At 41.7% G+C, this 102,985-nt stretch overlaps 2 protein-coding genes across 4 annotated transcripts; one reads left to right on the top strand and one right to left on the bottom strand.

Annotated features, from left to right (window-relative positions):
* The first annotated feature begins 8,696 nt into the window (after window positions 1-8,696).
* On the top strand, window positions 8,697-63,045 carry LOC125896833 (protein EFR3 homolog B). Of its 2 annotated transcripts, XM_049589713.1 has the most exons (24): window positions 8,697-8,886; window positions 9,360-9,498; window positions 22,718-22,794; window positions 26,248-26,375; window positions 28,032-28,182; window positions 34,888-35,009; window positions 35,358-35,507; window positions 41,805-41,939; window positions 45,319-45,397; window positions 47,727-47,862; window positions 49,073-49,234; window positions 49,699-49,810; window positions 51,762-51,813; window positions 54,031-54,203; window positions 54,326-54,401; window positions 55,776-55,937; window positions 56,384-56,515; window positions 56,615-56,682; window positions 56,804-56,931; window positions 57,661-57,752; window positions 57,873-57,921; window positions 59,108-59,214; window positions 59,302-59,351; window positions 59,486-63,045. In XM_049589713.1, the coding sequence occupies exons 2-24, from the start codon at window positions 9,492-9,494 to the stop codon at window positions 59,589-59,591; spliced, it is 2,454 nt and encodes an 817-aa protein (XP_049445670.1). In that variant the 5' UTR covers window positions 8,697-8,886; window positions 9,360-9,491; the 3' UTR covers window positions 59,592-63,045. The 2 variants fall into 2 exon arrangements, with proteins under 2 accessions (XP_049445670.1, XP_049445671.1); XM_049589714.1 differs by lacking the exons at window positions 8,697-8,886; window positions 9,360-9,498 and adding an exon at window positions 13,027-13,358.
* An 8,955-nt stretch (window positions 63,046-72,000) lies between these two features.
* On the bottom strand, window positions 72,001-101,480 carry LOC125896834 (pro-opiomelanocortin-like). 2 transcript variants are annotated; one of them, XM_049589717.1, is made up of 3 exons: window positions 101,347-101,480; window positions 76,787-76,913; window positions 72,001-72,797 (listed from the first exon to the last, which is right to left on the bottom strand). In XM_049589717.1, exons 2-3 carry the CDS (start codon window positions 76,904-76,906, stop codon window positions 72,246-72,248), a joined length of 672 nt encoding a protein of 223 aa, XP_049445674.1. In that variant the 5' UTR covers window positions 76,907-76,913; window positions 101,347-101,480; the 3' UTR covers window positions 72,001-72,245. The 2 variants fall into 2 exon arrangements, with proteins under 2 accessions (XP_049445674.1, XP_049445672.1); XM_049589715.1 differs by lacking the exon at window positions 101,347-101,480 and adding an exon at window positions 91,874-92,187.
* Window positions 101,481-102,985: the final 1,505 nt, after the last annotated feature.

Here is a 102,985-nt window from a genome sequence, read left to right as displayed (position 1 = left end):
CCTCTCCAGCCTTGACTGTGCCCTCAAAACCATATTTTTAGGCCCAAACGGGATCTTTTCTCCATCATAACCAAGTTGGTTTTGTGCCTAAACTTAACCACATTAACATCAGAATGGTTGAAATGTAAAGTTCAAATGTAAAGATTCCCATCTGCTTCATAACACCACACAAAAGTAACAAATCTGTGGTTTGCAGGAATGTACAATACCAACATTCTTTCTGGTGATTGTGTTGCTGTGCAAATGGAGCCATTAGAGTGAACAGTTAACAACATTACCTAAAAGCCTACAAAACCAGGCAGACTGCACAAGCAAGGACGCTGATTCATCTCCCACCTAGTAACAGCAGCAGCCTGAGGTGATTCAACAGCAAATGGAAGCTAATGAAAGTGCCTTTACTAGGCATTCAAATTTAAGTGTTTCTAAGAGGGCATAACAGGCTATTACACATCTGTCTGACCAATATTTTGTACCCATCCTGAAACATAAACGCAGTTTTATTGTGGATTATATAATTGTAAGTGACTGTGTGGCTTTGGGATGATATTAAAAGACACTAGTGGTATGTTAAGATGACTGAGGCAAAGCCAAAGCATAGGTTGACTGTTTTTTTTATCTAAACCTTATTAAAATGCTGTTTCCTATCAGTTATAATGTAGTGTAACATAAGTTTACACTCTATGGCTGCATCTCAGTGGTTTCAAAACAGTCAAATGGGGCAATCCTTTAGGTATTTAAAGGTATACTATACAGGAAACAATGCAGAGACTCACACAAAATTAATCCCTCTCAATTATCACTTATGACCCTGACTCTGTCCTCTGCCTGTACTTTCTTATTTTCCTTGCGTTATTTTGTTGTGCTCATGGCATTCCGGGTCACAGTGCAAAGGTGACTTCAGGACTTCGGAAGAAGGTGCCAGACCGTAAATAGCACGCATCCAACAGGAAGCTGACACAGCACCCAAAAAAAAAACAAAAACGCAAGTATAGCGAGGCGAAATGCCAAGTGGACAAAGCTTGTTCCAAAATGATAGTGAATCTGGCTTTTACTTTAATTTTCGCTGGCAGGACTGTCAACCAACAGTAGCCAACAAGTCCTGCATAGTAAACATTTAAATAAGTGGTACCTGCTTTTAGGAAACTATGTTCCAGCAATACAAAGTGGCTTTCTGTTGTGTTTCTCTCTAACACATACACAGTCCATCAATAAAATCAGTCATTAAAGTTGAACTTATCAAAATCTATTGTTTTGATCCTTGTCTTTGCCGTGAACAAAATGTGTTAAAGCTGGAAACTAGAGATGACTGAAATATTTTCACCATATGCTCTCAGTAAAGTTTTTAAAACTAGTTAGTCTGCAGCTCAGTGCATTTGGTTGTTCTTGCTTTATTAGGCTGGTTAATATTGATGCAAAGCACGGACTAGTCTGTAACCAATGCACTGATGTTTCCATAATTATGTAGCATTGTTGGAAGCCATTGTATTGTATTTTATTAGCAATATGCACCATACAATTATCTTTAAATTTTCTGTGTTGATCCAATTTGATTCACTGAGTTGTCTGTGCATCCTGATGTTATTTTCACAAGTTGTTCTTTTACAAATAAGATGGATGAAGCTATTCAGATTCACCTGCTACAGGTTATAATTTACCTGTCTCTGTTCACTGTTTTAAACATGACGTCATCACAGCATCGAGATAAGAAGAGACACTACAGGTGAAAACATAGCTTTTTCATGCACTTGCAAATTTTGAGATTTTGAGCAATTTGGCCTCCATCAGACTAGTGGCAAGAAAACACCCTAAAGAGACATTTAGGCGTTTATTTTATTCAGATTTCTGCTCTGGAAATTTATGCAAAAAGTGCATATGTAATATGATAATACATTATTTGCATATTTAAACATACACATTTCTGAAAACTTGTAATACACGAAAAGTCTTAACAATCATCTGGGGATGTTTCATGTGATATCTATTTTATTTTTTTTACTCTATTCACCTATGGTGTCAATTTCTTGTCTAAACTTTACAACACATATCTTAAAGGCTATTTCCTGATTTTCTTTTTTCTCATAGTCTGAACCAGAAATCTCCACCTCAGTAGCACTTACATACACCAAACTTTGCAGTTTATTCCTACCTAAATTCTGAAGGTTTTAACAAAGGGCTTTATTCATATATCATTTAAATCCCAATTTATAGAACATTTTATTCCTAAAAACATGGATGCAGCAGCTTTGCTCTCTTATTTATTTATTTATTTATTTATTTATTTATTACTGTTAAATTAAACATTCTCCTTTTATTACCCATAGTGTATTCTATGTGTCTCACTGTTGCTGGTTATTGTTTATTGTCTTTTGCTGTTTAGATCACAAAATTTCGTTGTACTGCCGTGCAGTGACAATTTTGGCATTGAATTGAATTGAACTGAAATGAGTTTTGATTTTGATATGGCTGTTGACAGTATTTTCTGATTTATGGAGAGCTATAAAGAAATATCCCAAATCTCCTGACTAAAAACACTTTGACTCTTATATGTCAAGGAAATGGAACAAGAATTCTGAACCTGGCTTCATCCAGTGTTCAGACTTCTGTTCTGTAAATATGCAGATTAGTACATATTTAAATAGATAATGTCTCCTTTCAATATTCCACCATAAAATTCCAGAAAACTTGTAATACAAAAAAATAATTGTCCTGATGTTAGTAATGAATTAGGGAAATTCGTGATAAAATCTTTTAGTTAGTAAGTTAGTTTCTCCCTATTCACCTGTGGTGTCTCCACATTAATTGCACTGTAAATCAGGGCGCAAGAGAGGGATTCACAGGGAAAATCAGACCAACAAAAGAAAATCTCAGGTGTGCTGGAACAGACACATGTACCTCAGTATTGATGATGAAGACCACTCACTGGGCTGATTACATCAGCAGGCATGGACCCTATGGTTGTAAGCGGTTTAAAGTTTTGAGCCTAGCTTTGCTAATTGTGTCCAGGCCCTTAAGACTGATCTAATGAGTTCCCATCTGTCCAACTGTGGCTGCGTGGTTCAGACCTTTCTTGCTGATTACTGTACATCGAAAATAGCTCCCAGGTCTAAGGCAATTAGCGCGACAGTGTTATAACTGCTGCCACATCAGCATAGCTCTCTCACACTTGGCAAGCAGGCAGTAAAGCACCTTTGAATATGTTTAATGAGATGTCACTGACACTAGAAACAACGAAAAAGGCAATAGCTGTAGATCATAATGACATAACACAGCCCTGGTGTTCATTATGAGCAACTGAAGTTAATGCCCCTGGATGTCTGTCTGCTGCTGCACAAATCTGTAATTTCATTTAGTGACTCTATTTGGAGTGCCTGTGAACTTGTGTCCACCTGAGGGAGGAGTTAAGATGAATTAGTCAGCCAAGGGCAAAACCCCCAGAAGCTAATTAGTATTAAGGCTAACTGCCTTGGCTGTCTACTAATCAGCTGATTCTCACATGCACTCAAGCCAGACCAGCAACAGAACTGACCCTTTGGCCTGTACGTGCTTGCCAAACATTTCGCTCATGCCTGAAACAGAGATCTATTTGCAGCTGTTGGTGTCGTTGTATCACAAACGTGCTGCGTAAGCATGGGTGTGTGTTGTAAGACTACAGTCGGATGGTGAATATATGCGGGCTTTTGTTGGCAGTTGCACAAAGCGCTTGAGAGTGGAGACGTGTCCAGGCAAGTCGGGGCCAAAGGGAAACAAATATGCTGACCAGAGGGAAGATTGTGCTCGAACAATTTATATTCCCACTACACAGAATCTTCACTGTGTTACATTGAAAGGATTTGCAAATCAACAAATGGACATGAATAGTCAAAGGACCCCTCTTACAATGCAGCCCCCGTCCCTAAACACAGAGGATACATATGGTAGGGTGAAAGTAAGCAGCAAAAGGTCCCTATTACCCTGCAGCAGTAAATGCTCCCTGTGAATGTGTAAAGGTTGCTTTAAAGGTCCAGTGCATATGATTTAAGAGGACAGATTGGCAGATATGGAACATATTATAATAAGTATGTTTTCTTAAGTGTTTAATCACCTGAAAATAAGAATTGTTGTGTTTACGTTACCTAAAAATGAGCTGTTTATATCTACATAAGGAGCAGGTCCTCGTCCACGGAGTCTGCCATGTTGAACTGTCATGTTTCTACAGTAGCCCAGAATGGACAAACCAAACACTAGCTCTAGACAGGAGCCCCTTTGACACCGCCAGATTTTCGGCGAATGTTGGGCCGTTTTGCAGGCAAGCTGCAAGCGTTTAGACACACAGAGCCAGATTGGCGAGTTGATCCCATAGACTGTATAAAAATAATGGACGTAGTGGTTGATCCGAGGTGCCCAATTTTCCGCCGCGTAGGAGTAAACATATTGGCGGAACCTTTGGGCTGTTGATGACTTGTGGGAGGAGCTGTTGATGACACCGCACGTGCAACCCACTGGCAGTGGACTTACAGGAAACAGCTGATAGCAGGAATTAGCAGCTAGTAGCAAGAGGGAAACGCAAACCTGACAGACACTGTAAAAATGAGCAACTGGGGAGACAAGGAATTGCGCGCCCGGCTTGCCCTCGCAAACGAAGAGGCCATTAACTGTCAGATGACGGGAACGGTGAAGGATGGGCCAACTTATGACGGACACACACTGAGCTACACGTTTTGTTACTTACTCACGCCTGCCATTGCCGCAAAAAAAGGTGCATTCTGTATAAACAAAAGTAGGCAGGCGGCATTTCGCTGCACTCCCTGATTTTGTTTTTATACTGCCAATGCTGAAAGAACACTGATTGGGCTTTCCTGCAAATCTGTACAATTTCTATTTAAAAAGGGCTAGGGTCATTCACGTTCTCCTGTTTTTGTGTTATTTTTTTGCGTCAGAAAAACACTGATTTTTTACTGGTTTAAATTACCTGGACCAGGGTGCCCACCAGCTCACCTGGTAGAGTGGGCACCCCCATGTACAAAGGTTATGTCGTTGCAACAGCGGATGCAGGTTTGACTCGAGCCAGAGGCCCTTTGCTGCATGTCATCCCCCCCTTTCTCCTCCATCACTTGAAAACAGTCCTGTCCAATAAAGGCAAAATGGCAAAAAACCAAAGAAAAATATAATAAATTAATCACCTAGTCTGTTTGTTTTGGAGAGGAAGAGACCTCTGCAGATATTCTACTTGCAGAAAACACCTCCTAATCATCTGAATCTTAAGTTATCAGAGGAAAAAGTGAGCACACATTAGCAAGTGCTGGGCTAGTGCCCCATCTGATTAGCTGACAGCTTAGCAGAAACACTTAATGTGAAACTGCTTTATTCAGTGTTTTTACCAGTTTTAATCACCTGGTCTGTTAGTTTTAGAGAGGAAAAGACCTCTACGGTTAATTTGACTCCAGGTAAAAATATCCTGAATAATGAAGACTGGGGGAATCCTGACGGCGAGTTCATGCTTGGCACATGGCAATCTGCAGTCCTCAGCACTAGATGCCACTAAATTCTACAAAATTCTCTTTTAATATGACATCTCCAAAGTGAGTGTAAAGGCTACTCCTTTGGTGTTTCAATAGGATGTTCATTGAGCCCTTAGCCTGTCCAAAAAGAAATGCTAATAATAATCATATCACTCATAGGGGGGCACCCAAACCCTTGGGCCTGTGGGTCTGTCCCTGTGGGCCAGTTTGGTAATTCAACCATGTAACCATCCTGACATGCTTGTCAGCTTTTACGAGGTTAACATTTTCAAAGCTCTGCAAATTACTTTTTCTCCTCTTGCAATAAAATACAATAACTACTAGCAATTACAAGCATATCTTTTCACGACAACCCCCACAAGTCTTTTTTTTTTTTTTTTAGCTTTAGCTTAGCCATAATTAGCTCAACATAAGTAAGATGGCATTATCCCTTTTAAAAAGGTTCACACACTAACAGCCATCTAATGGGGGCTGAGGAGATAAAGAGATGGCAGCAGCATAGGAGGACATAAATACTATTGAATAAAAGACTCAAGGATCTGATGGCTTAGTGGGCTTACAGTAAGAGACCATGGGAACTAAATGCCCTCGTGGTCAACCGAGAAGCTCTAAGATTAGACTTTGGAAGGGGTGGCGGAGGATGTGACATGTCATGTTGGGCCTTTATTGTTATTGTATTATATTGGTTTCAGACATACTTAGCTTAAGGCAATGTTGTGCAATGAAACTGTTGTTTGTAAATGATAGTAATCTCAGGAAATTGCAATGTTTTGGTCACAACAATCACTTATCAGATTCTTCTGACTCACTGCTGTCACCAACTGGTAGGAAAGAAACTTGTTTTAAAAGCAAGATGTCCCATCCACAGATTCAAGCTACAGAATACTACTTTTATACAGTACAGGCCAAAAGTTTGGACACACCTTCTCATTCAATGCGTTTTCTTTATTTTCATGACTATTTACATTGTAGATTCTCACTGAAGGCATCAAAACTATGAATGAACACATGTGGAGTTATGTACTTAACAAAAGAAGGTGAAATAACTGAAAACATGTTTTATATTCTAGTTTCTTCAAAATAGCCACCCTTTGCTCTGATTACTGCTTTGCACACTCTTGGCATTCTCTCCATGAGCTTCAAGAGGTAGTCACCTGAAATGGTTTTCCAACAGTCTTGAAGGAGTTCCCAGAGGTGTTTAGCACTTGTTGGCCCCTTTGCCTTCACTCTGCGGTCCAGCTCACCCCAAACCATCTCGATTGGGTTCAGGTCTGGTGACTGTGGAGGCCAGGTCATCTGCCGCAGCACTCCATCACTCTCCTTCTTGGTCAAATAGCCCTTACACAGCCTGGAGGTGTGTTTGGGGTCATTGTCCTGTTGAAAAATAAATGATCGTCCAACTAAACGCAAACCGGATGGGATGGCATGTCGCTGCAGGATGCTGTGGTAGCCATGCTGGTTCAGTGTGCCTTCAATTTTGAATAAATCCCCAACAGTGTCACCAGCAAAACACCCCCACACCATCACACCTCCTCCTCCATGCTTCACAGTGGGAACCAGGCATGTGGAATCCATCCGTTCACCTTTTCTGCGTCTCACAAAGACACGGCGGTTGGAAGCAAAGATCTCAAATTTGGACTCATCAGACCAAAGCGCAGATTTCCACTGGTCTAATGTCCATTCCTTGTGTTTCTTGGCCCAAACAAATCTCTTCTGCTTGTTGCCTCTCCTTAGCAGTGGTTTCCTAGCAGCTATTTGACCATGAAGGCCTGATTCGCGCAGTCTCCTCTTAACAGTTGTTCTAGAGATGGGTCTGCTGCTAGAACTCTGTGTGGCATTCATCTGGTCTCTGATCTGAGCTGCTGTTAACTTGCCATTTCTGAGGCTGGTGACTCGGATGAACTTATCCTCAGAAGCAGAGGTGACTCTTGGTCTTCCTTTCCTTGGTCGGTCCTCATGTGTGCCAGTTTGGTTGTAGCGCTTGATGGTTTTTGCGACTCCACTTGGGGACACATTTAAAGTTTTTGCAATTTTCCGGACTGACTGACCTTCATTTCTTAAAGTAATGATGGCCACTCGTTTTTCTTTAGTTAGCTGATTGGTTCTTGCCATAATATGAATTTTAACAGTTGTCCAATAGGGCTGTCGGCTGTGTATTAACCTGACTTCTGCACAACACAACTGATGGTCCCAACCCCATTGATAAAGCAAGAAATTCCACTAATTAACCCTGATAAGGCACACCTGTGAAGTGGAAACCATTTCAGGTGACTACCTCTTGAAGCTCATGGAGAGAATGCCAAGAGTGTGCAAAGCAGTAATCAGAGCAAAGGGTGGCTATTTTGAAGAAACTAGAATATAAAACATGTTTTCCGTTATTTCACCTTTTTTTGTTAAGTACATAACTCCACATGTGTTCATTCATAGTTTTGATGCCTTCAGTGAGAATCTACAATGTAAATAGTCATGAAAATAAAGAAAACGCATTGAATGAGAAGGTGTGTCCAAACTTTTGGCCTGTACTGTATGTCTTTAAAGATTTCTAATATAACCTGATTGTCAGACTGAATTCATTTTTGCTCCACTAATCATTTATTTTGATTCCTTCTTGCATTGCTGAACAATTTGGAGATGAAGGCAGCATATCATGGATCTGGATGGCTAACTCCTAACAGGCTTTTAAACCAGGCTTGTACATATGATCTGAAATAACATAAATGAAAAGGAAACTGCAGACTCTCAGTTAGAGTCAGCAGCACTCAATGATTCATGAGAAAGCATGCTGTCCTTGACCCAGACGGCGAGAGGAGCTGCAGGGTGAAAATATCCTTGCACAGAGACAGTGTCTGACCATGTGGTGATCTGATTCCTCTGAAAGCAATAAAACAGCATTGCTCTTGGCTCTATGTAAACTGAATATATATCCCATAAATGTACATATTGCTATCAATGTTTTGTTGCAACATCAACATTTATATTCACTGCAGTTCAGCTCAGCTATAAATAGGAGAGAAATAGCAACACTCCTCATATATTCTGCTTTTTAAATGATCTTAATTCACTCATGATGCTGTAATATTAAAGCATTTACTCTGTCAAACATCTGTATGTATTTGTATGATATGCTGGTTACAGTTTCCCAGTAAAATGCAGGGACATATCCGGTACTGCATGTCTAGACTGCATGTGTTTCAACATGACTAAAGCTCCTATCCAGTGGTGGGCTGTCACATTTACAGCCAGCCGGTAACAGCTGGTAGCTGAAGGAACTGTAACGCTGTGACTAACTGTATGGTGTCCTGTCATAGCTGAACTTGAGTCATGTTTTTCCGACTTTAACTGTCCGTATGCCACCCGTTTTAAGGATTTTAATTTCGTTCACTACATGGTAAGTCATGGGTGTTGACCACTTACTCATTCACACTGTTCGGATAAGCACAGGGGTTTTCTCGTTGAGCAAGTCAAGCAGTTAGCTAGCGTTAGCATTGCTTTGCTACTAGCATACACCGGTGCTAGCTCTGAGAAATATGAGTTAGCTTTGTTAGATTTGACAACCGCAAATGTATGTGTACATCTATTTGAAATAAAGGGAAAGTATTGAAACACTGAGGCTAACACGAGGGCAGAAAGTTAGATGACAGCATGTGACAGCTAGCATGCTAACATTAGCGTTGTGTTAATTTGGCAACTGTCATGATGTCGAAATTCTGTCTGGATGTTACATTACACTGTTTGGGTGTCACTGGTGTGTTAAACGTTAACACTTGGTATAACTGCCGTATTTTGACAGGTTTAAACATGTTTAAATATCAACAATATTTGTTAGCGCTTCGGCTAATGTGGGCATACTGACTTCCACAGGCCGAAGACAATCCAGCGGTTTTCCTGATTTTCGAAGCACCGGTGGAGACTCCGTTCGCGGCTGAAGTGCCTTTCATCCCTCGGCCTCTGTGAATCTGGAAGACCAACGCCGCCTTGTGACAAGCATCCAACATGACAGGTACCGACACCAAACTATTAGAACAATTTACACCTGCACTAAGCCTGTAGACATAATATTACAGCAGTCCAAAAGTTAAATATGGGACACTGCAGAGGAAGTGGACTAAAACTAGATACATGAGCAGCCTAAACCAAACAATAAATCACTGCTGATTGTGAAGTGATGTGAGGGAAGCTTTCCATCCCAGATGTGTGTGTATGATGTGTCTGTTTTGTAGTATAATGTGTGAATTTGCAAAGAAATCACTCACCAGTCATTTTGCCCATGTTGGCATCTGCTGATGGCCACATTCCTTGAACCTCAAACCCACTGACTGAATGGCTGTCCCACAGTGCCCCTCTCCGCCTGCCTCTCTCCCTGTCTCCCTGGCTCTCTCAGCCAGAGAGAGACTTCGGGTGGATAGTGAGGTCCATTGTGTCAGTGAGATGTTTATTAATGAGAGAGAGGCGCACAGAGAGCAGAGCTGCCATTGAAGGACTAATCGCTAATCTCTTCGTTAATACGGTCAATCTGCCTCTGTACTAACATAAATTACTGAGAAGCCTCAAGACAGGGACTGCAAATTGGTGTTCAGCAGGGACTCTAAGTGAATTTGGGAGTTTGTGTCCGTGTGAAACTCTGCACAGAAGTTGGAGTTGGCTTTTCTGCTCAGGCTTGACTGAGGGAAAGTGTGTGTTTGTGTATGCATGTGTCTAATCTTCATTGCAGCCAAACTTGGGAGTTGTGGATGCATGTGAGTGAGTACATTTGTTGCATTTAGCTCAACTATCAAGAGTTGTGCTTTTTCTGTCTTTTTTTTTTTTTTTTTTTTTTCAAGTATTGCTAGGCTTACTTTTCAGAAGCTTTAAAAAATTGTAACCACAGAATTAGGGATATTTAGTTCACTGCTTGCAGTGTTGCATGCATGTTTTGGCTTTGATTAGGAGGATTTCAGCGTCTATGAAAGGAGTAGTGTGTGTCTGAGTGTGTGTGTGTGTGTGGTTGCCTGTCATGCCCTTGCCTGCGCCTGATGTCCCGGCCTCTCAGAGGCTGGCACTGGACTGTCGTACCCTTCTGGACCATCGCGTTGGCAAGGGTAAGTGACAACACCACCTCCTCTGTTCTCACTCTGGCTCCTTCTCTGTCTCTGAGTCGCACGAACAGAGAATTATTTCACTGAAAAGTTTCCTCCGTATGGTTCAAAGGATATTAATGCTGGAGTTTCAATTGCTCTGAACCGCCTCCTGTCCCATAAAACTGATGCAGCTTATTTTATAGTTATAGAGGGTACTTGAGCACTTGACTATGCCAACATCAGTGGGAACACTTGCTGTGATCGGTACTTGGCACAGGTTGCTGTTAAACAGTGTTGACTGATTACAGGGGAGTTTGATTGATAAAATCTTAGCTAGTAAATGCTCTCGGTTGGATAAGAGGACTGTTTGTTCTTCCACCAGAAAGAGATGCTTAAAGCTCCACAGGGAGTATTCCTGATTAGCAACCAGCATTTCTGGCATGCGGCAGCGAGGAAAACAAAGCTTGATTGTAAATGATTATGATCATGGATGTATAGAGAGATCTGGGCAGTGTTGGAGGTGGGCCCCCGTTCATTCCTGTGAAAGTTGCTCAGTGGCGCATGAAGCCAAAGAAGTTAGACTTCTGCGGTATGCACTTATCTGGATCCTCTGCAATGTGGGGATCACAGAGCAAGCGTCTTTTGTAGGGTTGGGTACCGTTCATAATTGAACCGATATGGTACCGGTACCGGTATCTGGAATTCGGTACCGGTACCAAATGGTACCTTATTTCGGTCTAAACTTCTCAGTTTCAACATTTTATTGAGAACATTTAGGAACAGTGTTGCACGTTAACTATTGTCTGCACATTTTTTTTGTCGCCATTGTTGCTGAGTCTGAGGTACGAGTCATGCGCTCTCGCTCCGCCTTCACCTCAGGTACCGAAATTAGGCACCGATTCATTTTAAGTGAATCGGTACTCGGTAGTACCAACATGAATCGGTACCAAGTACAAAAAGTACCGAGTTTCGGTACCCAACCCTAGTCTTTTGAGACTTCTGACAGGCGAGCAGCTAGCTTCCGGTTTAGCGCTCCACTAACTTGAATAAAGACAGAGAAAAAATACATTGCTGTCCATTGATTTTGTAATGAGTGAAGCCTCTTGTCATTTATGTCTCGTAGCAAACCGATTGTGTTGTGCTCTGTCTCTATGGGAATAAAAGGATTTTATTTTGCAGCTCTTCTAGACTTTAGAAATGCTTTTGGACTGAATAGAGAAAATCTGTATTGTTCTATATTGTTCCTGGGGGCTTGATTATGATTCAAGCGGAGTATTATTGCACAAGACCCCTGACATTCACAGTGAGTGAAGAGATTAATTTCTCCTGGAGGAGTTAAATAAAGTATCATATATACACCTTCTCCAAGCTGCAGTGAAATGTAGTGGATGATAGTATCATACCGCATAAGGATGCAGCTTAAAGAGAAACAGCCATATTTGAATCTTTCGTGTTTGTTATTAGCTGCTCCTGAGAACAATTTTGCCACCATCCTTAATTCATCGAACCATTCCTGATGCAGCTCACTCTCTTCTAATTGTTCAATCAGTGACAGCTGAGCACCTTTGGTAATTGCACAACCACACTTTTTTAATGGATGTTAGTGTTCTTACACCATATAAGCTCTTCTCCAAAACCTCTTTTAAATGCTGATAGTCAGTCTTAGAAATTTCAAGCAATGCTATCTATGGACTGATGTTTGGAATAAAGGAAAATATGTGCACCAAAAAGGTTGAGTGGACATGCATTTTGTTCCAAGCGCTTGCTTATGCTTCTACAATGGCACTGCAGCGGCATCAGGTTTATGGTTTCACTGCAGTTTTGTGCATTAGAGCCAGTTATGTGTAAACATTATGTCTGCTCAATGCGTTCCACAGAAGCATCGATTTGGAAATTTTGCTTTTGCCTTGCATCCATTTGCAGGCTCTGTCTTGAGTGAGCCAGCTGTACGGCATATATGCACTATGCTTTGGAAAATAAAACCTGGAAAAGAGCCAGTAAATAGTGACATCCTGAAAAGGATAATATTTCACTGTTTTGCATAAAAAAAATGCAAATACTAGTAAACATGGTTATATAATCACACAGATGTTTTGGTGTTAAGCTAGAACATGGAAGGAAATGTGGTTAAAAAAAGTTGCATACGCATGGAAAACTGAAAGTAAAGCAGAGGCACGAGAAGATTAATGATGGAGAAGAGGGGACGAGTGTTGCTGGCAGGGGGTGGAGAGAAGGAGAGAAGGAGATTGCGTGGGTGGGAGGTCTTCTCCCGTTCCATCCCTGTGGTGCACATTTCTTCCTTATTCTCTCCCCAACCTGCCCCTTTTCTCTGTGCCTGTCTGTGCAAGTGAGAAAAATGATTAGAGGTGAGGTGGGTGTGTTTTGTGTGTGCACTTGCATGTGAAATCCGCACTACCCCCTTCAGAAGGAGCGCTGTTGCGGAAGACAAACGGGAAAATCCAAGGTCATCACGGCACGCTTCTCTCTGACGTTGCCTTTCAGCCCCCTTTTGTGCGCGTGTGTGTGCATGCCTGTGTGTGTGTGTGTCTGCATGGCAGGGAGAGAGTGTGTCTGTGTGTGTGTAATTCAGCGCATCGAGCCAGGCTCTGCACCAATCACGGTGCGCATTTTAGCTCCAAGCACACGTGCAGGCAGTAATACCAGAGTGAGCGGTGCGTGTGTGTATTTGTGTGCGTTTCCAGTGCCTCCTGGCACAGCGGTGTGTCCGTATGAGCAACTGAAGCTGCATTAAGAAAACATAAGCATCTGTAGTGAGAGACTCCAACATCACGATCGATGTACGGTAAGAAAAACAATCACTCTTTCATTGTGTATGTGTGTGTGTGTCATGTCTAGGCTGTGTAAGCATGTGAGTAATGTGAAGCATCCAGCGTTCAGCCAGTTTTCCTACATTCTTTAAACATGTTTCCTGTTGTGATATACTGCAGCTGTCACTACAGTGTAACGTCTCCTAAAAGCTTGTTATGGGATTTTGGACTCTTATGAGGATACTGCTTTATTAAATTACAGTATTAGCTTAGAAGAAGGCACTGCTTTGAAGATGTTTATTTTTGGTAATGGATACTTTTCACGCGTTGTTTCCTTCTATTATATCTAAGCCGGTAACATTGTGTTCTCTACACTTGTAACATATTCAGCAAACTGTTGCAGTTGTCAGTATGATAGACTGTGAGATATTGTCAAGCTTACACTATAGAGGTTTGATTTTCTTGTTGTCTTTGAATTGTATTCAATATTTAAGGTTGCACATTTTAAAGTCATGCTTCCTTGTCGGTTAAAAGTTTAAATTTGTGGCACTTTTCTGTAAAACTTTGTGACAAAATGCTCTTGGTGTTAGCGTTTACTGTCGCTCTGGTCTTACTGGGACACGTTGATATATGGGTCATTGATTAGCACTAATTAAAAATGTAGTCAGCTTTGCTTTGCAGACTATTGATGGAAAAAAGGCTTCGGCTAGTGGGCTAATGAATTATCAACACACACAGACAGGCAGTGCACGCTGGAAGAACAAGCTCAGCGAGGCTTCACTGTGCAGCGCACGGTTGAGCTACTGTATGGAAATGGTGCTCTCTGGGTTTGAGTCCCTCATAGCCCAGTTCGGCGCCTGTTTGACTGTGATTCATAGTGTGTCGGATTGGCCTAGTGTCATGAGGATTTGTTGGCAGCCGGGTCGTACATCAGTATGTTGGTCGCATTATACCAGCCATGTTTGCTTCCACCCACACTGGATCGAATGTGTACTTTGAATCTCACTTACATGGATTTATGTCTTTAAAAACAGGGGATATGCTGTATATGCTTCTGCAAAGTGTGCATGCGTGTCTGTAGCCTGGAGATACATTCTCAATGGCTCGTCGTGACAGAGAGAAGGGGTGTTGTGGTTATGTATGCACCACATTTGAGTAGCTGTCATTCTCTGCGTGCCTTAGTGACAAAAATCCACATTTCTCCCTCTTTGTCACGCTCTCCCTAATGCTATCAGCCCCTTCTCCACGATACTCACCTCCTCTTCTCAGCTGCTTTACAGCTCTCCCAAACTCATTGAGCGACAGTTTATGTGCATACTGGTCTCATTATACATTATTTGCCCACTCTCTTGTCTTGTTCTCTCTGCGTATTTGTGGATTTTGGCGTGTGTTTGCATTTTACTGTGCGAAGCTACTGTTTAAGGATGTTTCGTCCATTTTTGTTTGCTGATGTAAAAATAGCAGGACTTGGTCTCTCTCCCCCCTCCCTCTTATGTAATAACACCCCTAAAGGGCAGCATGCTTTGTACCCATCACCATGAAGGGTCATGTATTATGCACAGGTATATATATATATACAGCATGTAGGTGGTTACAGAGTGTTTGCTTCTGTCTGTTTGTATATGTGCTTGTGTGTCTGCTCCGTAAAACCAGTGCTTTGCATGACCCCAGGTGAAGGTGAGGTCTAAGTGTGTATTGACGGTTCTGTCTCTCCCTCTCATTCAAACACAACTGCACAAATACACACACAAAAACTCTCTCTCACACACACACACACACACACACACACAGATCCAGAGTGTGTTTGATATTCTCCTCGCAGGACTATATTTACTCTCGCTTGTCAGCCACGTGACTTTGGGCACAACAGAGCAGCTTCGGGACAGCAGGTGCAGATGCGATACTGCAAGATGTGCCGGGCTACTTGTCACACACTACCTTCTGTGTGCGCGTGTGTGTTTTGGTAATTAGTTTGACTATGGTATTCCTCTAGATTAATTCCTCTTGTCTCATGCACAAACTGATTTGTGGTGTGCTAATTGTCCAGTGCTGATATGTGCGACCCACAGAGCAGCACACCTAATAGCACTTGACCATGTTTGTGTACATGTGTGTGTGGGATTCTTTTCATATATTATCATGCACAAACATGTCTGGAGTTGTGTATTTTTTTGTTTGGCTTTATTTTTCTCACTTCAGCATGCAGTTTTTTCTCCCCTCTCTCCATCTCGCTCTCACCCTAATGTGGAAATGTTAAGCTGACATCCTGGGGGAAATGGAGAGTGTAATCTGTTAATGTACCAGCCCATTGTTCTGGGGATAAAAATAGCATTGTGATTGGCTGGCTCCTTGCTGTGCTGATTTGAGGGGTGGAGACCCCCCTCACATGTACACACATGATGCTCATATAAATTAATTTTGCATGGATGTGAAGCTTAGCATCCAATGAGTGAAACAAGGTAGAGACACCACACAGGCCAAAGTTCCCCAAGTCTGGTGCACCAATCTGCAGAGATGTCCGCCTTCTCTTAATTGTCTTGTCCTGTCTATCAGCAACTAGTAATTCATTGTTCCCTGCTCCTCACTGTGTGTGTGTGTGTGGGTTTTAATGTGGAGCTGCTCGGTGTCCAGCCCCTAAATGTGTTGTCAGCTTGCCATGCAGAGTGGGTGGATGTCGTGAGACCCCCCTGTGTGTGTGTGCTGTTCACCACTGTCATCCAAATTCTTGTCCACCCACCTTGGTGATCTCTTTTAGCGTTTTCCACACTAACCCACCATTATTTATCAACACCAGAAACACTTGACAACTCTATTTTTGTACGCAAACTCAACACAACTCTGAAGCTATACATTATTCTGTTGAAGCGGCAGGTTTTCAAAAGAAGCCTGGTATTAGAGCATGTTTTGAAGTCCTAAGAACACTGGGCCTCTTTCACAAGCTGTTCTCAAGAATTATTCCATCTTAAAACCCACATACGCAGAAGATTCTGACATTCACCACTGTTCTTTTGTTTTGAATTTAACTTCTTAGGTAAAAACAGAATACCTTGGCACACTAAATAGCAGTCGTACATTTGAGCGCTGGTGTGTTTGTGCAAAATAATAGGTTATTGCGTTTTCCTCAATTCTGCAGTTGTATAATGTTTTTAAAGTGTTTAAACTACAGTTATATTTTTAATATTTATCATATTTTTTGATGATTATTTGCATTATTTTACAAATCATTATGGTCTTTTAAAATAAACACTACAATAACACATCAGTTCACATCAGTTATGTTAATGGGAATAATGCCATTTAATAATTAGTGACTGATTGTCATGTAAGTAAACATCACCGGTTCTGGCAGCGTTCTGATTAAGTTTTAAATAACATACAGAAACACTGCATGAAATACTCCACCTTTCACCTTCCCTGCTTCTCTCTCTAGCCCCTTTTCCACTGCACAAAAAAACTGCTCACTCCTGCTAACATCTGGCTTTTTAATTCAATGGGAAAGGTTACAATCGGCATTCACACCCAGGTCAAATAACTCTGCAGTGGTCACGGGTATTTATCGGCTCCGGCTCCAGTTGACGTTGATGGAAATGTAACACCTGATGGTAATTTTTGCTCCTTTACCCAGGAGATGCAATGTCACCCCTCCTCAAAAACCCTCCATCACTGGCCAGGTAGCACTCAGACATCGATCCAAATTACTTTGCTCCGTGTTGAAAGAGTGACTTAATAAGTAAAGATACATAAAGCAGTTATTACCATTACATTTTTACTGACCTCTATGCTACTTTTTTACTGTTTACTAACCTGTCAGTTACGTCAAATGTGACACACCAGTGGGAAAAAAACAGAAAGGTGTGCTTGTCTGCAGCAAAACCATGTGCACGACTCTACTGGCAATGGGAAAGGAGTCTATAGCCTGTTTTTAGTGGGTTTACCTGTGTTCAAACAAACCTGCATACAAATGCTAATTTTGGTGGATTAGGGGTATCTGCCTCCCTCTCAAACACACATATGCACACCTTCGAGTCTTAGCAAATGTGCTACTATAATGGATAAAGTGTATGAGTTGCGTGGTTGATTAACATGTATTTTTAGAATCCTGTGCATCTTTTGTGCTGTTTTATATCCACTACACATCCACCAGTACCTCCACTTCAGAACTATAGAAGCTTGTTTTTCTGTTCCATCCTCTTTACACTTTCATTTGGGCAATCTTGACTTAATTATCTCAACTTTTCCTCTTCTTAAGATTCTTTGTCTTTTTCATTTTCTGTGTGTGCATACAGCCCTGCAGACTCAAGCCCTTTCATGGGGATTGGCGAGGTGTTTACCTTTGCTAATTAGGATCAACCTGCGCACGTCTTCAACTTACATGACAGTGGGATTTATTGTTGTAGGAACAGAGTTGCAAACAATCCTGTGGTGTAAGAACACATCATAAATTTGACATAGACCTTTTCTTAGGACATTTCTTGAGAACTTCAATTTGAGAAAAAACTAAGGAAGATATTGGTGAATGAAGCCAATCGGGAGCAGAATATGTTAATGTTTAAAATGATTAAAGTCGCATTTTAGAGCTGAAGCAATTTAAAGACTTGTCAATTGGAATTTAGATCATCTATTAGCTGTTGAAGTCATGTATTAAGCAAAAATTATTTTAAAAAGACTGTGTTGAGCTTCTCAAATTATATTATTTGCTGCCTTTTCTCCTTTTCATATTATTTAAAATGAATGATTTGAGGTTTTGGACTGTTGTTGAAACATTACATGCATTTAAAGATGTCCTTTTGAGCTCTTACATTTTTTAAACTTAAGAATAAATTAGTTTAGATTAATTGGTAGTGGAAATAATCATTAGTTGCAGACAGTTAGTTGCAGCATTTGTTGTTATAGTGACCAGTATGTGTTGCGATCTACTTTGAGCGACCTAAACATAGCAGCTTTCAATCAAGCCTCTGAAAATGCATAAACGACTTTTCTGCTTTAGGATGAATTGGCTTTTGCCTTAAAAAACTTAGTCAAACTTTATATGAACACTGAGTGCAGTTGGCCTACCAGCTGACCTAAAAAATCATGGCAGCAACATCAAAGTCACACAAAAAAGTACCTATGAATAGAACTTAGCTTGTAACCAATTGTAATGGAAAATGCAGATGCTTGCAGTGCACCACAGGAGTGGAAATAACATGTAAATTGCTACACCCACTGAGCTGTTAAAATTACTGTGGATTTCTGGCACGGTAGCGCTACTGTTTTCCCAGTGCAAAGAAAAAGCAAACAACAGAACTTCTCCCATGCTTTCTCTTTGGTCCTTCCAAAAATCTCTTCTCTCTACTGCTGACAGAGAGGACAGGACAGATTTGTGCCGGACAGAGAAGATGCAATAAGTAGCACTAATCTGTGACTCATTCGGTGCATCACAATCCACCTCCCCCATCACACTTCCATCTTTTTCCTCTTTAGCTGCCTGTGTCTCTGTCACTCTTTGTCCTCCACCCTTTCCTTTTTACTCTTGGGACCCGCTGCATTTTCATTAATTCATCCTACACTCAGGCCCCGGGCCAATACAGCAAGGATGAGACAAGGTGGTTGGTGGTAGAGGGAGGTTGGGTGGATGCAGGAGGAAGGGACAGAGGGAGGGTGGACAGGAGGGAAGGAGGGATGCACAGGCCTCATTAGTGTTTGAAGTGATGGAGGAGAGAGGAGCGGCACTATGAATAGACATGCTGCTTTCAGAGATAAGCCTGAGCACCAGCAGAGCTCCTGCTGCGGAGTTCAGCTGAACTTTTAGAGTGCAAAAGCCTTGAAACAGAGGGGCTTTTAAGTGGTTAAGACGCTAAAGATGCCTTTTACTCCATTGAAATGCTTTTCAAGGACATCCTGCCTGTGCTGACTGCCCTCCTCCCAGGTGTAGGTCATTGATAACATGGCAGAAGGCTAGTGAATGCAGGAATGTTGCCCAGAAGAGGAGCATTGTTGGGGCGGCTGTGGCTCAGAGGGTAGTAGTCGACTAATCACAGGGGCTGGTGGCTGTGTCCTCAGCTCCTTCTGCCCACATATGAAGTGTTTTTGGGCAAGACACCAAACCCAGAATTGCCCCCAGTAGTCAGGCCAGAGTGCTGCTATCAGTGTAGCCTTTCACACATAGATGGCACTACAGGGCTGCTGCGGAGTCCCTTTATGCTGCCCCTGCAGCCCATGATCTCGTCCTGCTGGCTGTCCCTTTTACATAGACATTGTTTCAGCAGTGTTACCACTTCCGACTCTGTCCCCAAATTCTGCGATTGTACCTTTAATACAGAACGGCCAGGCAGCATAACAGCGTGAAATTCCAGCCTTGGATCAAACTGATACGTTAGGACCAAACGTGATAGGTGTGAAAGGGTCTTTAGTTGCAGGTCTTATTTAATTTTTTTTTGTGCTGGGCTTTGCACTGCAAGGGCCTGGAAACATTAAATATGTTTGTGGTTGTTCTTCATCCTTAATACTTTAATTTTACTCTGTGTGGTGGTTGTATATCATATTGAAATGAACTGTACTGAACAGGAAACTTGGTGGTGTTGTAGCAGGACTCAGCTCATCCATTTGCACTGGTGAGTCAGGCACGTGGCAGCTTATTGCCTCCATCATCTGTGTGAAATGAGCACAGTTGGTCTGTTTTATATTGAGAAAATGAATTTTGTGATTTTTGAGGACATGGTGCAGCACCAGTTGACAGCTGGTTTGGGCAATTCAAATCTCTGTAGGAGGCTCGGTGTCTCATAGTGTAAACAGTGTTGATCACAAGGCTTGTTGCTGGCTGATATGGTTGGTTGAAGAGTTCTTATAAATATCTTGTGGTGCACTGAAAGATGACATGTGTGGTCTTGGGGGGGATTAGACTACTGTCTGTTGGATAAAACACACCGTGAGGCAAAGGGAGGCTATTGGACATCTAACAATTTTGTCAGCGTCTGGTCAGTATGCTCTCAGAATGGGGTTTTAGTGCCACATCAGCAAAATTAAATCTGTGTAACAGCAAAGTAAAATGATAAATCATGGAACGTTTTCCTTTGGGACAATAGGAGGAAGGAAACTGATGTGAGTAGGAAGAGAGGCAGGAAGAAAAGCTGTTTCTTTGCAGATTGCTAAGCTTTTGTCTAACACACCCTCTGTCTCTCTTTGAAGCTATCAAACCATTCATTAAACTTGACTGCACTGCTGACAGCATAATGACCTACTTTGTGTCATTAGCTTTTATGACTCCCAAACATATATATCTATATCCTTGTTTGGTGTAAGCAGAAAAATAACAGTTGTTATGCAGAGCTGCGTGAAGGGTTAAATGATGCATTTGGGGTTTTTAGAGGTTATCTCTTTTTTCTCCTTCGTTCTCCCAGGGTCCCCTTATGACTCACCACTGCTGAATTCCTTCAGCCAATCAAAATCCAGCTCTCTCTTTGCTGCCTGACTTGCCTTTCTCCTAAATGCAAAGTCAGAATAATCACTCTTCAGTGTGTTGCACTTCTCTTCAAGGCTTTCTTGATTGCATCGAGAGAGAAAAAGACCGTGTGTGTGTGTGTGTGTGTGTGTGTGTGTGTGTGTTTGTGTGTGTGAGTGTGTGTGAGCTGCTTTGTTGCGACTGTAATTGTCTTTTGACCACATTGTTTCCATATCTGGCTTTCCTCGAACTTCTTTGCACACAATTACCTTCACTTTGCCAAGCCTCTGTTTCCGAGAAGCTCCACAGATATGAACATATCCTCGTATTTTTAATCCTGAACTCAGTTGTTTGAATGATGGCATTATGCCAGCACTGACACTGGTGACTTAAGTTCGATATTTGGCAAATTTGTTATTCTTTCAGGGTATTTGACTATACAATTTTGCGGATGCCTGCTGTATTTCTTGCCCTGATACAATGAAAGCTATTGATGGAGGTCTGTCACTCTGCATTTTCTTTCTGTACTCAGCAGCTCCCCAGGAAGTTCCCTGCTTCTCTGTACTTCAGCCAGTCATTTTTACCCGTCACAGCAGGCTCAACAACCTAGCACTTAATGAAATGAATGATGTATAGATTTATATTCAAGTGTGCCACTTAAGAGGCTAACAATAATACTGAATAGACTATTGTTCATACTTGGTCGTTAGCGTTCTCATTATTATTTTATTAGCTCCAGCTGTGTTTGCCATGCTGCTCCCAAGTCAGTTTGACTATTGTTACAGCTACACTTGTTAAATGATTTTTCTTTAATGTTTCTGTTTTATGACTTGCTTCTCATCACTTAATTTTCCACCACGACCTCTGTGGTGTTGTTATTGTATAGTCACTATTTGTTGCCATAGAAATAGGCTACTATGTATTACTGATAAGTATGAATTAACGGGAAAAATGCGGGAAAAATCCAGGAAGTAAACCAAACGTTGAAGAAGAGTACACTTGCAAGATAAATGTGACACTTTCTAATGTCACAATGGAGGGACAGCTACGCAGGTTGATTTTAGCGCTGCTCATCGTGGACTATATTGCTGTCATTGTTCATTTTAGTCAAACCATACAGTTTGAAAACGAGGCGCGGCTTCAACTAGAAAACAATGTTTTGATGCATTGGATGTGCTGAATGTGCATATTAAGGCAGTACAGGAGGAGGTGCACATTAATGATCCTCCAGGACTGTAACATGCTCATGTTTAACCCAAACTATGTGTCATGTGACTGGTTCGGATTGAGGTTCTCACTACAAACGAACCACACCAGAAATCGTTGGTAACCAGACCAAGACCACCTCTTCAAGAAGGTCTCAGTCTGGTTGTTGTGGTGTGCACCTGAGTGTGATTGCTGTGTTCAAACCTACCCAAACGAACTGCACTTAAAGGGCAAACACACTTGAGTTTGATTAAAGCAAACCAAACAGGGCACGTCTGAAAGTCTGGGTCTGCAACTGCCTGTACCAGCAGCTAGAAAGCGAGGAGCGCTCACTCTGCAGCAAAATCTGGGGACAGACACGTCTCCAGAAGTACGCCGAACATTGACTGCCAAAAAAGACTGCTCGACTTGAACAACTTGAACAAATCTCCGTTAACTCTGGGGTCTTCGACTGATGATTTGAATCTTCCACTCTCTGGTGGCAGCCCCAGTGTCATTAACCGCCTACACCTACAGTATGTATTGTCTCTAACCTTGTCTCTGTAACAAGTGGCTGATTATAGACGTACCTTATTACTTTGGCACTGTGTTCCTTCACACACACAGTCTTGCACTGAACAGACGAATGGTGCTACAACAGAGAAGGGACGAGAAATGAAAATGTGTTTACTTTTTTTTTCTTTCTCTTTGTTTTTATTACATTTCTGCCAGTCTAACTGACCATCTCTCTGTTTCTCTTTCCTCCTCCCCATCTCTTGTCTTCCTCAGGGGTTTGTGGTTGTTGCGGGGCGCTCAGGCCTCGGTACAAGAGACTGGTAGACAACATCTTCCCAGAAGACCCAGAGGTGAGAGGCTCAAGTGAATTTGTGTTTCTTTAGTATTGCCTTTCCGAACGCAAACAGATATGTTTTTTCTCTGAAGGTGGTAACTGTTCCTCTGTCTTCTGTATGATCATGCATAGAGATTATGTGGGTCTTGCTAATGCATTTGGTCTAATCTAAACAAGGTTCACTGTCTTTGTAAAGATTAGTTTAGCTTACAAGGTTATTAAGTTTAATTTAAACAAGGAGAGTGCACAACAGAACAAATGTTTAAAATATGTGAGAAGAAAATGTGATAAATAATGCGCTACACCGGATTTAATTGGAGGCTTTCTGTATGTAGTCGCTGGCACGTAAACACCGCACAGCCTCCGTACCTAACTATCTTCTTCAGAGGTGTTGTAACCATCCCACAGACCTCGCCTTTGCTGCTGTTTGAAATCTGATACAGATGAGTCATAAAGAGAATTAATTTGGGTGGAGAAGAAGGAGTTGTTTGTTGCAGAGGAAACTTTTCACAAGAGCCTCTTTGCTACTGCAGTAACCCACTTTTACCGTTCTGATCTGTGGCCAACACTGACGTACAGGACATGATGGTACAAGCAAAACTCAGTACCCTTTTTTGTGTGTGTGTGTGTGTGCGCACCTGCTCATTGTGCTCCAAAAAATGGTTTCTAAGTTTGGCTCTAAGCTGCCGTGGCTGAGACTGTAAGTACCGGTATCCCAGCAGCTTGGGAATAATGAAGCCGTCTGATAACATTTACTCAAAAATTGTGTCACACTGTGCGAACTTGTGGGTGTGTTTGTACAGTACTTCTCCCAGATAATTGGTGGTAAGGTCGGTGCTTAAATATAGGTTGTATTTCCTGCATGTGTCTCCTGCACACACAAAATGTCCCCCACAGAAGTGTGCTTAACTAGTTTCAATTGGATTGGATATGATTGTAGTTTATCACTCAGAAGAGAGGATAATTTACTCTGTTAAAACCTGACAGAAACCTGCACTGTTTGTCCAGATCAGTTAACTGGAGGGTTTTGTTTTAAAGCCAGCTGCAGTATTCTGGCTGTGTGATCAGTTATGGATCCCAGCCACAGGATGTTTTGGAGGAGCAAAAAGAAGCAGAGCTATTGCGCTGTGCTGACCTCTAAAATAACCAGCTGATGAAGGGATTAAACTCTTTTCACAGCATACATTTTGACTTGAAAAGCACAGGTGCAACTAAAGGCCCTGACACACCAAGCTGACGGTTGGCTGTCTGTCAAAGTCGGGCCATCGGTGAGCGTCTGTCACCCTAGTTTTTGCGGTGTGTCCCGCATCAGCGGATCGGGAGAGATCACTCTGATTGGCTGTTCGGGTTTTATTTCCTCGCCCCTGTAGCGAGTGAATCTGCCTCTAGTGAAACCGCGGCTAACCAGTGCTTCCTCCTCAGGCTCCACTTCATTCAGCTGCCTGACAGATCTTCTGCTTCTTCCCACTTTAACCTGAATAGCCGCAGCATGACAGCCAGTTAGCCTCCGCTAGCCTCCCAGCTAGCCCCGGCTCTCCGTTTGGATCCACCCAGAGCACTGAGCCCCGGTTTGTTATTCAGGTTAAAGTGGGAAGAAGCAGCAGGTTTGTCGGGCAGCTGAGTGAAGTGGAGCCTGCGGAGGAAACACCGGGACCGTCTGGATGTAATAGTCTGTGGAGGTGCTGCGGTCCTCGGCTGCACAGATAGGAAACCCCTCAGCTGACAGGATGTACCACTCTCTCACTCTGCTGCTTTGTTTATCTCATGCATTCCTCGGACTTCCGATTTCCCTTTTTGCGTTATTTCCTCTCACGCAGGCGCAGAACGTACGTGCTACTTGGCCGTCGGATGTAGTCTTTGTAGTGTGTTCAAATGCAACTGACACAGGGCGACATGAGGCGACGTAGACGATGCAACAGTTGGCTTTCGTCACCGCTAGTTCTTTGATGTCGGTTTGGTGTGTCAGCACCTTAAGAACATTAAAGGTCCAGCGTGTAGGATTTGTTGGGGGATATAAGCAGAAATGGAATCTAGTATGATATAATAAGTGTGTTTTTTTTAGTGTACAATCCACTGAAAATAATAATGGTTGTGCTTTCGTTACCTTAGACTAAGCCGGTTATAGGTTTCGGCCATGTTGCAATGCCATGTGTCTACAGTAGCTCAGATTGGACAAACCAAACACTGGCTCTAGATAGGTTCATTTGTGTTGGTGACAGTAGCTAGAAAAACATTTGTTGTAGAGAGGAAGAGACCTCTGTGGATAATTTGTCTCCCTTTAAAAACCTCCTGAACAGTGAACACTGAAGGGATTCAAACCTGGAGATGCTTCAGCTGGTTGCAGTCTGCAGTCCTTACTGCTAGATGCCACTAAATCCCCATAAATCCTGCACAGTGCTCCTTTAATGAGGTCCCTATTTCACATAGCAGTGGCAGGGGGCTATGCCAATTAGCCGGCATGCACCATAAGAAGGTCCTGGAACTGTCCAATCTTAAATAATGTCAAAGACCCGCAAAAACCTCCACCCCTGATGACCACGGCCACACATGGATTCTAATTCTCTGGGAAACACTATGTCGAGAGTAGAAAAAGCACAGGTGGAAATGATTTCCAGTGTGTTTGAGTTTCAGAGTCCTGGCGTCGTGCCTGCCGGCTCACTGTCACACGGTCATCATGACTTACTGGAACACTTGAATAGATAAGAGCCATTAGGAATGTTATTGCTCACATATTCCTGTGTGTGTGTGACTGTTTGTGTCCAGTGTTTCACAAATGGAAAAAACGGGGAGTTTTTTATGGGCGTTTTTGTAAATGATGAATGATGTTCTGCCCATACATCCCAGTTAGTATTTTTAGAGTCACTTTGCTTCGCAGAGTTATGTACAGGAGACTTGGAGTGTATAACGCCAACAAATTCTGCCAGCCCTTTTGTCAGCCCATTATATTACACACCTATCAAACCAGTTTACAGAGAGTTTACACCAGACTGTCTGTTCTTTTTGAAGGTGCCATTTCATTGACTTCATGTTTTGGCTCTTGCCTGAATGTAAACGGGGTCTCAGTGGACTATAGATGTTTTTAGCTCTCTCCTCCCCCTGACCAGACTGAAGAGCAGGGAAGTAGGTTGAAGGGGGAAGTAGAAGGTGAAACTAAGTGAACTAGTTATACTTTTACAATTTAGGTTATGAGGAGAAGTCCACACTTAAGCACACCCAATATTGCATTAGCTCGGAAATGTTTATGAAATGGAGTATTTTTTTTTCTCAGTGAAAGCAAACACAGCCCTTTTTCATCTTTGCCAGCTGCCTCTTTGTTGAGTGGACAAAACCAGCCTAATGCACATCTCCTCTGACCTGAGAGTGATTGAATTTTCATTTTGGGTGCACCACTCCATTAGGATTCTAAACCATGTAAATGAGATCCTAAAATTGTTTATCCACTTTCTTTCTCTCTCCCTCTGTCTCCCAGGATGGGCTGGTGAAAGCCAACATGGAGAAGCTGACATTCTACGCCCTGTCAGCTCCGGAAAAGCTCGACCGTATCGGAGCCTACCTGTCTGAGAGATTGTCAAGGGATGTGGCCCGACACAGATACGGGTGAGCATCGCCAGTCAGTCGCCATTCAGGACAGTCTCTTAAGAACATTTCAGCTGTCTCTGCTTTGACAAGTACTGTTTGCACATTTTGTGATTCAAATCAGGGCTGGGTGAGAAAACAAACTCAATAGGGGATCACAACAAAATGATACGTTTTGGACATTTTTAACTCTATGGATTGACCTAACAGCCACTTACACAGCAGAAACACATGCGTCAACAGCCTGTCAGTCAGCTGCCTCTCCTCTCGGCGCATGCTCTGTGTCCATGCCTGTTTGCAGGAGGGCGGACTACGCTCCACACAGAGTGGAGGGCAGAGTAACATAGCCCACAGTGAAGGGAATTAAGGATATATTTTACCAGAGTCACCGACAACAATGCTCATTATTTGCAAATGTGACAAGAGAAAGATAATTTGATCAGTTTATCAAACACCTGTTGAACAAGCAGAACACAGACGTGCAGAAGTGTGACGTCCTAAGTCATTCCATACCTGGTTTGTTTTACACAGCCACAGAACTTGTTGACACTGAAGTGCTAAAAGTGAGCTCACGTTATTTTCCAAAGCTGAGGAAATTGTTGACAAAAAAGGTATTAGTTTGGACATCTCAATCAATACGGCAAATCTTTTCCATCACTTGAAAACATACCATCTCAGCAACCACACCCTTATTTTAATATGTTATAAAGCAGGCTAACGATTGTTTTTTTTAAGGCAGATAAAGAATGTTTGCACAGTTAAATGTTTGTTATTCTCTTTCATATGTTACTAACTATATTCTAAAGTTTACTTAATGAAACTTTGGTTTCTCCAGGCTTCATTCATTATTGGGATACTCTTCAAACTGGCAGTATTATCAAATTATGTAGCGTGATAGATATCAGTGTCGATCGATATGGAAAAAGTTATCAGCCCTAATTTAAATTCAACACAGTTGAAGCTAATACATTAAATCCTGGAAAGAATTTGAGGTTGTCTTGGTATGAAGTAATTGAAAAGTGGTGCGCAGAACAGCCTTTCATCACAGAGAGTTACGCTGACAGTCCATCAAAGAGCTTAAGATGCTTTAAAGATCTCCGTTTACAGGCCTGTCTGAAAGGATACATCTCACATGCAAACTGCGTGAGGAACTGTAGAATTGTGCCATTGCATTCAAACCACACGTGTTCTTCACACTTTTCTGTTTGTGTCATATGAAATTAGTTATTGAGCATTGCACACAAAGTAGCCAAGTAGAGGGGGAGGCAAGTTGGTCTGTTTTTACTTTTCTATTTAACAAAAACAACGTGGCTGGTGTAAGGTCATCCACAGTAAAGTTTCTGTACACTGTGTGCTTTCTTTATACGCCACAGAAGTTGTCTTTTATGACTCATACCTAGGATGCACTGTGACTATTCTCACCAATGCAAACAGCCTGTACAGATTACATTTGCACTTGGCAGAGTCCGGCTGAAATCTGTTCAGTATGCGAGTCCCCAGAGTTCGTCTGGCGGAGCTTATCACATTTTTATTTCTGTTGCTTTGTGCAGTTAGACTTTTGGGGAAAAAATGCACATATTTAATGATCCATGTACGATATCCACACACAGATTTGATTGCATACAGGGTTAATGGTGTCATCCAGATGTTACCGTGTCTCTTTCCCCTCCTCCTCAGGTATGTGTGCATAGCCATGGAAGCCCTGGACCAGCTGCTGATGGCGTGCCACTGTCAGAGCATCAACCTGTTTGTGGAGAGTTTTCTCAAGATGGTGCGGAAGCTGTTGGAGTCAGACAAACCCAGTCTGCAGATCCTAGGAACCAACTCTGTGAGTTTTCAGTATTATATTACTTTAAAGAGTCCATCAGATGTTTTACGGTTTTGCTGTTATGAAACAAATAAACAAAGAAAACACTCAACATTAATGTAACAATAATAACTGCTGTGTTCCTCCTTTATCATAAGCAGTTTGCCATTGGTTTAGCTTCGGGATGTTCATAAAAATCCCTCAATATGTCTGTCACATGAAAAACCTTTGTTATATTACTGATGTACAATCTAGTGCTGCACTCCATGACCATTGCAATGTCACTAGTATTACGTGATACACACAGACCAGACCAGCATCACGTCAAGGCCAGGAAAGAAACGTGCCGTCACATCAGAGGAATAACAGAAAATGCTGGAAAGCTGTTGTGTAGTCTGTTAACCGAGGCCTTCACACTGAGATTTTAGGCACATAAAATTTGTGACTGTTCACTGTCAGAGGGGTAAATCTCTAAATAATGCTGGTGACAGCTACTACTGATGGATAACTAACATTAGCTTGAGTGGGAGGCTGCAGCAGTACAGTCATACAGTATAGCAGCATCAGACTGTCGTCTCCAAGTAAATCTGAGCCTGTAGTTCAAACAGTTGCCTGGTAAGTCAATTGAATATGCCTGTTTGATTGAATCACCAGGTATGATCTGGACATCTATACATGTGTAGATGTGTGGATAAGTTATATTCGGCCACTTTCTTGGGCATTGATACACCAAGAGGGAGGTAGCCTGAGGGGACATGATGGCAATCAGTCTTTATTTATTAAAACAACATGAATGCTCAGATTCAGGCAAGGTAGCAATATAATTATCAGACATGTCGATGAAACAAACATTCATTCATTCATTCATCTTCTAACCACTTCATCCTCTTGAGGGTCGCGGGGGGGCTGGAGCCTATCCCAGCTGACATTGGGCGAGAGGCAGGGTACACCCTGGACAGGTCGCCAGACTATCGCAGGGCTGACACATAGAGACAGACAACCATTCATGCTCACATTCACACCTACGGACAATTTAGAGTTACCAATTAACCTAGTCCCCAATCAGCATGTCTTTGGACTGTGGGAGGAAGCCGGAGTGCCTGGAGAGAACCCACGCTGACACGGGGAGAACATGCAAACTCCGCACAGAAAGGCTCCCACGCCCAGGATCGAACCGGCAGCCCTCTTGCTGTGAGGCGAGAGTGCTAACCACCACACCACCGTGCCGCTGAAACAAACATTTGTTTAACAAAAAAAAAAAATGCACATGAACTTGTCAAAATTGTGTTCCAAACATATGCCAAATTGCACTGACATCTATTTCACCTTCAGTTTTCGATCCCCCAAAAAAGTGCACGGCCATGACGTTCTGTGAAGTAACCGTATGTGCCGCTCTGATCTATTGACAATGATTACCTTCGCTTTCACACTGGCGCTATTTGGTCCACTTTAAACGAACCCTGGTCCGCTTCCACGGAAAGTTCAGTTCGTTTGTAGTGGTGTGAATGCTCATTCGAACTCTGGTGTGGACGAAACGAGCGAAACCTGGTCTGCTTGAAAACTGGGGTTCTCGGTTCACTTGCAAGTGAACCCCGGTGCGGTTCGCTTACAGTGGGAAAAACAAACGAACCAGAGAGAGGAAGTGAAGTAGAGCGCAGTGCATTTTGGGTAGAAAAAAACAAAGCCAACAGCACAAACCAGGAGAAGCAGAGGTGTTAAAAAAAAAATAAAAAAAGTTGGAAAATGGCTTGTGGGCAGACGTGGAGTAGTGAGGAGGTGCAGGCGCGTACCCCAAAACTGCATAAGTTTTGTGTTGCTCCATTGTTTTTGTGGTGACCAATCAGTTGAAGGGTATGGATTTCAGTTTTTGGTCCTGGCCAATCGATGAGCCGGGTTTTCTTCTTCCCCATGCTTGTTTTCTTCCTGGTCAGTGGTCGTTTTGGGCAATACCGCCCCCAAACGAGCAGCTGTTGTAACTGCGTGACGTTGTTCAGGCGGTTTGGTCCGCTTTAAAAAGTGCAGTGTGAAAGTGAACCGAACTAAATGAAGGTGTGAAATTTTTCGGCATTCCCTGCCCAATCGAACGGAGTCCCCCAGACTATCCTGGTGTGAATGCTCCCTATATGTAGATAGTTTCCAGCAGGAATGTCTAATGAGCAAGTAATGTTAGCAAGTGCTAGCAGTTTGCTTTTCCACAAATGTCAAGGAAGTGCATGTGTAATAATGTATGGCTGTATCACTATAGTCACTGCAGTAAAAGTTGTGGTAAACATTAAGGACATTAAGCCATTTATTTAACTTAACTTTTAAAAGTTAGTTGTGTTCAGGAGGGAGTAACTTTGCCTAACTTGATGTCTGCATTATTAACTTCAGGTAGTTTTCAAATGATTTATAGTTTCAATTTACTGCAGAAGCCAGACATGGATAGTTTTGTGCTGTAAGGATAATCTAATAAGCAAAGAAAGAAAAGCCTCACCATAAATTCTCCTTTTCAAGAACCATGAAAAACCTAAGACAGCTTGTTTCACTGATACAAATTTAGACAAATGCCCCCATCCTCAGACTGTTGGTCACTAATGTGTCTAATGTGCCTCAGTTCCTAAGCTTTTCTGTCCATCATATTCTGCCCATTTCAGTGGATTTAGGGGTATTATCTAATCAAAAGTTGACAGGGTGCATTCACTTTCCTGATGTGATGGCACAAAGTACAAGATGTTAACCTTGAGAGGAGCACTGCGTCAGTTTATGAGGAAGATCAGGGCTCGGTAAGAGAGTGGTGGGCAGAGGGGGGGTGGGAGTGATGAGTTTCCTCTGATGTGGGAAGCTGCTATCAGCGCTGTCAGCTGGGTCAGCAGAGGACACATAAAGGAAATCAGATTAGCTGCAGACCATACTGGCAAAGCTCCGCAGTCATCTACACAGATTGACGAGGCACGCCAGCCTCTCACTCATACTGTGCATGTAGTCAATCTCCCTTGCACACACTCATGGGTGTGTGTTAGGGACAAATGCAAGGCCATACGCTGATCCATTCATACACACACACACACACACACACACACACACACACATTGATGCTGTGTAATTAATTGTGCATCACGGTGCTGTTTACCACGATCAATAGAGGAATTTTGCAGCATGTGCAGATTTAAAGCTTTGCATCCAGTGCCTGTTGTTGAACATTGTGGAGATATTGATTAGGGTTACTTTTGCTGTAATTGTCCAGCCCATACATGCACAACACTGAGCCTCCTCACACTGTGCAAACAAATGCTGTAGCTGTAGTAGGTCTGGGTATCACATACAAAATTACAATACCAGTGCCAAGACCAGTACCCTTAAAGTGACACAGACTTCACCACACCACAAACTGTATGGGATGTAGCTGCTGCTGGGGAGTGTGAGCCCCACTCCAGGGACAGTTGGTGAGAGTCCACCTGGCTGCATGCACACAGAGACAGGGCTAACTGTTAGCATCACATAGCTAACAATACCTGATATTGTTTACAGGTTTAACGACAGTTTTAAGCTGTTTTGTTGTTGGAGTGAGTTTGTTGGGACCCTTAAATGGCTCTGTGTTGGATGTTAACTTGTGTTGACTGGGCAGACATTGAATCGACTGTTTACTCTGGCGACAGCAGCAATAGAAAGTTTACTAATGAGGGAGGGAGTCAGGATGGTCCGGGATCAGACCTCTGACACAAAAGGATCAAATGCAAATGTCGTTTGACTGGAGAAGTTTCGATGCTAGGTGGTACTGGGTAGGGGTGGGCAATAAAACAACTATGTATGATTATCGATACATTTTTAAGCAAGATATACATTTAGACAACACCGTTTCTATCGATATAGGGTCAAGTTGTATTACATGACGTATATCTTCTCTCACATTTTCTGCACAGCTCCGTCTCACTCACTCACTCACTCACTCTATTTGCCAGGTTAATTTATACAATGTAAAATACCATAGGCCTGTGCTAATAACATTAGCATGTTGTATTTGTTTGGAAAACATGTTTAGTATAAGACAGTTGTTTTGTCAGTGAACCTTGTGAGTTGTAATGGAGCCGAACTTTGTAATGTTAGCTTTGTTGTTGTTGTTGTTCCTGGCTTCATATGAGTAGAGGAAAAGTCTGCTAGCTGCTAGGCTAATTTATACATTGTAAAATGCCATAGGCTTGTGCTAAAAACATTAGCATGTTGTTTTTGTGGGGAAAATGTGTCCAGATAGTGTTTGTCTGTGAATGCTGCGAGTTAGGGATGTCCCGATCTGATATTTGGATCGGTGTTGGCCGCCAATACTAGCAAAAAACGGGCATCGGCATCGGATCAGACTGCATGGAAAAATGCCGATCCAGGTACTCTGATCCAGTTTTTCATGGAATCCGCTCCAGGTTTGCCGGCCAGCCCAGCGCTCCGCAAGTCAAGCAGTCCATTCTAGTGATCTGCTCCAGCTCTTACTATTAGTCCACCAGGCCAGCATGCAGATGGCAGACACACACGGAGGGTAGGAGGAGTAGCGGTCAACTTAGTTAACTGACTATTTGTTTTCTGCTCTGGTTTTTTGAGAGTGATATTTTTATTTGGTTTACACTCTTACTGTTTAAGTAAAGAGCACTGATGGCACTGTTTTGGGCACAATTAGTGAAATTGGAGCCATGGAAGGACTATTGCTTGTTTAAACAGTTGTACAATATTGTGTGTGGTTTTTTGTCCCCTCTGTTGGTCCCAGTAAACAGCAGCACCAGGCTTGCACTGACACTACTAAAATAACTGAAAAGGAAAGGCTGCATTGTTTGTTAAATGCCAACAATGTCTTGTGGTGTTAATCTTTTTTTTTTATTTATTAGGGGGCCAAAGCACAAGTGTGTGGAGTCTTGCTGCTATTTTAATTTCATTGTTAGACATTTTAAAGATTTCTTGTGTTGATCTATTTTCTATTTATTAAGGGGCCAAAGCAGCCAAAGCAAACCAGCTATATTTTTTATTTAATGTTAATGTTCAAATTTAAAGTTTGTTTATTTAACCCTGTTAACAATGAACAGGTCAGTTTCTCATACCAACTGTTGTGGATCATTCTAACTAACCCGATTAAGTAGTTGTTCTTGTTAGAGTAATATTGCTTGATCAAACCTTTTCTAACATGACTGACAACAAAATAAGTGAATAAGGCAAGGCTGTAATATTGGTATTGGATCGGAAGTGAAAAAGCTGGATTGGGACATCCCTACTGCGAGTTATGGTGAAGCTGATTTGTGTACTTGTGTTTGAAATTGTTGCTATTAAGCCATGTTTAATGTGTGTTTAGTGTGTGTTTTAGGAGTGTTTTGAATCAACTTAACTTAATAGCACTTCACAGAAACCCTGCCGCCAACTAGTGTTTTGGAGGTGTAACTGTTGTGCAGCTTCATATTTTCAAACGGGAGTAAAGTCCCTGTCTTTGCATCCTATTTTGATCACAGTCTGTCTTTATAAAACTGCTTATGACATCTCAAATGTGGCTTTGACTTTCAACTGAAAACATGCCGCCCATTTCGTAGAAAATACCTATATATAGTGTATTGCCAGTCAGCTCGAAATAACAAGATATGAATTTTTGTCCATATTACCCAGCCCTAGTTTCTGGGTTATTTCGGTGGATGCCTTGAAGGTATCAAGTAACATACCTAGCCTGAAGCTGTAACATCTTTCCTTGTTAGTGTGCAGTGTATGGCTCATCTGAAGCAGACCAGTATCAGAGAGAGGTGAAAGGAGCGGATTAGAGAGTTTATCACCACAGGCCTTAAGCCCAGCCAGGTTTTCTCACACTCTGTCTCACTGACCTAAAACCTTGTACTGCAGAGCCCTTTCTAACACAAGCCAACTCCTCGACACATCACTGCCTGAGTTAGTGTTTCTGTCAGCTTGCTTTATGTGATGTGATAGAGAAGACTTAAGGCAGGGGTAGGTTTCTCTGTGTGTAGCCTCTGGTTGTTTTAGAACCTTTTCTCAAAGCTCTCAGTCAGATGGAGAGCCAGTTTCAGCAGACACGGGGTTGATACATTGATACGTGGAAGCTGCCTGTTATTACTGCCGGTAATATTGAGCAGCTTCCGGGCGTCAACTGCTGCAGCAATTTACTGCAGCAGCTGAGCAGTTGCACAGAAGTGGTTATGGGTTCACTTCATTTAATTTGCTCAAGGGTACTTCATTTAATTTAAAGAGCCACTCCAAACACTCTTTTTGTGCTCAGGAAATAGATTCACGAGGGGCTTCTTTAGATGTTCATTTTCCATATGTACTCTTTTTATCACTGTAATTTTGAACTGGGAGTTAATGTACTTTAATTACAATCTGCTGTGCTGGTAATATGTTGCGTAATTCTTGCTTCAGGTAGCATCCGTTCTGTCTGGGTTCTAAAGGAATCCAGTTCATAATTTATTAATTGGAGAGTGTTGTGAAGCTAAATGTCAGCATGTTTAAATGGTGACATTTTCTAGCCCAGTGGGAGAGCCCCCCTCTGCCCTGTGCTTTTCACTCTTAATGAGATGTTATGGCACCACGGTTTGACTTTAATTTAGGAGATATTCATCGTGGGGGTTTAGGCTTATTTCATTAAAGAGTTTTTAATCAAATTGAAATAAACTCTCAGAGCTTTTTAAGGAGCAGACTTATTATGGTGAATCAGTTTGAGTTTGACATGACATTTTATTTTATTTTCTCCCCTGTCTCTTCTTCACTTGTCAGTTTGTCAAGTTTGCCAACATAGAAGAGGACACACCATCGTACCACCGCAGCTATGACTTCTTTGTGTCCCGCTTTAGTGAGATGTGCCACTCTAGTTACGAGGACCCTGACATCCGCACCAAGTGAGTGGACAGATGCTTGATTGCGCTAGAGGCAGAATGATTAAATAACTGCTGTTTTTAGACTGCTGCAGGAAGTCTTTTTTTGGATTACCGCTGCTGCCCCAGACATTTTTTGAACCTTTGTTAAAAAAAAAAAAAGAAATCCTTTATAAGTAATTTGTCCTCTGCTGAAAATAGAGAGAGTGACATCTTTGAACAGTTAAATATAGCTTTGCAGAATTAAAGGGTAACAGCCAAACAAAAAAATAAGACAAAAATAAGATTTCCTAAATATAATCTTCCATTTATAGATTCAAGTACCAGTCAAACAATGTCTGATATCTGATCTTCTATTTCTGTTTCCTCAAGGATCCGCATGGCAGGTATCAAGGGCCTGCAGGGTGTGGTGAGAAAGACTGTAAATGATGAGCTGCAGGCCAACATCTGGGACCCTCAGCACATGGACAAGATTGTCCCCTCTCTGCTTTTCAACCTGCAGAGTGGAGAGCGCACAGAGAGGTGAGTGGTTAACAAGCAAAAATCGTCAAGTGATTGGATTTTGTATGTTGCGGTTTACAGGACCTATCACAAATATTTTATCTTTTTATTTCTGTATTTACAAGTTATATTTAGATAATTCAGGCATAATGCCACTTGTCCCAGTCCCACTGATTTTTGAGACTACTTTGTCATTTGTCTGCATTATTTTTTCCCAACTCATGATTTCCTTTATATGGCTGATAGAATCATATTTAATGTGATAATGTGGATTATGTAGTTAATGGTTGGAAGATTTTACTGACTAAAACACTGAATTGACCCTTCACTAAGCCGATCCCTAGAACAGCCACTGTCCAATCTATCGTTAGAGACTGCAACAAGGCTCAGGAGGCCTGTCAAGCTTTCATCCAGAAATAGTACGCATATGGAACCTGTAAGTCTGGCAGGAGATATCCTCAAGGTTTAGAGGGCGTTTTTGTAGTTTCTGCTTTTCGGAAGCTGAAAACACGAGAGGAGAAATGTCTGATACGGACCTTTCTCACAGCTGAATCCATCAAAGATCAATAAAAAACTCCTTTGTTTGCGCTAAGATAAAATGCTAACTAACATTAGCTAGCTTAGCATGTTAGCAAATAAATACGGTTAAATATTAATTATATATTAGTTACGTATGTTTTAAGTTAGGTAGCTGTTGGCTGTATATGCTTTGAAGACATAATAATGTAACTTTTCGGGATTTAAATGTCTAAAAATAACTAGACAATGTTATATATTTTGCTGAGTGTGCATGTGTGTACTTACATTTGACAAAATGTTTCCAACAATATTACAACCCCGAAAAATCTCTGATTTTAATCAAGGATACAATCTGTGTAATTTCATCACTGTTGCAGTCACTTTTGCCTGTCAGTTGCGCCATATCCCCTCTGTGCATGATTCAGACTTGTCGTCTGCCAGAATCGTTCATAAATTGACTTTTTATCCAGTTTTAAGCCACATTTTTACGATACACTTTTTATATCTTGGTTGTTTATAACTGTATGTTTTAACCAGATGAAGGATTTTAGTCACTGGATTTTAAGCTATCAGAGAAATAAGCTGAGCAAACATTAGCAGCTACTCTGCTCCAGCCCCCGCCGTGCCAACAGCGTTGGAAGAACACTGATTATTTATGAGGAACAGCTTTACTCAGTGTTTTCAGTGGTTTAAATCACCAGGTCCATTTGCTTTGGAGAGAAAGAGGCCCCTGTGGACAATTGGGCTCCCAGTAAAAACTTCCTGAATAATGAACAATGAAGGAATTTGGACTGGGAGAACCTGACTGTAATGACAGCATTGTTCTGTCTTTGGTTATTGTTATGATTGAGAAACCTCTATCTGTGGAAAAATACATAATGTACATTTAAAAAAAATGGAAAAGTGGGATAATTTTATTTTACAAGCAATGGGCAAGAGCATATATTAGATAATGAAAGGCACACAGAGTCATTACTAAACGTTAAGACGTGAGTTGCTTATATTTGGACTGGTGAGCTTTCCCTCGATTGTAAAGTCCTCTCCATTCACTCTGCCTACAAATCATATTGTGAATGGAGCTCTCAAATGCATTTTGTAAACCTCTGTCTGATGTTTCAGAACTATAATTCCAGACATTTGCTATTATAAACCTCAGAGTATCTCCTACTAAAAATGCCACATTGACATGCTGGGTGAGAAAGCTTGACAGGTTCAACAACAGTAACTGCAGGGGTGAGATAAAGGGAAGGGTCGATTGCTTTCAGTAAAAGCAAGAAAAAAGTGCTCACACACACACTGCCCTGACTGCAGTTTAAGGCAGGTAAATATGGCCCTGGTGTTACCATGTCATCCTCACACAGCAGTCCAGGCAGTGCCAACGTGTGGTGACAAAGTTAATGACCCAAAATAAGTCAGTGTTGACCTGCTGTGGCTCTGTCACACAGCAGAGCCATTCTGTTGTAGCCCACTGGTGTTGTTTGTCTTACGCTGGGCCATATTTGTCCTGGCAGTCTGGTCCGCTATCACCCATGTCATTCATCATCATTGTCATCACTGACTGAGCCCACTGACAGCTCTGCCACCCTGATGGGCATCTGTTTGCCCACCTGCAGCAGTCAAGGACAAAGATACCAAGAGATGGGCAGAAATATTAAAAGAAAAAGAAGGAAAGAAAATGAAAAGGGAGGAAATGAGCAGGAATAGTGCAATGGGTGGTGAAAAAAAACATCACAATTGCATTGAGAGCAAGTAAGAGAGAGATGTGGAGTCTGGAGCCTCCTTCTTTTGGCAGTATTCCACATACTGAAATTCACTTTGACGTCAATGCCGAGATCTGAAGGTTAGGGCAGCAGAGGGGGAGGGCAGCGAGAAGAACATTGGAAGATTGGTTGGAGGGAAGATAATGTGAAAGTAGTGTGATGGAAATGTGGAGGTTATTGAAAGAGAGAGAGACAGATGGACAAACAGAGACAGAGACAGACACACTCCAACAGAGAGTCACATTTCCCTCTCAGCTTCCCTTTGCTGTGCGTGTGTGATGAAGCCTGCCCCTGCTGTGCGTTCTCAGTTATTACCAGCAATAAAATCCACAGCAGTCAGTACAGTCTAATTAAACTCACAGATGGTGCATTTTTCTCTACATTAATCCCCGTGCACATGTACAAGTTCATTTAAAGATCAACCTTGGGCTCAGTTTTAGCTAAGCCTTCTGACAGTCGACACTGTCTGTGAAGAGTTTATTTCTGCAGATAGTACAATCTTTCTCTGAGCCCTGTTTTGTGTGTTCACTTGTGTTTTGTCATTCTTCAAGAACAACCAGCATTATTGATTGGTTTTAATGTGGTATATAGGTGCCTGCAAAGGCTTTATATTCCCCAAGCAATTTTCCTCTAGGCATTGCCTCAGCAGAAAATTTTAACAGAAATGGTCCTGGCTCTTTAAAGACTCAGAAACAGCCTCTGTGAATTGTTTGATAAAAGCAGATGTGAGGTCAGATTGCTGTAGCCAAGCCGGCCTTGAGATGATGATGACGATTTCTTTTAATCCTATTCTTTCGCTTGTGAGTTTCCAAATCATTAGACAAAACTGCAGTGAGATGCTGTTGAAAGAAGAGTCCGGTGGGTGTTTTAGATGCACTTTTTAATTGGATATAGGTCAGTGAAAGTGGTTTTGTAAGCATTATTGAGTTACTGCTGAACAAATGCTAAATCTTTCGGCAACAGCAGCACAGAACTCACCTGAGTTTTCCACATTTGCAGCACTAAAATGGCTTCATTTAAAGCTCCCCTCCAGACATGATTAAAAGTATGTAGAAATTAGGGATGTAACCAAATCCGATCACAATATCTGGGAAACCTCAGCCATTTTGTTTGTTCAAATTGATTCATATGATTATAGATGACCACAAGATAAAAATGCCCATGACTCTGATTTTACTAAATCGTCATTTCATTTATGTTACATTTTTGAAAAGTGATCAGTATTCTGTAGTCACCCCAACACAGCAGGGAGCATGCTGTGAGCTGACCAATGTTGATGTGCGAGTCAGGGTTTTTTACAAGTGACAGTTAAAGGGGCAGCTTTATGCATTATAGTGACAAAATTGTCATGACTGAGGGCTGATACAAGGACAGAGACAGGACTGTGCTGCGGCGCTCTGCAAAGGATGTCCCTTTAAAGAGCAAGCTACATAGGGAGGGAGAGGGGTGGGAGGTGGAAGGTGGACTATTGCATGTTGTTTTTTGTAAGTTAGTAATAACTAGCTTTGTCAAACAGAATCTTTTGATTTCTGTAACTTTTTTTCAGTTTCTGATTCATCAGTGCTCCCTAGTCAAAGGGGTGGTGGTGGAGTTTCAGACAGTTTGTAAAAAAAATATAGCTAGATTGATATAGAGAGAGAGAGGGAGAGACGTCATCGGTTTGATGCTTTAAAAGCACAACAATTGTATCGCCAATGAATAATAGGTTAGGACAATCAATATTTGCCCAAGTTAACGTGACTTCCTGTAATTACCCCGTTCATTTCCTGTTTTCTATCTGAACACAGATACAGAGACAGATAATTTTGTTGGTCGAACAGATACAGATAATGACGTCTGGGTACACCTTTAGTAAAATTACACTGATGTAAAAGAGCAGTGCGTATCAAGATGGCTAGCATTAGCGTTAAAGGAAACATTAGGGAGATTCAGCCATACATGTTTGAGCTTCAGTCAGAACCAGAATCAGACGAGGAGTCTGTTGTGCACCAAAATCAGTGATGAGCAGACGTATCACAGGAGTAAGTGTAGTTAGCATCTTTTACACTGCGGCTGACGCTGTGTTGGTATTTGTGACATGTACAATAATATCCACTATGATGAGGTTTTTGGTAGATGGTGGAAGGAAGCTTCAGGGTCCAGTTTATGTCCAACTTTACCATGTTTTCTGTAATGTTTTTTTTTTATGTGCCAATGCTAAATCTCGTTGTCTGTACTGACAAGTCCGCTTTGTGCTGGAGGTTCCAGGTTTCTTTGCTGGTTCTTTGGGGTGTTAATCACCAGTTTCATCATGATACAATATTATATAGATTCTTTGGACAACGATACAATATTTGCTGATATTACAAAGTCTGCCACGATACAATTTCGATTTGATGCGATTTAGGGGCCTGCAGTTGATATGAAAGGACATCACCTGCACATTTAATACAATCAGTTACAGAAGAAGTGCCATACGTATCTTTTTTGTTTTGGGCCATTAAGGATTAAAACAACACATAAATGATGTAAATAATTGTAACTGCTTCAGTGCAGTAAAGTTTATTTTAAACTGACTCTACTAACGCACATAAAACAGCACATGGGAGAAGTTAACCCTCAGGGCTTTCTGCCAGAAAGACCCTACTGAGAGAAATGTTTTCATTTTAACCCAAACCATCATCTGTTTCAGGTCTATCTGGTGTAAAGCCTTGACTTAAACACCTTCACATTGCATAAATTAGCCTAGCAGCTAGCAGACTTTTTTCCTCTACTGTAATAAATTACATAATATTATTTTTCTTACTCACTGTTGGTTTAAGTCATGTTCCGAAAGAAGAGCTCGGTTGAATTTCAGATGAACATTGTTGAAACAGAGCAGCTAATGTGGCTGTAGTGAGCAGTTAGCAGGATGAGATGCCCCACCAGGCAGCTAATGTTGCGTACACCATGTGCTCTGTCTGTTGACCTATATTTTCTCCAAAATCCCAAATATTTCCACACTGCCGATTTATTCCTTAACAATGTTATCCTCATTGTCTTTCTCTGGCAGCTTGCTGTCTGCCTGCCGCTGTTTGACAGTGACACAGACTTTCAAAATAAAAGCGTATCCTAAAGATGATGATATGGATCGATGTTTTCACTTTGCATTCATGACAGTGGATCGTTGATCATTTAATCGATATATCGATTCACATCTATGGATCGTTACACCCTTCTGGTTCTGTGTCGAAGCCTGTTCCCCTGTATTAGTGATGTTCCAAATCTAGCTTGCTAAGTGTACTTTTGAATCTCAGATTTTAGGGAAGTACATAGACATCGTCCCCTTCAGGAGAGGAATGTGAAAACTCCTCTCTTCTGACAAACTTCGCGCAGATACAAGGCTGTATAGTCATGGTCAGACAAGTTAGGAGTCGTAAGATGGAGGAGGAGTGGAGGGAGATTTAGGAATTTGCCTCAAATTTCTTGCTTTTGCTGTTTCCCATTCAAATTAAATTTTTTTGGAGGATTTAAATGAAGTTAGAGGAGCTTCTGAGAGGCAGGCAGTCACATTTCCTCCACATCAGCACCAGGCAAGATGAAAGAGTGAGGCTGTTAATAAATAATGTCATCATTGGTGGACCGCCCGAGGCAAGTCATGACTAAGATGGAGTTATAGTGGAGATTTTAACTATGCATGAGAACAAAGACAGGCCGGACCCGATGTTAGTGCCCACACACACTTGCACACATACACAAACTTAGACACGAACATGTCCCCCCTGGTCATAACAAATTTGCCATACACAAATGCGTACACACACGACGGCCAACACAGTCTCTTAATTTTCACTGCAGAGGGAAAAGTCACCTCAGGAGGAAGAACTGCAGTGACACAGCAGCCCAGAGAGTGTTTTGTGAAAGAAATTGAGCCTTTGTGGAAATGTTTGTGCTGTTGAGTCAAATTGATTTCAAACTCTTTTCTCTGTTCGCTCTCACCCTCTCTTCCCCCTCCCCTCCCTGCTCGTTCCCCTCCTCTCTCCCTCTTTTCTGCTTTCTCACCTGCATTGCTCCCTACCAGCCGCTCCCCCTCTCCGCTGCAGGCGTCGGAGAAGGAGAAGGAAAGCCCGGTGGAGCTGACGGAGCGCTGCTTCAGGGAGCTGCTGGGACGAGCCGCCTATGGCAACATCAAGAACGCCGTCACGCCCGTGCTGATGTAAGACAGCCCCATGAACTCTTCTGTCGTCTTTTTGTGATTCATTCCTTCGTGTGTTTGTTGTGTTTTGACGCATAGACTAAACCTGGAGGAGAGATGCATCTTAAGGCTGTGTTGCAGCATTCTTATCTGTGCACTGATGGGCATGAGGGGGTGCAACAAGGTCAGCGCAAGGTTACATAGTAGTTTCGGAGTAGATGTGAGTGCATGGTTTGCAGATGGGATGTTGTAAATTGCATATTTTTTGTGGAGGTCTGTAATGTATTTACAGTAACAGTTGCTTCCTGGTAAGACATTGCAGATTTCTTGCCTATTCACAGCTTCATCGTGCTTTTAAGGTCATCTTCTGTGATGTCTTCATTTCACTCTGTATGTCTCCGAGCCTGGTCTTCTGTGATTAATGTTTTCTTTATAGTTGTCTGTCCGTCTATCCGTCTTATCTTTCCTCTGTCTCTGAATCTTGTTTTCATCTGTCGCAGCCGTTCCCTGGATCTCTCTGAGCCCCAGACATTAATGCCTGTTCCTTTACGTGTTGACTTTGCTTTTAATTCTTCGTCTTTTGTACATTCACCTTTTCAATGCCCCTCTTGGCTTCCTTCCCCGCATCTCAGCGAGTATTTATAATCCGTCCTGCTTTATATTTTACAGAAGCTCTTGGTGGTGTGAGGACACAGGCTGATCATAAGCTTTAATTTTACACTAAAAGTTAAATGAGTTCAGAGGAATACTGTAAATAGATACGTCAACCATTATGTGCATCATGGGCTTGCAGGAATACAGCTAGATAATACATCTTATAATGACACAGCCGAATTTTAGTTTGGATTCAAGCTCATATACACAGCAACATGAAAAAACAGCAAAAACACAAAAACTCCAAGCCAGTAATTCCTTTATTGATTTTTTTGTACTCCAGAAACCAGCTGCAGCTCTGTGTACCATTTTCTTGAGCATTTATACACTTAATTTATATTTATTTGGAACAGTCTTAATCTATGTGATTTTACTTTTCTCTCAATTTCCCCTCAGTTCATTTCACTTTTTATGTGCCGTGTCAGCCCAGCTCTCGTCAGAGATAGGGTTAAGTCTTAGATGCAACTCCATTGTGTTTTGAAAATTGTGTTATGATTACAGACTGTACAAAATAATGGACATAGCCACCTTGTCATCACCCATTGTTTTTTTTAGAGCTAGAAGTGACCAAATTTGGATGAGAGGGTGGAGCTGCGGAGGAGCCAGTGGTGTATCTGACTCATAGACTGTAGCAATGCCTAGCAGACAGCCCATCACTCAATGCTGCCCTTAATTATGTGTGACTTTAAGCCTTAATGAAGTTTAAACGAATGAGTTCTAGAAAAATTCATCCCCCTTACAGTTGTCCTAAAAGGGGGGAATAGCTGTAGAGACCAAAACTGTTCTTGTACCACGGTTTAAACGTGTTTATTTCTACTGTAAAGTTGGACATTTTAACATTGGGGTCTATGGGGGTTGACTCTTTTCTGGTGCCAGCCTCAAGTGGCCATTTGAGGAAATGCAGTTTTTGGCACATCAATTTGCCGCCCTGAAATTTTCCGCTTGGTCATGATGGAGAAAAGCCAACAATCAGATATTTGTAACACGATTCTCAACATTATGATGACTGTAACAAGTTTTTTTTTAGATTATATTTATTAAGGTGAGGATTATAACAATACAAAGTAAAGGGCATTGCAGATATACATCTCTTCATATGCATCTTCTTTTCCAACTTATTCCATAACACAGAACAGAACACATTCTCCGTAAAGGTTCACAGCATCACAGTTCTCCAGGGTAATCAGGTACACTTAAGAGATAATGGCATATTGAGCACATTAACCTTCATGGATATGTGTTTTTCGAGACCTCAGTCCATGCTAGTCTATGCAGTCCACTCTTGAGGGCTCGGGCCTAGGACTGTGCGTTATGACGTGCTGTATCGTGATATATATCGTTATCGGGATATGAAATGACCTATATCGTGATATGAGATTTTGGTCATATTGCCCAGCCCTACCTGGGCCCCATCATTTCCAATATAGTCCAGAGAAGAGCCCCAAATGTGAAAAAACTTGAACAGCTGGTCCTAGAGCCAAAAGCTTATAGCTTCTAAAGGTATAAGTTCCATAGTGCTTCGAATCCAATATGAAACCGTAGGGACAGTATCTGAAATCCACTGAAGAAGAACACATCTCCATCTCCTCCTTAAGCAGCTTCAGTGAAGAGGGGCCAAGGTGCGGTGCTACTGACTGTATCCCAAGAATGCAAAACATGGGATCAAGAGTCATTTTTTTCTTAAGAATAATATCAATTTCTTTACACACTTTGCCCCAGAAGTCCTTAATAAGGGGGCAGTCAAAGATACAATGGAAATACGACCCCTTCAGAAATTTTACACTTATTGCATCATTTTGAAAGTGAAGGATTAAACTTGTTGCCTTTCAGTGGGTTAATTTGGAGCCTATATATAACCTTAAATTGCAACTCCCTAGCTTTCTTGGTGTATAAGCAACCTGACGAGCATGACCAGATACTGTTCCACTTATCAATCTCAATAGCCTCTCCAAAGTCAGCTTCCCAAGAGGTTTCTAATTATTTGGGATTGACAGGGCCCAGTAAAACCTGGTGGCAAGTTTCTTAGAGTCAAAACTTTGAATCACCTTTTCTACTGCTGAGAGGGAGGATCCGTTGGAGTGTGACTTCACAGCAGAAGAGAACGATGACTGTAACAAGTTTGTGACACCAGGCTGTACGTTCCCAATGGCTTAACCCATTGAATTGTTGCACAGTGAATTTTTTTTTTTTTTATAAAAACATCTAAAATGTTGACGCGTTTAAGGCATAGAGAATCATTTTATGATGGCATGGTAGCCCTCTGAATCAGAATCGACTCGTGAGGCATCCAGAGGTTCCCACCCCTATAGTCAATCCATCACTGTCTCCGTTTCTGCTTTAGATATTTATCTCACTCTGTGCCTGTCTCTCTGTACATAGGGATTCTACAGATCGACTGTTCAGTAGTAATGATCTTGATCTTGTTTGATGGTTGTCGTGATCCTGATCATTATCATTGATTGGGTTTTTCTTTTTGCCTCTTACATCAACGTCTTGACGACATTCAACAGTGAAAGACAGTTTAATGACTTCGTGTCTCTGTCTTTGGTCATGCGTCCACGCTTTTTATTACATAAGTAACTCTCCGTGCTCCATCATCATAAAAAAGAAGACACATATGGAGTCTTAATATTGGGAACTATAAATATGCTCTCTTATCTCTTGCTGCTCTCCATCACTGTGGTTACTGTATTATCACATCGTCTGTATCCTCCCCATCCCTCTCCTCCTGTCTATGTCCCCCCAGGCACTTAGATAACCACTCTCTATGGGAGGGGAAGACCTTTGCTGTGCGTTGCTTCAAAATCATCATGTACTCCATCCAGGTGAGTGATACAGTGCCTCCACATCCACAACGATCCCTTCCTCGCCCCTTTTTTCTCTCTTTGACCTCAAATGGACTCCTGAAACATTTGTGTGCTTTACAGAGTGCCATGTTTTTATCATTGTAAGTGTTTTTTTTACATGATTTATGGGCACAAAGTAGAAACATGGAAATGAAATGGCTCAGAAAATGAGAGTTGTTTGAAGAGTCCATTTGGGCATCAACCCTTCTCCTCATAGCTGTGATTCATTTTGGGACTAAATGAAAAATGCAAGCCAGTGATGTGCTTATTCTCTGGAGCTTTTAATTCTCTAACTGGTTGAATGACTTCCTGTAGTTTACTAGTTTTCTAGATTTCTGTCTCTCTCTGTTTTTCCTCCATTTTTCTTGTGTTTTACTTCCCCCCAAGGAGGTCATGTGTTCAGCTCGTTTTTTCTGTTTGTCAGCAGGATTATGGAAAAACTACAGACCTGATTTTCATGTAACTTGGTGGAAGGGTGTAGCATGGGCCAAAGACGGACCCATTAAACTTTTGAGGGGATCTGAATCATGAGGCGGATACACAAATTGTTTTTTTTTACTTTATAGTAGACGACATCCATAGTCTTGGCCGAGATTGCACAAGGCTCTCACCTCAGATATCACAAGCAAACATGGAGGTGGCTGAGCCAAAATGGTGGTGGCAATAGTGCAGTGCGAACAATGACAGCAGTGTTGATGGAGCTAACACTGTTTTAAGGGGTTAGCTCAGGTTTTGAGTGTTACGCTTCTGCCACAAGGCTGTCCTGCCACCCTCAGTAGTGGTGGTGTTATCAAAGGTGCTAATTGTGCTAACAGTGTGCACAACGGCACCAGTGCTGACAGAGCCATTAGTGTCCATATGAGCACTGCTAGTGTCCTAAATTAACTTTCTGACTCACCGCCCAAGAGGACTGGAGAAAAAAAAATCCGCTGGCCAAGCATTTTTTTACCGGCCAAAATAATGAATTGCCCTTTTTGTATCACACATACATTTGTTTTTTGGTTTTTTTCCTTTCTTTAACAATTTTTATTGATTTTACATTAAACAGTATACATTCGTTTACAGCATACATACACGTCATTGCATATAGGAAAATAATAGCATAGTAGCTGTAACACTCAAATACTTACAAGTATGTAAGATCCCTCACCCACTTATCCCTCCCCCACCTACTACCCGCCCCACTTGCCCATTTAAGTCCAGATCTTCACAAGAATGATTGTCCACTGAAGTCTTTGTCCAACCCAGGATTACAGAAAAATCATGTACAATATAGTACATTATTCCAGCAGGATAGGTGAATAAGTGTCAGTGCATGCATGAAAGGAAGGAATGAGGAAGAAAGGAAAAAATAAATAAATTATATATATATATATATATATATATATATATACATATACATATATATATATACACACACACACATACGTTTGTTTCAGTACATTTTATCCAGATAATAAGGTATTATGTTGAATACAAACTTAAAGTAGAGGTCAGAGCAAAATGTTAAACAAAGTTATTTTAATATATTTACCATCTCATTACCACAGCTTCAACATGTGAATAAGTTTCCTCTGGTAAGCAGTGATGCAGTGTGTATGCACAGGGCCTATATTGTGAGAGGTAAGAACAGAAGGAGAGGGAGCGAAGCTGTGATGTGCTGCTGTTGACAGTGTAGGAGGCAATAAAGAGTTTCCCGTCTTGGATTAGACTACAGAGCCTCTGTGTTATTATTTTATTACCGTCCTAGTATGGAGGCAACTCATAACCCTCGGCTATACATCAGCCTAACGGAAGCCAGCAGCAGACCGGCGGCAAGTGATATTTCAGCGGATCAGCTGATGTCCTGTATCATAAACAGGTCCGTAAAGCTAGGAGTACTTGAAACGATCAGCTCGCGGCACCGTTGAGAAGTGCATAAAAACATATCTGAAGTGTGTGTGTGTTTGTAAGAAACTGTGAAACCCTGACACTGACAGGAGAGGAGCAGCAAAGTTGTGCGACCCTAAATAACAGCTAAATGGGGTAGAGACTGCTAGCATTGATTTTTATTACCTGATTATTTTGGTACAAACATCTACCTGCCAGTGTTGCAGGAATTGCGCCGGCGGTGATAAGCTAGCCAGCGGGAACATGAATAATACTTTCCTGTTACATTTATGTTCTGAATGTCGTAGAGTATATTGCACCTTCAACATTGCGAGATAGGGTACTTGGCCTTGGCCTGAGCTCTCTGAGTGCCTTTCTAGCTTCAGTGTGGATTCATTCATTCATTCATTCATTCATTCTTTCTCTCCTTCTCTTGTAGTCGCAGCACTCTCACTTGGTAATCCAGCAGCTTCTCGGTCACCTGGATGCTAACAGCAAGAATTCAGCCACAGTGCGAGCTGGTATAGTGGAAGTTTTGCTGGAGGCAGCTGCCATTGCAGCCAGCGGCTCTGTAGGTGAGAAGAATAACACACTACAGGCACACACACCAAATTGACATCAAAGAACTAGTGTCGACAAAGCCTGACTGTAGCGTCTTTTCATGTTGCCTGTGACTGAGCCAAAAAGTTGCACTTGAACAGAACTTAAATACTACAGGCAACGGCCAACTAGCGCATACATTCTGCGCCTGTGTGAGAAGAAATAACCCCCCCTACCAGCAGACGGCAGTAGTCTGTACTAGGGCTGTCAATGAATATTCTAAATTCGAATTTAAATTCGAATTTGAAAAAAAAAATGGACCTTCGAATGTGAAAATTGATATTCGATTATGGAGGGAAAAAAACACCACCACACCGCCGCGCAGCTCCATGGCCGCTCCCCCCTCCCACTCGCAAAGGACAGCGGCGGTGTGGATGACACAGTCGGTTAACATGGGCGCCGAAGGCGGGGGGCGAGTGAGAGGTCCGCGGTCGTTTATAACGTAATGTTATAGATAATTGTTTTATGTGTTTTAATGTGTAGGTATGTAAATGTTTTCAAAGACGTTTATGTTGAAATAAAAATACCTACAAGTAGTTACGTTTCCTTGTATTAATACATACAGAAGTATATTTCCTTGTATTAGTTTGCCCTCTTGTGGACATAACGCGAAAAAAAAAATTTGAATGGTTCGAACCTATGAGTTATTTTTAGAACGAATATTCGAACGTCATTTTTGAGCAATTTTGACAGTCTAGTTTGTACATGTCAATCAAAATTAGAAACTGGAAGTATTTGGACTGCAGATATACAATTGGTGTTATAATACATACATAAAACAAAGAAGCGCTTGCCCACCATTTTCACACCACTCTCAATCACCACCTGGTCTTCAGTGGCTTCATTCCAAATGGCCACGTTGTGAAAATATTCGTGTTTTGAAATGATCAGACGAGATGAAGGTGAAAAATGGGAGAGCCTCTATTGTACGCCCTCTTGGCTATGGTCGTTTGCTTGCTTCCCTCAATTCCATTTCTCTTCGAAAAGCTGCTGACACCAGCCAACTAGTGCAACTACGAGGAACACACCACAAAAACTGTGGTCACAGACACTCACCACCAGCCTGACCTTGTGTGAGGGCCTTAAGGCAACAGCTGGAATTTTGTGTGCAGGATCATGTATGTCGGGCTGAACTAGTCTTTTAATTCCTTTTTTTTTTTAATTGTTTACTGTTTGTGTATGCAGGCCCCACAGTGTTGGAGGTGTTTAACACCCTGCTGCGACAGCTCCGTCTGAGCGTGGACTACGAGCTGACTGGCTCCTATGACGGCAGCACCAACATTGGCACCAAGATCATCAAAGCTCATGAGGAGAGGCAGCTGCAGGAGGCTGTCATCAGGACCATCGGTGTGTCTGTGTGTGAGCGTGTGTGTGTGTGGGAGGTTTCTATTTTCATATTGTGCAATCCTGGTTACTCGAGTTTGCCGATAGGTGATCCGATCATCAGGGGGCAGCAGTAGTACAGGGTTATTGTCAAAGGAAAACATGACATCATGTAATTGGGGGTATTATGGGTTTTACCTTGGTGTCAAAGGTATTAATAATACCTGAGGGTATTATACATCCTGTCTGCAAGCTTTTTATTATTACCTTTTATTACTACTAATATCGGTGTAGGAAAAAACAATCATCCCGTGAATCGTCAATATTGTGTCTGTCTTTGTGCGTGTGTGAGAGCTTTATACAAACTAGTGTTCATCTGTTTATTTTTCTCTCCTTCCACACTCCTTCCACACATACCTCTCATTTTTCTGTGCGTTAAATCCTCCTGTCATCCATCTGATGCTCATCTCTCTTTTTATCGCTTTCAGGTTCATTCGCCAACACTCTACCGACATACCAGAGGTCAGAGGTCATGCTCTTCATCATGGGCAAGATCCCTGTCCCTGGGATCCACCCAACTCTGCCATCCACCGGCTCTGGGTTAGTAACACTCCTTTATTCACCAACATTAGTGTGTATATGTGTGTTGGGGGGGTTAATGCGGGGAAACGCAGGGTCACATGTAATGCGCCCTAAAATAGGGTTGGTTAACAGTAGAAAGCAAAGTCTGTTTGTCAAACTCAGTGCCGACTAATTGAGAGCAGGGCCAGACTGGGACAAAAATTCAGGCCGGGAGTCATACATCCACCCAGGCCACCCAATCCACACATTACATGCTCACACACGTGCACGTGCACACGGACACACATATGAGCTAAGTAATCACCAAAGCTCATTATTCCAGACTGACAGTCACACAACAACTCTATTAAACACAACTGTAACAGCAACTCATAGTCCTCCAGTCCAGTGCTTTTCTCTTCCCTACCCTCACCAAACGTGCCCCTGAATAAACCAGGACTCCTATATGAATGGATATTATGCTGAACTAAACAACATGATTGTATTATTTTGTCAGCAAATCATTTTGGTGTCAGCTTATCATAATCAATATGGCAACACCTATATTCAATGCAACAGTAAAACAAGTAAAAATATAAGTCAGCAGCAACTTCAACTTATCTGATCTTATTTCAGTAACATTTGATAGATATTGAAAACTTTTGAACTTAGACAGGTAAGAGCCTATCCTTAAGAGGGGTCCCCAAACTGTTTTCAGCCTGCACTGCTCTGTACAAAATGCACTTGAACAGAACTTAAATACTACAGGCAACGTAGGCCAGAACCCTTACGGGTTAATTTGGTTCCTTACAGATATGTTCAGAGCCCCCCCAGCCCCCAGCAGCAGCGTGACGTCGTCAAATGATGATGCTGCAACAAGTAAGTTAACATAGAAAAGTAAGAAAACTGGTTATTCTCAACATGAGGTCCGGGGAGGATGGGGACCGACCCAAGGCCAGATAAATGTTTGATGATAAGCTATAAGAGCCAAATTAACCCATAAGGGTTAATTTGGACAGGTAAGAGCCTATCCTTAAGAGGGGTCCCCAAACTGTTTCAGCCTGCACTGCTCTGTACAAAATGGAACCAAATTAACCCGTAAGGGTTCTGGCCTCGGGTCGGTCCCCATCCTCCCCGGACCTCATGTTGAGAATAACCAGTTGTCTTACTCTTCTATGTTAACTTACTCGTTGCAGCAGCATCATTTGACGACGTCACGCTGCTGCTGGGGGCTGGGGGGGCTCTGAACATATCTGTAAGTTTATGACATTTAGCCGCCTCCTCCTCAATGGCCCTTTTTTTTTTTTTTAATCTCTCTCCCGTTCAGCTCCACCTTTCCTCTTTTTGCGGTCCATTGTAACGGCACTGCTGAGCTGCAGAGCTCCTACTGCACAGTCTGCACCCACAGGCACACGTACACACCCTCTGCTCTCTGCTCCACCTGACTCTCCACAACCAAGCTGCTTTCAGTTTACAGGCGCGCTGATTTGGGGGCGGGCGGAAAGCAAAACAGACTAATCACGTCTTGAATCTACAAAAAAAACCCTTTTTGATCAATCGTTGTGACAAATGCTAACAAGCACCTATCATTTCTGACAGCGGGCGGGCTCACCTGCGCTGCAGAGCGCGCATTTAACAAAAAAAAAGGACAGGCAGGCCAGAGTAGACCACTTGCGGGCCAGGCCACCGGGGAACTCCCTGGTTCTCCTGTGGGCCAGTCCGGGCCTGATTGAGAGCAATGTTTGAGCGCTGCTGGGACAGAAACGGACAGTATTTGTGGCTGAGATGACAAACAGTTGCAGAAATTATTGCTGCAAAATTTAGTTTGAACAGTCATACCTGCCCAAAACTGCATGCTGTATGTGTTCATGTAATTCTCTACCATATTCCAGCCTTCAGTTAAACATACTGTGTGAACACTTCTGTGTAGACCTGAATGTTGGTGAATTAAAGGGTTTTAATTTGTATCCTAATCTGTTTTTATCTCCAGGCCTGAGGGCACCAGGATGATTCAGGTTATGTTACTAAAGTCCTTGGTCCAGGTATGTGTTCAGCCTTGCAGTATTATTAAATTATAATGATTAATAAATGTGCTTGTTTACATATCTTTAAAGCATGCCTCACTGTGTTCCCGGTGCTTTTTTGAGGCTTTTTTTTCATCATATTACGAAAGTAGTTTATATAATAGTGCTTGAAGCTGTGTTTATCACAGTGCTATAACTGTAGACAAGGAGTAAATTAAATCCAGTTAGTCAGGGAGACACTTCACTTTTCAATAGCTGCAGTCTATCAAACTTTATCTCAGCATTCTGCCCTTTAGAAAATAATTTCCCACAAACCATGTGTGTTTTGGCAGCACTGTTATGGTCTCCGAATTCTTTTACCCTCATCATTAATTTCTCTGCACAGCTTCACATTTATCTTCCCATGAGGAGTGTTTGCACAGCAAGACCTTCTTCTCGGTGGTCTTTTTTTTTGTTTTGTTTTTTTCTTAACCAAGCCCTAAATATGTGCTGAATGAAAGCAACCATCCATCTGTACAGGTTGGACTAACAGGAGTGAGACACAGTGCTCACTTTAATCCAAACCAGAAGAGTATCCCTGCTTGCCCTTGAATCGCTTTACTAATTACAGCATGTAAAAGTACATAGTTACGAGGGAAAGTAATTTTTGTGTTACCTTAAAACATCTGCTTCAATCCTCTTGTTAAGGCACACATAGCTGTATTATTTTAGTGTCACTGTGGCACATTGTGGAACAAAACAACTGTCTCATTTTATTTATGATTCATTATGATGAGAATTAAGTAGTGGAACAATAAAACAATAGATTTTATAGGCCTGTTTAATGTGGCCTCGCTGAAATAACTTTTTTCTCAGACATTCGGCAGTGATGTTTATCATTGTACACCAAATTAAATGAAAGTGGTAAAAGTTATTCACAAAAACATGAACAGACTGAGGTTTGTTTATTTAACATTAACAGTTATTTAAATCCTGCACACAGGCTATAACTCATCACTATGGGCTCAATTTGTCCTCAGTCTCAAGGTGGGAAAATTATGTTCATGTTTCAAATTCCCTGAACTGTGGGCCAGTGTGCAGTGACAGTAATGCTGATTGATTGAATGATTCAAGCCATTTATTGCGCCGCTGTGAGGTCAGTTGACTAGTGATGCGCTGGTTGACTGACGGGTCCTTCGGCACTCTGAATAAAGTTATCAGTAACTTGAGTGCAATAGTCCACCCTTTCTCCTCCTACCTCTGCGTCTATTTCTGTCTTGCAAAGACACACAAAAGATGTAGGAACTGAACGCCACTCACCGGAGCAGCGTATCACTACAGGTGATGTTAGATTATAACGCTGAAAAACTCCAGGAAAGAATTACTGCATTTGTCTGCTATGATTGACTGACTGAAATAACTAGTAACTAGTCTATTTAAATTCCAGTAATTGTACTTTAAGTTTATTTCCTTTATTAATCCCCCTGAGGAGAAATTCAATGTTTTCACTCTTGCTTGTCAATTACACACAGGTCCGAAAGACACACACATGCACAAACAGGACCTATACATGCACAAAGTGGAGAGATGTCAGAGTGAGGGGGCTGCCCCTTGGTGAGGCACCCTGAGCGGTTGGTACCTTGCTCAAGGGCACCTCGGCAGTGCCCAGAAGGTGAACTGGCCCCTCTCCAGCCACCAGTCCACGCTCCATATTTTGGTCCGGACGAGGACTCAAACAGGCGACCCTCCGGTTCCCGACCCAAGTCCCTATGGACTGAGCTACTTGCCTGTTTATTTGAAAACAAAAAAGTCTAGTTAAAGCCAAAAGTACTGGATTTACAGTAACTCCCAGCGCTGCCCATCACTGAACCTAACACTGTCTTTTTACTTTATACTTGCACTTACCTACGGGCAAAATGTAGATCAACCAAACTCAGTCTAATAACCATATTCCTGCATAAAACCTCTCCCTGACAGGACTGGAACAGGTGGACCCATATACTACTTAACTTTAGAATTACCTGCGATGCTTGAATAAGAGTCTTAAAGTTGTTTAAAAAGGATCTTAAAAAAAGGTCTTAAAGCAGTAAATTTCTGTGTCCGATACCTGTAGACACCCAGCTTTGCCGACAGCTATGTTTATATACTGCTGAGCCCTCTGAATATGTGTAGAAACTATTTGTAGCTTGAATGCTATAAAGAACAAAAGCGCAACCCCACTGTTTTCAAAATGCCTTGTGATCATCAATCTCTCAGGTGACGGCAGGTTTCCAGACCACCAACATGCTGACGGCACTGCCCAGCTCTTTCCTGGAGCCGCTGCTGTCCTTCGCTCTAACAGAAGATCCAGAAGTGCGGCTGCTGGTGCTCCAGATCCTCCTTAGTCTCATCGACAGGCATGACAACAGGCCTAAGTTCGCCAACATAAGGTGTGTGGGGGTCGCTGCAGGAAAACGTATACTGTGGGGTTTTAATTATAGTGTGCTGGAGCTTTGCTTAGCTGCACCTCAGTAACAGCTTGTGTTTATCATTGTCCCCTGTCTCTATGCAGCATCATCTCCGACATCTCTGTGCTCAAACTCAAAGTGGACAAGTGTTCCAGACAGGACAACTTATTCATGAAGAAGGTACAAAACCCATCCTCCATTTATAGTGAAGTTGTGTATCACTGGAATTCAATACTCAAGTCAATGTAGGTCCAGATGAATCTGTTTTTGCTACAGTCCGATCTGTTTCTCTCATTTTGAAAAATCAGGGACAGGGACAGGGACACAATTGTCCATGGTCCACGTTTCACAGGTCCATCTCCCATGTTGCACTACCCCTTCATATTCAATTAATTAATTAATGTGAAGTTAATTTATAAGTTAAGAAGCCTCCGTGTTCTTGAAGTGTTCTTGTAGTTGATGTAGTAAAATCCAGAAACTTTTTTCCCCATTTTCCCTTTTCATCTGCCTCTCAAAAATCAAGGTCTGATTTGGAGAATCATTACACGCCTTCTCCTCATGCACATAGAGCCCACAGTTCAGACTAAATATTTGTAACAGAGCTAAACAGTTTGAGATTGTTGAAGAGAAAACTCACAGTGGTGTGAACTGGTCCGTCTGAGCTCAACGCAGGCCAGCTGATCCATCGAGCCCGTCTCATTTCTGTTGACACGTTTGTTGGTCTTCATCCTCAAAGTGTGGGGTCGCCCATAGTCATTAACTTATTTATTGGCGCAGGTAATTTTATTATCGTGGCATATTTATTATGAATACAGTCCATCGTAAGATCAGATAGCTTTGCATATGTTTCATCACTACTACAAATTTAACTGTAGCAAGTATCTTCCTATTACTGGGCCTCATTCACCAATATCTCCCGTAGTTGTGTCTTAAATTTGTTCTTAATTAAAGTCCTAAGAAAAGTTTACGTCAGATTCAAGCAGTGCTCTTAAACCGCAGAATTGTTTGCACCTGTGCTCTTACAGTAATGAATCCCATTGTCCTTGTAAGCTAAAGGCGCGTGCAAGTTGATTCTAATTAATGTAGGTAAATGCCCCGTAAATCCCCATGAAAGGGCATGAGACTACAGGGCGGTGTGCACACACAGAAACTGAAGAGGAAGATGAAGTCAAGAGAATTAAGTCAAGAATGCCCAACCAAGAATCCGAAGAGGGTTGAGCACCGAACTCCAAACATAGAGCATGATGAATGCCAACAGGTTGTCATATTTAGTAGCATCATGAGTGGATATAAATCTGTTTTTGTGGAGACAACACACTGTCTCGTCATCTAGTCACATTGTAGGTTTTCAGACCATTGCAGAGCAGCGCATTGCAAGTAGGTGCAAGTTTCAGTGTCGTGTCGTTGCAAATCTCTGGTCTGAACTGGGCTTGATGAAACAAAATGTCCAATATGTTTCTAAACTTAAATCTTATACATTTTTCAGACTGAACTGTAGAATAACTAGCGCACTTAAACTCTAAGAGTAACCTCTCCTTCTCGCCCGTCTCACAGCATGGCCAGCAGCTGTACCGACACATCTACCTGAGCTGTAAGGAGCAGAGCAGCGGGTCGCAGCACTACGAGTCCCTTTTCAGTCTCTTGGGGCTCCTCAGTGTGGAGCTGGCTAACGAAGAGGTGGTGGTTGACCTCATTCGCCTAGCACTTGCCCTACAGGTACTAATGCACGTGCATTCAATCAGCTAATATGTTATAACTGCTAGTTTGTTTCTTCAGGAAATAATTAGTGAGGACAAGTCAGGAAATAATTGTGGCATTTGCTGTTATTCCCAGACAGTCATGGGTGACATAATGTTCCAATTAATTTTATTTTTACAGCACTTACATAAACACAAAGCAGTCTACAGTGCTATAATTTCAAGAGAAGTATCTAGAAATAATAACATAAAACAAGAAACCCTTTTTTTTTTTTAAAGATAAGTGGTTCAACGAACAATAAATAAAACACATTAACTCTAATATTTAACACAAGAATAAGAGATGGGAATAGTCTAAAATTCATAAAACAAAGTCTGAGTGCATTTTAAGAGGGTAATTTATTAAAGTTATTGTGTGTTTTACAGTCCAGGAGTCCTTCTTCATCTCTCTTTGTTTCTATGCAGGACCTGGCTCTGTCGACAGATGAGGCTCTGCCCGTTTATAACCGCTGTGCTGTTCATGCCCTCGCCGCCGCCTACCTCAACCTCATCTGCCAGCTCACCACCGTCCCAGCCTTCTGCCAGCACATACACGAGGTCACACTAGGCTTCTTTGTGTGTGTGTGTGTGTGTGTGTGTGTGTGTGAATACCAAGAACCTCTTTTAAATAAACTTCCTTCTTCCTCTGCCCTGCAGGTAATTGAGGTCAGACAGAAAGAAAGTCCCTACCTACTGCCTGAGGACGTCTTCGTTGATAATCCCAAGTATGAAGCAGACATATTCAAACCATACAACATTAAATTTGATATTTAAAAATGCAATAATAGCAGTACATTTTAACTGTTTACTATATAAAATTAAATGAAACTCCCTGTTTCTTCCTAGGCTGCCTTCTTCACTGGATAAGGTAGAAGGGGACGTTTTGTTCCTCCAGTCGAAGATCACGGAGGTCCTCGGAGGAAGTGGTTATAACACAGAGAGACTGGCCACGCCTTATGTCCCCCAGTACACTGGTAAGAAGCTCAAACACATCCCTTGTGTTAGAATGTCACAGTGAGTGCCAAAGTCAGCTGAGACAAAGAAGGGGGAATTCTTCAAATAAGAAATGTGCTCTGTCTTCGACTAAATAACTATAAATATTGATAACGTTTATTGACTCGCCAGCGTGTTACAACTTGGTGTCGGTGCTTTATTGATTCCTGTATGGAAATGCAGAGCTGAACTACTCTCATGGTGCCGGCGGGGATTTAGTGTTTCATCGAAGGACACTTCATCAGGGCAGACCTTTTTTAAGCTCTGGGGCTTGAGCCAGGATCTTTGAGTTGAAGGACAAGTCCTCTCTAACTTAGTAATTGGCAGCCTTTTGGGTGCCAGTTCAGTTCAGATTTTCTAAGTTTTTAAATATTCAATAAAGGCATCTAAATTTCAGAGTAGAGCCACTGCTCCTTTGCACCGAAAAGGTGTCAGTTGAGGTAGTTCGGGCATCTGATCAGGATGCGCCTCCCTTTAGAGGTTTTTCAGGCACATCCAACTGGTAAGAGGCCCCCCAGTAGGAGCTGGAAAGTGTTGCTGGGGAGAGGGATGTGTGGGGTGCTTTGCTTGGCCTGCTGCCCTCACGACCCGACCTCTGATAAGCGGACGAAAATGGATGGATGGATCTAAATTTTGAATTTCACATCTTATACTTAATGAGTTTTTTGTTTAAGAAGATAAAGAGAGAAAAATGTCTGCATTCTTTCCAGATGAGGACCGTCTGTCCAAGAGGAAGAGCATTGGAGAGACCATCTCACTGCAGGTGGAGGTGGAGTCCCGAAACAGTCCAGAGAAAGAGGAGGTAAAGCCAGAAAGCTTTAACAACAATGTCATGGTCTAAAACTGTAATATACCCCCTACTAGGAAGTTAATAAAACCGCATTAGTGCTTCATACTGCTTTTTTCTTTTTTTGTTCTGCAGAGGACACCAGCAGAGGAGATCACATTTGAAACCCTGAAAAATGCCATCGGTATGTCCACACTCTTACCAACTTTTGTGGTCTTTAATGTATCTGTTGGCAACATTCGGAGCATTTATACAGCAGCAGACAACTGTTTGCTGTGTAATGATATAGAGGAGTAATGGCACCCAGAGCAGGGAATGGATTCATACTCCCTCTGTGTGTTGTAATCCGAGCTTCTCTGTTCTTTGTTGCGGTAGCCAGTCTGGCCAGCGGCAGCAACCACATAATTGTGGTGACAAAACACTACAGTGTCGGCCTGCGGGGCAAAAGCCACGGTAGCTTTGATAGTTGACAGATAAATGACTGCATGGGTCGTAATGTTCACAGTGTTGTTCACAGTGTGATTTTATGTAAGCCTGAGTGATATTCATCGGTTCCGTCTTATCAGTCTCCCTTGACTTGTGTGTGTGGGCCGTGTGATTGTGGTGATGCTGTTTTCACCACGGATATTTACCACTGAATCTGGTCTAGCTGCTGGCTATGATAACTGTCAAATGGTATGTAGACACTACAGGCGTACGCCAGAGTAGTATTGGAGGACACCCAGTGTTAGCTCTGTCAGTACTGTTGTTGTTGTTAGCACTGTTGTTTGCACAGCTGCCTCAGTTACCTCAATGTTGCTCTAAATGTGGTTTATCCTTTAAAGTATTCATGAAATCACAAACTTATCAACACAGACTCACCATGTGTAAAACTTTCTATTGATTTGTAATAAGTTTTGCTGACTCTTTATTTAAGGAGATTTTTGATTAAGCAAGATTTATAGATAATGCATGGTAACTAAGACAGAATATTGCATCCATCAAAACAAAATTGAATGCTTATATGTTTTCTTTTTGAATTTGTGAAACTGTATGTTATGTCTAGTGTCTTGTAGGCTGTAGCGCGCCATCCAGGGCAGGACACTCAAACAAATAAAATTGATTGTCTTTCTATGCATTCGAAACAACAACAGAAAATAACCTAATATGTTAGTTTAGTTATCTTTTTTGTCATTCACATGAGCAGCAGTGAAATAAACAATAGAAATAAGCTGCCAGAGCATGGTGCAGGAAAAACAACATTCAGGGGTATTAATCATCGTCGAAGCATTGTGTTGTAAGAAGAATCACTCAAGCGCTAATGCCTCTTGAAATTATACTGCAGCAGAGTGCATTATTGAAGTGAAAATGTTGTTCGCGTCTCCCTCTAGTGGACAGCGTGGGTATGGAGGAGCAGGAGAGGGAGCGGAGGAGACAAGTGGTGGAGAAGTTCCAGAAGGCGCCCTTCGAGGAGATTGCTGCCCACTGTGGTGCCAGGGTACAATAAAAACCTTTTTCTTTTATGTTCATATTATTTTTTTAAGCTTTGTACTGTTGTCTAAAGTGATGTTTTTGTCCTGTCTAGGCCACACTACTGCAGAGCAAACTAAATCAGATCTTTGAGATTACAATCAGGTAAGAGACGGCGCTTTGGAATGTTTGTAGTAAAATAGTATTTATGTTAATAGTGACATTAATGGCAGTGATACTGACAGCGTGGATGATGAAGAAGATGATTATGATACTGACTGTCTCCTCTTTCCATTCAGACCCCCGCCCAGCCCATCTGGAACCATTTCGTCAGGTTACGGCCAAACCCAGAGTCGATCTGTACCCATCTACGAGATGAAGTTTCCCGACCTTTGTGTGTACTAGTCCTGAAAAGCGAGAACTATTCAACATCGGAGGACAGGAAAGGGATTTGGGAGGGGGCAACCGATCGTCACTGTAAAGGCATCTTGATCATGGAGTCAAACAACGGCAGGGGATGAAGAGAAAATTACTGTTGTTTGAAGCCAACTCAAGAACAAGCCACTTCCTAATTAACTTAGATCTTTCGCCCTGTGATCGCAGCCAAAACAAGCAAAAAAAAAAAAAAGCTGATATCAATAAATGCAGCAGTAAAACAAACTTTGATTTTACGTATTCCAATCAGTTCTCCGTACATGTCTGCAGAAACTCCACTGGTTGGATTTTCAAATTAGAAATTGCCAATAACTGTGAGGGAGAATTAAGTGTCAGACTGAAAGTCATTGGCTGTAGGATGAATTGACTCATTGCATGCCCTGTTACTGAACATTTTTTATTGCACTGCAGTTCTTAGAGATTCTGTTTGTTCCTCACAGGTTGCCATACTACCCTTGATTATAAAATTCGATTGACCAATTTTGATATTTATATTTTATTTGTTTTATTTTGTTGCTTTTATGGCCAGGTAGAGTGTATTTAAATTACATTTTAATCGACCTGTATTTTTGTGTATGTTTGATTCAAATATGGATAGATAATATATACTAATATAAATCTAATCCTTCATATCTCCCACGTTTGTCAGCTCCTGAACGTCTGTCGTCAGTGTTTAATGCTTTTTTAGTTTTGCCTTTTTAGTGTTAGCCAAAAGTGCTTTTTCTTCCTACACACGGATAATTTTTTTGGTTTGTTTTATTTTGTTTTTATCCATGGTTTAAATGAAAGATACTTATCCTTCCAACGTGAGTGTGCCTTACAGGTGACTCAAGTTAAAAAAACACACCACGCCACAGTCATGACAGCACTAAACTTCTGAGGATCTCAAGTGTTTACTGTGACGTTTACCCGATCAAACACTATAAGATTATTAGGGATCCTTTATTTTTCTCCTTTCCATATAAATGTGTATATACAGAGAAATATATAAATCTTTAAGCTGATGTACAGAGTAGGGATGTTTTTGTGTGTGTGTGTGTGTGTGTGTGTGTATATACTGTATATTGATTCTAATTTTAGACTGCCACTGCACTGATTGTGTTCGTAAATAAGGGAAGAACGCTTCTTAGTATTCAGATACTTTTGTTAGACTCTCCAGTAAGTAACCAGCAACACATGAAATCAAAGGATTGACAAGGGAACAGCCCATAGTAGAAATCTACATCATCCCAAGGCCAGTAGATTACACGAGTAAAGTCTGAAAGTGTCCTGCTAGAGAATTAATCAACCTGAAATAATCAACTTCGTTACTAGCCGCAGATTTTGAGACAGCCCCGAGATGGCAGAGTTGGCAGCCAGAATCAGGCCAGTTTATTTGGCCCGATTCTGGGGCGTCGTTCATTTGAGTCTCAGCCAAGTTGGGTAACTGGATGCAGCCCAATTTATTTCTTCCAGCGTGCCAAGTTTAGGCTGGTGTTGGACCAAGTCGTTTTTGGTATTGGCCCTGTGATGGCAGAGTCAGCAGCCAGAATTCTGACAGTTTATGTGGCCCGATTCTGGGGCGTCGTTCATTTGAGTCTCAGCCAAGTTGGGCGACTGGATGCAGCCCAGTTTATTTCTTCCAGTCTACCGTGTTTGGGCCGGCAGAGGACCAAGTAATTTCTGGTATTGGCCCATTGATGGCGATGTCGGAAGCTTGAATCAGGATGGTTTATTTGGCCCATTTCTGGAGCGTCATTCATCCCCAGTCTCAGCGGAGTCAGGCAACCAGATGCAGCCCAATTTATTTCTTCCACTGTGCCGAGTTTGGGCCGGTGCTGGGCCAGTTCACTTTTGGTATTGGCCCAGTGATAGCAGTGTCGACAGCCAGAATTGGGACGGTTTATTTGGCCCAATTCTGGAGCGTCATTCATTTCGAGTCTTGGTGGAGTCATGCAACCAGATGCGGCCCGAGTTATTTCCTTTGGCATGTCGAGTTCGGGCTGATGCTTGGCCAGGTCATTCCGACTACCTTGGAGGTTTTAGCACCAAAATAATGACCCGTATTGTCACCATTACATCCTCAATCCTGCTGGAATAAGTTTGCACTCTGTTTTTACGCCATACTGTTGCTGCAGCCTCCAGGCAGTGCACCTGTCTCATTCAGCAAAATCTAAACAAGTCTAAAAGCCATTTTGTGTGCATGTGTGCACATACACACAGGTATCAAAACGTATAATGGCAATAATTTGCCGCTAGCCTGGCTAACACAGCCCAACTGTTGGTAGCAGATCCTTTTGTGTTTTAAAAATTGTACCTTCTGTTGTTGTGGTACTGTGATGGTCAGTTTTGTGATGTTGTAAGAGACCAACCTTCCTGCTCCCGCGCTTCTGTGAATTAACTGCATCGGGCGTGAAATGTGTTGCAGCCATCTTGTTTGATGTAAGCGACAAAGTGTCTGGTTTGTCCCCGATTGTCATGTGTTGCAGTCCAGTTGGTTGTTTTATTTTTACAACGTAGTGTCCTCTGTGTGTGTATTCATGTCCACATGTGCCAGTGTGTCATCTGTTCATGTTTACCCTTTTCTGTCAGTGCAGGTGAGTGTGAGCGAGTGTGTCCATATGAACATCCATGCAGACGTGTGTCTTTTATCGTCATTACTCAAGACCAAACTCTTCAAACACAGTTTACAGTCTTTGTCCAGTGACTCTTTCCACCATGTTAACGAAGAACAAGCTATCTTAGAGCAATGTGCAGCTGTCTAAACCTTCCAGTGACACCGTGTAAAACTGTCTTTTCAGCATCTTGCAACTCTGCAGTGAAGACCTGTAAATCTACCAGTGTGCTTGTTGTCATTGCATAGCGTAATGTAATATTAACAGACGGTAATCCGATCTTACTTTTGTCATTTACTTGGCTGGTTAATAGATCTGTTTACAATGTAGTGCTGTAGGTCAAATCTATTCATTCTGTGAACTTTGCACTTTAAAAACTGGATTACCTAGTGACAAAGGCAGCTTTTACATGGAGAAAATGCCTTATGAGTGTCATACCTGACTTTGCATGCTAGTGACGTTGCCGTGTTGTACAATAAATTTGTCTGTAACCAGAAAATGTCTGATCTGTTTGTGATTTATTTTGTTACCGATGATGAAACCCTGATAAACAAGAATGTTGTGATTTTATGTGATCTGCCTGAGAGACAGAACGCTGCGGTGCGTCATCATGCATCATCACACAGCGTATGAAAATAATCTGACTCGAGACACGATATTAAGTTTCTTCAGCTGTGCTCGTAGTGTTATTCTTTTACTTGCCTGTAATGTTATGTTTCTGGTTTCTGTTACACAACTTGCAGCAGTGCTTGTACTGTGTGTTTGCCATTCCCATGCCTGTTATCTGACTGGATGGTTTATCAGAATTAAATTCAGCATGTGTATTTTAATGGTGTCTTTTCTCCTACTGTTACAGCCTTAGAATCATTAGAATCATATCCAAAAACTCTGCTTCACAAGATTGACCTTTGTCATAAGATTATTTGGTATTTAATTAACAAAATATCTGAAAAATAGACAGTAATTGGGAACAGTGGTAGGAAAACATGTTTTAAAACATTCAGTCATGATTTTGGTACAAACATTCACGGTCCCCAGAGGATTGATTGATCTAGAGACATTATCTGTTCAAACAATTTCAATACAACATACATATTTGTACTGAACCGTGCAGTATGAGGCTTTCGGTTCAGTATGCCTTATGAACCAAACGATATGTTGAACTATTACTGTTTTTAAAGATATTTTTTCAGGCATTTTTAAGCCTTTGGTCGATGGGGTGGGTGGGCGTGGCGCAGGCTGGGGTCGAGCCCAGGCCGCTACGGCAGCAGCCTTGTGCGTGGGGCGCCTGCTCTACCACTAAGCCACGGATGCCCCAAGCTATTACTTTTGAAAAATTAAATAAACAGCTTAAACTGTGTGAAATATAATGTTCTCAGTGCCACATCGCTCAAAGAGGTAGCCCAGACAGGGAACAGGCAACCAAAACATTTTACTTTACAGAGCCACACCAGGAGAAGCTCTAAGGCCTCTGGTTTAGCAGCTGATAGCAGCTAACGTTAGCATACATCCACAGCAGTGAGCAGTACCTGCTAGCGGTCTGATTCTGCCAGATAGACTTAAATGTATGAAAATGATGGGGATAGTTGCTAGATGATAACTGATGCAGAAATTTAATGCTCCGTTTCTCTGACCAACAGGGCTCTTATTTTAATGTACAACGTCAGACTGAATTTACGAACGTGCCATGTCAGGTCACTCACTCTCCAGGACTGCAAGTGTTACCTGAAAAAGTAAACACTGACCAACGGGACCAGACTGGCCGACCGTATGCTCTCACTCAGTGGATGGATGATTCAACGGGATTGCTGAAGGCTTCGTCGGTTACTGTGCCAATCTTGGGACTACACTTGTAACAGTGTTATAAATGCACTTTATTGTTATTTCCAAATTGTGTTTCTGTCATTTAATTGAATCATTTTTGAGTGTTTGTAAATTTTATCTCTTTTAGTTGTTTTTTTTTTGTTGTTGTTGTTTTTAGTTATTTTTATTTAATGTCATTTTATCTTTTTTTTTCTTTGGAAACTGCCTCCCTGCACTTCCGTACCTCCTGGGCTTCCGTAGCCCCTCCCCTCCATCCCTCCCTCATAGTGCTGGTTCGCATTGCTGACAGTAAGTTGTGTGGTGATTGCTGCTGCTGTATTACATAGTTTTCTTTGGAAAATTAGCCATTTAGGTTATAAACTTCGATTAATATTGTTGACCAATGAATACTGTTACACTTTTAATCATTTTAGCGCTGTTTTTACTGCTTATTTAAGTTTTATAGATGTTTTTGATCTATACCACTACACTTATTTTGGCGCGATTTGCTTTACGGCAGTCGCTCCATGTCACGTGACCAAAGCAGCAGCTTGAAATTCCTCATTTAGACATAATTATTTTGGCAGAAGTGCAGATGGGAGAGTCACGACAGCTTTGAAAATGTTTTATGTCCTCTGCAGGTATGTGTTTTCCTTTGCTAAATTATAAATGTTGATTCTGTTAAGCCACTTCATCCCACACAATGTTGTATGTTAACCACAAGGTGGCATTGTTTTCCTTTTTGAATGTAGGTTTTAATCATTGTTAGGATATTTACCATGGAAATATGCTGTTAAATGTTTTCTAGTAAAATTTAATAGCTCGTGACAGAGTAAGGTGTCAAATGATTTGAAAATGTAATGTAATGTTAAGATAGTGTATTCATGCATTTTGAGAAAAAAATGTAAATCACACAGTGCCATTTCACATTGGTGAGGGGGCAAAAGTGCAGATGGGAGAGTCCATAAGGCTTTAAAAATGTTTTATGTCGGGGCGTCGGTGGCTTACTGGTAGTGCAGGCGCCCCATGTACAAGGCTGTTGCCGCAGCAGCCCGGGTTCGAGTCTAACCTGTGGCCCTTTGCTGCATGTCTCTCCCTCTCTCTCGCCCCCCTTCACGCTTCACTGTCCTGTCAATTAAAGGCAAAAAAAATGCCCTCAAAAATATCTTTAAAAAAATGTTTTATGTCTTCTGCAGGAGCCAATAAATGCCAGAAAACTGTCAATGAGTTGTCTTCTGTTATGCCTATCCATAACACCTGTAACACTTGAACGGTTTCCTGTAGTTTGTTTTGCTTTCTAAGCTAACGTTAACTAATGCACTAAAAAGTTAGTGTTACAGAGAAATCCAGTATTCCTCTTAATACATGATGCCATTAATACACATAACGTTATTCATCCCTACAACAGTAAACACTTTTTCCCTAACCTGATATGAAGTGTGCGCTTCACGTGAGCATTTTTGATGATCGCCTCCATCCAGTCCTTTCATCTTATCGCATTTAACCAAAGCTGCCTTTGTTTTTGTTGACGAACAGTGGTGGCTGGTATGTGATAAAATTTAAGTTTTAAGCCATGACTCCTTCTAGTCTGGCTCCCAATCACACTACAAGACATCATTTGAGGACGCCTATGTAGCCTACAGCCCTGTTGTGGCGAGCCATGTTTTGCCTGCTGACAAACTGACGTCATTGTGACATTGGCCTGGGTCTGGATCTATTGAAATAATACTGAACAGTGACACCATTGTATTGTATCGAATCGTACCAGGAATTTACACCACAATTTATGAACTAAAACCAACAAAACTTATGACATTGCCTACAGCCTGAACTGTAATTTTTGGTTGCTATTCAACAGTGTGCACCAGTGAGACGCTACCTTTGCTTTGGACTTTTGTTAGATGCTATCTTACTTCAAAGGAAGCATGACAACTCAACAGCCAAGGTTTCAACCCTCTGGTCCCCATTATAAAAAATCGCACCTGTCCCCTTCGGGACGTTTTTCGTCCTTGTTGAAAAACAACCATAAAAATATTAAATATTAATATTTTTTTCTACTTTTTTTTTTTTGCTTAAATCTTTTAACCAACTCCTACTCAGATTATACATATAAAATATTCATTCATTTTGAGGATTTTTAACCCTTTATATGCCATTTTCTTTACATGAAGTCACTGTTACTTTTATTTAATTTAAATAAACACAAGAAGTTTGTGCTCTAGAGGAAGGATCAGCACTCAGTGAAAAACCTCCTAAGCCCTAGGATAAGCTATTATGGCAAGGCTTAACTATACAGACCAGTGAGCAGTGATAACTAACATGTCTTTGGGGTCATCAGGTGGGAGCCTCCTTTCACCAGTGTTTCGTCTAGTTGGTCCCACGACACCTCCAGGAGGCTAGACAGTGATCTCTGGCGTCCCAGAGACACTCCCCTAATGCCAGGTCTTACTGCTCCCTGCACCAACCCAATAAACTCCTTTACCTTACTTACGCATGGCTTTCTCAGCCCAAACAGCACTGCCACCTTCAACAAACCCAGGCTCCATACATGCAAGCTCCAGGTAGAAACAGTGCTGATAGTACCTTTCCTAGCACATTCACCATACTCTCTCTCACACGCTACATAGCATAACTCCAATATAAGCTAAAGTTAAAGGAGACAGAGAAGATAAACTCACAGGATCAGCAAACACACTCACCTTGCAGCATGGTCTCAAACAAAAGGGATTCAAATAGGCCACTCCCACACTTAAATAAAACTTCCTCTTCCTGGATTTCCTCCTGAGAGGAAGTGGATCTCCTCACCTGATCTCAAGGAGTTATGTACTCTGCTTAGTAGTTCCCCCTGCTGGCCCCCAACTGACATTATTTCTTCTCACCCAGATCCATTGGTATGCTCTACCTGCTTCATCTGACATTTCCTTCACTGTCTTCTGTCCCCGCACTCCGAGTTCCCCCAGGAGTGAGACAGCTGATCTTGCTATGAATCCCCTACACCCCACTTCCACTGGACAAATCCTAGTTTTCCATCCTCGCTGCTCAGCTTCTGCTCCTAAGTCTGCATATCTAAGCTTTTTTCTTTCATAGGCTTCTTCCACTGAGTCTTCCCAAGGAACTGTCAGCTCAATGAAATAAACTATCCGTTGACTCACTGACCACAACACTATGTCAGGCCTCTGCTTGGTACAAACTATATCCTGGGGAACAACAAGCTTTCCCCCTAAATCTACTTGCATTTCCCAATCACAAGCACCTTCTATGCGGCCACACCCTTGCCTCCTTACTAACTTATCCCTTCTGTATTTCTCCCCCTCACGGACAAACTGAATTGCTAAACTCCTATCCTTAACACCTTCTGAATTCACCTGTCTTCGTTTCCCTTCGATGCCTGCAGCTAAACATTTCAACACCTGGTTATGTCGCCATGTATATCGGCCTTGTGACAAGCTAACTTTACAGCCTGACAAAATATGCCTTAAGTTTGCAGTACCTGAACACAATGGGCATGATGGGTCCCCATTTACCCACAGTTTTAGGTTCTGGGGGGTTGGTAACACATCGTATGTAGCCCCTACCAGGAATCTAATACGATTCTCCTCCATACTCCACAGGTCCCGCCAACTAAGCTTCCTCTTCTCTACACTTTCCCAATTCAACCACTGTCCCTGTTTAGCCTGGGCCACTCCCTTTGCACCCCTTACTATCTCCTCCTGTCTACGTATCTGTTCCACGACCAGCTTTCTTTTATCTTTGAGACCTGCTTTATTCCATACTGGTTTGCCTGAGCCAAGCCCCAGGCCTCCCCGGCCAAACTGAACATTACCTACAATCTCTGCATGCCTAAGAGCTGCCTCTGCCTCTGCCTTTGGGTTCTACTTCCTCCCCTTGGTTGGATTTGGAACCACACTCTTAACTACCACATCCTTACTCCCAGATAACAAGAGCTCTGTCCTGACCTTGGTACATTTAAATTCCTCTGTTAAACTACAGACTGGCAGCTGAAGTATACCTTTTCCATACAATGCAACACTACTTAGGCACCTAGGAGCCCCCAACCACTTCCTAATATAGGAGCTAACCGACCTTTCAATTCTCTCCACAACAGATATTGGAATTTCATAAACTGACAATGGCCACATTAACCTAGGTTATAGCCCAAATTGCAAACACCACAACTTCAGCTTTCCTGGAAGTTCTGATTTATCTATTCTATCCAATCCTTCTGTCACATCTTTTCTAAATTTCACCACCTGTTCCTCATCATTTAGATCTACATTGTACCACCTACCTAAGCTCTTTACTGACGTTTCCCTAATTGTTGGGATTTCCTTATCATCTATGACAAACTTCCTATCACTTAACTTCCCTCTACATATTGAGATGCTTCTAGACTTACTAGGCTTGATCTTCATGCTGGCCCACTTGAGGTTCTTATTTACCTTCTCTAGTAGCCTCTTTGTACATGTTATTGTTGTGGTTACCAGTGTCATGTTATCCATGTAAGCCCTAACTGGTGGAAGATGCAACCCGTTCTGCCCTATCCCCACCTACCACCCACTTAGAAGCCCTGATGATTACTTCCATTGCCATAGTAAATGCTAATGGAGAAATTGTACACCCTGCCATGATGCCTATTTCTAGCCTCTGCCAACCTGTCGTACTTAAACACAACCTAATATCCTGAAAATATGCCTTCACTAAGTTAACAACTACCTGTGACACTTTGAAGAAGTCAAACGCACTCCAAATGAGGCTATGCATAACTGAACCAAATGCATTTGCAAGATCTAAAAATATTACATGTAGGTCCCTTTTCTTAATCTTCGCTGCCTGAATCTGGTGCCAGATCATGCTAGTATGCTCTAAACACCCTGCAAAAACTGGTATTCCTGCCTTCTGCACCATAGTATCTAGTATCTATTAAGCTATTCCTTTCTAAGCTAGCTAATCTCTGCGCTACTACACTAAAGAAAATCTTCCCTTCTACATTCAAGAGAGAAATCATCCGGAATTGGCTAAGGCCCACAGACTCCTTCTCCTTAGGAATGAGGACACCCCCTGCCCTACGCCATGCTCTTGGGATAATTTATTTCTCCCAAACTATTCTTAGCTGTTTCCACAAAAATTTAAGGATATCAGGTGCACTTTTATAAACCCGGTAGGGGACTCCGTTAGGCCCTGGGGCCGAAGAAGCCTTTGCACGCCTGACGACCTCCTGAACTTCCTTCCACCTAGGTGGTCTGACATCCATCTCATGCTCTATCCCTCCTAATGGAGGCATATCCGGTGGGAAACCAACTATCCCATTCTTCTCTAAATCTCAATATGTATTTCTCAAATATTCTTCAACCTCTAGCCTTTCTGCTTTGAGCTGCCAACTTAAAAGGGTCCCTGAAAAAACCTGTCCTTACATGTTCCTTCTTCCTCCTCTTTTTCCTGAGATGCTCTGCCCTTCTAAGAACTGCTAGCCTGCTTCTCAACTCCTCTTGCAACACATTAATTCCCTCCCTTTCTTCTTCTGTAGCCTTTTTCCACTTCTTTTCTCTCATGCACCTCGAACCTCTCAGCACCATATGAGTAAATTATACCTCCCATCTTTTCTAAACTTTCGATTGCATTTCCCCTACGTCTGCTTAAGATTACTGACAAGTCTCTATTAACTATCTCCCATTCTTTACTGTCATTTGCCCTAGGCCATCTAACTCTAACCTTTTGCTCCATGGTTCTCTCTCTGACTGGCATACTGACCTCAGTGTCACCTGCATCCTCTCTTACTACCCTTCTCCTCCTCCTCAGTGGCAGTGTTACTGATATCCTATGAACTGTGGTTTTCTACCTGCCGCTGGACTTCATCCGACTGACTCGACTGACTTCTTAGGAAGTACTGATCAATGCGGCTACACTGCCCTTTCTTTGCCACACACTTCGTCTTTCCCTGATGAGTTCCGAGGCCTTTTATTGATGTTACTTTCTGCCAGCCACAAGGACAAACCTGAAGCATATGTTCTCGACTGTGCTACTTTTATCCTCTACAGATGCGCTCGCCTTGCCCTGAGTGCTGCTAATTCTAGCCCTGGTGGATAGGTCCGTGCCCCTATCCTTCACTGAGTCACAGATCCAATACATAGTCATGTCCGTTCCAATGCCTGTTACCATGTAATCCACCTGTAACTGTCTGAGAGACAGTTTTGCAGAGATTTCATTGGAGTGTTTCTTTTATATTTTCAGTAAAAATTAATCAATGTTTGAATTCATACAGTCATTAAAATGTGTTAAAATGTAATAAATAAGTTGTTTAAAAAGGGTAACTTTAATTGAAAACTGGACTAAAATACACTACCTTAAAAATAATGTCTGGTTAAAAATCCAGTGCCTTTGAATGCAAGTTTCATTTTGAAGTTGAATGTCACAGGCCAAATGAACAGAGTTTCGTGAAGGGCGCACCTGATGCATCATGGGTCAGGAAACAATAGGCAGCAGAGAAAGAGACAACATGCCTACAGAGGAAAGAGCCAAGTGTGGCTGCAGAGGAACAGAGTGCTACGGCTTAAATTAACATTATTCTGCATGGTTCAAGAGGCGCACACGGTGATGTACCTTTAATTGTGTCTTATTTGTGCATAATATTGTTGAAATGCCTTTATACCTTTGATATTTTCTGTTGCTGTGTTCACGGACTGGGATCTGTCTATTAACAGATGTTAGCATGATACACTTAATTGTTTGGGCCTGTCTAATCATAGACACTTGCAAAAGAGACTGTAAAATGACTGACAGATGTATATTTTGACTCATTGATTTTTATATGTTTTATTTTTTGTAGTTTTCACGGTGTCTGATGAAGGAAAGGCGGCAATAAATCAGAAAAAGACATCTGTATGATGCGTGGCCATTATTTATTGGACCGGTGCAGTTACACCACTTGTGAGTCATTTTCCACCCCAGCTCTTGCTGACTCTTGGGGTATTTTCCCTATGTTGGCTGTAGCTAATTTTGGTTGTAGTAAGGCTGCTAGGCCTCACCACTGCTACCATGGGTTGCTAGCCCATGCCAGCACCTTTGGGGTCTTTTCCCTCCTGTCAGCTGTCTTTTCAAGCGTTCACAGCAGTCACTAGCTGGGCTAGTTCTGAATTTATGAAAAAAAAAACATGAATTATGAATTACTTTCTATATAATAAATGTTGGATGGATTTTTTTTTTCTGATTATCACAGTCTGGGATATGTGAATGATTAATAACAACACCAATTTTGATGCATTATTATTTTTTTGTGCAGTTTCAATTTTTCAATAAACACCGGCACCTTTCCCCTTTGGGACGTTTTTCGTCCTTGTTGAAAAACAACCATAAAAATATTAAATATTAATATTTTTTTTCTACTTTTTTTTGCTTAAATCCTTTAACCAACTCCTACTCGGATTATACATACCAAATATTCATTGTGTGTGGGAGATGACTTGCAGCAAAGGGCTGCAGGATGGAATCAAACCAGAGCTGTTGCAGCAAGGACGAAGCCTTTGTACATGGGACACCTGCTGTGACCACTAAGCCATCGACAGCCCATGCTTTTACACTTTTGTATACACATCTGGTCACCCATCCTTGTTGCTGCCCATCTTTATATCCTACATGCTTGGCACATGGGATGTTTCAGTTGGTTGCAATCTGGAACCTCACCACTTGATGCCACTAAATCCTACACACTAGACTATAAATGAAATCAGTCGATTACCGGTATAGTTTGCCGCAAACAAAATGATCTTTAATATCAATATAATTTACAAAAAGATACCACTCTGTAAATAAACTGGATCGATTTTACAATACTTAAACTCACACCCACCTCTCGCCCTGGGTCGGCATTCTGTGTTCATCACAACATTCATTGGTGGGAGACATCATCAGTAATGATGTTTCCCACAAGAAGAAATAACACTTAAAAGTAACCTTTCAATTCAGACCGCAAAGGTCAAGGCAGTCTGTGGGTGCATCATTGTTTTTATTCAACATAAAAATGCCTTGTTTCTTATCTTAAGGCTGTAATGAGTCACACCATTGGCCCAGGAAAGACATTCAGCAACATGCTAATGATAGTAACAAGTTTCAGTAATTTAAAATTAAGACCTGCGAGTAATAACATGCAATGGCTATGAGATTCTTTTCATGACCTGGCCCTCTCCCTCTCCTCCATCTTCCATTCAGCCCATTATCCTCTGCACATCCTTGACTATAATGTTAATGAAGAGCTGGACAGTTGCCCTTGAGGTTTCGCCTTCCACGGCTTCAGAAATCTACCATTACGTTTCGAGGCAGGTGGGCTCCCCCATCTGAAGTGACTCATCCGATAGGTTGCATCTTTTCTCCCCTGCGTGCTCAAAGGGACATGTGACTTCGAGCTGCCCCTCGCTCTCTGCGATCCCTGTTTTTTACTTCCTCCATTTGGCTCCCCCTTTACTTCTTCCTCGTAACTGCTCAGCTGTCTGCGAGTCAGAGGGAGGAAACTGCCCTCAGATGAGCCTCCACCCTCCAGAGAAGAGGCAAAAACCTTTACAGGTCTGCGTTTACGGCCAGAGGGTTTGCCCCAGCGGAAATGTTCCATAGAATAGGAGCGTCGCAGGTCGCTGTGGGCTTTCAAATCTGATTCTGATAACTTGTCTTCGGACACCAGGGTGGCCAGAATGATGTTGAGTAGGAGTTCCTCGTCATTAACCTTCAGGGCCAACGCACTGAGCTGTGGGAACTCATTCTGGATCACAGACATGCAGAGGTCGATACAGTCCTGCGTGGAGGGAATCACAGAGACACCAGCAAACATTTTAAAATGCATTATCTGTGAGTCGTGATGAGGTTATGATAATACACTAATGAGACTATTTTATCACTCTGATGCTGATTTATTGCAGAGTATGCTCCCATCTGCTTAAACTATGCCAAGAAAGCAATGTTTCTGATCGTAATTATGCTGATGACACTCAAATTTACATATTCGAATCACCAAATACAACACATTCTCAATCCGACCACGTCACATATTGACATTTGGTCATATGCCTTCCACGTCCAGATACGACGTGAAAGGTACCCGTGGTGCGATGGTTGTTGACATTCTGGGTAGTCGTGTCAAGTGCTACCAGTTACATGTATTGTCTTCTTTCAAAGTACACTTTAGTTTTAACAGGAAATTTACTGTTTACATACAGTCTCTTTCAAAATTAACACACTATGTCAGTACAACAACGCAAATTTGCATTTTTTTCCTCCAGCAACTAACACACGTGGTTGGGTTTGGTAACAAAACATGTGGTTAGGTTTAGGGTAAAAAGAATAATGTTTGGCTTTATAATCTCACAGGACACCAACACCGCCCTCCTGGGTGAAACCCATACACCACCCCTCCCACCTGACTTACTCGGATTTTGCTGCCTTAACTTCTGTTCTTGTTCCGCCGCGTTAACCCCTGACACCGCCGAGCACTGTTAAACTATAACGGGAACCAGCTGCATATCATGCTGACATTAGAGGATGCCTTTTTTCCTCAGTGTCTGACACTGCAAGTTACTGCCCAAGTGTCAGGTTTTGACGACTCTGGAGTGAGACCGGGTTGCCAAATAAGTATGGTCTCATAAACTCGCTGAAAATGTGCTTTGAGAATATCAATGTGGAAAAATTGAAATAAAAGATTTTTGTTGCTGCAATAACAATTACTTTCCTCATGGATTATCAGCCTCATTCTGTTCTGGATTAAATTTTGGTCCATAAATTTTTGGATAACAGTAAAAAATGCTGATAAAAATATTCCAGACCCAACGAAAACATCTTCTAATAATTTTGGCCAACTAACAGTCCAAAACCCAAATATATTAGGTTTACTCTCACATTAGACAAAAGGATAAAGGGTAGAAGTAACAAAAATGGAGGTGATGACAATGCATGTGATTTGAAAAATGGAGTGATACATTTTTAAGAGATTTGATCAACTTCAGTTTGATTGAAACATCATTACAAGATGAAAACAGAACCATGTGTCATCATTTTCCCCATCATTCATTATTCACAACACAGAATTGCCATTTATCATTTCAACAAAGTGGCCTCAAGGGTAGGAGTTAAAACAAATGGATGAGGTGTTGACCATGGCCCTGCTCATCCACTTCAGCAAAAATTACTTGCTGTAAACGATTAATATCCGTGGAGTGTTGGGTTGAATGATGAATTGTAGACAATCAATCACATGATAATTTGTCACTCACTTCTACCCACCCACATTTCATCACTTCAGTTATTGATTCGTAAGCATTTTCATCATTTCTTTCCATTTTTTTATTACTCCCACCCTTGAGGCCACTTTCTTCATCATCTTCATCATCATCTTAAATCATAAACAGCAACTCTGTGCTGTGAATGAAGAATGATCAATGTAAGATGGTGGAAAAATGATGTAACATGGCTTTGATTTCAGGATATCACAACTGTTATCACAACAGTCTTCACAGTTGAGAAGCGGGGATAAAACAATATTTGGCATTTTCGTTCCAACTTTTGAAACTGATTTTCTGTTCATTGATTAATTGACTGTAAGTTTCAGCTCTGCCACTCATTTTAAATTGACTAGAAATGGTTTAGGGCCAAAACAAACCATTCGTCCCACACGACACAATCAAACCAGCAGACCTTTAAAGTGGGTCATATCTGATGTGATTCTCAGACCTAACCGTGGAGATACTGCTTTTACTGCACCTTCTACACTACATGTTGAACAGATGTGGATCAAAGTTTGTGATGATCTTAGACTGACTTTAGCTTTTCTTATATCAACATATTTGTGTGTCATCAATTTTTATTAAAGCTGAGGGAGTCAGAAATCTGGAAACGATCTGGAACTGTAGAAAAACACCCCCCTCCTGCAGCTATTGGCAAGGCGGTCTGTGCTGGAGGGGAGTGAGGTGGAGGACACACTGTGATTTGAAGTTCCAGCTAACATTAGCTGCATAAGTGTGAACTTTAAGATGCAGCAGTGAGCCTTTGGGTCCAGTTGGAAGAAGGCTAAACTATTGGCAACATTTTGGATATGGTCAAACATGTGCAAGCAATGTTGGCAAGGATTCACCTCCCATTCACTTTCCATTTAATGCAAGAAAAGGGGCAAATTAAACATTCACTCGCTTGTATTTGCTCGTCTTTGACCAGCCAATAGGAACGCCTTCTCTCTGAAATGTCCTTTGTTGTGGGCCAGATTTGCTAAAACCTGAAAACAGAGCAAAGAGGAGGTGTAGAAGTCTAAATTTCACTCCAGGTGAATATAGTATGCTAAAAGTCTACTGGGATTTTTGCCCAATTACACCAAAATAAAACTGCCCACCCCAGCTTTAGACTTAAAGCTGTTTTTAGATGTGCACGATACATTCTGTTTGTCCCTAAACAATCTCACCTCAAGGTCGATAGTAGCTGTGTTGAGCTGAGTTTGCTCTGTAGATGTTTAATTTTTCTGAGCCTGAGAAGGATTTCTTGTCTGTGTTGGCTTAAAAGTTAAGCATCAAAAGATTAAAGAATGAAGTGTGACGTCAATAGCCCTTTTTACACAGAGATAGCACTATAGGGCCGCTACCAAGTCCCTCCTTCATGCCTCCTTTACATCCATACACACAACCAAACAACTGTGGCCTCATTCTGCTCCAGTGTGTGATTATACACTGCATTGAGGCTTTATAGAATCAAAAGAGGTGTGACGAGCATTACATGTAATACAACAGCGTCAGCCTCTGGTGTGACATAAAAAATATGCGTAGATGTGGCATTAATGTGTTAATAACAATCATTTAGAGACCCTGTGTCCTCATGTTAGGACATCACAGTTTAGGTTTACTTGACCTTATACTTCACTCTGCTTAACTAAGACCTGTTGTCCTCATTCATGTATTTATGATTAATAATGTTTGTAGTTTGATATGGCAACAAATTTGACCAATTTTAGCAACAATAACAAGCTGAGACACTGTTAATTAGGAAGTGCTCATTTGAGGACATTGGGACTTAATTGTCCTTGACAATGTTTTTTATACTTCTTGGGTTCTGCTGATTCCAAATAGCTAGGAGAAATTAAAAATGCATACCAAACCAAGGTTCGGGTCTCAGGGGGATATGGCGGCTGATCTTGTCCTCTGCTCGGAGGGTGTGGAGCTTCTGAGTTTTGTTGTTTTCCCAATTTGCGGACATTTACAGCAGCTGTTTTTCTTCTTTGAGTTAGCCCCTAACTGCTAACAGCTACTTTTTAATCTTCCGCATAACATGTCTTCAAAACGTCTCACCCGTGCTGCACACAATCCCGTTTTACAGGCTGTCCAGACACCTTTTCGGCGCTGTTACTACCTCCCGTGGCAGTTTTTAAACGTGAGACCACTCTGTCACTCCCTTCCACAACCGGACCTTATGTACCGAGTGGCGATGTGACATAACGGCGCGATATTCTCAGCAGTGTAAAAGGGGCTATTAATAGGTCCAGAACAACTACCCTGAGGAAGGATTATTTTATCATGATGTTTCCAAAGTCAAGAATGAACTTTGAAGCTCAAAACTGAACTTTTTAATGCCTTTTTAGTTTTTTTTTTTTTTCAGTTTGTTTTTTGTTTTTTTTTTCTGTGTCCCTTTCAAGGCTTTTTGAATCACCCTATGAAATCCTTTATAAACATAAGGTTAGCTTTCCTGGTGATGGCAGAAACAGAGAGGAAATAAAAAGAAGACACCACTAATGGAAATGACAAGTTGACCTACCAGTATGCTTTCCTTGTCGCTCAGGTTGTTGCAGACGGAGCTCTCCCAGCACACCGACCCAAACCCGGGGACACACACGTATGCCATCATCACCACTAGCAACCAACATAGATACACCATCTTCAGCCTGGGGTGGAGGACAGAAACACAAGTGAAACTGTGAGTTGAAAATAATTTATAGTGACAGTAGGGGGGCTCCCTTCAAAACACAGCGGACCCAACAGGCTCACGTAATCTCACCAAGATAGGAAGACATCACTACATTTTGTGAATAGGTGTCTTTTCATAATTTCACTTGCGTAACACTTCCTTTCTTACATAACTAAGCATGTTTCACTCGAGTCTGTCAGATAATTGGTTGATTTGTTGCTGTGTGTCACGGCTGAATTACATCTGTGAGCTAAATACCATTCATCAACATTCCTCCTCATGTATTGCATGTATTGTAACCTGTTGTAACAGATGGTCTCATTTATCGGCTGCATATGAATCTTGTTTAAAAGTGGTTGATAATGAAAGCCGTGGAAAACATGCCTATGTTCCCGAAAGAGGCTTGATTAAGATTTGGAGTTTTTATCCCTAAGGCACTGAAGAATTATAGCCATGGGATATGGTACGAAATAGGATTAGAGCAGTGTGCTTGTTTTGGGACAGCGGGGCAGGGTATTATATTTTATTTGCTCCAGATTTATATTTTATTTGATCTTTATTTAACAATATTGACTTTTAAAAAACAATAAAAAATTATAAAACAGTCATGTTACATAGTTACTCCATTATACCTCATCGTAGTGCGTGATGGTATATACAGCAGTCCTTGCAGAAGCTGATGGATGATGTCACAGCCTCTGTGTACTTATCCACTTCTTAGATGACCTCAAAACAGGTTTACAGAGCTTTAACTTCTGCCTGTATGAAGGAATCAGGTGGACGGTGCTGTGGTCAGAGTGGCCCAGTGCAGCGTGGGGGACGGCGTGATAGGCGTTGTTAACAGTTGTGTAACAGTGATCCAGGATATTCTTCTCTCTGGTCGGACATTTTATAAACTGTTTGTATTTGGGGAGTTCATGGGTGAGGTTACCTTTGTTAAAGTCGCTAAGGACAATAACTAAGGAGTCCGCTCCACACACAGTAGCTATCTGGTCGGCGAGCATGCGCTGTAGCCTACCTCCTGCACGTTGGCCTGAGGTGGGATGTAAACACCGACCAGAATGAATGAAGCAAACTTGCAGGGGGAGTAAAAAGGTTTGCAGTTGATGAAAAAAGATTACAGATCAGGAGAGCAGTGCTGCTGGATCACTGTCACGTCATTACACCAGCCACTGTTAGTACAAAACCAGATATCGCCATCTTTAGTTCGGTGTTACGATCCGCTCTGAAGAGTTGGAAGCCTGCCAGCTGCAGCGCAGAGTCCGGTATGGATCCACACAGCCACGTCTCCGTGAAACACAAAACTGCGGATGTAGAAAGTATCCGTTTTTCACCATCAGTAGCTGAAGTTCATCCAGTTTACTGGCCAGCGAACGCACGTTGGAGAGAAATATACCTGCATGGCAGCGGTGTGCGGTGTCCGCGTTGGCGGAGAGGCGCACAAGCGCACCGGCACGTTTCCCCCTCCTCCGGTGTTTCACTGCACGAGCAAAGGTGAGGGCACCTTTGGCCAAAAAGCCCAATAAATCCATTGAAGGCTCGAGAAAAGTGGGATAAAAATTCGCTGGAGTTGTTCCCCTGACAAAAAAAACCTTACAGCGTCACTGGCCCGAGCGGGCCTGTGACCTGTCAGTCAAGTTGCCCGACATACTTTTTGATTGGCCCAAGTAGTCTGAGTAGTATCACGATACCACGGCGAAAATGAGGCAGATGTGCCTTTTGTCATTTATAAAAAGATAAATCACTTTTCTATAATGCATCACTGATATTTCAAAGGAATAAATTACTCACTGACTTATTCATACTTCAAAAACAGCATCAATAAGTGATTAACATAGGGGGGATCAAAATAAAATAAATATATAAAATAAAAATCAACCAGCCTCCCTCCTCCCCTGACAAGTAAAGAACAGTCCCTCCATAAGTAAAGAACAGTCCCTAAAATGCGGTGAGGTTTGTGGGCCGTTACCTGACACAAAGAGAGAAATGTGAACGGCTCGTTTCTCCTCTGACACGCCACATACCTGTGTGCCGCCACGGCTCAGTTGTCCAGGTACTACTGGGCAGTCATGACACCAGTGAAAGAGGAAATTACGGGGGCGTGGGTGGCTTAGTGGATAGAGCAGGTGCCCCATGTACAAGGCTGTTGCCGCAGCGGCCCGGGTTCGACTCCAGCCTGTGGCCCTTTGCTGCATGTCACCCCCCCCCCCACACACACACACTTAACTTTACTATCAATTAAAGGCAAAACTGCCCAAAAAAAATCTTTAAAAAAAAAGAAAGAGGAAATTACTGGACTTGGAGTCGGACTTCTCTGTCGCTGGTAAGCCGTTATCTTGCGCCGCAGAGCACTATGAGCCTCCGCCATATTCCTGTCTGTGACCCCCACAACCACCAGGATTCGCCTTTCCTTTCTGCTGCTGGTTGAAACGTGATAATAGGGGCGCCCCAGCGCCCACTCCACTAACTTGATGTGGAAATGAGTGGTAGTCTAGAAAACTGGCGAGTTTTGTTGTGTTGTTTTTTTTTTTTTTAAATTTAATTTTTAATTAATATAAAGCATTTGTTGAACCAAAAAAACTCCTTTAAAGGTCACTTTAACTAATATTATAATAGTAATCATCTAATATATCGTCAATACCGTGAAACTGTTTTCTGAGATGGACTGTGAAAATCTCAGTGGACCTCATTCGCGAGTTCTTAAGATGACGTTTCCTCTTAAAACCCACAATCAATATGTTCTCACTCCAACCTCGTCACATATTGACATTTTGGTCATGGAGTTTCCACGTCCACATACGATGTGCAAGGTTCCCTGGGTGCATTGGTTGTTGACGTTCTGAGACACCGTGTCAAGTTGTGCCTGTTACATGCATTGTCTTCTTTCAAAATACACTTCTGTTTTCACAGGAAATGTACCGCTTATATACAGTCACTTTCAAAATAAACACTGTTAGCACAACACCACAAATTGATTTTTTTTTTCCTTCAACAACAATAAAATATGGTTGGGTTTGGAAAAAAGAGCAGGGTTTGGGTCTTGAATCTTATTGGATGCGAAAACTGCTCTCTCTGGTGAAAGTCGCCGCCTTAACATTCGTCCCTGCCGTGTTAACTATAATGGCAACTGGCCGCATATCATGCTGACATCAGAGGACGCCTTTTGTCGTTGGTTACTGACACCAGGCTCCACTTGTGCAGTTTTCAAGAAGGCTCAGATATCCACCACCAGTGTTTTCTTATTTTGGATCTGTTCTTAGGTAAGACCAGAATTAATGCAAATGCAAGAGCTGTATACCATAATAGGATGTATATAACAATAATATTTTTTAGAATTTTTTAAATTATTACTTTTAATACTTTACAAAAAGCATTACGTTCTTTTAGAATAACCACTATACGAACTGTTCAGCTCACATCACTTATATTATAGGAAATCATGCCATCTAATAATTAATGATTGATCAAGGCAGAATATATCAGTGGTGGGTTTGGCGGGTGGGACAAAAAGGGATGAAGCAGCATTCCAAATAAGTTATTATATTAGACTAAATTACAGGAACCTTGCATTAGTTTTCCTTAACCTTCTGGCCCCCCCCCCCCCCCCCCCAATACAATATATGAAAGCTGATTTGGGATTTACTCTTTGCAGAAGTTGGCCTACCTCCACCACAAAACTGTTTATTTTTTTTATGTTTGGATTTCGGTCCTCCACCCTCTTAAGACTTTCATTTGGGCATTCTTATCTCAACTTTTCTTTGTCTTTTTCAGTCGCTCTGCAGTCTCATGGAGATTTGCAGGGCGTTTACCAATGTTAATTAGAATCAACTGGCACGCGCTGTCAGCTTACAAGGACAATGGGATTCATTGATAAGAACACAGGTGCGAACAATTCTGCCATTTAAAGAACATGTTGTGAATCTGAAGTAGACTTTTCTTAAGAACAAATTTGAGAAACAACTGAGGAAGATATTGGCGAATGAGGCTCAGTGTTAACAACAGTATCAACTGTGAAGCATTTTAGGGCAGTGGTTCCCAACTGGTTGGTGGCAGTCCAAAATTGGGTCGCAGGTCCATTCTGAATGGACCGCAATTGACTACTGACCATTTCAGGTTTGTAAAAAACACACTTTATTTTGAAGTACAATGGATTTCTGGCACAAGACTTTTATTTTGAAATGCTGTTTCCTGCTGTAGAGTGAGTGACTAACAGACAGCTACTTGACAGAGACAACAAACTAGCTCTACGACATGGCCAAATGCAAGTATGACACTGAATATTAAACTGTATGGACCTTGAACTGATGACTGAGGAGAAATCTGGACCCTGTGGCTGGGAACCACTGCTGTAGGGTATGTCATCACAATGTTTGGTTTCCTAGACCTAAAGTACGTAACTTAACTTGCCCAAACCTAACCTCTGTAATTTTACTCTAAATATGTAACTTGAAGTTAAGTATGCAACATCATTTGTGGGGCGCTAATGAATAGGATATCGTACAAACTATTGTATGATACGTTGCTTCTGTATGAGTCTAAAAGGGTTGCAACGGTATGAGATCCTGCACAGTACAATAATCATCTCAGGCAGTATCATGGTTTCACTGTATCAACTATTATCATCTTTATCAGTTGCAATGATCTTTAAAGAAATGTTTTTTCTTTTGGTTCAACAAATGGTCTGTATTAACTGACACTTGAAACCAACTCTAGAGTCTATACATTGTTTTTTTAGGAAAATCCTGCACAGCCTTTAACATCTGGGCAATAGAACCAAAATGTCGGATTTGAAAGACAGTAGACATGGATCGTAGTAGTACTAGGGGCTGATCAAAGCTCTCTTTCTAATGTGTATTGTTTACTCTCCAACCACCATGTCAGAGCTGTTAAACAGAGCATTTTCTACTGCTGCTGTCACAATGTCTGTCTCAGTTGTTTTTTATTGGCTGCGACCAGCAGCTCTACCGGTGGTCGTTCCAGCAATGTTACCCCACTTTTTGGCAGCCACAGTTTTACCCTAGGAGGCTGAAATTTCGCAAGTAAATGAAGTGTGTGTAGGTTTGTGGGAGTGCTCTATACAAAAAGGCACATAACTTCTGAAGACATTAAAGCAACATGATCAAGCTTTATAGAACACACATACAAACACACAGACAGACATACACGCACACAATCTTGCCACGTTGTCTTTCATAACTCATGATCAGCTTGAGGTAGGGAGGCATCTCTGGACTTGTGACAAGCGTTTGCGTGAAGTTGTGCGTGTGTGAATGCATGAACACATTAACGCATGCAATTTTACTTTGTTTCAGTTTCAGTCCCTGACTCTTGCCACGCTTCTGCATTTACATTCTCTGTCCATCATCAGATGACCACAGACTCTTGCAACTGTCCCTGTCACCTGACTCTTATTTCCACCTATTCACCTGTTTTCATTCATTCATCTTCTAACCACTTCATCCTCTTGAGGGTCGCAGGGGGGCTGGAGCCTATCCCAGCTGACATCGGGCGAGAGGCAGGGTACACCCTGGACAGGTCGCCAGACTATCGCAGGGCTGACACATAGAGACAAACAACCATTCACGCTCACATTCACACCTATGGAGTTACCAATTAACCTAGTCCCCAATCTGCATGTCTTTGGACTGTGGGAGGAAGCCGGAGTGCCCGGAGAGAACCCACGCTGACACGGGGAGAACATGCAAACTCCGCACAGAGGGGCTCCCACGCCCGGGATCGAACCGGCAACCCTCTTGCTGTGAGGCGAGAGTGCTAACCACCACACCACCGTGCCGCCCTCACCTGTTTTCACTTTACCTCATTAGCCCTGCAGTGTATAACCCAGCCCCTCTGGGACATTGTGAACACAACAATTAAAATGTCAGCCGATCCCCATGAATTCGGTGAGATCTTGCAATTAGTCCAATCACCGCAACTTTTCCGCAAATTTGACCAATCATCGAAGTTTCCCGGGAGCCACCTTCTTGTTTCTGGTTATGAAGATGCAATGTGAATGTCTTACATTTATCAACTGAAATTACTGCTGAAGACCGTGTCAGCCAGTTCCCGACGTTCTGCATTAAAGCAGGGATAAACTGATTTGACAGCATGCAAAATTTTGGTGGAACACAAACGAAAGTCATTGACTGAAAAGAACTTTCCACCGCAAAGTACACATGGAGAATGGCTGCAACGTGCAACTGACAAGATGAATCATGACAGATACTGCATTAAATCAACTCATGTCAAGTCAAATCAACTTTTCTACCGCAAAGTACATATGGAGAATGGCTGCAGCGTGTGACTGAAAAGGTAAATCATGACAGATGCTGCATCAAATCAAATCAAGTTTATCATATTGCACGTTTAAAAACAACCAGAGTTAATCAAAGTGCTTTACAAGTTACAGAGAATGGCACACAAATAGAAGTTAAAATTTAAATTACAGTAACAACAATTCATGGCAGTCGACGTTACAAAGCAATATTACATACAATATATGCCGATCAGCCAAAACATTAAAACAACTGACAGGTGAAGTGAATAATATTAATCATCTCTCACGCATGACCCACCCAAACACCGCTGTGGACCAAGCAAACCCCCTCATGGCAACTTCACTCCCCAGTGGCAGTAGCCCTCACCCCAGCAGAACAATGTGTCATGCCACACTGCAAATGGCCCAAGGAACTTGACAAAGAGCTTAAGGACCTTGACCTTGACCTGGCCTCTAAATTCCCCAGATCCAAATCTGATTGAGCATCCTTGCAACCCACAGATCGGCCGTGAAGACCCTGGTGCCAGACACCACGGGCCATCCCCAGACTCCCTATGTCCATACCTTGACATGTTAGAGCTATGTCCACTCTGTAGAGGCCCCACCGTGGATGAGCAGTACGTCTGGGGGTATTGGCACGTCCCACAGATGCTCAGTTGTATATGGGGAACTGGTGAATTCGGAGGCCAGGTCAATGGGTGAAGCTCTTTGTCACATTCCTCAGGCCATTCCTGAGGAGTTTTGCGGTATGGCATGACGCATTGCCCTGCTTGATCTGCAACAGTGTTTGGGTGGGTGGAGTGTGTCAAGTAACATCCATATACCACGACCCAAGAATAATAATTGAAGATAATCAATAGCCATGTTTCCATCAGCCTGTTTCAATGCGCATCTAGAAGTATCACATCGGAAAATTATGATGGAAACGCCAAAATTCGAATTAAAATCCCCTGATTTGCACAAACTAGAATACAGTCGCTTTAGCCGGGTTTTGGTTGAGGCCACTGAAAACATGTACTGTATGTCTTAAGATTTGTCTTGACAGTGTCATTTGAGGGGGAATGATTGATTGAAAACAGAGGTCTATATTAAGTGAGATATATTAAAAATGCGTGGTCAGTTGTAATGAGTGACAGAGGCGTGCTTGCCTGTTTGTGTGAAAAACTGTGTGTTTATAAAAGTTTATAATGTATCACACCAAAAAAGCAACATTTTTCCAATTATCACTTGCTCCTAGGGATGGAAATCGAGGCCTGTTTCCAGTATAGAATTGGGTCCATATTTTCAGATCCACTGGAATTGTATGCAAGTTTATCATCTCCTTTTATTGATGCTGACATGTTTTTCTGACAGTTGGCCTTTAAAAAAAACTGATGCGTCTGGAACGTAGCAACAAGAAGGAGTCATGGCAGAGAAAAATAAACAGTCCAAAGCGTGACTTCATTTCATGAAGAAAGATGTCAACAGCAGCTTGTAATATCTTTAAAATCATAATTCCAACTACGGGTCAAAACACCAGTAATATGCAGAAAAAACTGTCTATGCAACATGGGCTTAACTTTCAGGAATGCCACGTGTTTGACAGTATTTGTGAGTGCCACTGCTTCCCAACAGTGCGGTACAGAGGAAATGAAATGTTGCAAAGTCACAACAATGTCGATACTGGATGAATCAGTAAAATGTTCACTAAAAACGTACACTGATCAGCCAAAACATTAAAACCACTGGTGGGTGAAGTGAATAACATTTGACCATCTTGTTACAGTGCAGTCTTCTGCTGGGAAACCTTTGGTCCTGGCATTCATGTGGATGCTACGTGACATGCTCCACCCACCCAAACCCCGTTGCAGACAAAATAAACCACTTCATGGAAACGGCACTTATTGATGGCAGTTGCCCTCCAGCAAGACAATGCACCATGCCACATCACAAAAACTGCTCAGGCATGTCCCAAGGAATAGGACAAAGGGCTCAAGGCGCCGACCTGACCTCCAAATACCCCAGATCCCAATCTGATTGAATATATGGAATATTTGAGGGACTTGCTGGTACCCCAGAGGTACCCCCGATCCATGGTGGGTCCTCCTTGGACCGGACTTCGCTCTGACCTGTTAAGACATAAACACAGGACCTCTGGAGGGTGTCCCTTGGTGTCTGGCACCAGGGCGGTAGCTTTAGATCTTTTAAGTCCTGTGGGTTGTGAGGTGGGGTACCAGCACGTCCCACAGATGTTTGAGGCCACGTTGATGCCATGAGCTCTTTGTCACGTTCCTCGGACCATTCCTGAGCATAATTTGTGGTGTGGCACCCATGGCGCATTGTCCTGGTGAGTCGCCACAGCTGCTGGGGAATGCCGTTGCCATAATGGGGGGGGTACCTGGTCTGCACTGGTGTTTAAGTGGGTGGAGCGTGTCAGGTGGCAACCACACGAATGTCAGAACCCAAGATTTCCCAAGAGAACATTACATTGTAACAAGATAATCAATGTTGTTCACTTCATCTGTCAATAGTTGTTATGTTTTGGCTGATCAGTGTATATCAGTTTTTTCTGCCACAAAAGGCAATCCTGCAATACAGCACCCACTCATAGTGACCACAGGATTACTTTTTAATTACCTCTCCGATTAACATTTACCACAAATCACGATCTTTCTCTAAACTTAACCAAAGTGCGTCAGCTGCTGAAACCTAAGGCCAGCACATTCTGACTCTGACTTCATCACATATCACCGCTTAGTCATGGGCTCTCCACATCAACATATGACATGCAAGGTAGCCTGGGGGTGTCTATTGTTGATGTTTTTCCTTTAAAGGCGCTGTACGTAAGAATGTGGCCAAAAGAGTTACTGCACTCAAATTCAAACCTGTGTAGGCCTACTTTTTTTCACATAAAAGCAAGAGAATTGATAAAGAAGTGGACCAATGAGCAGAATCAATACTGACGCTGGGCCTACGACACCACTTATCAGCCACCTACAATGCAGTTTTGGGATCCCTTCCCAGACGACTACACAAGCGCTCACGCCTGGTCTTGTTTAACACTAACAATGCATATCATAATCATTTGGGTCAACGACCCACATGTGAACTTAATGACCCTGAAACTAGGAGCTCACATGTGACCCCAATGACTCTGTTAGGGTTCACACTCACATAGAGTTTATAGCCAAGAAGCTTCTTGGATGAGAGGCGAAACGTCTTCAAGAAATGCAAGCGAGTCCAGTTGCCTACGATATATAGCACCATGACCTGGATGACTGAGAATCCTACCGACAATACTGACACTGGTATCATTACTCTTTTGGGCTTTTTAACTTTGTTATAGCACAGATGGACGATGAGAGGAAAGGGGGAAGGAGAAGAGGAATGACACGTAGCAAAGAGCCACAGGTTGGAATAAAACCCGGGCCACTGCGAGGACTACATGGGACGTATATGCTACCAGGCGTACTAGAGGACGCCCTGGTGTCACTTAACTTTTATCTTGCAAATAAAACAACCGTTCATTGCAATTACTTGGAAAAGCTGCCATGAAATTAGACATTTTAGGCCACAAAAATCCCAATAAAACCTGCAAAGTCCCTGAGGGGCCAATAACCAGTCAACTCATGTCAACTCATTTTCTGCCAGATTGTAAAAACTGTGTTGTGACGCCTGCTCTCCAGCAAGTTCAACCTGTACTTGCCTGCACCTTCTCTTCTTCCCCATCCCTGTTCACTTGTGGATTTTCTGTTGCTGCTGTTTGGACTTGCTACCCGTGATCTTCCAATAAATCACTGAACTATTGCTTTTTTCCCGGACTATATTTAGCTCCTTCACTTGTTGCCTCGTGCACAGCTGCTGCTTTACATTAAGATCATTCTTCCTTATGGTAAAACATGGGGGGGGTTACTGAGAAGCAGCCACACACATTGTACTGTATTTGTCACTGTGGTTTTAGGATAACTACGATCATTCATCAAACATCAAACATGCATCTGCAAAAGAAATTTCCAGCATGTTTCTGTTAGTGAGTAGCCAAAAAAAAAGGAAAAAAGCCACTGAGCTGTTGTCTGGAAAACTACTCAGGATTGTCAGTGGCATGAAATCAAATCAGTAGTCATGGCGTGACGGGAAAAAGAAGATTGACTGTCTCCTTTATTGAAACAATGTGAGTTTGTTTGGCTGCATTTCAGACGAAGCAGCTAGTCTGGGATCTTAAGGATCATAACTTTAACCCAAACATGCAAATTCAAAATCAAATCCAGGCTGACCTGCTTGTGGACGAAGTGGAAGTACTGCAGTGCTGAAAAACTTTGATGTCAGTAGTGATATCCGTTCCTTTTGTTGCTCTTAGTTCAAAAATTTAAAGCAGTGGAATATTCGGTAAACAGGACACACTCTTCCACTTATTATGTGCAGTGTGGACTGTGTATTATCATTCTAGTAACAAACACACCCTACTATATTCATCATCCACACTAGCAACCTGTTTTTGGCTTTGTATATGTTGTATATATTGGGCTGCACCTTTTTTGCACTCCAGCACTTTTATTGATGCACCGTCTATCATGTCATTTTTTGTCTTTTTATATTTGCACTCTTCAATATTTGTAATACAACTGCTCAACAACAACTTCCCTTGGGATAAATAAAGTTCTGTCTTATCTCAGTTTATCACATTAAATCTGAAATAACTGGGGCTTAGTTTAGACATCATGCCGAAGGATGTTGCAGGGATTTTTTCTTTCTGATCAAGGGAAAGTCCCAAGGCAAATATTACTGACGCTGGGTGGGGGCTGGCTATTTTGAAAGGTCACATAAAAGTTTCAGCCTCTGTTCCACACTGCAGTGATTTCCATACAGTCCCCAAACTGTTCATATAGTTTTTCCAAGTACTTGGGAAGTTAATGTAATAGCACTGCTGGAGATGAAGAACCATAAACAACAAACAAATATAACCATCCTTTTATTGCTGCTCAAGGGCACATATGGCTTTATTTCCTCGTATATACTGCAATATTTAGTGCTAGAAAGCATGATTCACATAGATGAGAGGCTCATGCTCCAAACCTGTCTCCTAGAGATTACATTTAAATACCACTAATGTGAAACAGTAAATACTTTTTGAGGGAAATTTCATGCCAAGCAAATAGTTTCTATTAACAAAATGAGGAAATGTTGCAAATTAACGTATGTGGCAAGTCACAACCATGTTGATACTGGACAAATTTCATTTGTTTTCAGCCACAATAGGCAATCATGCAATACATTACCCTCTCACTGGGACTACAGGATTATTTTATTATCATCTTTTTAATCAACATTTACCCCAAATCACGATCTTTCTCAAACCTTAACCAAAGTGTGTCAGCTGCTGAAACTGAAGGCCAACACATTCTCACTCTTACCTCTTCACATATCATCGCTTGATTATAGGCTTTCCATGTTGACATATGACATACACGGTAGCCAGCGGGTGTCTGTTGTTGATGTTGTGGGCCACTGTGTCAATTTCAGCCTGTTACATGCATTATGTCTTTTCAAAAGACACCTCTGTTTTCACAGGAAAGGTACTGTTTACATACATTCGCTGGTACAATACCTCAAATTGATGCTTGTTGCCTTCAACAACAAACACGTCGTTAGATTCAGCCAACACAGACATGGGTAGGTTTATGGAAGAAAAGCACATGTTTGGGTTTAGGAAAACAGAACAGGGTTTGGCTTTACATTTATATGAGAAGCGAACACCAGCCTCCTGGGTGAAAGTCAATGGTTGTTAGACCCCTTCTTCCACCTTACTCGGACTTTTCGCACTCTTATATTGTTGTCTAGCTACATTTTCCCCTGATGACGTCAAAGGACGGCTTTTTATGTCAGGGTCTGATGTGAAGGTCACTGCCCAAGCACTGGTATTCCCAACACTTTCTCACGTCGACTTTGTCACATATTGACTTTTTGGTCATGGGTTTTCCACATCCGCATATGACATGTAAGGTACCCTGGATGCGTTGGTTGTTGACGTTCTGGGACACTAGGTCAAGTTCTCTTCTTTCAAGATACACTTCCGTTTCCCTTGGAAATTCAACGGTTATATACAGTCTCTTTCAAAATAAACGCACTACATTGGTACAACACCGCATATTGACATTTTTTTCCCTTCAACAACTAACACACGTGGCTTTTTTTTAGGAAAAAAAGAACAGGGTTTGGCTTTATGTGAACACGCTCTCTTGGGTGAAGGTCAGTGTTTGTTGGACCCATCCATCACCCCTTCCAGCCGCCCCATTTGGACTTTTGCCAACCTAGCTTTCATCCTTGTCGCACCGCATTTCCCCCTGATTTGCTGTTAAACTATAATGGCAACCGGCCACATATCCTGCCGATGTTATAGGACACCTTTTTTCATTGGTTTCTTATGCTGCAAGTCACTGCCCAAGTGCTGTATTTCAACGACTAGACTGAGCTACTAAGGCAGGAAGCTTGACACGAACCGGAAGTTCTGGTGCCAAGGTCCTGCACTTCATATGCCTGCCTTCCTCCCCAAATCTTATGCAGTACATAAATGTAGTGTTTTGATACCTGAAAGAAATGCTGTCTCCTAACATAATCCAGGCAATGATTACATTGCCACAACATAATTACAAGAGCGGTTAAGTAACATACAAAGGTGACAGGGTTGGCTCATAACAGCACGAGATGTAAACATGAATGGTGTCCTGCTTGGGTGAGCTGTAATGTTAGCTAGCTCTGTGGTGCTAAGTGAGCTAGCAGTAGATGCATGTTACCTTCTGCGCGGTGATACAGTTGGCGGGTGTAGTTCGGCAGAAAGAAAACCGCTCCTACATGAAACTGCTAACAGAAAGGTCTGTGGATTATGTTGAGTAACCAGGGGTCTTATTTATAAACAATGCGTGGGATCCATACTAAAAATTTATGTACAAACAAAAGCAAAAAATGGCGTGAACCAAAAAATATTCCACCTCACCATCTGCGTCGCCTATTTCCTGTCTCCAGAATGTTGTAAGCATGGGTCAAAGCTTCTCCCATCAAGTCTGTTTTTATAGATCGCAACTTTTGCGTAGGAAGTAGCGTACGCCTCTTTCAGGCCTCGTTTTGTGCATACGTGTAACGGAGTTAAGAAGTTGGTGATGCCACATACCATTACAAGCTCTTTCTGTCATTATGGAAGGTGCACTGATTTTAATCTATTGTTAACCTGCGTCGTTATCATGTCATATACAGTCTTATTTTGTTGTTTGTTCTGATGTATTAGTTACCACAGATTTTTTTTTTTTTAATGGGAGCTGGCTGTGGAGGCTGATTTTCTTGTTTTCTATTCACCAGTGCCGAAAATAAATGCGGGTCCAAGCTGAAAAGTGACTGAGAGTTGGTCATCATTTAATCTACACAATGCAAAAGTACTAACCGGCTATAAATGAGACCCCAGGTCATGATTTCTGGAAAGAGATGCTGGAATTTTTCTAATGTAGCACCACAAGCCGAGTGCCATCTAGTTCCATTACATTCAAGAGAAGGCAGACGTCTCTATGGTTTATATCTCCAACACTCGGCAACTCACACCAAAAAAATCTATACTGATGAATAAGCACTACAGGTAAGAGGGAAAATATGTATTTTTCATTTTGAGGTGTACTGTCCCTTTAAAGTCGCTTTGTGAGATAAGGGGCTAGCAAACGTTACCTTTTGTGCCTGTTCAAGGATAATGATCAATGCACATATACAAATGCTGTACATGCAAGGACACAGAGGTATTGTAGGAGGCTGCATTCATATGGACACACACACACACACACACACACACACACACACACACAAATGCAATATAGGCTATTCATTCTCAAGTGGTGGACAAATTCTTTCAATAGATGACATTACTGGATGATTTCCCTTATGACGCATCCTCACCAGGCAAATGCCTTCCTTTATCTCTCTGCTGTTTATGATCAGTTCTCTTCCTGTTGTCTCTCTCTGAACCATTTAATCAGAAATATGGAGTTTATTTTGTAGATGTCAGTTAACAGAAAAAAAAACCCTTTAAGATTAAGCACTGGCCAATTGATGCCTGTCCATCCTACTTTTAATGTCTTTTCTTGTCTTGGTGCAGTGAGTTTATTTTCTTTCCCTTGTAGGGGAAATTACATCTTGTTGTTTCTCTCTCCCTTCTCTATTATGCTGTGACTCCTTGGTGGGCCATCGTCTTTGTAACTCTGGCAGAGACTCTCCACTCTTCCTACAGTATGACTCACTCAGCTGAGCTCTGCTCTCCACAGACATACTCTGATAAAAGAAGCCCGAGAGCTGCGATCAAAATAGATGTAAACCTTACGTGTTATAAATGTATGGAGTTATTTAAGGGGTCTGTAAGTTAGATTTGTATTTGTGGAGGCTTGTGTTAATGGAAAGCAGTTCAAATGTTGCCTGAGACAACTGGGAATGTTCTTTAAAAAGCTGAGGTGTTACTATGAAATTTAAATCCACTTTAATTATAATTTACAGAGCAAATGCGGCTGTACATGTCGGTGTCATAAAATCCATAATTAATCAGTGAGTGAATCGATGCAATGGTACTTATTTGTTCAGAAAAACAAAAAGCTAACAACAGTCAGACACATGCAAAAACAAGATTCAACAAACAAGTTTTTTTTTTTTTTTACCTTTTCCAACAGTGTCCTTTTCTTCTAGTCTTGTGCTTCTCCCTGCGTTTGTCCACAAATCTCCCAGAGTGGCGACTCCTAACTGTCTCTCCTTCTCCTCTGCTTTCTCTCTGCTCTGTGATGAGGCGCTCAGTAGGAGAGGGTCTGCTGTTGCTTCCTTCGAGGAGGAAAGCTCTTTTTATAGACGCAAGAAGTGTGGTGTCTCAAGGCCTCGGGGTGCGATCGAGCTAAGGGGTCTCCTGCTCCTTTCTGGATGGGGAGGAGTGTGTATTTGTGTGTATGGTAAAGGCCACCCACACGCTCCTTTTTTTTTTTTTAATCAATGGTGCGGCTCACGTCACCACCACAACAGGTGAAGCATTAGTGTACGAGTTAACTTGCTGCCCTCCTCCTTCTGCTTCTTCCTCCTGGTTGGTTTGCAATTATAGCATGTCGCTTTATATACACTAATAAAAGCAACAGCAGGTCAATAGTGGATTCGTGCCAATGGCGCCTCTAACCCCCCGAAGGTCAGCTTTAAACATTGAAGGGTTCAAATAAATATTTCAGCCATTCTTGTGCTATCCCTGTGAGGAAACTTTATTAGGAATACCTGACTCATTAGTTAAGTCATCAATAGGCCTAATATATACCTCAAATGGAAGGGCTGCACGCGCGCGCACGCACACACACACACACACACACACACACGTTGCGTCATAAAAGGAAAGGCTTCTTTCATGTGTTAAATGCCCTACACATACAGCTGTCTGTTTGCTATGGGCGTATAGATTTTATCAAAGGGATATTATGCAAGGGTGAACCACGCAGAATAACTGGAGGAAAGGAGGAGACAACATGCCTGTTACAAGAGACACAGATTAATCACTTTCCTTTCAAAATACTATTTTGAGCATTTTTATTTTGCAGTGTCCTAGAAATAAGTTCACTCATCCGGTCTTCGCTATGCTGAAGGACAAAGTGACTTAATGAGGAATAAGACTCAGTTTTGTAAGTTTGTTAAAAGCTGGTTTGGTATCTTCCAGTTAAATGTTGAGATGGCAACAGGTGCCCGTTCGCGTCCTGCAAACCTGTACACTAGCGCAAAGCAACAACAGTTACCATGTAAAGCAATCAAGCTGATTAAAACGCATGAATAGAAGTGGAAAACAAATCGTGAGTCATGCTGTGACTATTCACAGTCTTCTGTTCTATCAATGCTGTCACTAATAGATAGTACATTAATATCTTATACCATGGGCGTAGGTTTTGTTTTCAACATATGAATCAGGGGGGTTGGGGTCCTCCCCCAGGAAATTTTGAATATCAAACACTGCATTCTTCTGAATTTTTTGCATCAGTTTTGACCTTTTCTGCATCATTTTATGGTGGAAGTGTCTTTACAAGGTCCAGTGTGTATGATTTAGATGGATATAGTGACAGAAATTGAATGTAATATAATAATTACGGTTTCTTTAGTGTATAATCACCTGAAAATAAGAGTTGCTGTGTTTCTAATATCCTAGAATGAGCCATTCATATTTACAAAGGGAGTAGGTCCTAGTCCATAGCGATTGCCATGTTGCACCACCATGTTTCTACAGCAGCCCAGAATGGACAAACCAAAAACTGGCTCCAGATAGGGCCATTCACATTTTCATGTTTTCCCATTGGCGACTGTAATAAGCGATGAGCAGCATTGAAAAACCCCAGATTTTTTTAATGTGAAACTACTTCATTATGTGTTTATACTTGTTTTGGAGATGTAGAGATCACTACATAATTGACCTTTCACAATGGTCCGACAATCTCTCGGAGTAAGCACGGAGCCCAGCATGTGTATACATTCAGTAGGCTATATCTTCAGTAGCTAGCTAGCTAACCCTACACTTTTAAGGGTTTGTGTTTGGTTTTGGAACAGGGAAGAAACATATATCTTTTTCCAACCTCTCCAGGTAACAAGTATCATTAATACACGACGTGCCCCAGGCACAACATTTTGCTCCAGATCCACAAAACCAGCCTGAAACGACTGCAATAGAGTCAATGGAGCACAGCTGTGTTGTTGTCAGACCCTGGACTGAGCTGGCCCATTGCTACGTTATGATTGGCCAGTCTGCGTCCTGGGGCGGGACTTAGCGAAGGGTCAGTTCAGTTATCAGGGGAAAAAAGGTGAGCCCACATTAGCAGGTGCTGGGCTAGTGGCATGTCTGCAACATGCCGAACAGCGTAGGACAGGGTGTCAAACATACGGCCCTGGGGCCAGCACTGGGTCACCAAAGGATCTAATCGGGCCCACTGGATGACTTTGCACACCTAATAGTGATACAAAGTAGCCTGGAAATCCAGACCCAAATCTAGAAAGATTTAGGGTCTGGCTATGAGTAATGCAAATGGCACAACTCGAGGGGCGGCACCAAGCATGCATTTGATTCCTTCTTGCAAAGGAAAGATTCGAGCGCCGTCTTCTGTTCCTCTTTTAGAGAAAAAGCCAAGTCTAACTTGTTCATTGTAGCGGCCAAAGCCATTTCAAACAACTGATGTTCATCCGTAGCCATCTCGCAATGTTTACTGACTGATTCTGGACTTTGTCGTTGCAGCGCTGTTGTCATCTGTTTAGCTCGCCTCTCAGATACACCGATGTGGTTGGTGCAGCTCGGCTCCAACGGCATGGGTAATGAGCATCATTAGTGATTGCCAGAGTGACTTGCTGAGCAAATTCAAATTGTGCTCTCGCAAGAACTCTGGATTTCCAGGGTAGATACAAAGAGCAAACTATTCTCAATCAGCAGCTTCAGTAAAAAGAATCTGTATCAGACCTCTATCTTTAAACAATATTGGTGGGACCCTGTTGCTAAGCCAAAACTTTTTATTTGTAAGTGGTTTGTAAGGCAGGGGATAACTTCACCTGCTTCCTGTATGCTTCTGCTTTAGTTTGGTGTGGAAGGAGAGGAAAAGCATAGAAAAATGTACATGTAATGACTTTGAGTAGTAGAATGACTGAATCTGGGAAAACAGACATATTGTTGAAATTTATCATCCTGAAGATATTACAGGCTGCGTCATCTGTTTTGTAGATGCAAGTGATTTTAAAATGTACGTCTTTGATCCAAAAACAAGGAAACATTTGAGGGTGTTTGTCATTTATCGGACATTATGCAATAGTTGTACTGGTCTGGCCCACCTGCATTGGACTGTCTGTGGTCCATTAACCTGAATGAGTTTGACACCCCTGGCGTAGAAGTTACAGGCTACCAGTCATCGCACCAGTCATTTAGAACTGAAGAAGCTTCTTGGATGAGAGGCGAAACGTCTTCAAGAAACGCAAGCAAGTCCAGTTGCCTATGATATAGCACTTACGATTAACTGCACGTTGTGGCGACGCAGACCTACTGTCTATTTTTGTAAGCTGAAACTATTTCCCTCAGAGGAAACAAAGCTTTTATTTACTTTTATTTCAGAGATAAGAAACAAATTGTGAAGATGATAAAGACTCCACTGTCACGACCGAACAAGGACTTGAACCCAAATGCATGACTCGAGAGGCAAAGTACAAAATCAAAGTTTATTTAACATAAAATGAAAATCACTCTCGAAAGAGGAAAAACCTACACTAAATCTAAGAACAAAAAATGATCTTGGAAATAAATGCTAGACTAAGAAACAAACAGAAAATCACTCTACTGAGGCCGAACTATCACTATGAAAAACAAACAGAAAATCAACATGAACAAAGTATCAAAAGAACAAGACCTGACAATGGCAATGGCAAAATGGCATGGATATGACGCTGGTTCTCTGACACGAAGGACAAGACGAACTGGCACAGGACAAAGGGAGACACAGACAATATATACACACAGGGTAAGGGCACAGGTGGAAACAATCAGGGGCGAGGAAGACAATCAGACCAGCAGGAAAACACACAGGGGAAGGAGCATGTTGCCTGAAACGAGAGGAGAGTTAACTTTCAAATTAAAACAGGAAATCACGAGACAACATAGACACAAGACAAACTGATTAAATTAACAACATTTCTTGGTTATGACATCCACAAAAATTGCATTTTAAGTCTTGTGTGTGATTTATCCTGGCTTCATATGAGCAGAGGAAATTTTCACTCATCGCTAGGCTAATTTATACAATGTAAAATGCCATCAGCTTGTGCTAATAACGTTAGCATGATGTATTCATTTGGAAAACGTCTTTAGTATAAGACGGTTGTTTTGTCGGTGAATCTTGTGAGTTGTAATGGAGCCAAATTTTGTACCGTTACATTTGTTAAATGTTGCTGTTGTCCCTGGTTTTATATGAGAATAGGAAAAGATCGCTAGCTACTAGGCTAATTTATGCAATGTAAAATGCCATAGGCTTGTGCTACAAACATTAGCATGTTGCACTTGTGGGGAAAATGTGTCCAGATAAGGACAAGTGTTTGTCTGTGAATGCTCCAAGTTATAGTGAAGCTGATTTGTGTACTTGTGTTTAAAATTTTTGTAATTAAGCCACATTTGATATGTGTTTAATGTGCGTTTTGAATCAGTTAAACTTTACAGCACTTCACAGAAACTCTGCCTTGGTTTGGAGGTGTATCTGCAGAGTGACACACACAGTATAAATGCTCACAATGGCGTAGGCGATGTACATAGGGTCTGCCACAAGTTACGGGCTTGCTAGCCTTAGTTGATGAGGTTTCACGAGCTAGGTTTAGCATAGCAGCGTAACACAGAGGCTGATGTAATGGCTGATACAGAAGGAACAGAAAATGATTAAAAAATTAGTACTTTAAAGATCTTTAGATAAATTACAATTTAGGTTTATGAAATTATTTTTTTTATTATTATTTTTTATTTAAAATCCAGGTCATTTTATCATGGCTCCTGTGCTTGCTTACATGTGTTCCTCTTTTCTTGTCAAATCCTAAAACCACTGAATCATGAGATAGCGCCGTGGCGAGAACTTGCTTATTTTAAAATGACAGCAGGGTTAAGTGAGAAAATAAATGTCTTTAGGGATGAAGCTATGAACGAGATGCCTTGTTCACAGCATTCCATCTGTTGCGTATCATAAGGCAGTTTATCAACTGGAAATAGGACACAAGGTCTTTTCACTTTGCTGAACAAGGGAACACAGACGGTTTTTCAAGGCTTCAGTGCACTACAGTGAGACCTTGCAGAAATACATTGCTGTACTAATGAGAACAAAGGGTGTTTTTCCCTAAAGGGCTGGGGCAAAGATGAATGTATGAAGACATAGTGTTTATTCTCAATGTCTCAACTGTTATCTCATTTACAAGTGTAAAAAAAATGTTTCACAGATGACAGTCCTCCTGTGGTAGACAGTATAATAAACACTTTATGTTCCCCTTAAAGAGGGAGTTTACAATCTTAGAAAACTGTTCCCTCCTTGTGTGACCTATCACACTGTTATGAATCACCCTGTTCCCCCGCCTTTCCAATAAAAACAGAAAAGCCTCTACTTACCTAACTGGTATCCCGTCGCTTGACTCTTCAGTCCCTCGCTGTGTGATTTCTTAGTCCACCCTCATGTTCATTTCAGAGGAGGTTTGCAGGTTGATTTAACTTTTATGACGTCTTATTGTTGTGCATTTTTTTAAAAATGGAACACAAGTTTTCGGTCTGTCTTTCACTGTATTATGTTTACGCGAGTAATGTTAAATATCAAGATAGATTTAAACAGTTCAATTTATATCTACAGCTCCACATTTTTTGAATATTTACGAATATCATCCACGTACATTTTCAAATGAAAAAGTCAAGTGTGTTGAATTTAGGTCAATTTCGTGGCATCTACCAGTGAGAATTGCAGATTGCAACCAGCTGAAACTGCTCACATGGCCAGTGTTCATTGTTCAAAAGGTTTTTACCAGATGCCGAATTATCCACAGAGGTCTCTCCCTCTCCGAAAGAAACAGACCCAGTGGTTAAAATTAAAAAAAAAAAAAACACTGAATAAGCTCTTTCATGTTACAAATCAGTGTTTCTCCAGTGCCGTTTGGCACATTCAGACAGGCCACTAGCTCGGCACCCACAGTGTGTGCTCACCTTTGTTCTCTGGTAGCTTACTGTGTGCTGACGTTATTTCCGATCCAAACATTTAAGAGGTTTTCACCAGGAGATGAATTATCCACAGAGGTGTCTTCCACTCCAAAACACCAGACCTGCTGTTTTAAATGGGTAAAACACTGAATAAAGCAGTTTCACATTAAAAATCACTGTTTTTACGTTTGGTCTGTCAGAGACAAGCTGCTAGCCTAGCACCTGCTAATGTGTGCTCTCTGATAACTTAAGATCCAGACGTTCAGGAGGCTTTTACAGGGAGACAAATTATTCGCAGAGGTCTCTTACTCTCCAAATCAAACAGAAAAACGTATGTACATAAAAAAAAACTAAAAATGGCATGCACCAAAAATAATCAACAATTTCTAAAATCGGGCTTCCACCTCACCATCTGCATCACCAATTTCCCATCTCCAAAATGTTCGCAAACATGAGTTGTGATTTTATAGCTCACAACTTTTGCATGAGAAGTGGCGTACGCCTCTTTCAGGCCACGTTTTGTGCCTATGCAATGCTTACAAATCAAATCCCAGGTGATTTAAAGCAGTAAAACCCTGAATCAAGCAGCTGCTTTAGAAAATCTGTGTTTTTCCAATGCTCTCGTTGCAGAGGGGCTGCTGACTATGGTGCCCATTGTGAAAACTTGAGTGTCCCAATGTAGTGTCTAGTGTTTGGTTTGTCTTTTTGGAGCTACTGTAGAAACATGGCGGTGAAACATGGTGATCTCCGGGGACGAGGCCCCGCCCCCTATGTAGATATAATGGGCTCATTCTAAGGTAACGAAAACACAACGATTCTTATTTTCAGGTGATTATACACTAAAGAAAACATACTTATTATATTCTGTTCTGCTCCTAAAACCTGCACATTGGACCTTTAAGATGGTACAAAATGTACAGCTGTAAGCCCACATTAAGAAAAAACGATGAGAAATGCATTATGAATATTCAAGAGCACGATGTTAGTAAAGTAATGATGGTTAAAATGATAATGAGAAATAAGTTTTAAGACCCGTACAGTCTGAAGACGAACTTGTTCTCTCTTCTCCCTGCAGCAACAAGGCGCCAAAGCCTCGATAGCTTTAACCCACTTAACCCCGCAGGTGGTGTTTGTTCTGCTCCTGCTTGTAAATTTGAGTCATTACTGGATATGAATGCAAAAACAAAAAGAGCATGCTCGCTGAGCCACCTCTTCGATGGATAAATAAAGGTTGAAAACAAATGGAGATGATGCATTCCAACAGCACTTAGGAGTGTAATTCATCCCCCTGTTGATGTCCCTCACTTCCACTGCTTAATAATAATGCAACCCCCGGACAAGGCTGTGCAGGGTGTGTGAATCACTGCCTAATAAAGACTCTGCCATTTAACCAACTGCCATCTATGCAAGTATTATCATCCCATCAATCTGCAGCGGTTCTAGAGACCAAGACAGCAAAAATCTCTTCTTTCTATGGCTTGTTTGTAGCACTGAACAGCAGGAGACATCTTGATGCTCCAACAATTTAAATATTGAGACAGCATTGCACTCAATGTGCTAAAAATAATTTAAAATTTAAATTAATAAGTGTTAGCTAATGTACTAATTTAATTGATACTGTATATTTGAATATCAAAGTGTTTTATTGAACATAGTTTTTTATTTTTATTATTTTTATTATTTATTTATTTATCCTCATTTTTAATGCTGATTATTCATCAATTTCTTTTTTTTTGCATTTAGAACTGGAGCTCAGTATGCAGGTGGTGATTACATACACAAACAATCAGCATCACTTTGTCATCACAAAAACAGAACAAAACAAAACAAAAACAGCAGACAAAAGCTGAACAATGTCCCTCACACAACACAGGGACAAAGAGTCAAACAATAGAGGTTTCATATCGGCATAACAATATCAAGCTCAACTGCAAAGTTGACAAAGTAAAAGAATCTCTTTTATCTAAATTATTTATATTCTTGTATTTATGTTATTCACTTTTGATACCTTTTGTTTCATTGTTAAAATGTCATTCAGACTTTTTGTCTGTGATCGACTTTTTGTGGCAGATATAACCAACATTACATTTGTTTGGGCATAGCCTGTATAATGTATAATACACAATGTATTTAGTTATTTAGTGTAATGACAATGCGTTATGCTCACTCCGAGGACTTACACAGACTTATATTCCTTTTGCGAATGTCGGGTAAGGTGGTACTCATAACCTTTCTTCAAGGTTTGCAGGTCTGTGACTGTATCATAAACTGAATTGTTCTCATACTTGCCTATGTGTGTTACTGGAGAATTCCACTAGAGGGCACACCAGAGAACTCAGACCATATTTTTTTCTTTATTTTTTTCTTTCTTTATTTTTTTTTTCATCTTAGCTCTTTAGAAACTACCGTTGTATTATTTGGTGCTACGGATGCTTCATATGCAGGCCTTATGTTATTTGTCTTATTTACATGACAGCATGTCATTTCTGTCTCTACATGGTCACACGTTTACAATTCTCCTCTGCTCTCTGTTCAGGCATTGTCACATAAGTAACAAATTACAGCACTTGAATAGGCCATAGCACAACACAGCAGCAGTTCAAGTGGGCTGAACCCAAGCAAAATTTTTGATTTGTTATCCGATATTTGTCAATGTGCAGCGGCATTGAAACATTCCAGGTTATTGCAGACTTTGTCTATTTGCTTGTCCTCCAAACTTTTTGCCATTGTTGTCGCTGCCAATACGCCTACCAAACCTGTCTCACATCACCATTAGGGGTGTAACGGTACACAAAAATCTTGGTTCGGTACGTACCTCGGTACACAAGTCATGGTTCGTTTTTTTTTTTCTGTATAGTAATGAAAAAAATAGACAATTATTAAATATCTTTTACTTATTGGTAACCTTATTAAAACATACCACCACAGCAGTTAACTCTTTTTACACAATTTTTGAATGAAACAAATATATATAAAATCCTGCTTTTTCACATTGTTTGAATGAAAATAGAAATATAAAAGTGAAAAATAAAATCCTGCTGTTTTTTAACACATTTTTTGAATGAAAAATATAAATATACATTTCTGCTTTAACAGTTTTACTCAATTAAAATAAAAAGTATAGTGCAGCTGGTCAGCTTTAAAGCCTGCTCAGATTCAGTTTTACTAGGAACTTACTTGGCTTTCCTACTTTGTTAAAGTGCAGTAAACAAAACATGCTTATATCTAAAGTGCAGCTTGAACAATTTTACTCAACTCCAATGGCGTTGATTATTCCTTTAGCGCGATGGTCAGGGAAACGCTCTTTCTTTTTAAACAACGACGACATCGTAGTTTGCACCAGATTGCTTTTTCTAGTCGTGCCAGTTAACGTTCAAACTCGGGTGGTGTCGCTTTAGATGTGTTAGCATGTTAGACGTGTTTCCAAGTACATACCCGACCGCTGTTCTGCAGTGTCGGCACACTGCTTTTGTCTTGTCCACTTGTTTATTTCCATCTTCATATTTTACCCTGAAACCAAAGTGTTCCCAAACAAAGGACTTAAGGTTTGCGGGTGGGTCTTCAGGTTTGTCAGGCTCATTTGCCATGTTGTCAAAATGCGAGAATGCGCTGCACAAAGTGAAAGCGGAGATTTACGGTCGGACTCGGTCCGTCACTCAATTATGTCCGTCGGGGAACTAGATATTTTAAATGGTTCGGCTCGCAGAAACGGAATTAAAATAAAACAAAATAAAATAAAATAATATCCTGCGCCCAATAGTTCGATACAGGGTCGTGCCGAACCGAACGTCGCGTACCGAACGGTTCGACACAAATACATGTGCCCTAATCACCATGCTTCCCCTACCGGTCATGTGTGTTTCGCATTGTGCGCACATGTGGTGTTATATCTGAGGTTGGCGCAAGCAACGCAGGATTTATGAGGCTGCCATCATGTGCACATAAACCTTAAATAAAAGCAAGCATACTAAACATAATTTTAAAAGCAGTACTTTTGTTTTTGCCCCCATTTTTCACAGGTTTAAGAAAAAGATCTAAGACTTTTTATGCACTCAATAGAAATATATCTCTCGAATTCTGGTCGCAACTTTGTGAAAATCTGCTTTAATGTGCCCTTTTCCTTTGCCAAGATAATCCATCCACCTGACAGGTGTGACATAGATGCTGACACTGCTAACACAGATTAAATAAATTTGTGACCATATTTCAAGAGAAATCTATTGAGTGCATAAAAAAATGTCTTTTGTCATTTTTCACATCTTCAACATGTGGAAAGTGGGAGCTAAAAGAAAAGTGCTGCATTTAGATTTGTGTTCAGTGTATGTCTGCAGCTTAACCCTAACCTTGACCAACCGGCAACACTCTTCAGCATCAGGGGGAAACGCGGCAGGACAAGAACGAAAGTTAGGTTGGCAAAGTCCAGTTAGTAGTAGGAGTAGTAGGAGGGTTGGTGGATGGGTCCAACGAACACCGATTGTCATGCGGGAGAGCGGTGTTCACATCCCATAAAATTAAAACCCTGTTCTTTTTTCCCAAACCTAGCCATGTATTTTTGTTGAGGGAAAATAAGGTCAATTTGTGTTGTTGTACTGATGTAGTGCATTTATTTCAAAAGAGACTGTATATAAACGGTAAATTTCCTGTGAAAACAGAAGTGTATTTTGAAAGAAGAAGGCAGAACTTGACACAGCATCCCAGAACGTCAACAACCAACTCACCCAGGGTACCTTGCATGTCGTATCTGGACATGGAAAGTCCGTGACCAAACATGGATACTTAACACGAGAGTGAGAACGTGTTGCCTTAAACTAGGTCCTCACCCTAAAATTGAATGAAATACAGCATGGGTATTGATGATATTTTTGCCATATCAGCACCATTTGATATTCACAGGTGTACCAATAGGTTTGTTTGTGTTAATAGCAGTGGGTTGATTGAGGTCACACAATCTCATTTCACACATGAGAACATCCTCTTGTCCCTCAGACATCACGTATCCACTTGGACACATTCTGGAGAGCAGACTGACTCTCATATGACCAGTGCTTCTTAAAAAGATCACTTAAAACACTGA

The sequence above is a fragment of the Epinephelus fuscoguttatus genome, linkage group LG11, assembly GCF_011397635.1.
Source record: "Epinephelus fuscoguttatus linkage group LG11, E.fuscoguttatus.final_Chr_v1".
In the NCBI taxonomy this organism is placed as follows: domain Eukaryota; kingdom Metazoa; phylum Chordata; class Actinopteri; order Perciformes; family Serranidae; genus Epinephelus; species Epinephelus fuscoguttatus.
The sequence above is the reverse complement of the archived record's forward strand: the minus strand, read 5'-3'. Positions and strand labels throughout refer to the sequence as shown.

What these genes read in the sequence shown, in the direction of transcription:
- LOC125896834 (XM_049589717.1), bottom strand. Translation starts at nt 76,906, where the DNA reads ATGGTGTATCTATGTTGGTTGCTAGTGGTGATGATGGCATACGTGTGT. An exon ending in GCGACAAGGAAAGCATACTG is followed by an intron (nt 72,798 to 76,786) that starts GTAGGTCAACTT and finishes CCCTCCACGCAG; the next exon opens with GACTGTATCGACCTCTGCAT.
- LOC125896833 (XM_049589713.1), top strand. An exon ending in TCTGCCAGCACATACACGAG is followed by an intron (nt 56,516 to 56,614) that starts GTCACACTAGGC and finishes TCTGCCCTGCAG; the next exon opens with GTAATTGAGGTCAGACAGAA. An exon ending in ACAGTCCAGAGAAAGAGGAG is followed by an intron (nt 57,753 to 57,872) that starts GTAAAGCCAGAA and finishes TTTGTTCTGCAG; the next exon opens with AGGACACCAGCAGAGGAGAT.